This window comes from Arachis ipaensis, chromosome B6, assembly GCF_059453495.1.
Source record: "Arachis ipaensis isolate K30076 ecotype BB chromosome B6, ASM5945349v1, whole genome shotgun sequence".
NCBI classification, from domain to species: domain Eukaryota; kingdom Viridiplantae; phylum Streptophyta; class Magnoliopsida; order Fabales; family Fabaceae; genus Arachis; species Arachis ipaensis.
The window spans coordinates 151,199,201-151,331,447 of NC_142441.1; the positions used below are offsets into that span (position 1 = coordinate 151,199,201).

General features: G+C 31.2%; 10 protein-coding genes across 12 annotated transcripts; 6 read left to right on the forward strand and 4 right to left on the reverse strand.

Annotated features, from left to right (window-relative positions):
- The first annotated feature begins 679 nt into the window (after nucleotides 1-679).
- Nucleotides 680-4,079, forward strand: LOC107647762 (putative WRKY transcription factor 7). The gene is made up of 4 exons (XM_016351810.3): nucleotides 680-1,208; nucleotides 1,989-2,467; nucleotides 3,366-3,491; nucleotides 3,704-4,079. The coding sequence occupies exons 1-4, from the start codon at nucleotides 879-881 to the stop codon at nucleotides 3,867-3,869; spliced, it is 1,101 nt and encodes a 366-aa protein (XP_016207296.3). The 5' UTR covers nucleotides 680-878; the 3' UTR covers nucleotides 3,870-4,079.
- A 3,768-nt stretch (nucleotides 4,080-7,847) lies between these two features.
- On the forward strand, nucleotides 7,848-9,762 carry LOC107605642 (uncharacterized protein At4g06744-like). Its single transcript, XM_016307590.3, has one exon. It carries the CDS (start codon nucleotides 7,974-7,976, stop codon nucleotides 9,225-9,227), a length of 1,254 nt encoding a protein of 417 aa, XP_016163076.1. The 5' UTR covers nucleotides 7,848-7,973; the 3' UTR covers nucleotides 9,228-9,762.
- A 22,534-nt stretch (nucleotides 9,763-32,296) lies between these two features.
- On the reverse strand, nucleotides 32,297-33,184 carry LOC107647763 (uncharacterized). Its single transcript, XM_016351811.1, has one exon. The coding sequence runs from the start codon at nucleotides 33,182-33,184 to the stop codon at nucleotides 32,297-32,299; it is 888 nt and encodes a 295-aa protein (XP_016207297.1).
- Nucleotides 33,185-50,214: 17,030 nt separating this feature from the next.
- Nucleotides 50,215-52,653, forward strand: LOC107605643 (uncharacterized). Its single transcript, XM_016307591.3, has 2 exons — nucleotides 50,215-50,454; nucleotides 51,841-52,653. Exons 1-2 carry the CDS (start codon nucleotides 50,278-50,280, stop codon nucleotides 52,213-52,215), a joined length of 552 nt encoding a protein of 183 aa, XP_016163077.1. The 5' UTR covers nucleotides 50,215-50,277; the 3' UTR covers nucleotides 52,216-52,653.
- A 647-nt stretch (nucleotides 52,654-53,300) lies between these two features.
- Nucleotides 53,301-64,229, reverse strand: LOC107605644 (kinesin-like protein KIN-4A). 2 transcript variants are annotated; one of them, XM_016307592.3, is made up of 26 exons: nucleotides 63,737-64,229; nucleotides 62,205-62,351; nucleotides 61,971-62,120; nucleotides 61,594-61,847; nucleotides 60,967-61,148; nucleotides 60,759-60,883; nucleotides 60,472-60,508; nucleotides 60,142-60,233; nucleotides 59,932-60,039; nucleotides 59,520-59,639; nucleotides 59,241-59,328; nucleotides 59,026-59,135; nucleotides 58,489-58,587; nucleotides 58,293-58,406; nucleotides 58,076-58,192; nucleotides 57,920-58,000; nucleotides 57,482-57,553; nucleotides 56,673-56,766; nucleotides 56,382-56,413; nucleotides 56,200-56,297; nucleotides 55,995-56,093; nucleotides 55,615-55,836; nucleotides 54,973-55,135; nucleotides 54,483-54,638; nucleotides 54,088-54,403; nucleotides 53,301-53,777 (listed from the first exon to the last, which is right to left on the reverse strand). In XM_016307592.3, the coding sequence occupies exons 1-25, from the start codon at nucleotides 63,869-63,871 to the stop codon at nucleotides 54,188-54,190; spliced, it is 3,111 nt and encodes a 1,036-aa protein (XP_016163078.1). In that variant the 5' UTR covers nucleotides 63,872-64,229; the 3' UTR covers nucleotides 53,301-53,777; nucleotides 54,088-54,187. The 2 variants fall into 2 exon arrangements, with proteins under 2 accessions (XP_016163078.1, XP_016163079.1); XM_016307593.3 differs by having other exon boundaries at nucleotides 55,018-55,135; nucleotides 63,737-64,211.
- Nucleotides 64,230-73,130: 8,901 nt separating this feature from the next.
- LOC107647764 (uncharacterized) lies at nucleotides 73,131-74,228 on the forward strand. The gene is made up of 2 exons (XM_016351812.1): nucleotides 73,131-73,644; nucleotides 73,714-74,228. Exons 1-2 carry the CDS (start codon nucleotides 73,131-73,133, stop codon nucleotides 74,226-74,228), a joined length of 1,029 nt encoding a protein of 342 aa, XP_016207298.1.
- Nucleotides 74,229-74,748: 520 nt separating this feature from the next.
- Nucleotides 74,749-75,627, forward strand: LOC148563144 (uncharacterized). Its single transcript, XM_088491194.1, has one exon. The coding sequence runs from the start codon at nucleotides 74,749-74,751 to the stop codon at nucleotides 75,625-75,627; it is 879 nt and encodes a 292-aa protein (XP_088347320.1).
- Nucleotides 75,628-83,511: 7,884 nt separating this feature from the next.
- LOC107605645 (long chain base biosynthesis protein 1) lies at nucleotides 83,512-90,603 on the forward strand. Of its 2 annotated transcripts, none has more exons than XM_016307594.3 (13): nucleotides 83,512-83,807; nucleotides 83,957-84,201; nucleotides 85,139-85,233; nucleotides 85,491-85,579; nucleotides 87,141-87,234; nucleotides 87,331-87,403; nucleotides 87,474-87,606; nucleotides 87,935-88,109; nucleotides 88,949-89,089; nucleotides 89,197-89,292; nucleotides 89,554-89,695; nucleotides 89,842-89,969; nucleotides 90,184-90,603. In XM_016307594.3, the coding sequence occupies exons 2-13, from the start codon at nucleotides 84,096-84,098 to the stop codon at nucleotides 90,358-90,360; spliced, it is 1,449 nt and encodes a 482-aa protein (XP_016163080.1). In that variant the 5' UTR covers nucleotides 83,512-83,807; nucleotides 83,957-84,095; the 3' UTR covers nucleotides 90,361-90,603. The 2 variants fall into 2 exon arrangements, with proteins under 2 accessions (XP_016163080.1, XP_088348254.1); XM_088492128.1 differs by having other exon boundaries at nucleotides 83,665-83,807; nucleotides 83,960-84,201.
- A 624-nt stretch (nucleotides 90,604-91,227) lies between these two features.
- On the reverse strand, nucleotides 91,228-93,262 carry LOC107605646 (putative ribosome biogenesis protein RLP24). Its single transcript, XM_016307596.3, has 5 exons — nucleotides 93,128-93,262; nucleotides 92,701-92,809; nucleotides 92,094-92,207; nucleotides 91,858-91,994; nucleotides 91,228-91,765 (listed from the first exon to the last, which is right to left on the reverse strand). Exons 2-5 carry the CDS (start codon nucleotides 92,779-92,781, stop codon nucleotides 91,588-91,590), a joined length of 510 nt encoding a protein of 169 aa, XP_016163082.1. The 5' UTR covers nucleotides 92,782-92,809; nucleotides 93,128-93,262; the 3' UTR covers nucleotides 91,228-91,587.
- Nucleotides 93,263-126,961: 33,699 nt separating this feature from the next.
- Nucleotides 126,962-129,326, reverse strand: LOC148563145 (uncharacterized). The gene is made up of 4 exons (XM_088491782.1): nucleotides 129,136-129,326; nucleotides 128,796-128,847; nucleotides 128,287-128,507; nucleotides 126,962-127,733 (listed from the first exon to the last, which is right to left on the reverse strand). Exons 2-4 carry the CDS (start codon nucleotides 128,811-128,813, stop codon nucleotides 127,523-127,525), a joined length of 450 nt encoding a protein of 149 aa, XP_088347908.1. The 5' UTR covers nucleotides 128,814-128,847; nucleotides 129,136-129,326; the 3' UTR covers nucleotides 126,962-127,522.
- Nucleotides 129,327-132,247: the final 2,921 nt, after the last annotated feature.

The following is a 132,247-nucleotide window of genomic DNA, read 5'->3' on the forward strand; positions in this document are numbered from 1 at the left end:
ACATTTATATTTGCTTTGAAATTTCTCGTTGATTTTTCATAAACTTTAATTGTACTATAATTATAATGCTAATATTGTAATCTGATCCCTACGTACCTTGAAAAAACTATATATTTAGTGTTCTTATGTCAACATAATATAATTATTAACTAGTAGTGAAAAATAGTTAGATACTATTATTTAATCAAATATTGTACTTATACAATTTTTAAATATATTTATTGAGCTAAATAATTTTACTAATTAATTCATATATATTATATTAAGATTCGATAAATATATAAAGTTAGAAGAAATATAGGAACTAATACTTTTTAAATGATCAATATTAGTTAAATGTTTTATTGTAAATTTTTTAAACACATTATTATTATTATTATTATTATTATTATTATTATTATTTTGGAGTATTTGAGGTTTAGAAGTTAAAATTTAAGATTTAGTATTTAAAATTTAAAATTTAGAATTTAAAAAGTTTGAATTGAAGAATGATATTAATTGGAAAAAAAAAAACTCTTTATTTAAACTCATAAAGTTAACTTTACTATATATTTGACCATAAATAATTACTTATTAGAAAGAAATGATTATATTATTATACATTGAAATTATAAACAACTTAATTAAATCCTTATAAATATGTGAAGCATTTTTCTTTGACTAAAACCACCACCTTTGATCTTCTTCGTCTACATTTCTGCTTTTCTCCTACCTTCTTAAGAAACCAAAAAGATTCAACCTCACTATTCTAAATAAATAAATATATAAATAAAGAATTATTTAGTTCATATGTATATGTATATATATATATATAAGTCCATAGTAACTTTTGTTAACGGTGGTATTTTGTTAATTAAGCTTATTATTTATTTATTATTATGGCTGTGGAGTTTATAAGCGGTTATGATTGTGGTGGTGATGGTGATCATAGTTTTGTCAGTAACAACGACGCAACGACGGCGGCGGCGGTGGGAGAAGCAGCTTGTGGTGGCATTGAGAGTGTTGAGAAGCTCATGGACATGATTTCAGAACAAAAACATGAAGAAAATGATGATTATTCATCACTTGAAAAAGAAGAATTTGCAGGTGTTGCTGTTTCAATTCTTGACAACAACAAACCAAGAACAAGATTATTGGGCCATGCTCGTTTCAGAAGAGCTCCATCATCAACTACTCTTCTTCCTAATAATCTTCAATTGCAGCAAATGGTAACATTTTCTTTTCTCTTTCTATTCTATAAATTCTGAAAATGTTTGGTAATCAAAGAAAATTAGCCAAAAACAGTCATAACTTGTCTTATTTAGCATTCATTAATTATTGCGATAATTAATTAATGATTTAATGTTAAATAAAGCAAATTTTGGCTGTTTTTTTTTTGTTTACCTAGCATTATCTATAAATTCCACGCCTTAAATTTCTTTCATTTATAAGTAGTATTAACTATTAAGTATACTATATTATTATTTATTAAATTTTCTTTTATCTTCACCTCAAACTAAATATTAGTATTAGAGATTTTTATTTTTTTGTAATTTTTTTTTGGTGACATTATTTTTTTGTAATTTACTTTTTCCTCTTGTATATTTGCTGAGAACAATTTGGATAAATTAAGGATACATTTTTAGGTTATTTATTTTAATAAAAAAAATATTTTTTTATTAGCAGTTAACCAAAAATATTTAAAAATATAAGCTAAAAATATACCGTTAGATTCTCAGACTAAAAAATTAGACTGATCTAATAGTTAAAAATACTAAATTAAAATTCTAGTGGCCTTAGTAAATTTTAATATAATGATAGGATTTAGTAAGGGGAAAAGCAAAATTTATTTACATATTTAAAATTTTAAAATTATGAATCCAAAAATTTATGTTAACTTATCCATTTTTATAATAGAGTATAATTTATTGTTGTTGTAGTAGTATATTATTTTTTAAAAATAATAATTGCCAAATGAAACTTATGTTCATGTTGTTTCTTTTTTTTAGGATCATGAAAAAGAAACAATCAATGCAACAAGATTTTTTGAATTATCCAAAGAAAAAGATGGTTTTTCTCCACAACAAAGAAGTAAGGAGGAGCAAGTTTCTTCTTCTGCTTTCAAGCTTTATTGTCCTATATCAATTCTTCCTCCTCTGCCTCAAAGGAAGAGAAACAATAATTACCATGATTACCCTTCAAGATTTTCCCATAATCAAAAGAACAATAATGTTGAAGCAAACAATGGCTCTTCTACAAGCATTGACTTTTCTACAACAAACTCTTGTACTTACTTGTCAACGTTGACTAATAATATTGATGATGATCATGGCTTCCAAATTCAAAGGGTGTCTCTTAATAAGGGTTCTTCTTCTTCTTATATGCAAAAACCACCCTTATCCAATTCATCTTTGAATAAGAGGAAGTGCAATTCATTGGATAATAATGTTCAATCCTCCTCTTCAAAGTGCCATTGCTATAAGAAAAGGTAATATACTGCTGCAGTACTACTATATAAAGGTGAAAACTCAGGTACAATCGACTTCACGTGAAGTTGATAAATGAGAATTGTTAGATGAAAATTTAGTCAAATAAGTCAAATCATCTAACGACTCTCAGTTATAAACTTCACGTGAAATTGATAAGCTTGAATTTTCATATACATTTAAAAATAATAAAATTAAACTTTTTTTTTATTTGAAACTTACTCTTTTTAACTTTCAAAAAAGTTGGAAAAATTGACCATATATATAGTTTCTTTAAATTAAGAAATGACAATATGTGAAAGTTATTTATATTTATCAATTTTCTGGACAGAGATACCAATAGCTATAGAAACTATATATATATATATATATATATGGTCCATTTTTCCAACTTTTTTTTCACAATATATATTATACAAGGGAATCTTACCTATATATATAGATCATCGAATCTATCAAAATTTTCAAAATCCAAAACTCCTAACATAATGATATTTACATGATGGGTTACCAATATTAGAATAATGTAAAATAACATGTAATAAAAGAAATAGAAAAGAGATGAATCAGGGAGAAAGAATACTCATTATTAATACCCCATAGATATATAAGTAGTGAAATTGATTATTAAATTTATTATTTTTGTCTATTATTTTTAGTCATTAATTCAAATTTTTTAATTTTAATTCAACAGTATATTTTAGCCTACACTTTTAAATTTTAATAGCTAATTGATGGCAAAAATAATAAATTTTTATAGTTCTAGTATTCTTTTTTATTTTAATTTGTTGTAGATGTGTCTAAATTAGAATAATGTCCTAAATTCATAGCTGTAATCATTAGCATTTCATGTCCTTAATTATATAACAATTAAGCATTGAATTAATGACGATGATGCAGGAAATCGAAGTTGAAGAGAGTGATTAGAGTGGCAGCAATTAGTTCAAAGACTGCAGATATTCCATCAGATGATTTCTCTTGGAGAAAATATGGTCAGAAACCTATTAAGGGCTCTCCTCACCCTAGGTACTTATGTTAGATAAATTCTTATTTTTATTAGGTGGAAACTCAGGTGCAGTTGACTTCACGTGAAGTTGATATATAGATAAATTCTTATTTTTATCAGCTATCAACTTCACGTAAAGTCGATTGCACCTGAGTTTTCACCTTTTTATTATCCAATTGTTTTGAAAATATCACACCGGATTTAATTTGTTTTTGGAAAATTATATTTTCAGAGGTTATTACAAATGTACGAGCGTGAGAGGATGCCCTGCACGTAAACACGTGGAGCGTGCAGTAGACGATCCAAACATGCTTGTTGTAACTTATGAAGGAGAACACAATCACACATTAACACATGATGATTATGCTAATGATGCTGTTATCCTCCAATCATCTTAATTAGTAATAGTTTATAATTAAATTTATATAAATTATATATACAGCTTAAGAAAGAATCAGGTATAGTTTCCAAAGTATAGTAGTGGTGTATAGTAATCTTTCACAAGTCTTCTTGGAATATTGTAATTTTTATTGCAATTACCTTTCTGACTGGTCAACAATCTGACTTATTAGAGGCATACTGATGTGTTTATAGGAATTTTTTTTATGGGTTGCCTTTTTCTTTTTTTATATATATTTTAAAATTCGTTGAAATATAGTATATATTTAGTTAGAAATATATTGGTGAAACACTATATATGTTGAATTTTTCTATACAACGTTGACCACATTTAAGAGTTAAATCCTCTTAAAAGATTGTTATCTTGATGCTTCTAACTTCAAACTTCAAGGTAATAATTTTGATAAGATACATATATAATAATTAAATATTCACTGTGTTAATTTAGATATTTTTTATAAGTTTAATATTAATAATAATTAATTATAATAAAAACACATAAAGAGTACATAATATTAATTATAAAATATTTTTTTATAATAATTTTATTCTATTATATAATATTAATATAACCAAATACATATATTTATACAGTAAATTGCTAGATGTATATATAATAACTAGTATTTATAACCAAATATATATTTATATAGTAGACTGTTATGATAATAAATTAATAACTTTCTCCTAGCACATAAATTAGTTATAATAAATTAGTTATTTTTATCTAAAGTTATATATTTTGTCCATAATTTACTTAAAATTCACTCTTAAATAATTTTAAAATTTCGCGTGGATTTGAAAAGGATGCAAAAGGCTAAAGGCCAAAGGGGCAGGAGAAAGATGTCGTCTTGTTTTCAATTTGTTAAGTGTAGGTTTTATTCTATATAAGTTTGGATATAATGAGGATAAGGATGAAGCTAAAGAAGGATACGTGAATCTTTGGCAACCCTTAACATAGATTTTGTTGACTTTTAAATTGACCTACGTAGCATAACAAAAGAAAAATGACAAGAATAATTGGAAGAGAAATTTTCGGAGCCAACTATTTTATTATTTTTGTTTATTATTTAGTCATTATATTAAATTATTTTTAATAAATAAATTATTTATTTATATATGTAAATTTTAAAAAATATGAATATAAATTATATTGATTTATGTATATAAAATTTTGATAAATATATGTATAATTTTATATTTTTTGTATATAAAATATCTGTAAATATAAGTATAAATTATTACTGACTTAGTTAAAAATAATATTTACTGAATATGTGATGTTCTAATTTAAAAATCTTCTGTTAATATTGTCTAGTACATTGTTGAAATTTCGTTTCACTTATAGAAATTTACTTAAATTTAAATGAACTGTTTTTCATCTAATATTTTCTTTTGTCATAATCAACAAACATTGGATAAAACAATGAAAATAAATATTGTTACTCTTATTTTAATATTTTTTAATGAATTCATGCATACATACAATATAAAAAAAAATCATATGTAGAATAACATTATTAAAAATAGGAGTAACATTATTATTTTTCTAAAACATTCTTGTTAGCCAATATCATCCAATACAGCTAGGTTTAGAACATCATCATCTAGCATGTTATCTTCTCTCTTTATTTTTCTCATATAATGGATTGGGCGTTATTTTCAGAAAATTAATTAAAATGAATAAATTTTTTAAAGGACCAAAATGTGTTTTTTTTTTTTTTTTTTGACAAGGACCAAAATGTTTATACCAATCTCATTTGAGGTTTAGAATACTTCAAAAAAAATATATATATAGTAGCCCTTTTTTGGAGTAAAAGAAATAGTCCTTAATAGGGCTAACAAACTTTTGTGAGTTTTCTTTGAGTAGAAGGCCCATAAAAATGGAGAAAGTGCCACTCCTATAGTGTATTGGGCTATTTTTTTGGGTCTTTTTTCCCACAATATATCCCAGTTCGATAAGTCAAATACTAATTTATTGCGAATCTGAGTTTCATTTAAAAATTTGTTATTGGTCAATGAGTGCTGCATATACAAGGTGAAATTTGAACCACTCACATTTGTTTAAGCGAATCACTCGACCAACCCAACTTGATTTTTTTTGGGTCTATTTAATGTCCACTTTGATTAGTTGAATTTTTATTGAAGGCCCATAACCCATAAGGATGCAGGTAATGTTATCTTTAAATTAGTGTGAAAAAAAAATATTTTGAAATTATAGAGGACTACCACCTATATTTTAATTATTTTCTTAGAAAAGTGATAATGCTACTTTTTCTTATAAGATTTTGTTCAAATCACTCTTTATCTATTTATCACTGTGAAAAGAGAAATATTTATTATGAGGATACTTTCAATATAACATATAATAGAGAAGCGTGTTCTTTAATAATTTTATGTTATTACCTTAGGAAAATAAGGATTGATCGAGCGAGGACACTTGCATAGTGATATACAGTGTGGTGTCCAGTTTATGGTTTTCTAGCCACTAATGGTTAATTATTTTTTTATTATATATTTTAATACTCTTATATTATCAATAACCAAAGTGTTGTTATTGAACACAGCTAAAAACAAGGTGTTATTTGTCACCTAGAAAAAACAAGTGTTTCTTTTACTATACCCAAACCTTTATATATATAATATAGGAAATATTTCAAGGGCACCGAAGAGTATCGGTGCACCAATTATTTTAACTGTTGATTTTAATCAATATATTATATATATTTTTTATAATTCAGATCAACGGTTAAAACAACTGAAATACCGATACTCCCAATACACTTGAAATGTTTTCTATAATATATATATCCTTTTATAAAAACAAAAGTGATTTTGAACCGAAAGTAGTGATAGAACATTGTTTAATGTTTAGATAAGGATCAATTTCAGAAACAAAAATTTTAATTAATATGACGTGTGTGTGACGAGATACTGGAAAGTAGAACAATAGTAGTGGCTATAGCCTTATTGGACCAAAGTTAACAGTGAATTAATTATATTTTAAGTTTGAGTATTTTCAAATTTAATTATGGAATTCATTTTTATGTATCAACACACTATTTAATGTAAAATAATATTCTATATCTAAGTCTTTTTATTAATTAAATTTAATTAAATTGATCTATTATAACAAGAATTAATTACGATTAATATTATTTCAAATTTTATTATTTAATTTAAGTAGACTTGATTTATAAAAAAATTTAGATGCGTAGTATTACTTTTTCATGTATTATTATATTATAAAAATGGACAAAATTTAAATTTATTATTTAAAAAATTATTTAAACGTATGATGAATAATTTTGTAAGAATTTTTATACGATTAATTATATCAAAATCAAACTCTTTAATTGTGATTGCTCATAAATTTAATTTATCTAATCAGTCAATTGTATGTATGCTTAAAAAAAATACTAAATAGTCAAAACCATATGTAAATATATATTGAAGATAATTTTGTTTAAATATCAAAGTTTTTATAAAAAATTGTGACGTTTGTAACACTATCTTTTTATGTGCAATAATCTATATCCATAATTCATTTTCTTTTCTCCAAACAATATATAAATATAAAGTTAGTCCCTTTTCTCCAAACACTATATAAATATACAAATTTAGTCCGAATCATGTTACGTATTAATATTTAAAAAATATATATACTAACAAATTAGTTATTTAGCCAATAAGCAATAGCTCAAATAGCATAATTTTTCATACTCAATTAAGAGGTTGCGGATTCGAGTCTCTATATCTTCGGTAAAAAAAAAAAACAAATTAGTTATTTATATAGAATATATATTAAAATATAAAATAAAATTAAACAAAATATATATATACACAAATACAAAATGATTCATATAATAACTGATTTTTAGTCCGCAAGTAAAATTTTTATCCATATATACATATATGATTCTAGAAGCTTCATTTGGCATTATTATCTGTCCAATGATTTATTTGTTCATGCACACACTCACTCACACCCTAAAAGTGCTTCAATTTAAGTGTGGCCTAACTTCATTTTTTCTTTCTACCCACTTTCTTGCCCTTTAAAACTTTGAATGTTACTCACCAAATTTTAGTTAGGATCATACAACATGATGAGTATCCACTCACAAAAATTCTCAACCTCAAGAACTTTGTACAATCTCTTATTGTTAATGTCCCTTCTTTCTATTATCCACACATCAGCACTACACAACACAAAAAACAAAGGCCACGGAAACAAAAGTGTTGCCAAATCAGTTCCAATTGTAGCAGCATCATCTCCAATTTCTCCACCTCTAGTGTTTGCAGATCAAAGGCTTCAATTAGTGTATCCAGTGATCCAAAAATTCAAGTCCACCGTAACCTTAGATCCCTTAGGAGTTACAAAAACTTGGGTAGGTTCAGATATTTGTAGCTACAAAGGTTTCTATTGTGACACTCCACCATACAATAGTTCAGCCGTTGCCTTAGCCTCAATTGATTTCAACGGTTTTCAACTTGTTGCACCTACCCTTGATGGATTCATAGATCAATTACCTGATATTGCTCTGTTCCATGCAAATACCAACAATTTTAGTGGAACAATCACACCCCAGATTTCAAAATTACCTTATCTTTATGAGCTTGATCTTAGTAACAATCAATTATCAGGTCCATTTCCTCTGGCTGTTCTGGGAATGGAAACGTTAACGTTTTTGGACATTAGGTTCAATTTGTTCTCTGGGGCAGTTCCACCACAGATTTTCACACAGAATCTTCAAGTTTTGTTCATCAACAACAACATATTTAATCAGAGTTTGCCTGATAACTTAGGATCCACTCATATTTTGTTGCTAACCTTAGCAAACAACAAGTTCAATGGTCCAATTCCAACAAGTCTTCCAAAGGCTTTAGCCACACTCACTGAAGTGTTGCTATTGAACAACCAGCTAACAGGTTGTTTGCCTTATGAGATTGGTTACCTTCAAGAGGCAACGGTTTTTGACGTTGGGAATAACCAATTGACAGGTCCGTTGCCATTGTCATTGAGTTGTCTTGAGAAGGTTGAGGTTCTGAATTTTGGTGGGAATTTGTTGTATGGTATGGTGCCTGAAGTTGTGTGTGCAAGTTTGATGGGCAATTTGGTAAATTTCTCACTTTCAGATAACTATTTCAATGCTGTGGGACCCATTTGTAGGGTTTTGATTGAGAGAGGAGTTCTTGATGTTACAAAGAATTGCATTCCTGATCTTCCATTCCAGAGATCAATTCTTGAGTGTGCTCAATTCTTTGCACAACCAAGGATGTGTCCATTGATGTGGTATCATAGTTTCATCCCTTGCAAGCTTCATTTTCATAACACTCCACTTTCTTCTATACCCTAGTTAGTACTTAGATTGCATTTAATTTCCATTGCTTCATCTAAAATTGTTTGGTAATAATGAGACTATATAGAAAAAGCAAAATATTTTTAATCAAACGTGCAGTTATGTGCAGTTATTTTTACGTGAAATTGATAGTTGATAATTATTAGATAGTAATTTAATCAAATATGTCTAATTATTTAACAGTTTTCGACTATCAACTATAAATGAAGATAATTTTTTTTTTATTTGATAATATGCTTTAGATAAGATTTTCATATAATTGGTGGATTGACTTTTTGAATGTAATGGTAGACCAAAATAAGTCGACTTTTTTTATTTACATGATTTAAATTGAAAAAGAAAACATTTCCTTCAAAAATTTTTCCATGTGCTGCAAGGCGCATATAATGGGTTGCATTCTTTGTTTAATTTTTTTTTTGTTTTGTGTGTAATGATGTATAATTATTTGTACTGAACTTTGTATGGTCCATCTAATAATTTATCATATCAATGTGTGGCAAGTCATAATTACTTGAAAGTCACATACCTTTCATAGTTTCATATGCCATAATCTTCTGCTTTTATATGATTGTTATTATTGTTTTTTCCCCGGTACAGATAATGTAGCTATGAGGGTTTAATTAGATATAGTCATCAATCTTTTTAGCTATGTTTTTTTTTTTAATTATCCTAAATTTTAAATTATAAAAAAAGGTTTTTACAATTAAAAAATAAATTAAAAAATTGACAAATATTGACTAACTAAAAATTAATTATCTATACTTATTTTTTCTAAATATCAACTTTTCAAATCTCAAATTCAAAAACGTTTAACCAAGAAGAATTAATAAGATATATTACAATAATAACACCAATTACATACCCTAACCAAAATAAATTGTTGAATGAATTCAATATAATAAGTATCGAAATGTTTTAATTTCTCACGATATTTTTCAGTTTAACAAATTAAAAACTAATCCATCGCGGTATTGAGTTTTATTTAAGGATTTGTTGCTGACTAATAGACAATAGATCGTTGCTGTATATGCAAGACAGAATTCAAATTTTCGACATTTTTTTAAATAGGCTAATAAATTAACCGCTAGACCAACTTAATTTAGTTATAAGTATCCAAATGTTATGGCAGCAATAGTAATGACAATCAAGCAGTTGACAAATTAACCGTTGGATAAATTCAAAATAAATACCTCGGATATTACAAAATTAATAAGGGGTATAAGAAATTAAGAGCGGTAATTTTAAAAAGATAAAAAAATCTAAATTTATTTTTTTTAAATATTTATTAATAGTAACAATAATTAATAAATATTAAATAAAATAATTTTAGACTATTTTGACTAAATTTTTATTGTCTCTAAAATATTATCGAAAAAAAAAACTATGTCTGTCTTTCAAAACCCTAAAGTACAAGTATTACTTTTGCTATTACTATATTGAACAATATTAATATTCGAAGGTTGTTAAGATAAAGTGCTTGGACAATCTTAAATGAGGAGAAAAAATGCCAAGAAAAGGGGCTTTCTCCAAAGCATCATGAACATGGTCCTAAAATTGTTAGCTTTTTCTTATATATATTTTTTTATTTTTATTTTTTTTTATCGAGCATCACATTATCTTGTCTTTCCTTCTGAAGGCGGTGTGGCAAATGGCACCCCACACGAAAAAGAAATAATTAAGTAATTCATATATGTGTGAAAAGTTAATTAGGTGAAGATAAAATAATGTGTTGATACCCACTTAGTGATCATCATAATCAAACTACTTAGCACACACTATTTCTGATAATCTAGTTGCACATGTTCATGTCTATTCAATATCTAAATAGAAAGAGTAGTGTGGATTATTTATCATTAGAATAAGTACATATAATTAATTTTTAATTATATACTTTTTAAATTGTAAAATTAATTTTTAATCCTCATTTTTCAGAAAGTTAATTTAGAGTTACCATTTAGGATTAGAATTTAAAATTTAAAAATTTTTTTTGGTGACTCTTTAAAATTTAAAGTTTAAAATTTAGAATAAAAAATAATTTTTAAAAATTAATAATATTAATTGAAACTTTCTTATTAAGCTCTTATTATTATCAATTTATCAGTTACCACAATTTTAGTGTCTAAAGCTTTGAAATAATACAAATCTAAGCAAACGAAAAGCGTAGACAATTCAGTGTTTTTTTATATTTTGGTGCATGCATGATGATTTTATTTCTTTGGCAACCTTAACGCTTTGTTTGGATATAGGAAAGAAAATAGAAGGAAAGAAAATAAGAGGAAAGAAAATGAGAGGAAAGAAAATAGAAAAAAAAAGTAGAGTTATTTGTGTGTTGTTTGGATGAAGAGAAAATGAATGGAAAGAAAATAGAGAAAAAAATTTCTTTTGTTTGGATGAGAAGAAAAGTGAAAAAAAAAAAATCATAATGGTATAAAATTACAATAATGCCCTTATAATAAAATAAACTATAAATATTTTTATTTATTTATGCTTTATTGCATTTTATAAATATTATAAAATATTATAATTTTATAAATTATTTATCTAATACATATATAATGTTTAAATATAAATATTTATTATAATAATGTATTAAAATTATTAAAATTAAATTTATATTAATAATTATTAATAATAATAGAATTAGGAGTAGTATTGTAAATACATCAAAAGTAACATTTTTCTTCTAGTTTTTTTGCTTCTAATGGAAGGAAAATTTTTTTTATAGGATCCATACTAAAATTTTCTTTCCTTCTCATTTTTTTTGGTATCCAAACAAAAGAAAATAAAATTTTTTACTCATTTTTCTTCCACCACTTTTCTTTCCTCTTATTTTCCCTTAAACCAAACATAGTGTAAATGATTGATCAGACAAGTTGCTTTTCTTGAATTGACACAAGGAAAAAGAAAAGAAAATTAAAAGCAATAATGAAGGTAAAGGGGAGTTACAAGGCAAAATTTACTCAACTACTCCCATACAATTTGGAAGTAAATAATAAATGGGATAATAATGTGATTATTGCATGTTTGGTTTGCAGCCATGCATGGCCATGCTTTCCAGCTCAAAAAGGTTCCTTTAGATTAGAATTAGATACATTATTATTAATTTTTATAATTTAACAACAGTATGTAGCGTTAGCCTTGTCACTGGCCACTGTTCTTAATTTTGTCACATATTTAAATGTCAACAAAACGGGCAGCAATACCAAGATAAGCTAACCCTAGTGGCTGCTTATTTTATCTCCAGAAATCAATCGTGAGTCATGACACTTCCTATCTGTATATATTTTTGGAAGAATTTTTAAGTGTACTTAAAATATTATTGTTCTAATAATTTTAACAATTAATTTTAATTAAAAATATATATAATATATTAATTAAAATTAACGATTAAAAATATTAAAATATTAATATTTTAGATATATTTAAATTTTTTTATATTTTTAAGATTTTAATTAACCAAAAGTAATATTGATTGAAGTCTTTTAAAATGAATTTTTTAATTGATACAAGGAGAAAATTTGCACCCACGCACATGCATGTTTTATATAAAAAAATTGTTAGAATTATATTTAATACTCTATCTTTAGTTAGTTCCCCAATATACATTAATTTCCCTTAATTTATCCTTTTTTTTTAAATACCAAAATATATATCTGTACTGTCATTTACTTTTTACCCCTTTATTGATACATGAGAATTCGTGTGCAAAACTGCAAATGAATAGGAGTTCACTGTTAGGAAATTATTTGATCTCTTAACTTATTTGTGACAATACATATATTAATTATAATCACAAATTATGTTATTTCAAATTAAATGAGTTATATAATGATGATCTCATTTATTGTTTTAAATGCTAATGGAATAAGTCGTTATTACTTTTGATTTGGAATTAAATAAGAATAAAATTGGATATTATCTTTTGTTCTTTAGATAATTATCTTTTTTGGATTTTAGATATATTGTGCATGTTTGGGCGCTATTATTTTGTTAAAAAAAGATCTTTTTTTATTTTTTAACGGCAAATTTCTAGTAGTAAAAGTAAAAGTACTAGTAAAATAAAAAAAAAAGATCTTTTTTGAGAAGCTGTAATTTACATCTTTTTTTAAAAGATTTTTTTTTCTTAAAAAAAAGATGTTTTTCATGTAATAAATGAATAAAAAAGTACTTTTATATTATTATACCCAAATATAATTGATAGATAAAAAGACCTTTTTACATGAGATATCCAAACATAAAATTACTTTTACTTCTTTATAAGATCTTTTAAAAAAAGATAACTCGAAAAAAGATCTTTTTTTAAAAGCTCACCCAAACAAGCCCATTATCTTTTGGGCCTAAGATACTATTTTATTTGGGCTTTAGGGTTTAGTGGGTGCCATACTCAAATATAAATAGACCTTCAGGATTTCGGTCCCCAATATACCAAAGCCGTCTTTGTTGCTCTTTTCTCATCAAAAGAGTTGTAGTTCAGCCTCCTAGGAATACAGAAGACTTTGGTTGAAAAAGATCGAAAAAACTACAAAATCTAAATTCTTCTATCAATTTTTTACTCTTACGAATAAAAGTACACTTCCGCATTATATTATATTTTTGGTGATTTAATATGGATGATTTAGAATATTAAAATTAATTTATTCCAACATTGACGTGCATTAATGAAGAAAATGAGGCATATGCAAATTAAGAGGGTCATACAAAAAAAAGGAGGAAGCCATGACAGTGAGGCGGTCAACAGCGCTCTTAGGGCGCAGATGACGGAGCATCCGATCGTCTCTGGTTCTTCAACTCGATTCTTAAGATTTTTGAGTACGTCGGTAAACTTCTTTGATATTCTTGAGATTTCGGATACCCTTATGAAGTCGTGGCAAATTCTTTACTCTGCCTTGATCTGTGTATTTTTTTTTTGTTAATTTTTTTATATGTTGTGTTTTTCTGTCAACGTAAAATCACTCTTAGTATATAATAAAAAAGGGTTAACCATCAAAATTTCTCTCAAATTATTCAAACGCTCATAAAAATACATTTAAATTTTACTATCGACAAAAATGTCTTCAAATAATTTAAAAACACAACAATAATATTCAACAATAAATATATATTTTCAAAAAATACCTTAAAGATTGAATTTTGATGTGATTTTTTACAAGAATTATTACAAAAATAAGATATTATACATAAAAATTGGTGATTTTTCGTTAAGTATATATTTTTCTATAAATTTTTTTGTTAACAACTAATAATACTTTTAAAAAATCACAAAACAATATATACGTAACAAAAAATCACCAAATTTTAAGAATAATATCTCATTTTTATAATCATGCTTGCAAAAAATTACATCAAAATTCAATCTCTAATGTATTTTTTGAGAAATACATATTTAATGTTAATTTTTTTGCAAGATTATCTAACATTAAATATGTATTTCTCAAAAAATATATTAGAGATTGAATTTTGATGTAATTTTTTGAAAGTATGATTAAAAAAAAAGATATTATTATCTTTAAAATTTGGTGATTTTTCGTTGAGTATATATTTTTTTTGTAATTTTTTTGTTAACAACTAATAATACTTTTAAAAAATCACAAAAAAATATATACTTAGAAAAAAATCACCAAATTTTAAGAATAATAATATCTCATTTTTTAATTATGCTTGTAAAAAATCACATTCAAATTCAATCTCTAAGGTATTTTTTAAAAATATATATTTACTGTTGGGTATTCTTGTTGTGTTTTAAAATTATTTGAATGCATTTTTGTCGATAGTAAAATTCAGGTGCATTTTTGTCAGTGTTTGAATAATTCGAGGGCGTTTTTAGTGGTTAACCCAATAAAAAATTTCTAAAATTAAGTCATTGTTGTTGCGAATATATTTGAGAAGGTCCTTTTATATTTTCATTAGTACCATTTATTATAAATGCATTATCTTTATTAGTGATTTTATTAAGCATCTTAGGCTTAGTTTGGTAAAGTTTTTACTTTTTAAAAGTTGTATATTTATGTTTGGTAAATCAAATTAGAAATTGCTTTTAATAAACACAAGCAACAACAATTGCATTTAGTAAAATAGCTTTTAAAATTTAAAAATACTATAATAGACATAAATGCATGTATTAAATTTAAAAATTAGTTAACATATAAAGTTATATTAGACTTTTGAATTTTAAAAAACACAAGCCATCTTTAAAAAGCTCTATCTTAGGTGCCTTTAAAAGTACCTCATCTTTTAAAAACTGCAAGTACAAGCACATGATCTTTTTTATTTACCAAACATAAAATGAGGAGTTTAAGCTTTTAAAAAGTACAAGCACCTCTTCGAAAAGTTTTACCAAATCAAGCCTTATGTAGTGTTAGTGTTTCTGATTTCATTGTAGAAAAGAATTATATATGCATTAAAAAAAATTATGTCCGCTGTACTTATCTCTCTAATTTTTTATTTACTAATTTGCCTGTTATGGGCTTTTTTACTAAAATGCGCATGAAAATTTCTTTAATTCCTAAAATGCGCATATGTGAAAACATTTCTCAAAATGCGCCGTGCCACATGGCAGGCACGAAATGGAATGACCATTTCACTTAGGACAGGCACGAAATGGTAAAACTATTTTATTTACCATTTCAAGTTTGTCAGCAGCGAAATGGACAGACCAAATCAGAGACAACAGATACGAATTGGGCATACGGCAGTGGTGAAAACCATTTTAAGTTTGTCAACAACCATTTTAATAATATTATTTAATTTATTATTTAATAATAAATTAAAATTTTTAATTATAATTCATGCATATAATGAATTTTCTATTTATGTTTGTTAAAAGTTGAGTCCGAATTGCAAGTCAAAGTACAGTACAGTATATCATAGAGTACGTAGTGAGTGCTAAATCATATAAGTTAAGACTATTTTTTTTTCTTTTCATCCCTTCTAAAGTATACTTTTTTTTTATCTTAAAAATCACTTCATTCTTAATTTTTGTAAGTAAATTGTATGAATGCTAAAAAATATATACTCTATTTACTCTTAATCTTTCTTTGAGTGACTTAATCCAGTATAAATAAACATCTTTCGTACTATCACAAATTGTTAAAAAAAATTATAACCACTTTTCTTATAATTATCATAAAAATGGAAGAATTTTTGATATGGTTAATTATGAGTCATTTTTTCTTACAATTTTATAGAGAAAAAAATAAAAGTAATACATAATTAATTTAATAAATGAAAAAAGTTATAACCAAGAATAGCCAAGAAAGCAATCATGAACACAACAAACCACAAAGAAAAATACAAGAGAAACACACCGATTCGTGCCTGCTATATATGAACACAACAACCATAAGTAAAATGGCCCATTTCGTGTGTGTCTGCATTGAGTTGGTCTATTTCGTGTGCTTCATATATGAATTCCACTGTTTCGTGTGTGTCATAGGTGAGGTCTCTTATCTCGTGCCTACAGGAGACCTGCTACAGAAGATATAGCCCGTGTCAGATTCAATACACTATTTCGTGTTCACTATGCTTGACTTGCTGCCTAAAATCATTTCGTAGCTGACTCAAGCAAAATGGTCGTGCGTATTTGAGGAGGAAAATCAAACCGTACGTATATTGAGAATTAAAAGCTTTTTTATGCGCATTTTAATAAAAAAGCCCGTGTTATGTCCATGTGTTCAGTTTAACTAGTGTAGATTAATTGAACAAGCCTTAATAATGAATTTTGTGTGAAAACTATTAATGTCTAATGTGAATGAATGCCTTAAATCATTTTCTTATTCTCGCTGGGTGTCATTCTGGTATTCACGCTCTTTGCGAGAAGCCATTTAGAAACAATTTCAGCCTTTATCTCGCTACATGAAAGATGCTTTGCTTTCAATTTTAAAAATGTTATATTAAATCTTCTCATAGGCAAGAAAGTTCTAGTAGTAATTGAAAAAGTCTAGCCACCATACATGAGTACAATACCTTTTAGCCTCGTCTTGAGCTATAACTCTAACATTATTTCTATATTAATATTTTTTTGTCACAAAAATGACTATCAATAAACTCAAATTCTATGCCATAAGAACCATGTGATTCCCAAAAGAGTTATAGAGAGGATTAGAGGAATTTTAGAGTATTTATCTATTTTTGTCTTTAAATAATTTTGGATCAGATATTTTAATTTTTAATTAAAATTAATTATTTGATTAATTTCTAATAATTAATTTTGTCAGTCATTTAGGTTCTTTATTCCGTCAATTCTAACGGGAAACAAAACGGTCCCTGACAACTCTAACCGAGGACAAAATGGTCTATCTCCCTTTTATTTGAAAACGACGCCGTTCTCTCCCGATTTCTATCGTATCTTGATTAACCCTGACATTTATACTCTCATTCTTCACTTTTATAGTCTTCTTCTCCGTCTTCTACTTCCTCCTCTTCATCTCCAAAAACAAGCCATGGTGTAATTGCCATGTGTGTCGCACCTACCTCAATATGTCATGGACCACACGCTTCCCAAATTTCTGTAACTGGTACACATCTACCTTCTCCGCACTTCACCCACTAGAAGCATCTACCTCTACGTCTTCAATAATAGCATCACCTCCAATCCCAACAACGTCCACCACATCCTCAATAACAAGTTCCACAACTACTCCAAGGGCACGCATTTCTCTACTCTACGACAAGCAATATAGATTGTTGGACATTAGGACATCATGAGAAGATTCTCCTTCAACATCATATGCAAATTCTCATTTGGAATGGACTTCGAGTGCTTCATTCCTTCTCTCCTGGAGTCAAAGCTGGCAGGAAATTTCGATCTCGCATCCAAGCTATCAATACAGCGAGCGATGTCGCCTTCGCCGCTCATATGAAAACTGAAGTAATTATTGAACATTGGTTCGGAGAAGAAGCTGAAATAAGCGATCAGAATGGTGGACAATGTGCCCATGGAGATGATATAGCAGAGGAGGAGGGAGATGGCGACAACGAAAACGACGGGTTTTAACAAATCGGACCTGCTGTCTAGATTCATGAGATTCATCGAAGACGACAAGTACTTGAAAGACATAGTCATTAATTTTCTGAGTATGAATTGGTTGAGAACAAGTTAAGAATTTTTCTTCTTGTGAACATTGAAATTGCAGAGTGTGCATTGTGTAGCTTGAAGTTGCAGTGCTAGACTGTTAAGGTTATGCAACGTATAATGGAAATTGGAGAAAAACAGTGTCGTTTCTAATTAAAGAGGGTCAGGGACCATTTTGTCCCTCGTTAGAGTTGCCAGAGACCATTTTCAAATTTTTTGGTAACAAAATATTTTCAGCCATAATTAACCAAAATTTTCCATAATTTACATCACTTAATAATAGTTTTATTTTTTAACCCAATCTCTCATCATTCCATTTATCATATTCTTATCAACTCCACTTATTAATAATATTATTAATATCATATTTCTTACTATTAGGCATTCTTATAATCAATACTTAATATTCTCTTTTATAATTTAATTTTTATATTTAAGAATATAAGAATAATAATAATAATAATAATAATAATAATAATAATAATAATAATAATAATAATAATAATAATGGACGGCAATGATAATATATATTAATTAAGTTAATTGCACTTGATTCTTTGTTTTCTTTAAGGCATTTAATATCAATCAATAGAGATACAAAAAAATCATTAATTCTTTGTTTTCTTTAAAGCATTTAATTACACCTAATTCTTTGTAATATATACCTTCCATTAATTCAATTACAATTATTTAAAAATCATGACTCTAATACCATTACAAGCACAATAGTGTATAAGCTAATGAATTTTACAAGAAGTCATGTTTATCATTGCAAATACTATGGCATTTGAATTCGACTTTAATACGGTACCTATGGTAGAAGGTGCTGATGAAGAATTTGAACAACGGACTCACCCAACGAAGTTGTTGTCAGTCAACCAATTTTCAAGAATATGAAAAACCACACTAGCTTTGATGAGGTATGGTAATAAACTGATTTTTTTTTTGTACTTTTATGTGCATTTATAATTATATTGTACTAACTAAGTTCATACACATAACATTCATACGTTCGTATATATAACATCCATAATTACATACAACTAATATCTAAAAATTAAATTCATTTTTATTAGATATTACGTCTATACACATATCATTTTTTAGTTATTGCATAAGTAACTATAAAGTTAACACAGATGTTTTTAAATTTTATCATAATTGAATTTAAAAATATCAAATTCTTAAATTAATTTATTCAATTGATAAATTTACTCATAACATCTATAATTATTATGTACTCATAATATTCATAATTTCATGGGCAAGTTACTTAAATAAATAAATTTGAGAAAAGCTTTACTCAAATGTGCAAAACTGGATATGGTTACCCGTATGTGCAAAAACTGATTATTATGTAAACCGTGGCAACCCACCACGGTTTCACATTGTTCATAAACCGTGGTGAGTCAAGGCGGATTATGAAGGAGAATTTTTGAACGTAAACCGTGGCAGGTCACCACGGTTTACTCAGGATTGCTGGCGTGCATAAACCGTGGTGAGTCACCACGGTTTATGAAGAGATGGCGAAACACATAAACCCCTATGGGTCACCACGGTTTATGTGTGTGTGTCTATATAAGTAATCCGTGGAAGGTTAGGACGGATCACTTGTTGAATCACAAAAAAAGGAAATTGTTGTTGTGTTGAGAGGAAATTTTGGAGGCTTGAGGGGGAAGTGGGTGATGGAACCAATGGAGGATGAGAATCGTTTGTACCGACTAAACGGCGTCGCTCACGTGGCAGGATATATCGACCAAGAGGTAAGTTATTGTTATTATTATTGTTATCAAAATTCATAGTAATATAACAATTGATATTATTAGGAATATTGTTAGTGAAAATATTTTACTATGTTTATTTGTGTTGTTATTCTGATTAATGTTATTTACATAAATATTGATATTATTATGGTTACTGTGAATCAAAATGTGAGGCATTCATTACTATTGTCTACTGATTAATGCATATTTTATTATGCTGATTTATCTTGTAAGTCTGGTTAATAGTATTTTTCTAAAATATTTTGTTATAATTGTAAATATTTTATTGAATAATATTTTTTATCCTGTTTTTATACCGTTATAATCAGTGCTTAGTATTCGTAGCTTAACTCTGTATTACACACTAAGAGAATATGTTACCCACCTTGTGCAGCCTAGTAGGGTTATTAGCGCCGTTAGGAGGCAGCAGAATATGCCCTTACATGACCGGATTATACCGTATCTAGAGACTGCCGGCTTGTATCATCTGGCTAGGCTAAACAGTCAGTGGTTCTGGGTTGATGAGTCTCTCCTTAGCGCATTTATTGAGCGGTGGCGTCCGGAGACCCACACGTTCCATATGCCGTTTGGTGAGTGCACCATTACTTTACAGGATGTTGCGTATCAGCTGGGTTTGCCGATTGATGGTGTGCCCGTTAGTGGGTGCTTGACTGAGTTTGAGAATCTTATGGAACACGGTAGACCAGCATGGGTGTGGTTTCACGAGTTGTTCGGGGAGTTACCTCCACAGAGTAAAATTAAGCAGATGACAGTGTGCTACACATGGTTCCACGAGAGGTTCCGGGTTCTCCCTGCAGATGCTACTGATGAGACCGTGCGTGTATACGCACGCGCTTATATCCTGATGCTGTTGTCGTCTCAGCTCTTTGCGGACAAGAACGCAAACAGGGTCCACCTTCGCTGGTTGCCTTATTTGGCATCGTTGGACGACTTGGGCAGATATAGCTGGGGCTCCGCTGCACTAGCCTGGTTGTATAGGTGTCTTTGTCGTGGTACAAACAGGAACGTCGTTAACTTGGCTGGGCCTCTACAACTACTACAGTCTTGGATTTTCTGGAGGTTTCCCACTATGAGGCCCACTGGTTTTGACCGGTTCGGCTTTCCTCTTGCTTCCAGGTATGGTTTAGTATGTTCTGTTAATAAATTGTAAATACATCATGTGTTATGGTTTGTTTTGACATCATCTCAATTAATTTTTTAGGTGGGCTGAGTTTGTGCCGAGGAACGATGCAGGGGCACAGAGATTACTTTCTGCACGCCTTGCACTGGATAGGCTGCGTGTCCACGATGTGAGTCATTTATTTATTACTGATAGATGTACTAGTTTTGCTTAAATGTCACTGTCTCAGCAAACTCGTACTTATTATATGCAGTTTGTGTGGGAGCCTTATTCTTCTGTTGATGTTGGTACTGTCATTCATCCGGAGATACTAGCTGACGAGCATCGACGCCTATGGACGACCGTCACTAGCCTCATATATTTTGCTGCGATCGAGTGGCACCAGGTCGATAGGGTTCTACCCCAGTTCGGCGGTGTTCAGCATCTCCCGCAGCCAGCTCTGAACATAGATTGGCTACACGCGAAGGATGGCAGGGGTGGGGACCGGTGGTTTCCTTCATATTATCGGGAGTGGCACCAGCATTGGGAGGACAGGCTTCAGTCAGTCATATGGGTTGATCGAGTCCTCGACCCTGGTCCATCATCAGACTACTTGGATTGGTGGTGCCGTGTGGCGCACAGGTTCCTATCCCCAGATGTAGCATTTCAGGATCCGAGGCCGATTGTGTTGACTGAGGAGGCGCGTCACAGAGGGTCGTCACAGGCACCTCCTAGAGTGCACGTTTATGACAGACCAGATAACAGACGAGTCGATCGGCGTCGCCGTATAGGGACCCGGACCACTGATCGCGAGTGGAGGGAGTTTGCCGAGCGTTTGGAGGAGGACGTTCCTGCAGCTGAGCCTGGGGATGCAGTGGACTACCGCGTTCCTCGACGTAGAGGCAGACGGGCAGCTGCGCGGCCTAACCGTCGAGGTGCGCCTGACAGAGCACCATCCGAGCAGGGAGACAGCAGCCATCACGTGACCGATCAGGAGGTAGTTGGATCAGCATCAGCTATGGATCAGCCGACGTTCGAGGTGGGTACTAGCTCTCAGCTGTTTGGGAACGTTAGCCCACATGCATTTGCTCAGTTTACTACCGCGGCAGTTGGGATGGACATTGATGATCATGTTACTGAGTCCGAGTTCTACATGGACATAGCAGACATGCTTAGGGATGACTATAGGCCACAGATGCCTGCGGAGCATGCCCAGTTTGCTGATCAGCAGCCCAGGAGTGACGATGTTCAGGCTCAGTTGCCAGTTGACCTCAACGAGCCTGCAGGTTCTCCGTTTGACCCATGGTTTGCTTTAGGAGGGACACCTGCATCTGCTTTCAGTGCCGCTCCCGCACAACCCTCAGTAGCAGCGCCAGATCACAGACCCAGGCGTGTGAGGCGTCCTCCATTGTGTGGCACCGGAGGTCACCTGATTGGCCAGCTTGACGATGCTGACAGTGACACCATTGAGGATTCTGATTAGTTATGTTGTATGTTCATATCTGTTAGGGACTTTGTTATTTTATGAATTGAGCTTGCTACTTAGTTTTTATGACTTTCAGTCTTATGTTAAATGTTATTGGTCTTTTGACGAATCCTATTGACTGGTTTCAGCTTATTTCATATGTAGAGCAACGGTTTATATTATAATGCACAAAAGGAACCACACATTACTAGGTAAAATAACAGGAATTTATTCATCTGAATTTTTTGCATTTCATAAAACTCTTGACAATCACAGACCTAACCAACAATAAATTACTAACATTACATAGACGCTTACGCAACTAAAACATGTTGGACTGCATAATACACGACATGAGATCTACGCATCCCCTCCACCACTCTGTCTTCGCTGGGGGCAGCTCCTCCGCGTATGCCCAGGCTGACGGCATAGCCCACATCGCTTCGGCTGGTCCACCTGAGACTGATCCATACTACCACGGATCCTAGTTGCCTTTGGACGACCTTCCTTTGCACGCCGCATATTAGGGTCAGGAATGATGGTAGGCCCAGCGTATGGAGGCCATAGTCCTTCAGGGATAGGTGGGAGAAACCCCTGCTTGTAAACGTTGAACACCTCACTCATACGATACACCTCGTGAACATATGACGCCCAGTTTAGCCGAGAGTAGGCGCAACACGCGATGGCATGGCAACAAGGATAATGCAGCGCCTGAAAGTGGCCACAATCGCATTGGTGATCTTTAAGAGAAACTCTATAACTACCCAGGGAGAAGTTGCCGGTTGGTGTTGTCTCCGCGACGGTGTACTCGGACTGCTGCCTGTCATATAATGTCACAGTGAAGCACCTAGAGTCTCTTACGTTCCGATCAATGGCCTTGACCAAGGCCTGACAGAATTCATGCCCAGATCCGACTTGTGCCTCTGCTGTCTGTCCCCGTACCACAAATAGCTGAGCTAGCCTCCCGTAGGTTGACTTAACCAACGATGTGACCGGTAGGTTGCGAGTTCCCTTCAAGACGGAGTTCACACATTCACTGATGTTTGTGGTCATGTGCCCGAACCGACGACCACCATCCTGATGTTGGGTCCATTTGTCATACTCCATCCGGTTGGCCCAGTCACACATTGCTGGATTCTCAGTCCGCATGATGTCAAACCAGTAGTAAAACTCAGCCTCAGTCTTTGCGTAGGCAGCATTCACCAACATCCTCCTTGAGTCCTTACCTTTGAACGTTAGGGCGAAATTCGCTGCTACATGCCTAACACAGTAGGCCCGGAAAGCCCGAGGAGGCAGCCACCCAGTCTCAGGTGCCTCAAGCGCTGCCTTGATCCCATTATGCCTGTCAGAGATAACAAGGATACCCTCCTGAGGAGTCACATGCTCTCGGAGATTGGTCAAGAAGAATGACCACGACTCTGCATTTTCCCCCTCCACAAGGGCAAATGCTATCGGGAGGATGTTCGAGTTTCCATCCTGAGCGATCGCCAACAGAAGCGTCCCTCCATACTTCCCATACAAATGGGTACCATCAATACTGACGAGGGGCTTGCAATGCCGGAATGCCTCGACACAGGGTGGAAATGTCCAGAATAGCCGGTGAAAGTACTCCGTGGACTCATCAACCCCACCACCAACTCGAACAGGAGACGTCTTCAGCACCGTGATTGTTCCCGGCATTGTCGCCTGGATCCCTAGGATCCAACGTGGCAACTCCGCGTAAGACTCTTCCCAATCTCCATATATTTGTGCCACTGCCTTCTGCTTAGCCATCCAAACCTTCCTGTAACTAGGCCTGAAACCGTAATCAGCTTCTGTCGCTTGTTGAAGTACCTTTACCGTAACCGCAGCATCTGCCCTAACCATAGGAAGAACCCTCGCACAGATAACGTGGTAATCCAGCTGACGGTGATCACTTGAAATAGAAGTTGCGAGGCATGTGTGTGGCCCGTTGTACCTCCTAACCTCCCAAGTACCTTTTCGTGCACGAAGCGCTACACGAATCAACCAAGTACAACCCTTGCCGAAATCCTTACATTTTCCATGATACTTCAAATGATCCGATTCAATGACTCTGTACTCAACACCTCGCCGGATGCTATAATCTTTTACACTCAGGACAGCTTCATCCTTACTCTGGAATGATTGGCCAATCTGAAATTCTGCAGAAGATCCCCCCACTCTGTTACCATTGTCTTCCTGTTGACCAAGGGCTTCCAAGTTTAGTGTCGAGAAGTGTGGAGGCTGCTGATGAGAACCGGAACTTGATGGCCGATGCTGCGGATGTGGATCGCCACCGGTGTGATCGTCGCTGTCACCATCAATATCAACAGGCTCCTGCTCAGACTCATCGTCACGCATTGCATTCTCTACTTGATCAGGTACACCATAATCTTCAATATAAGGTACGAGGCCGCCACCGGTGTCCACAACGTGGGAAGGCTCAACGACTACTGCATTCTCCAAAGGTATAGAACCAACAACCTCCGTTCGGGCTAAATCGACCGCAAACGAAGGTGATTGAACCGGCGGAAGAACCGGTCTGACCGCAGGCATCGAACTAGATGCACCAACCGCAGAACCTGGGCAAGGAACTGGGGCGGATGCCCCGGAACTATCGACACCAACCTCCAGCTTCGCGAACAACTCATGGATTCTGATCTCGGGAAAACTCCTTACACAGTAGAACAGAACCCTTATATCTTCATCAGCTTTAACCGCAAATGTTTTATACTGAACACCGGTCGATACAACCGCCATGGGAATCTTGTAGAATAATTTCTTCACCCACTTGCTACCCAAAACTCCCAGCTTCTCCAAGATGCTGTTCTTCAGATCTGACAAAGTCATCAACGAACTAATAAAAATACTTAGTGGTTCTTTGTCGGTAAACTTCACACCGTGGCTTTTACTTTTTTTTATTTTCCCAGAGCAATGCACTAGGGCAAGAAAACTCTCTTCCTCACTAGCCATTGTGACAATGATCTCTTATGAGCTAGAATCACTTGCATATATATAGATTTCCAGTGATAGTAAACCGTGGTGACCCATAGGGGTTTATGTGTTTCGCCATCTCTTCATAAACCGTGGTGACTCACCACGGTTTATGCACGCCAGCAATCCTGAGTAAACCGTGGTGACCTGCCACGGTTTACGTTCAAAAATTCTCCTTCATAATCCGCCTTGACTCACCACGGTTTATGAACAATGTGAAACCGTGGTGGGTTGCCACGGTTTACATAATAATCAGTTTTTGCACATACGGGTAACCATATCCAGTTTTGCACATTTGAGTAAAGCTTTTCTCAAATTTATTTATTTAAGTAACTTGCCCTAATTTCATACATATAATGTTTATAATTAATAAATTTTTATAATTAATATTATCAAATTTTAAATTATATGTCTTATTATATTTTTTAAATTAACTCATATGTGCATAATAGATTATGATTTTAATTATTTTAATATTTTATTTAATATTCATATGTATATTTATTTATTGATTTTAATATGACGAGTTAATAATTATTTTTAAAAATTTATTTTTTATTTTTTTATAGTCTATATGTAAAATATAAGTTGTATAGTAGAAATTGTTAAAAAATTTTAATTTAATTTCCATAATTTTTGCAGAGAGTTATTACATTTTAATGGATATTAATGTGATTGAGAGATATTAAGAATTTGATTTGGGAAAAACTGAAATTAATTTTAGAAAGAACATTAATGACTCCAAACATGTAGCAAAATAGTAAGTAATAAGAAAAATAAGTGATAAAAAAGTGTATATCACTTACTTATAAAGAAAATGAAAATTTTTATATAATATTTTTATATTATAATTATTCTTTGACTATCTAACATCACCCTAATTCAATCAATTAATTAAAAAATCAGCCAACAATTGGTAACGTAATGTTACTTCCTCTTCAACATATATAAGGGCTTCCTTCTCTTTTGTGCCGCACTCTTTTTTCTCTTTTCTTCTTAGTTCTTACTCTCTCCTTTTTCATTTGCGATCAAAATTTCTAATATTCATGCATCTTTTTTAATAAGAGTAAAACAACATCTATTCCAATTAATACATCTAATCCTCTTTAATTTTTATTGACATCTTCAATTTATATTTGATCCATGAGATTTTAATTAGGTTAACAATGATGTTGTTTAAGTAATTCATGAGATAGTGATCATCTTTCCGATCAGCTTATTATTTGATTTGGTCATTTGGAATAAATTCTATTAAAAAAAATTAGAAAAAGAAAATTTAATATTAATGTGAAAACACCCATTTTTTACAAAAAAAATAAGAATAAAAGTAATATTATAAATTTAAGTTTTTTATGAGCTAAGTGCAACTAAATTAAATAATAAGATTTAAAATAATATTAGTCATAACTGATTTTTATTATGTTAGACCAATTTAATTAGACTTAGTTAACTAAAAAAAATTTGAATGTATATTATTATTCTAAAAATAAACCTATTGCTGTGAGTTAGAGTAACACAACTTTTGTAAACATTTTCATGTTTGAAATAAGACTGAATAGTAATTTAAGCCTTTTGATTGGTTGAAAAAATAAAAAATCTACTTCTAAAATCATACATTAAGGTCCTGTATGTGATATTAGATTTATTGAAACCCTCTAAAATTTTGAAATCTTAAATATAAAATTATCTTTAATAATTTGTTGGTTAGATAATTTAAAAAATAATTAATATTTTACAAATTACAATATTATAATACAATTGTAAAAAGTATTATCATACTATATATATATTTGTCGGATTTGTCACTATATATATATAATCCTAAAAATAACATTTAAAATCACTCTAAAAAATGACCTTCAATAAATAGTTTTAATTAAAAGTTATCTTATTGTTAAAAAAATTTAATTGAGATAGCAATTAATCACTTCAATATAAATACCTTAAAATTTGAAATATATCACATTACATATTGTGATAAAAAATATACATAAAAATTTGACAAGATCGCTAATAATATTAAAATAGTATTTGATAGGATTAATTTCACCTTATTCTAATAATTTTTATTTCACATAAAAATTGAAAATAATAAGAGCAAATATAACAATTGTTTTGAAGCCGGATATTTCACATTAATTATGAAAAATTTAAATAGGAACCACACCAAAGAATTGAAATGATTCCTATATACTCTTTTATTGGAACCAATGAGTAATAGTTTAAATGGCATAATCTCCCTATACTCAATTAAGAAGTTGCGGATTTGAATCTCCTATCTTTGGTAAAAAAAAAAAAAAAATACTCTTTCATTGGCATTGATACATTCTCTATGCAAGAATTTTAAAACGCCAGCTGTAGAGTAAATTTTAATTTTGGAGAGTTTGTAAATTTTAATTTTTTAAAATGTTTAAAATTTCAAACTTATTCTCCGATTCGTGAACTTTAAAAAATTTATCTATCGATTTATGAATTTTAATTTTTTTAATTTTTAAATGAATCTAATTTATAATTATCTCCATATTAAATTAAAACACATCACTTTTCTATATTTGAGAATAATATAATAATAATTTTCATATAAAAAAAATTAGCCACAAAAAAATTATTACATATTTGTGAGAAGAATTAATTTACTTAGTACATAGATAAATTACTTAATTAACTTTTTTTTTGTTATATTAATGTTTCAATCTGATTACTTAATATTTTTTTTAATAACTTCTAATTTAAGATAGATAATACATACTTAATTGATAATTTTTAAAGAAAAGAGCAATATATTTTAACAAATATTATTATTTAAATTTAAATTATCCTTTATTACAAAACAATTACCTAAAATGCTTCACAACTTTCATTTAAAAAATTTACAAATTTGATAGATATCAGTGTTTATATATAAAAGTATATTAATTAAAATCGCAAAGTAGCAATAAAATCTTTTTAAAAAATTTAAGGCATTTTTTTATTACACGCTATTTAATCTTTTCAAAATATAGAACATTAATATAACAAAAAAATATTAATTAAGTAATTTATCTATATACTAAGTAAATTAATTTTTCTTACAAATATGTAATAAATTTTTTGTGGCTAATTTTTTTATATAAAAATTATTATTGTATTATTCTCAGTTATGAAAAAGTGATATGTTTTAAAAGTTGAAAATTATAGATGTCCCATTTTTATAACAAAAAATCATGAAAATTAATATCCCACACTAAATTCATGTTAATACAAAATGAATGAGGCTTCAAAAAGAAAAGGACTTGAAAAAAGTTGAGTTTAAATACAAATCATTACAATTGCATTTTATTGATTGACCATACAAAGATAATTAATGCATTTATTCACTAAAATATTTAAAGAAAAAAAAAACAGGATCCAAGTAGATTTTACAAATATCTCACAAAAAAAAATGAAAAAAAATAGTAAACTAAGTGTCACATATTTTTTGTCTAATAAATTTCAATAAGTATTAATCTGCTCTGTATAGATTAAGTTTCAATTCTTGTTTATAAATTTCTTTCTTTTATCCTTATTAAGTGTAACTTAAAGGAATCAAGTAAAAAAAAAATTATGTCAACTCTCCCTAAATTTTTTCACAACTTCATATTTGATTAGATTAAAATGTAAATTTAAATTGACGTAGTACATATGCAATTTAAAATAAAAAGTTAAATCGATACGATCCAAATAATAATAGATTATAAATGTGTCTTGTTTGCAGATATATGGTTAAAGTTAGAAACTGATTTAACGAGCAAACAAAATAACAATAAATGTGAAAAAATATTTTATTTATATAAAAAATTCTCAATTTAAATATATGAATAATATTACACATAAAGCAATCATACCTGGATATATGTAACGTATCAAGATATCTAATTTCTAAACCAAAATAAGTATATAATCATATAATAAATGAATTCAAATAAAACATTTACTGTACTCCAAGGGTTTGATATTCAGTTACAAACCTTGATGTTTGTCCAAAGTTGACGGCGTTGTATGGACGCGTCAAGCTCAATTTTGTTGTTAGGACGGGTATTGGGTTTGATATGGAACTCGTTCCTTCTTCATTACTAATCCTACTGAAAAATGTTAAAAATTATCAGATGATTAAAAGAAGGTAAAAATTCAGGTACAGTTAATTTTGTGTAAAATTGATAACGGAAAATATTAGATAAAAATTTAGTCAAATCAGTCAAATTATTTAACGTTTTTCAACTATCAACTTAACGTGTAAAAGCAGCTATATCCTATTGTTATATGAATCGGAAAACATGCATGAAGTGCAACAATTCAGTTTTACCGATAACAAGGGAGATTGAAGGTACAAGAAAATAAAAACTAATCATAAACGAAACAAAGAAGGAAAGAAAACTAATACTTGAGTTTTCGGTAAAAATTCTGGCTTAGCTGATGCTATTTGTAATCCTCCTTTAGCAGTGAAACTTTGAAAGGACTTGAAACAAAATTCTTCTTTAAAAATAAACTCTCGTACACAGGAAAGAGAATTAGGGTTTGTTTGGATAAATTTTTAAAAAATATTTTTTTGAGTGATTTTTTTAAATTTTTTATAAAAAAGTAAAAACAATTTTTAAAATTTTTTTTTATTCATCAATTATATTTAAATCTAACAGCATCAAAATATTTTTTATTTATTTTTATGTGAAAAATATTTTTTAAAATATTTTAAAAAAAAAATGTAAATGATAACTTTTTTAAAAATATATATTTTTTCTAGTGTTTTTATTTTTATGATTAAAATTTGTTAAACATACTAAAATTAAAAAAAACTTTTTTATTGTAAAAAATATTTTTTTAATAATTTAATGAGACCCAAACAAATTCTTAGTCTAATTTTTTTATGTCAATTTAATTTTCAAACTTATCTTATTCTATTTTAAATAAAATAATTTAAAAGTCTATCTTAACTTACTCAAATTTAAAACTCATTTGTAATTTTGAAAGAAATCTCCAACAAATAAACTTTGATGCTATTTTAAATTTAAAAAAATCCACAGGTGAGACAACAATTAGGTTGATTTATAAGGTTGCAAAACTTACAAGAAAAGCCATTCAGAGTGAGAAGAAATTGTGGAGAATCAAACCAGCCACCGACACTAATAAAACCACATTAAAAGTTAGTTATTGATCGACCATGGCAGTTAATTTAATTCAATTCAACGGGAATATCAATCATGAATCAATCTTCTCAAACTATAATAAGCTTAGCTTGTAAATCTATTGAGATGGTTTATCATAGAACGTCAATCTTATATCTCCAAAAAGTCATCTAAACACATAATGATGATTAAATTATTGTATAAAATTTTTTACACACATCAAAGTTAATTAAATCAACCAATAATGTTGTTTCAGATTTATTAATTACATTTCAATTAAGAGGACTTTAGATATAAACAAAGAAAGAAAGAAACTTTGATGGGTCATTATATACAAGAAGCTTATAATACGTAGAGCAGACCAAAAAAAAAAAAAAAGAATTGAAGAAAGGAAATAAAAAAGAAAATTAGCTTTGATTGGGTTATCTAAATATGAGATTATATTAAAAATAACGGTTACGTTATATTATAAAGTATATATTAGAACTACTTTCATTTTTTCAGTTCCGAGGTTCCTCTTCTTCTAGGTAATTGGTCTGCTTGTTTTGTCTATGGCGAGCTTGTGGTAGATTATATTTGGATATATTTCCGACATATCTGCTGGTATCTATGCGAATAAGTCAGCGTTGTCTCGGAACACTTCTATTAACTTTGCTCTCTCCTCTCCTTCTAATACTCGGCCGATATAGGTAAATTGTTTGGCCTTTGTTATCAGAAGAATCTTCTGGAGTTCGTCTATTGGCTGGGATCTTTCCTGGAAGTCCTCCCTAGGGTCCAATTCCGCGAGGGTCAATACCTCAGATGTGGCGTGAATTGTTTTTGTCCCCTGGTTAGCCCTTGGTTGAATGCTGGTTTTCTTCAGGCTGGCGTTGTAACATTGTCGAATTTGTTGTCGGTCTAAATATACTGTTGCTAATTTGTTGTTTTGTACTTGAAACTTAACACACAAGTGTAATGTAGATACTACCGCTTTGAAGTTATTCAGGGCGGGCCTTCCGAAAATAATATTATAAGGACTATAACAGTCAACTATGAGGTATTGGACGTCAATAGTTTTTGCTAATGGGGGGTTGCCCATGGTTGTTTTTAGCCATATGTGTCCTTTTATTGGGACCCTTTCTCCGGAGAATCCAACCAATTCTCCTGATGAGGGTTGCATGGTTTTTTCAGATAGTTGCATTTTTATAAAGGTTGAAAAGAATAATACATCAGCACTACTACCTGGATCCAGAAGGACCTTTCTTACCAATAACTCTCCTGTTTGGATGGAGATCACCACTGGGTCGTCGAGGTTTGGGCCCGTTGAGGGTAGGTCGTCTTGATTAAAGGTTATCTCTGGCTCCGTTGTGTTGTGTTTTGTTGCAGGTATTATTCCTTCGATTGCCAACATTGCTCGATAACTTCTTTTCCGGGCCGAGCTTGTTTCGCCTCCTCCTGCGTATCCTCCTGATATGCAGTTTATAATCCCTCTAGGGGTATCTGTTGTTGTCCATTTTCCTTTTTCTTTCCCCGTTGATCATTTTTCTAGCTCTTTTTTGGTTTCCCTACTTTTCCATCCTTTGACACATTTGTCTAGGAGTCCTTGCCGAGCTAGCCTCTCCAACAAGTCTTTGGCTATTACGCATTCGTCTGTTATGTGTCCGTACTTCTGGTGGAAGGCACAGTGCTTGCTTCTATCCATGAATAGTTGATCTTGATAACTTCCTGCTCTAGCAGGAGGTTTGACTATCTTGGCGTTGAGGATCTCCTTGATTATGTTCTCCCTTTTTGTATTGAATCTGGTGTAGGTATCGAACTTTGGTGTGAGCTTGAAGGGTTTCTTTTGCTCTTTCTTGCTCGGCGGTTTGAATGTCCTCTCTTCTTCTCTTCTTGTCGGCTGTTTATCCGTTTTTTGGGCTTCTCGTAGTTCCTCGATCTCCATCTGGCCTGCAGCCCTCTCCCGAAATTTCTCCAACGACTTGGATTTGGTTATTGCAATTGTTTCTCTGAACTTCCCAGGTCTGAGGCCGGTCTTAAGCGCGTGCAGGTGGACTTTGGGGTCCAAATCTGGAATCTCCATGGTGGCCTCGGCAAATCGGGTTAAGTAGTCTTTAAGGCTTTCATGTTGTCCTTGCTTGATCGTCCCGAAGTAGTCTGATCCATGGACGTATATCCTTGAGGCGGCGAAATAGTCAATAAAAGACCTCGCCAAATCCTCGAAGGATGAAATTGATCTTGCAGATAATTTAGAGAACCAAAGTAAAGCAGCACCATCAAGGTAAGTGGGAAAAGATCGACAAAGTATATGTTCATTATTAGCGCTGTTAAAGAACATCATGGACTGAAATTTTTTTATGTGAGCTCGGGAGTCACCAATCCCCTTATAAGGTTCTAGGGAGTTAGGCAACACGAACATCTTCGGCATCTTGAAGTTTGTAATTTCTTCGGAGAAGGGGTTGTCTAGCGTCAACTTTCCCTTTGGCGGGGTGATACTCAAAGGGTCTGAGTTTCCTAGGGCTGAGCTTTTAGAGCTACCTTCCTCGTGCTTTCCTGCATTATTCTGTGTGGAAAGCTCAGCAAGTCTTCGGACTTCTGACTAGAGTTCGGCCATCTGGGCCAGAAGTTTGACTTGGTTGAATGGTTGAGCTCCGTTCTCAGCCATATCTAGAAGGTTGAAATCCCTGCACAAAAGAAAAGAGAAAAAGGCAATGTAGGAGAAACAATGGGGTTAGATTAATTCCGGGCCCCAACGGTGGGTGCCAAATGTTCCACTCGTATGCTGCCGAGGTATAGCAACTTCTTCTGCCTGCAGCTGTGCTCGGATGGGAGAGTTATACGTCAGCTGAGTTGGAACACCGTGACGGGAGCATCTGCAAAAAGTTCTCTGACGCTCAAGTAAGAAAGTGAGTTATAAGAAAGCAAGAGAAATAACTTAGAATGAATTCTGTGACCTGTCTCACTCCGAGGGTGGATATGTGTTTATATAGGCGTCTTTTAGTATGTTCGGTTATAGCGTATCTCGGGATTCTCCGTATGTTTCGAAGTTATCCTTAATGATAACGTTCCAAAATGTCAGTTACATTCCGAGCTTTTTTATAGCTCGTCCGGATTTGATGGGTTTGTTGATATTTGATCCTGCTTTATTCCGAGGTATTCGCTTACTGTGCTGGCCGAGGTATTCGTTATGTATCAGGTTCAATAAAATTTTATTATTAAATTTGTCATGAACAATTAGCATATTTAAGAGTTAATAACGTTTAATTTCAGTATATAAATAAAATTAACTATCAATGATTACTGAGATAAAAGTTTATTTTTTTATTCTTGAGTATTGATGATTGATTGATAGAATTTTAAATTTTTTTAAAAGAAGAAAATTGAGAAGATGAAGTGTTATAAGAAAGTTTTTGTTATGTTTCTCTAATAAAAGGAAGAAGATATGATTTAACAATAACGTTGTTAACATCTACGTTACTTATTCTGTTAATTATTCATATAAATTTAACGATAAAGTAATATTGAACTCATTTAAAATTTTTTAAAATATAAATAAAATATTTAAAACGTTAAGGACCAAATTAAAATTATATACAAATATTAAGAACTAAAAAAATCCTAAACTTCAAAAATAAAAACGCAATAACCGAACCTTTTCTTTCTTTTCTGTATTAACAATAACAAATCAAAGTGATCCAATTCCAAATTACTAATTGAAACAAAAACAAAAGTGACAAAATCATAAAAAAAGGCACCAAAACAAAAATAAAATAAAACCATTTTGACTCAAACTCTCACTGCTCAATAGCTCTAAAACGGTCATTGATAACTTTAACAGAGGATAAAATGGTCTCTGTTCCCTCTGTTCGGAAACGACACCGTTTTTTCTCAATTTCTATCGTATCTTGATTAACCCTAATATTCATACTCTCATTTTTCACCTTCATAGTTTTCTTCTCCGTCTTCTACTTCCTCCTATTTAGCTCTAAAAGCAAGCCATGGTGTAACTGCCACGCGTGTCGCATCTACCTTAATATGTCATGGACCACACACTTACCAAATTTCTATAACTGGTACACACCTACCTTCTCCACACTTCACCCACCAGAAGCATCCACCTCTACGTCCTCGATAATAGCATCACCTCTAACCCCAACAACGTCCACCATCCTCAATAACAAGTTCCACAACTAATCTAAGGGCACACATTTCTCTACTCTTCGACAAGCAATATAGATTGTTGGACATTAGGACATCATAAGAAGATTCTCCTTCAACATTATATGCAAATTCTCATTTGGAATGGACTTTGAGTGCTTCATTCCTTCTCTCCTAGAGTCAAAGCTGGCAGAAAATTTCGACCTCGCATCCAAGCTATCAATACAATGAGTAATGTCGCCTTCGCCACTCATATGAAAACTGAAGCAATTATTGAACATTGGTTCGGAGAAGAAGCTAAAGTAAGCGATCAGAGTGGTGGACAATGTGGCCATGGAGATGATATAGCAGAGGAGGAGGGAGATGGCGACGACGAAAACGACAGGTCTTAACAAATCGGACCTGCTATTTAGATTCATGAGATTCATCGAAGACGACAAGTACTTGAGAGACATAGTCATCAATTTCCTGAGTATGAATTAGTTGACAACAAGTTAAGGATTTTTCTTCTTATGAACATTGAAATTGTAGAGTGTGCATTGTGTAGCTTGAAGTTACAGTGCTAAAATGTTAGAGTTATGCGAGGATGATGAAAATTGAAAAAGAACAGTGTCGTTTCCGATTAAAGAGGGTCATGAACCATTTTGTCCCTCGTTAGAATTGCCAAAGACTATTTTGTCCTCCGTTAGAGTTGACAGAACAAATGACCTGACTATTAGAAACCAATTGAGTGATTAATTTTAGTTGGAGACGAACAATGTCATTTTCGATTAAAGAGGGTTAGGACCATTATTTTGTCCCTCATTAGAATTGTCAAAGACCATTTTATTTTTCGTTAGAGTTGATGGAACAAAAGATATAACCGTTAAAAATCAATTGAGTGATTAATTTTAGTTGGAGACTAAAATATCTTATCCGAAATTTTTTGGAGGCCAAAATAAATAAATACTCGGAATCTTATTTTAAAGGAATCAACCATCATGCACCAATTGCCATTGGCAATTGTTTATACGTTCAAATTAGAATGATCCACCAATATGAATTAAGTATAAATATAGTCCTAATGATCACAATGATATTATATTATGACGTAAGTTCATGTGTATCTTATAGTATATATAATATGATAAGTATAAAAATTGCAATTATAATTTAAACTAAACTAAGCCTATAAATCTATTGAGATGGTTTATCATAAAACCTTAATTTTATATCTCCAAAAAATCATTTAAACACATAATGATGATTAAATTATTATATAAAAAATTTTACACACATCAAAGTTAATTAAATCAACCAATAATATTATTGTCTCAGATTTATTAATTACATTTCAATTCAGAGGACTTTAGATATAAACAAAGAAAGAAAGAAACTTAACTTTGATGTGTCATTATATACAAGAAGCTTATAATATGTAGAGCAGACAAAAAAAAAAAAAAGAAGAAGAAAATTGAAGAAAGGAAATAAAAAAGAAAATTAGTTTTGATGGGTTATCTAAATATAGGGTAGTATTAAAAGTAAAGGCCATCCAAGATAAAGTTTTATCTTTGTAAGTGGGTTTGGATCATCTACTATATATATTATATAATAATATAAGGATATAGCAAAATTTTGTGTATATTTATATATTTTCTATGTTATTTGTGTATATATAATATAAGGTAATTTTAGATATTATCTCCCTAACATGTACAAAAATATGAGGAGCTAATATTAATTCAATCAATTAATTAAAAAATCAGCCAACAATTGGTAACGCAATGTTCACTTCCTCTTCAACATATATATAAGGGCTTCCCTCTTTTGTGCCTCACTCTTTTTCCTCTCTTTCCTTCTTATGCATGAATTTCTAATATTCGTGCATCTTTTTTAATAATAGTAAAACAACATCTATTTCAATTGATACATCTAATCCTCTTTAGTTTTTATTGACATCTTCAATTGATATTTGATCCATGAGATTTCAATTAGGTTAACAATGATGTTGCTTAACTAATTCATGAGATAGTGATCATCTTTCTGGTCAACTTATTATTTGATTTGGAAGAAATTCTATTAAAAAAATAAAAATAAATAAATTTATTATTAATGTGAAAACATCCATTTTTTACAAGAAAATAAAAATAAGAGTAATACTATACATTTAAGTTTTTTTTATGAACTAAGTCCAACCAAATTAAATAATAAAATTGAGAATAATGATAATTATAACTGATTTTTATTATATTAGATTTAATTAACAAAAAAATTTAAATATGTATTATTATTCTAAAATTAAACCTATTGCTGTGAGTTAAAGTAAATAGGCTTATTAGCACTCGGGGAAAGCTGGTTATCAAAGGCATACCAAGAGTAGGAATGAAACCTATAACTGCTTCCCCCAACCTAATTCTAAGTGGTAAGTTTTAAATTACATAGAAATGTTATTTTTTGTTGTATAAATCGAATTAGTCTGATTCGATTTATGCATGCGTGATGTCCATAGTAGTAAATCAAATAAGTGTGATTCGACTTATGCATGGTTTATGACAACTAATAATTCGAATCAGGTTGTTTCGAATTATGGAATTTGTTCGTCTATGGTAAATCGATACCGTTCAATTTGATTTACTAGCAAATTGAGTTCTATGTATAAATTATAAATTATTAAATTTAATGTGAGATCAACTTATATAAATATTAATTTTTATTAAAAAAAGAGTACTTAATTTATTAATTTTTATATGTTATTTTTAAGTTAATAAATAAATAAATATTAATTTTTGTTATAATAATAAAAAAATTATAACATGCTAAAATAAAATACTAAAAAATATTATATAATATAAAAAAATATACTAAGAAAATATACTTATAATGTCACTGTTATAATGAACTGTATAAAAAATATACTTATAATAAACCCTAATTATAAATGTCACGGTAAGTTAAATTTACTAGGAGTACTTTAAGAGTACTAAAATATATTATTATATATATTATTTTTAATTTTAATAAATAAATATTATTTTTATTATAAAAAATATTTAAAAAATTATTAAATTTTTATATATTATTAAAATTTAATAAATATAAGTATATTTTTATATGTTATTTTTTAATTCAATTTATTAACAAGAGTTAAAATTAATTTATGTTTGATAATTTTATATTAAAATTAATTTTAATCAAATAAATATTATTTAAATAATATACTCGTAAATCCTTTTATCGGTATTGACACGTTTTCTATCCAAGAGTTTTAAAATGCCAGTTGTAGAGTAAACATCAATAAGCAAATGGTAATATTTCTTGAATTTCTTAGAATTAGGAGGAAAGTGCCTTTTGTACTTGCAGTGTTGCACCCTTCAAGGCACTTTGCAAAAATGCCCCATCTTTCTTAAATGAAAAAGATCCTGTGGGTAACAATGAAAGTAAAGGGAGAGAGAGTTTGGGATGTGAAGAAAATTTCTTGTACTAAATTGTTCAAGATGTGATATTGATAGTTTGTAGGAGAAATTAAGAGAAATAAAAAATTTTATTTTAAAAAGAATGAAATTTTTTTTATAAAATATTTATTAAATTATTATATCTTATATACTATGTATTCTTTATGTACTCTCACAAAAAAAAATAAACTTATATTAATTTTTTATGAAAAGAATAGTCAAAACAACAGTGTGACTACTCATAAAACTAATGAACTTTTCTTTTAAAGTTAACATTTCTATTTAAAAAAATAAATAAATTATTTTTTTTAATGCCAACAAAACGATACATTTAAAAAAATAAATAAATTATTTTTTTTAATGCCAACAAAACGATACATTTAAAAAAATAAAAAGAAAAGGAGTTTTTAATTATTTTCGTTGCCAAAAATATCATTTATTATAATGAATAATCATTAATTATAATTTATATACTTAAACTTAATTTTTTTTCAAATTTTTATTTTTCTTTTAAATTTTATTTGTCCTATACATTTATATTTACGTCATTATCACTTCAATTTAAAGCAAAAGACACTCTTAAATTAAGCTCAATTAATGCTACACCTTTTAGATAATTTACTCCGAAAAGATGCGGATTCATGAATTAAAGGAAAAAATAATAGAAAAGAAATAGCCATTGAAATATTTATTTACATATAAGTGTGGTTAAAATATTACGGTTAATAAGATCTGGATGGCCTGCATGAGTACAACAGCCTACATATAACAATATGAAATATTTTCCAAACTAATAAAAATAAAATATAAGCTATATAAGTTTTTTTAAAAGAGTATACGTGACTTTCTTAAATTTCTTTAAAAAAAATAATTAACAATTTAATATAACTAATATCTTTTCACTTTGAATTTCAATTATTCATATAAAAATACAACAAAATAAAAAAAATTATGATTTATATAATTAATAAAGAATACATTAATTTTAACTTATAAAAGATATTTAAAGATTAGAAAATGTTTTAACAAAATAAGTTTAAAGAAATCAACCATCATACACCAATTGCTATTGGCAATATTTTATACGTTCAACTTAATTGGAATAATCTACCAATATGAATAAGTTTAAATATAGTCCTAATGATCACAATGATGTTATATTATGACAGAAGTTCATGTGTATCATATAATATAATATCATAAGTATAAAAATTGTAACTACAATTTAAACTAAATTAAACTTGTAAATCTATTGAGATGGTTTGTCATAGAATCTCAATCTTGTATCTCCAACAAGTCATCCAAACACATAATGATGATTAAATAATTGTATAAAATTTTTTACACACATCAAAATTAATTAAATCAACGAATAATATTGTCTCGGATTTATTAATGGAAAAGTCTAGGGGCTAGCAATTTTATTGCATTTTGGCCAGCATGTAACCAGCAGAGAAAGATGAGGCATTGGATGAAATCTCACACTAATCTCACACCATCAAATCATCATTGATGACTAGTTAATGGCTACCAATCACAAATGTTGCTGGCCCGTAACATTGCTCTTTATTAATTACATTTCAACTAAGAGGACTTTAGATATAAACACACAAAGAAAGAAACTTAACTTTGATGGGTCATTATATACAAGAAGCTTATAATATGTAGAGCAGACAAAAAAAAAATTGAAGACAGAAAATAAAAAAGAAAATTAGCTTTGATGGGTTATTTAAATATAAGATAATATTAAAAATAACGGTTATGTTATATGTTGAATATAAATATATTAATAATTAATTTTAATAACGTATTTTAGTATAGGAATAATATTTTTATAAAAATAAAGGACATCCAAGATAAAACAAGATAAAGTTTTATCTTTTTAAGTGGGTTTAGATCATCTACTATATATAATAATATAACGATATAGCAGAATTTTGTGTATACTTATATTTTCTATTTCTAAAATGTTATTTGTGTATGTATTTACTAAAGAAACACTTTTTTACAATTTTTAAAATTTGAATCCAAATCTATCTTAACTTATTATAAATTTATTAATTACCCTACATATTTAATAAATAAAAAAAGTGAATTAATAAACTAATTAATAATAATGGCGCCGTCCATGGTCAGTTAATAGTTGGTGTGTTTGTGTGAGTGCCACTCCTTTTGCCGCATCAAAGTGGTTGTGTTTGTGGTTGGTGATGATGAGCTGCCACATATGATTTTTTATAATTAGCCGAAAATAAATGAAAAAGTAGACCGAAAATAAGAAGATAATACCTTTTTAAAAAAAATTGTTTCAAAATAAATGTAAAATATATTTAATGGAGGAATAAATAGAGTATGGTAATGCACTATATTGTATAAGTGGATGAAATTATTTCTAAAACACATCGGTTATACATTTAAATTTTATTGTCATTTAAATTCAATCAAATAGGTCTAACACCAACAAAAATTATTCTCGTTAAAAGAACGTGTACATGCGCTCAAAATCTCCTAAACAAATTCTTTTTGTTTTTTTTTTAAATTTGCAGCACGCAGGTTCTTTTTCTTCCCTCTTTCTCCTTCTTTTTCTTCATAAACAATTGGATTTAGCGATTGCATTCTATTCCATTCAATTCAAAATTGAATAACCCAAACCTCGTCCACTTGATTCAATTCAGAAGAAAAATCCAAATTGTTCTCATTCAACTGATTTGAACTTAAATTATTAGTTGTTTTGATACGTTATTAAAATCTGAAAATGAAAAACATAAATACAATGCAGATCAAAATCTGAAAACGAAATTTTACGTTAAAAAAAAAACGAAAAAGAAAATCAAAGCAGAGAAGAACGACGAGAAACTTGACGTTAAAGAAAAATTCTACATTGATAAAGAAAAACGAAGAGAAGCTTTACGTTGAGAAAGAGAAGTTCTACATTAAGAAAGAAACTTTACGTTCAAAAGTGGCAGGCGCGTGAAGCAAAAAAAATTTAATTGACTTAATTAGAAAAATTACATAAATACGAAGCATTATTGTTCCTAAAATACAACATTGAACATTATTTAATCATCATAATTAAATTAATAGTGTTATGGAAAAAATTATTAACAAGATTTTCATATATCTACCCAAAAAGAGAATTATCTTTAACATTAAAAATGCAAAACTATTGTGTCTCTTTATCATGAAATAAGCGGTTATTCTTTTTTTTTTTTTCTGGTTATGATTAATCAGTTATTCTTCGTCGGGAGTTAGTGATCTTAGCCAAGTTTTGAATCAAGATGGAACACTTTAAAAGCCATTAAGATTTGTTATTAAACTAAAGTCTGACTTGCAATAAACAATTATTCTAATTTTTTTTGTCAAATGGATTGGAGAGTCTTTGATCATAAATATTAAAACTTTAAATTTTGACTGTTTATGAATTGTTTAGTAATTTTTTCCAGCCCACAAATTGCAAAAGATAGTAAAAATAAGGTTAAAGTATTATTTTGATTTCTAACGTTTTAAACGTTTTATTTCAACCTTAAAAAATTTTAAATTAATTTTATATCAGTCTTAAAATTTTTTAAATAAATTCAATAAAGTTTTACTATTAAATTTGTCATGATCAATTAGCATATTTAAGAGTTAATAACGTTTAATTTCGGGCAAAATACTATAATAAGCCAACATGAATCCAAATTTACCTATATGAGCCAAAATGAAAATCGATACAGCAATGAGCCAGATCATATTTTTATGTAATTCGAACCAGGCTAGTTCGAACTTCATCTTCAAATAAATCGAACCAGAGCAGTTCGAACTTTAAAGAAAAAATTGAAAGTAAATCGAACCAGACTGGTTCGAACTAGGTATGCAAGTAATTCGAACCACTCTAGTTCGAATTATGGGTAAATGAGGTCTTCATGTAATTCGAACCACCCTGGTTCGAATTACTAGTGATTGGGCTATATAAGGAGTTCGAATCAGCCTCATTCGAACCATTCTCATCTTCCCCTGCCCCACCAAATCTCAGAGAAAACGACCCAGATTCTCTCCGAGAAAGACCTGAACGGAATACTCTGCTCATGGGGGACGATCCGGCACGGTTATATCGCTTGGACGGAGTCGCCCATATAGCTGGGGTCATCAACGAAGAGGTTAGTACGGAAATAACTATATTTTACCGGTACATGTGAGTTAGTGGTTTGGCATGCGGGTTAGATGTTGGTTTAGTTGGTGGTTTATTTTAGCGGTTTATGTTAGTGATTTCTGTTAATGGTTTATGTTAGTGGTTTTTGTTAGTGGTTTATGTTGGTGGTTTATCTTAGTGGTTTATCTTAGTGGTTTATGTTAGTGGTTTATCTTAGTGGTTTATGTTAGTGGTTTATGTAAGCGGTTTAGTTGTGGTTTTATAATGTTAGATCTTTGATGTCAGTAGGCTATGGTGGTTTCTAATTTAAGTTTCTTATGCAAATGGTTCTCGTTCTTGGATTTTTAAGCGGCTATGCATAGTAAGATTTTTTGGTTTAGGGATTATCGTGTTGATTATGTTTGTCACCGGTAATTAAGTTGGTTCTAATAATGCGGTTCATTTCTTCCGCAGCCTCAGCGATGCATCAGGAGCATGCGGCGGCAGCAGGGCATGGTCCTGGATGACAGATACGTTCCGTAACTGCAGATGGCTGGTCTTTACCATCTTGCAAGGCTGAATGATAGATAGTTCCGGTTGGACGAGGCCCTTGTCAGTGCGTTTGTTGAGCGATGGCGTCCGGAGACGCACACGTTTCATATGCCGTTCGGAGAGTACACTATCACACTGCAGGACGTGGCATACCAGCTGGGTTTGCCAGTGGACGGGCGTTACGTTAGCGGCTGCCTATCAGAGTTCCATGTATACATCGATGGTGGCTGTCCAGCCTGGGTTTGGTTCGAGGAGTTGCTTGGAGTGGTACCTCCTCCTAGCCAGGTTCAGAAGTACGCGGTCAACTGCAGCTGGTTTCAGGAGACGTTTGGTGAGTGCCCGGAGGGAGCTGATGAGGATACTGTGTGTCGTTATGCCCGTGCGTACATCATGATGTTGTTGGGCACGCAGCTTTTTGCGGACAAGTCGGGCAACCGCGTTCACATCAGATGGCTTCCGTTTGTAGCTAGGTTGGAGGAGATGGGGACCTACAGCTGGGGTTCTGCAGCACTGGCATGGTTGTACCGGTGCATGTGCCGTGTGCCGAACAGAAATGTTATCAAGCTAGCGGGCCCACTTTAGCTACTTCAGTCATGGATTTTCTGGCGATTTCCTCGGTTTAGGCCTGCAGGATTTGAGACGTTCAGCTGGCCATTGGCCTCGAGGTACTTTACTAATCTTTGTCTATTTCAATTTACTACACATAACCACGTGTTCATTCATAATGTATTGGATACCCTAAGCACACATATAAGTAGCGGTAACACATGTGCATGTTGCAGGTGGTCAGGTTACATCCCTTCCAGTAGCGAGAAGGGTCCTAGAGTTCAGACGTGGAGGCTCTGGATAGACCGGTTGCAGGATAGAGAGGTCAGTATGTTACTTAATAAGTTTTTTTATTTAACCACGATTTACGAGTTGGGATCACGAGTTGCCCTGACATTGTATCGTTCTGGGTGCAGTTTATCTGGATGCCGTACAGTAGCCCTGACGTACTTCAGGTCGTGCATCCCGAGGTTTTGGAGCCTCGGCATATGGTGCTGTGGCGGTCTGTTACATCGCTTATCTACTTTGCCGTCATAGAGTGGCATCAGGTAGACAGGGTTCTTCCGCAGTTTGGAGGGGTACAGCCCCGTCCACAGGCCGCCCTGAACATCGACTTTCTGATGTCGAAGGACGGCAGAGGCGGCGATCGATGGTTCCCGTCCCATTTGCAGAAGTGGCATCAGTATTGGGACGACCGTACGGAGAGCGTGCTGAGATTCGATGTTGTTGCTGACCCTGGTCCGTCGCATCAGTTCTTGGATTGGTGGAGTCAGCACGGGAAGAGGTTTTTGTCTCCAGATCCGCAGTTGGGCGATCCGAGAGCCGTTGCTATTCCTGTTGAAGCCTCACAGCGGGGAGCTGGGCAAGTACCTGAGATGGATCGGCCTGACGACGTGCCGGACAGGAGGCGGGTTGATAGGAGAGCTCGCGTGGGCACACGTCGTAGCCAGCGTGACTGGGGGTGGCTTGAGCGTGCTATGGAGGCTGGCGACGAGGCCGGCCCCGCTAGGGGTCGACGACGACATCATCTTGGCAGAGGTAGAGGGCGTGCTGCGGTTCATGCCGCTGCACCTGACCCTGAGGACGATGACGATGATCAGCATGGGCCTGAGGGCGGGGATGGTGCAGGGGCGGCTTCAGTTGCTGGTGGTAGTACCCAGGATGGGGTTCACGGAGGTGAGTGGTATGGCTCCGGGATGGGTGACGGGGCTGAGCCTAGTGACGCTGGACTTGGGTCCGGTCCTTTTGGACATTACTTTGTTGGAGTACCCACCGACGACCAGCCTCAGCAGGACGGTACTCCATGGGTTATTCCCGGATCACAGTGGCAGGACTTCCTTGGGACAGATACGCTTGATGCGGACTTCGGCAGTCCACGGTTTCTAGCGGAGATTTCGGCTATCATGCAGGAGGACGAGCCGGGCAGGAGGCGTCCTCAGACCCCTGGCACGCAGGCACCCTTAGATGTTGATCTGAACGAGCCTGCTACGACACCTGTTGGTGACCATTTTGCTTTGGGAGGTACCCCACATTCCGCTTACACCGCTGCATCACAGTCTGTCGCCGGGCCGTCTGCCGCACCACTCCATTTTACGCCACCCGCACAGCCTGCCCCGCATGAGGACGCAGATGAGATAGAGGATGAGGAGCCGTTTATCCGCAGAGGTCAGAGGCCACGGGTTCCCCGTCGTTTTGGGACAGGCTCCCACTTATTTAGATGATTTACATTTCATGTATTTTGGACGTTAGGGTTCACTCATGTACCAGACCGATGTGGACTACTGTTGTTACTTTAGAGCTATTTTTCCTTGTTGTGTCCTCATCTTATTGTACTTAAAAATCTGGTATTTACCTAGTGGATTAGTGAGTATGTATTATCATTGAATCATATAACACTTTAGTTATCAACTTTTGAAGTCATGGGATTTCTAATTATATTCAAATTCAAATGCAACTTTTTCATTACTAGAACGTAAAAAGATAAACAGATTACATAAGTCATCTTACATAACAAGTAACAGGAAAAATAAAATCAATAAACACTAACAATAACAAGATCGCTACTACTGGCCCCCCGTGTGAGACGGTCCTCCAAGCTGTGGGCAACTCCTGCGGGTGTGTCCGGGTTGGCGACAAAGGCTACACCTCTTTGGCCGATTCGGATCTGCCTCGTCCATATTCGTCCGTATCCTGGTGGATCTCGGACGACCCTCTCTCGCACGCCTTTTGGCAGGATCCGGGATCACGGTTGGCCCGTCGTAAGGTGGCCAGAATCCCTCCGGTATCGGCGGTGTGAATCCCATCTGGTACACACGGAACACTGAACTAATCTGATACATGCTGTGAACATAAGAGGACCAGGTAACCCGTGAGTAGGCGCAGCATGCAAGTGCGTGCTGGCACGGGAAATGAAGTGCCTGGAAGTACCCGCAGTCACAGGTCCGGGACGCAAGCGATACTCTGTAGGTACCCAATGAGAAAGAGCCCGTCGGAGTGGTCTCGGCTACGGTGAACTCGGAGTTATCCCGGTCATACAAAGTCACCGTGAAGCACCACGAATTCTTCAAGTTGGCCTCTATACACTTTACCAAGTACTGACTGAATTGTTGTCCGGTTCCCATCTGGGCCTCAGCCTCTCTACCCTTGCGAACAAAGAGTTCCGCAAGCCTTCCATATGTTGCCTTCACCAAAGAGCATACAGGGAGGTTTCTGACACCCTTTAGGATTGAGTTCACACACTCCGAGATATTCGTCGTCATGTGACCGAATCTCCGTCCGTCGTCACGATGCTGAGTCCATAAGGAATAATTAATCCGGTTCGCCCACTCACACATCGCCGGGTCTTCAGACCGAAGAATATCAAACCAGTAATCAAACTCAACCTCGGTCTTCGCATATGCGGCATTCACTAGAAGCCTACGTGCATCCTTGCCCTTGAAGGTAAGGGCAAAATTAGCCGCTACGTGTCGAATGCAGAATGCACAGTATGAAGATGGAGGTAACCAACCTCCGTCCGGAGCCTCAAGCGCAGCCTTTATGCCGTTATGTCTGTCCGATATAACCAGAAGACCGGGCTGCGGTGTCACGTGCTGTCTAAGGTGGGAGAGAAAGAATGACCAAGACTCTGCATTCTCACCTTCTACTAGTGCGAATGCAACGGGTAGAATGTTGGAGTTCCCGTCCTGTGCAATCGCGATGAGCAAAGTACCCCCGTACTTCCCATAAAGATGGGTCCCATCAATGCTAACTAAGGGCTTGCAATGGCGAAATGCCTGGATGAACGGTGGAAACGTCCAGAAAAGTCTGTGGAAAAAAGCTTGAGACTCGTCTACTTGTCCACTAACTCGAACAGGACTCGTCCGTAGGATTGCAACAGTACCCGGCATCGTCAACTGGACTCCCAAAACCCACCTGGGGAGCTCATTGTATGACTCATCCCAGTCACCGTATACGAGGGCAATTGCCTTCTGCTTCGCCATCCAGACCCTCCTGTAAGTCGGCCTAAACCCGAAGTGTGCTGCCGTGGCATTTAGGAGCACCTTGATGCTGACGGATGCATCAGCCCTAACCATTGGCATAACGAACGCGGAAATCACATGATAATCCAAGCTCCTGTGGTCACTCGAGATGGAGGTCGCAAGACAAGTGTGAGGTCCATTGTACCGCTTGACCTCCCAAATGCCCTTGCGCTTCTGCAGACTCAGTCGAATCAACCAGGTGCACCCATTCCCAAACTCAGAACACTTGCCCACATAACGGCGATGATCAGACTCCACAACCTTGTACTGTACCCCTCGCCGGATGCTGTAAGTCTTCACACTTAACAGGGCCTCGTCTTTATCCTGAAATTGCTGACCAACCTGGAACTCTGTCAAACCAGCAGTCCCTTCAGCATCTCTAGCTCCGAATCCAACAGAGTGCTCTGAAACACCCTCTTGCCTCATGGCATCTAGGTCCAAAGAGGAAAAATGTGGTGGATACTGCTGTGTGCCAGAACTAGAACCACCGACTACCAATGCAGGCTCAGTAGCTCCAACCTCGTCGCCGCTGTCATCCTCAATCATATCCGGCTCGACGTCGTCCTCCTCTACATCACCCAACACTCCGTCACCGATGCCAACCGGTGGAACTCCCTGTAAAGCGTTCGGCAGAATATCAACTGATCCTACCACGTCGCCTACTCCATCATTCAGATCAACAGCAAAAGACGGGGAGGCGACTGGTTCGACCGCTGGCTCGTACACAGGGACGGACGAAGAAGCAATGGCAGGCCTGGAACTCGAACCGGCTGCCGCTGCTTCAGTGGTGGCATTCCGGTTCGAACCCCCTGAGCTGGATACCACATCAACCAACTTTGCCAACAACTCTGGTGTCCTAACCTCGGGAAACTGCCTCCGACATAGAAACATGACTTGCAGGTCCTCATCACTACCAATCGTGAAGCAATCATACTTCACCGTATCCTGCAAGACAGTGATTGGAATGCGATAGAAAAACTTCTTCACTCGCTTCGCACCTTCCAGACCAAGTTTCATCAGCACAGATCTAACAAGATCATCATAGCTCGTCGTTGGTTTCACGACAATACAGAGAGGATCCTTATCTGTGAACTTCACACCGGAGCGAGTTTTCCTCTTAATGGATCCTCTATGGTGAACCAAAACCACAAAACTCTCCTCACTAGCCATATTACACCCTCTATGAGGGCAACTCACGTTTAGAACCATATATATACTGCACTGTCTACCACTAAATCGAACCGGACTGGTTCGAATTCAGTTTGTGTAATTCGAACCAGCTTGGTTCGAACTATGTGCTACGTTTTCCTCCCAAGTAATTCGAACCACCCTGGTTCGATTTACTTGAATGAATTTCTCTCTTAATAATTCGAACCACCCTGGTTCGAATTACTCATGAATAGAGTTCGAACCACACTGGTTCGAATTATATAAATACAGGGTTTGGCTCATTGCAGAAACGAATTTCACTTTGGCTCATTTAGGTAATTTGCAACTTCCCTTGGTTTATTCTAGTTTTTTGCCCTTTAATTTCAGTTCAGTATATAAATAAAATTGACTATCAATGATTATTAAGATAAAAGTTTTTTTTTATTCTTGAGTACTGATGATTGATTGATAGGATTTCGAATTTTTTTAAAAGAAGAAAATTGAGAAGATGAAATGTTACAAGAAAGTTTTTGTTATGTTTTTTTTAATAAAAGAAAGAAGATATGACTTAATAATAACGTTGTTAACATATACGTTATTTACTCTGTTAATAATTCATATAAATTTAACAGTAGAATAATATTGAATTCATTTAAAATTTTTTAAAATATAAATAAAATATTTAAAACGTTAAAAAATAAATTAAAATTATATACAAATTTTTAAAAATAATAACGCAATAACCGAACCTTTTCTTTCTTTTAATCTTTTCTGTATTAACAATGACCCAATGGCTTTGTAAACCCAAATCAAAGTGATCCAATTCCAAATTACTAATTGAAACAAAAACAAAAGTGACAAAATCATAAAAAAGGACACCAAAACAAAAATAAAATAAAACCATTTTGACTCAAACTCTCACTCCGCAATAGCTCCAGAAAGTTAGTAAAAAAACACACTTAAGTATCAATCAATTAGTCAAATAATTAACTCACCATTTACTTAATCAAGTGTGGGTGGGAGTTCAAATCCCAACATCAGTCATATATCCGTTATAATAATTTCATAGGGGATGATGTTTTTTTTTTTTTTTTTTGAAAAATTTCGGTCACAGTTATCATTTTTTATTTTGGGCCACACAATAATGGCCTTTTACTCAACGTTCAAAGCCCATAGTAAATCTCGTCCAAAGAAAAAAAAGCCCATACTAACCAAACTTGACAAGGTGCTTTTTGTTGGATAGTGGTGGGGACTCGGAGAATAAAAGAGGAGCATGTAAATGAAAGAAACAGAACTTGCTAGAAATCTAGAATACTCTATAAACTTCAAAACACTAATTAATTTACTCAACACTATTTTATTATTTCTTTCAATAGCTCCATTCAAATTCAGTCAATAATAAAATTTATTATATTAAATATGCTTTTTTTTTTATAAAATTTAAATTCCATAAAATATTATCAATTGATGAGAATTCCATATCTAGAAAATTCTCTTCCTTTAACCATTATCAACTTTGACAACTTTTATGGTAATGAATCTCCAGCCTTTTTATTTTTTCTGGTAAAATGCTCAGCCATTTTTAATACTGTAGAGTTTAATTTTAATCCTTATTAGTCAATCAATTAAATATGATAGAATACGTTTTTTTTATCTAATTTAATGAGTTATTAATTTGAGTCAAATTTATTCATTAATTAAAAAGAAATCTTTCATACTAATATTTTTACAAATTTAACAAATACGTAAATTAAAATTATTAAAATTATTTTTTTTGTTATTTTTAATAAATAAAAAACAAATACATTAAATATTTGAAATAAATTCTATTTTTATTTGAAAAAATTTATTGAATCACTAGAATTAAAAAAATGTAAACTTTGAATTTTTTTATTTATAGAAAGAGAGTTAAACACATCTAATACATATAATTAATTAATTACACATTATTACGTAATTTTGTTAATATAGTTGCATAAATAAAATACTTTATATTGATTTATTATTTCAAAATAAAAGTTGCAAAGAACACAAAGATTAGAGAGTGTGGAGAAGGCGAATGGGAAGATCGTCAGATATGGACGCCGAGATGACGGAGGTGGCGCCGTCTGCGGCGGAGGCACCGCCGCTAGGGGCGGTTCCGTCGAGCTCCGGCGAAAGTGACTCCGTACGCGACTTACTCACATTGGCTCGCCAATTCATCAATCAAGGAAAACCTTCCCAAGCTCTCCAAGCTGTAATCTTTTTTCATTTCTCTCTTTCAATTTTATTTTATTCTTCCAATTCTATTAAATCAACTATGTTTATCTTCATTCCAATCGTTAATTTGCATAAAGTTTTCTTTTTTGTTATTACTTCACTGGAATCGTAGCTTTTTCTTTTCTTTGTACAATTTTGGTCACTTGTGAAGTTTTGTTTATTTGTTTATTTTAATTTTTTTTTTATATATGCGAGGTTTGAATTAATTCAATACTGTTTTGTGCAATGGTATATAGAGCATGCTTACCTTGCTGAGTAAACTAGCCAAATCAGTTGTGTATGTTGGATAAATCAAATTATATATGAACATTGTTTTGGGATGATTACCATAACTAGTTTAGAATTTACCAAATGAGTAACTTTTTATTTGTTGGTTTTGTTTATTGATTACATCTGCATGGTGGATTTCAAAATATGATTCTGGGGTTGGTGACTTTTTTATGATCAAACTCCCTTAAAATGCTTTGAAGACTTAGTGGGGAATTTTGCTTAACTCATTGCAAATGTTTAGTACACTGTTCTTACTTTCTACATGAACAATCTAGCTACTTGTTTTTGGAAAGCAGCATAATTTTAGCATACATTCGGAATGTTTAGAATTTAGAACACCCCTGTTTTGGAGTTTTTAAATGATGGAATGGAAATGGAAGACTATCATTTAAAATTCTCCATTATTGGATTTCTATGTACATTTTACGAGTGATGATAGAGCATCCGAAAAATCTTCCGACTAGGTGAAGTATACGGTAAATCGAAACTATGTTTTGATAACCTTAAAAAGCAATCCATTATAACTTTTCATTCATTTAGTGATTAGGAGAATGCTTATGGTGATGAGATAGGAGGATAAATCATTTCACACTTTTAAAGTCCTCCTAATTTTAGGATTTCAAATATACGAACAAAGGAAGCACAACCTAGGCATGCTGTGTGTAAACATGACTTCATACTTTTCTGGAAGAAAAATCAATAAGCCTTGGCATCAGTAAAATGAATATTTCTTTTCATGTTTTTGGTTTTTATTCAACAAATGGCTCTTGGTTGGAGGTTTTTGTATCCAACTCTGCGTACATGATACGTTGTAGGAGATCATAGCCTGAATTTTCACCAACGCATCGTGGCAGCAGGCAGGAGAGAATTTTATTTTTTTTATTCTAATGTTTCGAGAACCCTGACAATCAAGTGATTTCAGTATTATCAGTTACTCCACAGAGTCGATGATCTTTTTTCTTCTCTGATAAATGAGGAGATAATATATTTCAATGTGATATGTGTGAAACTTAATCATGTTTATAGACAGATACTAAAATTTTTGGCCATTCTTTTGGTGGCTGATGTGTTTTTTTTTTTTAAACGGAAACAGGTAATTGTAGCAATGAAATCCAAAGGTGGGGATGAAGCTGTATTTCAGTCCTTGCATCGTGCTCGTGAGGTGTATAGAAGTAGACTTCAAGACAATGCTGCTGTTGACCAGCTAGCTTCTTTGTTTGCTGAGTGCGCCATTGCCGAAGCTCAGCCTGTAATAATTGAACCATCTGCAACTAACACCCTCGTCCCTTCAATTGCCAGCCCGTCAATTTCTTCTGATGCTCATGGGACGTCCATACTGGCTGAAACCGGCAGGATGCAAGTAGTATTGGATGCGGTTTCAGACGGAAGCAGCTTCATCTGTTTGAAGTGTGGGGGCCTTGTTAGTAATCATCGTAAAGACGAGCACTATGCATACTGGTGCTCTTAACCCCAATGCTTTGTGTAGAGCGAACCGAAATCATGAGCCGAAATCATGCTTGTTGATGCTTTTCTATGCATTTTCAAGATCAAGTTTTCTAATATCTTGGAAGTGAAGCTTTGAATGCCTTATACTTGGTCTTTGAAACATTCATGTCAATGTTATAGTAAAGTTTACATTAGCAAACTTTTTTCTCTTTGAAGAATTTAATGCTGTAAAACCATAGTGGTTCAGTAGTTCAGTAGTTGAGTCACCAATACAGAAAATTTTCTGAGTATAAGACTTGGTGTGATTGATGTCCATTTGGACTCTAAATGCTACATTTGAGCCACAAGAGTACATTGTTCTCTCCTATGTTTACTCTTTTTTGCGGATTTTTTGTATGTAATGATGATGAGTTGTAAGATAATGGAGATAAATGATTTAGCTCTTGTCATTTTGTCATAATTCTTTCTTCTTTAGGGGTTTCCATTATTATGCTCCTTTTTCGGGCATGCTTTCAGTACCATTAATCTTGCTTTATTAAATTGGGTTGACACAATGGTAGAACCATGATTCTTTGTTGTATTGAATTACAACTATGATTATTATTTTTTTTGGGTTCTTTTTGCAACATGGCAATGGATACCGTGGGAACAATTAAACAGCAAAATACAACTAGTAAATTGTTGCTTGGGAAATGTTGTGATTATTTTATCTTGTACATTGAGTTGGTGCATATTTGTTCACTATAAATTGGAGTGAAACTTATTTTATGTGGATTTTAAGACCCATACTAATAGTAAAAAAATATGTATCAACTTAGCGTATGAGACACAAATAAGTATAAACATTACATATTCTCTCTCTTTTTTCTTTTTTTGACATCTTGCTTGCTTTTTTTTTTTTTACCGAAGATATGGAGACTCGAAGAGACTATGCCATTTGAGCTATTGCTTGCTTAAATACAAAATGAAAGTGAAAATGTACCCCAACACCAAGTTGATTGACTGGTAGCCAAACCCAATTTCTTTTCAGTGGTCTTATATTAGAAATGATTTAAAATAAAAGGAATGGTAAGATAGAAACAATAACAAGTCCAAATAGAGAAGATGTGGACTAAAATTAAAATCCCTTTCAATATAGTAACTAATGTTCTTTACACACAAAAAACCTTATAGACAAGAAAAATAATACACAGAAGAATTTTCCCTCTGTTGGTACATGACAAAGCAATGTTACAGTACTTATATCAACAAAAATCAATGTGACCCAAACATGACGAGACCACAAAAACTTACAGTAAGGTATTAAAAAAGACCCTTAATAATACATATTTCCACTAGAAAAAAGAATATTTCCTTTTTTGTTCCCCTCTAGTATTGATATGGACAGACTCAGACTATTCTCCAATGCTTATAAAGCAAACAACTATCTCCTATGCTTCAATTATTAGGGTAGCTGTTTGGCAACATTGCAGCACACCTCACACAATGCTCCAAATGCATCAACTATGGAAACTTTCCAGTATTGCACAGTATTAACAAAGACTGATAGCGGTATATATAATGTCAGCAACCATTTATACTACACTGCAGCAAGAAACAAGATTGTCAGATCAGATCAATGCATCTTATAAAAGAAATTGTTTGGATAACAGTAACTGAGTAATAATTAGATGAGAAGATATTAGAGAATATAATTTCTGAAGCATTTCTGAAGTATAATGTGTACTTTTAGAGAATAAAATGCACATTGTAACCTTTGATGAAAAACAAAGGGCATCATCTTAAAGTAAACCCTGCACCTTAGAGGAGACACTCATTTTGAAAGCTTGTGTAGCAGCAGAAGTGATTGCTTGAAGTAAGAATAATATACATTATAAATAGTCATTACCCGCACCTAGTTTTATGTTCTTTCCAATGCCTTGTGTCCAGAATTATTCATGTAGAAAAAAACAAATGAATACTGAGCCACACCAAACGGCTGATCAAAGAGAGGATCACTTCCTATGTTGCAAGGCACGGGGACGTGGCTTGGCTCTCATGATCGTCTCATCACTATGTCGTATCAATTCGGAAAGTCTCCATGGCTTCTGCCACTTCCACTTAAATTGTAGTAGCCACTGATGATGGCTTCTTTTCCACCTCCATAGCTTGCCAGATGCTTGTCCTGCCATTGCCAATTTTTTCATTGGCAACTGCCCGATGGGTACCATCTGCATCGAAAGAAAATCTCACATACTTGGTCTTATAAAAATATGTTTGCCAGTTTCACATGAATGCAGAACAAATTACCCTTTTACTCTCATCTATAAATGCTGCTGATTGCCTCACTTGGCCATTAACAATGCCTGGTGTATATTTTCGCTGTTTCTGAGCTTGCACGGAATCTGGAGACAATGGTCCCGTATCTTCATCAGCATTATGCTTCAATGAATTTGGAGAGTTTCCCTGTTATATCAAGTGATGATAAATTAACAACTAAAATTACAGTGATGACAATAGTATTATGGCCTGTGCCTTAAACGGTTTGAATTATTTGCTTCAAGTTTGGTTTACAGTTTACTTGGTATGCTAGTACGAACAGTTTATGTTTGAAAAAGAAAACCATTAATATGTATGATAAGTATTTTGACATATTATGCCCAAGAAACCGAGGTGGTATGCCATGGTTAATTTCTTCTAAATATGTGAGTTAATTTTTGCTGAGAGCTTTACAGTTATGTATTTTATTTTCAAAATCTTCGTTGATTTTTCCTTGAATAATAGGCAGACAAGATCTTACAGAAGGTGGTGCTGCCAATGTTGTTGCAACGGCATGCTCCCTCACCTTTAGCTCCTTCTCAACTTCCTTCCTCTTGATCTCACTTTGCCGTAATAGACCAACAAGTTCTTTGATTTGATCTTTCATTTCCTTGATCTCAATGTCCTTCTCCCATAGTTGGCACCTGCAGTCATCGTCTCGTACATTAAATTTAAATAATAGTACAAGCGAGCCAATATAAGCCACTCAACAAAATACAAATGCTGTATACTCATTTAACGAGATTTAAATTATTGCAATCAATTATCATAATGTCAAGCCATTTGTTAAAGGAAACTTTTAAAACCTAAAAGGCACCTTCCCTCTCTGTATGTAGTTATTGCATTGAAAATAATGATAGAATTATCAAGATATAGAAGCCAGACTTATACGTGTAAAGGACACCAAATCATGTCAATGGCCCTTTGTAGTTCTATTTCTATGAGCTCATTTCATCCTTTAAAGAAAAGTAGAAAATATGATACATTATTGTTCTAAAATTTACAAGAATTACCAAACTTCCTGGTTCCAATAAGTGAGTTTCTTTGTTGAATTGGGTCAGATTTGCAAATTTGAAATAGATCAAGAGAAAGATAGAAAGTGATTAAGGATTAAAAAGTGCACCTAGCATCTGCAACAGAATTAAACATATATTGAAGCAGATTCTTGGCTTCTCCCATTGAGCGTAACTGGTTCCAGCGTCCACGACTAGTGAAAGCCCGTTCTCGTTCTTCTGCCTCAGAAAGTTGAGAAGCCATTGCCACAAGTGAATTAGATGATATGCTCAGCATGCTCTCAAGTGAAGCTATTCTGGCCATTCTTGCATTTGGTGGCATGGACAACACTCTGAGAAATATGGCAAGTGTTAAAAAGCCATTGAGCAGAGAGAGCTATCCTTTTAGATTCCATGTGTTTATTATTTGAAAGAGAGAATTTTTTCAAGATGTAAAGAGGTAAAAAACTAACAAATATAATTATTGTATTTATTTAAAAACAAGGAATACCTAGCAAATCCATTCTTCCCTCTTGGAGGACTGAGACCTTTTGCAGCAAACTCATTTACTTGCTTCAGCAAGGATAACTCTTCTGCAAGGGCAGCTCGCCTGAGGATTACATTCAAATTAAGAATCAGAAAAAGAATCAATGACATTATGACAACAATACAAATCAATTAGTACGAAAAGTAATTAGTGAACATAAGTTACATACACTTCGCTTTGCTTCTCATACTCAAAACGAACTTCATGCTCTTTTACCATGACTTCTAGCTCGTGATCAAGCCACCGTTGTAAGGACTTCTCATTACTCTGTAAATGATGAAAACATACTTATTTAAGATTTAAGCTAGCATGGATAGTAAGCAAATCCAAGAGAGTGAGAAAGTATGCTACCTGCCCATTCGTTCCATTTCCATTCATTGTAACTGGAGGATGAAAGAGAATAAGAATATTAATAAAATGAAAGAGAAGATCCATCTACTTAAACTCCCATGTTATTCACTAAAAGACAGTTTCCTATACTTAAGCCATTTTAAAAGAAAATCCTTTTTCAACTGATCTATTAAAGTTAAGCCTGATTGTTTCATGCCTCAAACCAGATGACATGCCAGTTAATAAATACGAGCATCGTCTGTCTCAGTAGCCTACAAAGTTAACGTTCTTGTTGGCCACAACAAATCATACCTGAAGTATCTCGGCTGGAAGATTTGCGAGCTTCCAACAATTCCTTTAATCGCTTGGTTGCCATTGCAGCTTCTTCAGTCTTTCTTTGAAGAACCTAAGGAAACATTTAGTTATTAGATTTAGTAACTTCTTATGATAAGTATCAGTCAAGAATCAAGATAACCACAAATATCATCAAGAAAATAGGTGTTTCTATAACCATCTTATTTATTCAATTTATATTGGTCAAAGAAGAATTTATTCTATTCTAAGAATTATGCATATTGCATAGCAAAATGAAAAGCAGATGGGAGCACAACATGTTGAATATCACAGCACAAAAAGTGTTCTATTTGTGTATATTTGACATATTTTGGAGGAAGTCATAGTTTACTTTGGCACACACGTCAATGTCAATCACCCAAGAATACCTAGAAATTTGGATAATGAAGGTATAACATGTATTCAATCTTGATTAATATTTTGCACATAGCCATACGCCTAAACCCTGGTGCTTCAATTTACAATGCACCGTTGCTTTAATTGACAGAATTAACTACATGCAACAAAATGTATATATATATGACTTGCCCAGATTATTTACCACTAAATTGAAACATATCATCATATAGATTTCATTCTTTAAGAAATATTTTTCCTATATTTTTAAGTACAGGCGTTGCATATAAAAGGTGAAACAGTAAATGCACATAAAGCCACCACCACCACCACAAAATCTTCAATCTTAATATATTTATCTCTAGTGTAAACTAAAATGTCCAAGTTAAAAATTATATAAAAACTATCATCTAACAACTAGGAACCCTCACCAGTTTTTGGCGCTGATTTAATGCTTGCAGCTTGTGCCTTTCAAACTCGTTTTTCCTTCCCTCCTTCCTTAACTGTCTCACAAAACATATAACCAATAAAGGCCATAGAGAATAATGCAGTGCAGGCAGGTAAATCATGTTGGAAAGTGTTAGATTGATCATGATCAGCTATCATACTAGCACAAGACACAAGTCCAGCTAAACATGGCCATCTCTGTATACTAATTCTACCTATTGAATATGAGTTGTTTGAAAGCTTTGTAGAAGCAGATAGTTTGTACCCTAAATTAAGTATTAACTCGTGCTTACTCACGCTTTCCTTTTTTCTTTTTTTTTTTTTTGAAGAAAAAAATAGCAAACTTTTATCACCTTAAGTTAGTTGAAAGTATTGTGAACAAATTAAACAAAATCATGAAAAAATGAGGAAGCTTGACATACTTGCAGAAGTTCTTTCTCTCTAGAAGCTTTCCATTGCCGAAACTGTTCTGATTCTTGTTTCATCCTTTGTTGCAATTGAACCTGCAACATTATTCAGGTTACAGCAGACAAAAGTACATGATCTCAATTATGCATTTGCAAAGTACAGAAATCAACCTTTTGGGCCTTTATAGATTGTATTTCATCTTGCAGTCGCTTTGCTGCTTCGTCACTTTTTTGCTTTTGTTTCAGAAGCTGGACCTGGCTCTCTTGTTTCTTCTTCAAATCCAGGATCTGAATTCATATATTTTGAAAGATTCTACCACTGTCAAATTGTTGTAACCAAAATCATACAACTGTAAAACAAATTCAAATGAAAAACTGGACTCCTCACCTGAGACTCAAGGGCTTTCAGCTTTTGTGCATGGATATCCTCTGATTTATGTGTTTGTCCATCAGAATTAGCAGCAAGATTTTCAACCTCAGCCAAAAGTCGATCCCTCTCTCGCTGCATTTACAAATCAGATGCATACATGAATATGAATTTTCTGCATGAGTAAAATTAACTTTGCACATAACTTCTATCAAACCTGCACAGCTCTCTTTTCATCCTCCAGCTCCATTATCTTCCTTCCAAAGTGTTGCTTGAGAGTTTCAGCATCAGATATCCCAAAAAGCTTCATCTCAGACTGTACAGACATCAATCCCATTAAGTAAGGTAATAAAATAAGAGAGAGAAAGAATATGGTAGTCTCTTCTTGAAGGCAGAGATTAAACATTATGCTCTGTAATTATTCGATGATGAAGTTGGGAAAAGACCAGTCAGCTACTGCTTTTATTATTTTAATTTGATTTTGGCAGCTTGTTAATGAAGAAATCCTTGGAATGAAAAATCTAACTATTTGAAATCAGAAGATAAGGGATCAAATCCAAGAAGTGAAGCAGTAGAATATCATTTTCTAAGCTAAAAGCAGAAAACACCATCAACCATCAAAAACAAAATTTCTGACTGTAGGGTTATCAAATCATAGAACACAAGTTACACAATGGTTCTATTGATTTGAATGCTATCCTCTAATGCATAATATGTCATAGATATGGGTTTAATTATATGTAAGTATAACAACCTCTTTCTGCTCCAAGCGTTTATTCAATTCATGTAACTCTCTGTCCATACTGTTTTGCAGTAATGTATGCTCCCACTCTTTTGCTACTTCTTCAATTTCCCTTGAATCACCTGTAAAACTGGCACTGTTAACCAAGGATCATGGCATTCTAATCGAATATTTAATATTAGCCTTATCAAACAACTTACTCAATTCAGGCCAAAGACAAGTCTTACCTGTTGTTTCACTCATTGGATAATCAGGGGCTGTGATAGGTAAGCCCCTCTTAAGCCCATCAGTCTTCACGTTGCATGTGCTGTCATCCTGGAAAGGAAATTTAATACTTAAATGCATAGCCTCACAGAATGGCTGTTGTAATGGAAACTAATCCATATAGTGGAATGCAAATACCAAGATATGTCTAGGTATTAAATTGTTAAAAAGTTGTTAAGTCAAACAAGAATAAAAAGTTGTTAAGTCAAACAAGAATATCAACTATGGAATCAGAGGCATACATAAGCATCTTTTTCACAGTGATCTATAACACTAACAGGGCTTCGAGTACGGTATTCATGAAGTTCACGGCAGAGATCCTCATTTGCTGCTTCAAGCCAAGCAATCCTTTCCTTCAGGACCTAAATAAACAGTTATAAAATGATTATATATTAATTACAAAAACATAAACCATATCAACACGTGTACTTTGCGTAAATCAAATTATTTAGTAGTGTCTATGAAAGAGGTCCAGCTACGATGAAGGCTGGGATACTTTCTGTCTAACAAAAAAGGTAAGCATTGATTGATGCCCATCTGTTTACCATAAGTCATTTCATTAATGTTATCACTGACCTATTATAGGAAATATATTAAACGTAATGCAGAATTTAACACATTTCCAAAGATTCAAGCTACCAGAAACCAAACTACCTGAACTTCCTCAGAAGAGCCACCCGAGCGAGCACAAAGTTCTGCTTGCAAATACTCTAATTGTTGTCGCATTTTTAGCATCTCACTGGACATGGGATCTCTGTTCACCTAAGGAAGAATAAAAATATAAAATTAAATGTATGCAATATATATTGAAAACGAAGAATCGAAGAGATATGACATGGAACATAAATTTATGCAGATACTTACAACAGGCTTATTTTGGATATTGCGTGCACGATTTGCATACTTCAAAGTGTTGAGGGTTTCCTCAGCATTAATATCTGCGGGACTTATGCAAGCTGGAAAAGAAACAGAAACATATTTTATTGCAGCGAATATATGTACATTGGAAACGAGCATGCAATACAACAATGTAATACTCATCATCAATCTTAGAAGAAAAAAAATTGTGAAGAAGAATAGTAACATGAGATCCATGAAGAAGCTTTTCATTTTTGGTTGAAGCTTATCTTGTGAAAGCCAATGATGGGAGATAAAAAAAATCGACTAGGATACAAGCAAGAATAACCGAGTTACCTATCATAACAGTCCTGCTGTTACCACCAAGTGAATCCTGCAAAATCATTTAGCTTTATCTATAAATACACAACTTCTAGAAAAGAAAATTTATGTTAAAGATCAAAGAAAGAAAATAATAACATTAGAGAATTTGGTTACTTCTATTTCTTATTTTTGTTGTCATTCATTCAAACACGGTGATATTTTCAAAGGGGAAAATACATCCTTTTTAAACTGACTTAATAGTAAGCATATTTCAACATCATTAGAGTATACTACGAGAAGGTACACTTAGAGATATAAACCTGCAAAAGCCTAGTAAGTTTACTGTCCCTATAAGGAACATGAGCTCCTTCTTTTCTCTTCTTTTCATCACCAAGCGCACTAATTACATTACCCAGTGCCAGAAGTCCTTTATTTATATGAACTCCTGTATGAAAGAGAAAATTAATAGGAATATATAATGATGAAAATATTATTTACTAGCACAAATTATTAAAGCCATCATCTAACCTTCCTTAAAACGCAAGCCATCAGATCCTGTTCGTTTAGCTCGTTCTGATCCAGCAAGATCCACTAAGTGTAACTTGGCACAAAGATACTCTTCATTCATGGTATCATTTGCGCCGATCTCGCTGGAACTATTGAGCTTCCGCATTTGCTCTAGTGTGATGGTGAAGATGGCATGTGAACGACTAGTTGGCCACATATTAATAGAAGAATAAGTAATAAACAAGAACTCAAGCATAAATTACAGCAGTTAATAATGATGCCAACAAGTAAATTCAGGAAGATTCACTGCGGGGAAAAAAGGTTATTTGTAGTATAAACATATTTCCTCCCATAAGAAATTGAAACTTTAAGTACAACACTGGCTTTAAAATTTAAAAGAAAATAACTCAAAGCTTAGTCTGGTTTTTAAGTCTGTAAATCATCAGTGATTTAGCAATAGCCAATAATTGAAATCCATTATACACCATATCTTCCTTAGTTCTTGTTTTAAAATTATCTATATTTCACATTAAACAGCTCATACTTTGATATCCAAAATTAGTTTATGAATCTAAAAGTGAAATAAAAATACCACATGAATAAGCACAGATTCATGCAGTCTGATAAGAAGGAAAATGCATTAGTTACCTGGATTGGTTGTTCATATTTGTGCTCCCGGTTGCTCTACTCAATGATCCTTGTTCTAGGCAAGCAGCCATTTCTTTCAGTGTTGTAACGCTGACTTCAGTAGATCCTGCCAGGGTAATGACACCATTTGATGTTTCACGAATTTGAATTGGTGGTTTCCCAGGAACGTTTACTTTCCCTGCATGTCCATTTGCAGTTTCTGGTTTGTTCAAAAACGATGGATCCAGCAAGTCTCTTACTTCTTCTTTAAGAATCTATTCACAGATAAAGGTTGTTAGATGTATAATCTTAATCAATTCACAAGTAATAATCTATTAGTTTCAGGCAATAAAGAAGAACTAAACTTTCAAAACCATGGCTATAAGCTATCGACACACCTCAATAAAGGAAACATGCAACTGAAATTCGCTTTGATGCTTTAAAATCTCGATTTTGTCAAACAAGACACTCATAACTTGGGGTATTATTCCTCCTTGGTAATCATCTTTAAAGCCAGTGCCCATGGTATATGTTTTCCCAGAACCTGTCTGCAATGGAGTAAAAATGTCATGTGCTAGAGAGAAGTATGTGCAGTGCGTGCAACTTCTGTCCCATTTAGCAGTTAACTATACCTGACCATAGGCAAGAACAGTTGCATTATATCCTTGGAACAAACCATCAACAAGGGAAGCAACACATTCACCGAACATAGCAGATGAAGGAGAACCAGTGCTCCCATAGACATGATCAAATGTAAAGGAATGGGAACCAATTTGCACCTGCATTCATTTGCAATTAGCATAAGACATAACCCCACTTTTCAGCTACTCAAGGCAACTAATACAGTCTGCAATTTTAGATGAAGGTGTCCAAAGACTTAAACTTCAAGTCCTATGTTTTTTTTTTTTTTTTTGGTGTACAACTTCAAGTCATTTTCATCCACAAATTCAATTTTCACGGAAAATATATTGGAATTCTTAGTTTGTTTGTATTTAAAGTATTTTTAATACTTTTTCAATTAGATGTAGAATGAATATGCAGAGTAAATTATTACTTTAACTTATTATTTCAGGGGGAAATCAGCTGATATATTCTTACCAAATACAAAATAGTGAAATTTTGACATAAATAGGAGAGGAAAATCATTCATGAAAAGCAAGTGAACTATAGTCCAAAGAGTTGCTTTCATTTACAAGGACCTGTTTGTCATTTACTGAGTGTTTGGAATCTCTTTTGTTCAATTGGAATCAAAAGGAAGAGAAGAAGGAAACAAGGAGTTCATTTCATTTATAATTCAGTTCATCTATTGAAATGATTTTAGTTCAAAGGATTTAATTCATTTTAAAATACAAATCACCTTGCGTATAAGATTTTGGTGATTGGTAATTCTTACCTCTTAAAACTTCATAAATCATTTCATTTTCATTTTCATTTTCAATCATTCCAAAAATTTCCAACATCAAAGACATACCATTACAGCAAATTACATCCCATAGACCCCTACCAGACAAAAACCAAAAAGACAAAAACGCAGCCACACAACACAAAAATCAAACATTTTCCCCCAAAAATTACATCACAACTATCAGACCAACAGAGCCGTTCCACCACACAATCAAATTCCTAAAGTCCAACTCCAAACCAAGAAATTGCATAAAAAGTCAAATATCTCAATCAAGCAAAGCATCATCATCAGAATTCAGATCGCAAAAATATTATTTTAAATAAAAAAGGAAACAAATTCCAAATCCTACTTTCTACTACGCAAGCAAATGTCGGATCCAGATCTTCACCTAAATTCACCAAATCCACACACTGTATCATCCCTAAACAGTAGAACATCAATGAATCAACCCAAAATCAAATCATTTTCACATGTTAACAACAAAACAATGGCTTCAACTTTCAAATTGCAGCTGCTGCATCATTAATCTCCATCCGTTATTCATTATCCATACCGTCCCGGAATTATCAGCAATCAAAGTAACAGACAACAAAAAAAAAAAAAAAAAAAAAAGCGCATTGTAACAACCGCAGTCGGAAAGTTAGTTACAACCGTATTACCGGTATTATTGTAACCGCCAACTGTAACTGAATTTAAGAAAGAAGAAGAAAAAGAAAGAGTATAATTTCGGAAGCATTGTTGAGATTTGATGAGGAGAACCTGAGGCTTGCCAGGGACGACGGTGACGCAGTCCTTGCAACCTTGGAGCTTCTCGTCGGCGATGAGCGGTCTAACGTGGACCGCTACTTTGACGCAACAATCTTCACCTGTTGCTGCTGCTGTTGCTGCTTCCATGGCTGGAAGCTCAGTCACGCGCACAGCACGCGCGCACAAAAGAGGCTTGGTGTTATGGAATCGCAGCTAAAAAAACACACACAGTGTGATATAGAATGCAGTAAGAGAAGAAAGAAAATAAGATGCTGAAGGTGCAGAAGAAAATTCAATCGGTTCCTTAGAGTAGTGTTGTCAATGTGTGGTGGAGAGAGAGAGAGAGATGCAGTAAGTGGTGATGGTTTCTAGTTTCTGGAACTTCTACTGCCACAGAAGAAGAAGAAGGAGAGAGAGAGAGAGAGAGAGAGAGGTGGAAAAAGGTGATATAACTAATAAGTGTTTAGCTGCTATAACTAGTTTTAATGGTTTTGTTTCTTTTCTTTTCTTTTATTAAACACAAAGGTTTAGGCTGAGAAAAATTAATATTTATCTCAACTACTCAACTGGTACATGTCCTTCTAAGTTTTTCTTTTCTTTTCTTTTCTTTTCTTTTCTTTCTTTTTTTCTTTCTTAGAATAAGCTACTGTTTTTAATATTAAAAAAAATGGTAAAAACTTAGGTAAAGTTGACTAAATTTTTATTTAATGGCTCTCAGCTATCAATTTCACGTGAAGTCGACTGCACCTGAATTTTTACCTAAAAAAATGGAAATAGTGACGGTTTTTATTATAGTAAACATAAATTAATTCTATATTTATAAAAAAATAAGTGAATTTCATAAAAGTATCGAAAATAATATCAAATCTAATTCTCATTTTTTGAATATTTTGAGTTATTCTGTCAAAATATTTCAATCTTTAATATGTATTAAATTAATTTATATTTTTCATAATTAAAATTGTCTATATTTAAATAGTTTATTTAAAAAAATTAAATTCCATATCTAATATTTAAATAATATCATTATTTGACTTTTTTTATCCACTATTTAGGTCATCTCAATAGAAAAGAGAGAATGAGAATGTATATAATTTTTTAAAAAATTTATAACATAATCAAACATTTATAAATGGTAAATTAATAATATTCGGTACTAATAAATTTCAGAGATAAAAGGTAAAAATTGATTAGTGTTGACTTAAATGAAATATATAAAGAAAATGTTTGTTACTAAATATTTGTAAAAAAATTTATAAGAAAATCTAATCTATAATAATAAAAAAACAAACTACATCGAATCGAATAAATTGTTTAATTGGTGGAAGATTCTATATTCTCTATAAAGTATAAAATTCTTGCTTCATATTAAAATATCCATTTCAGAGAAAAAAATAGCATCAAGTGAAAACTCCATAGTCCATAGACCATAGCGGTGAGGACAAGATAGAAGAGAGGGACGGTTTTGGAAAGAAAAAATTTTAAAATTAGTAAAATTTATTAACTTTAACTAATATTTTTAATTATAAATTTAATTTTTTAATTTAATAATTTAATAATATATTATTAGTTTATATTTTAAAAAATTATTAATTAATTATTAATTAAAAATAATAAATTCTATTAACCATGGAGGGTGTGAAAGAGTGTAAAAACCACACTAATCATTTTCTCTTTCACTTCACTGTACCCTTCTCTTTTATCACGCAACTTTCCCAAATTGCCCTCCACTTTTCGCAACCACACCATTGTACTCTACTCTTCCTCCTTGAGAAAATAAAGAACCTTCTATTCCCCATTACACTACACTGTACCTTTTCCGCAAAAAAGATAAAAACAGAAATACTTTAATAATACACATTTGTATTTATTGCTTAAATAATTATTTAAATATATAAATTTGTGACTTAATAACTATATTTAAACTAAAGTAATAAATTAATAAGTCTTACAAAAAATTGTTAAATCATAGCAATAATAATCATAAGAAAAGAAATTAAGATTCCTTCGTATGGCATTTTTTTATTGACAGAGAATATCTCGAACTTTTTCTTTTTAATATTGTATTACTAGAGGTGAAATCCTTTATCATGAACCAAATTGTGTGTTGAACACAACTATGGCCATTTACAAAACGTCAATGACGTTTTGTGTTTCTTCAATTAAAATAATATTTTTCTAACAAAACGTCAGCGACGTTTTGTGTTTTAATAATTAAAATAATATTTTTTTTATTACAAAACGTCAGTGACGTTTTGTTCTTTGATGATTAAAAAAAATTTTTTATTACAAAACGTTAGTAACGTTTTGTGCTACTACCACAACCCTGTAGAACACCAAAATCATCAAATATTTTTGTATTTCACATTAAAATTATCCATATATAAAAATTTTAGCCGAATATCTCTCTTGAAATTTAAGTGTGCAATAACCAATTTTTTAATTTCAATATGGTAATGTGTAAGATGAGTTATTTAATAGTGTAATTCCTTTCTTTATTTACATAAAATGATATATGTTGTGAAATACATAAAAATCATGTGAAATCACTTAAGTCATCGCCTTTGTAAATTTAATATTTTGCTTATAAAATTACCTAAAACAATTTATACCGTTAAACAAAAATCTATAAATCAGTTTACATCAAAATTTTCATATAAATTGTTACATACATGGACCACATAAAAACTTTTGATACATGTAACTGTATAAAATTTTATGAAAAGGATTGTGTGATGGAGTTAACAGATGAGTTGTAATATTTGCTTGAAGAATAAGGTATAACCTAAGAAAATAAAAAAATAAAAAATAAAAAAAGGAATAAAAGAGCAGAAAAAGGCACGTGAGGAGTGAGAAGAAAGGGAAAGCTTTAAGATACACCAATGTGTATAGTAGCTTCCTCTATCCTCATCATACACGTTCATACCTCACATGTTGCATTCTACTTTTCCTCCTTTTTGCACCCCACAAACCTTGCATATTTCTTTTTCCAAATTTAATTTTAATGTATTATCACCGTATTTAATTAATGGAAACATTTCAAGTGCACCGAAAGTACCGATACTCCAATTGTTTTAACCGTTGATCTGAATTATAAAAAATATAATATATATATTAATTAAAATCAACGGTTAAAATAATTGGTGTACCAATACTCTACGGTACACTTAAAATGTTTCCTTAATTATATAATATTATAATTAATATAAAAAATTCTTTTTATTGATTATATTATATAATTAAATAAGAAAAAAATCTAAAACGGCTCCTGACAATTATTTCGAAAGACAACGAGGCTCTTAACAAAAAAAAATCAACTCGGCTCTTAATAATTACCTCGAAAAGACAACTAGGCTCCTGTGTCAAAAAAAATCAATGTTTTTTTTTTTGCACAGGAGCTAATCAGTAAAAAAAACAGAGGCCGGATTTGGTTTTTTTTTTTGCCCCGTTGTCCATTCGAGGTAATTGTCAGGGGTCGGATGGGGTAGTCACTCGCTCTAATAAAAATAATAACTATTTTTTACATAATACAGTAAAAATAATTATCTTTTATATTGACCGCGTAAATAATCATTCAAGAAAACGCCGAATTATGATTACACGACTGTATAAAATATTTTACATTATCAATATATCAAAATTAAACTTATCTTTTTTTCAATATAAATAAAAATTTAATTTTAATATACTATTAGAATAAAATATTTTTATACATTTATTTAATTATATAATATAATATCAATAAAAAGAATTTTTTATATTAATTATGTAAATAATTATTTAAAATAACAAATATAATAATTAGATAATTATATAAAATATTATATATTATCAATACATTAAAATTAAATTTTACCAATATTTCACTTGTTTATTTTATAAATAATTATAAACTGTGTAACTTTATTTAAATTGACATAAGTGTCATTTATTCCTAACTCTAGATTTTTTATTATATATATATATATATATATATATATATATATATATATATATATATATATATATATATATGATGTTGTTGAACTAAAATATATCACAACTAATTACGTTTTCCATCCATGGAAAGAAAAAGAGAAATGCATCTTCTAGACAACTTTGAAATGTGCTGCATGGCACCAATTAATGTTTCTCTTAATTTTCTTAATTATTATGACTTTATTAGCCAATAATCACATGCAATCATCATGTGTGTATACATACGGATAACTTGTTGATTTATTCATTTACCAAATTTGTTGTGAGCCTTTATTATTATCGGAAATGTTGGGTAACCAGAGAAAATCAGTCAAAAATAACCATAAGTTACTTTATTTAGCATTTATTAATTATTGTAACAATTAATAAATACTAAATAAAGCAAGTTTTAGCTGTTTTTTTTTTGTCTCCCTATTATTATAATATAAGGTTCGTCAGCTTATTTCTTGTTTATACCTAAAGACATTTAAAAATATATATATATATATGTAAAATAGTTGCCTAAGACATGCAAAAAGATATTATTATTATTATTATTATTATTATTATTGGGGACAAAGCCTTAACTCATGATAGTTAGTTTCTTATAAAACTGATTCGAGTGAGATAAAAGATTGCACCGAAAGAGTGGGAAATAAAATAATATAAAAAGAAGAGAAAAGAGAGTAGAAAATTAATTAAAGGTGGCATATAGAATAAGAATTATGATACAAAAGGCTCATTTGATAAACGATTTTATTAGGTGATGATATATAATAAAAATAGTTAAAAAAAAAAAGTTAGCCATCCAAAAATTTAAAACTTACATATTTAAAATATAAAATTGGTTTCGTTAGTAAAATGTTTTTTTAATAGATAATCAGCTAATAACAAAATAGTAAATAAGTACATGTTAAGATTTTGAATTGTTATATTATAAAGATAGAAAAAATATTAAAATAAAAAATATTGGCTAATATTGTTGACTAAAAAAACAGGTTCCTAATATATTTTTATAAAAAAATATAAATGATGTTAGCTAGTTATTGACTTCTTTTTTTATTATTGACTCAAATTTAAAAATAATTAAGACAAAGTAAGAAATGACGGAGAAACAAAATGGTTAATTAATTAATTAATTAAGTAAAGGGATGTAGCATAATTTTTTTTATTATTTACGGTATTTTATAACCTAACAGATCAAAAATTAATTTATCACGGTAAATAAACTGATCACTCGACTTAACATTATATTAATTAGCAGAAACAAAATCACAAAAACTCATGACTTAGGCTTTATATTCATACATAAGGATGATTGAAGTTTCATTTTAAAAATTTTCCAAATGTGGGTCATTTCTACTTTGTCAATATATCCAAAACAATGATAAGCCTCCTAAAAAAAAACTCCTTTGAGTGAGACATATCATATATAGTCTTAGAGCGAGACAAACTTATCTTTCAACCTAAACGTTATTAGAATATATACCAAAAAAATCATTTATGTTTATATTTATATCTATATATTAATTAGGTAAATAAATACACATTATTATTTATTTTGCTTTCAATATATATTAATATCAGAATAAATGTAAAATTCATCTCATCATGTGAAATGTATATTCTATTTAATAAATAACAAAAATGTATATATATAGTTATATACTTTAATTAATATATAAAATAAAAGAAATACACATATTTTTTTTTTTTTAAATGTGAATAGAGATGATGAAAATAAAAGAAAATGGAGACCGATCTGGGCACCCTATTGGGCATATCCAGCTGTAATGGCTTCCTACATCACATGCAATAATAATCTTCATTTTCTATAATAATATGAATAGGTCCCATGCCTCACACTACCCTCTCACTCTTGCCATTGCTAATATGAAATTATGAATTTCTTTTGGGCAGTGGCAACCAGCAGCACAAATATACTTTTCAACTTTGTAATGAGCTCGCTACTTTTAATCTAAACATTCTTAATTAATTAATTAATTAATTATGCCTTTTATTATTAACTAATCATATTAGATGATTGTATTTATCTTTGGATACATTAATCCAAAGATATGTATATACACTATTTTGACAAATAATAGAATAAATACAAGCACAAGAGGGAAAAAAAATTTAATTATTCTACTGGTTCTATAGTTTTGCAAAATTTTCAATTAGATTCCTATATTTTTTTTCTTTTAATTGAGTCCTTGTACTAAATTTTTTTTTAATTGGGTCCTTATACTTTTTTTTCCTTTTATTTAGGTCCCTGTACCAATTTTTTTTTTATAGTTGGGTCTCTATAAAATTAAGCCAATTACTACTAAGTTGGACTTAATTGAAAAAAAATTGGTGCAGAACTGAATTAAAAAAAAAAGTATAGGTTAAAAATTTCACGAAACTATAGGGACCAAAAGAGTAATTAAACAAAAAAAACTGTGGCTAAAGTAAAAAAAATGGTGACTTTGTTTAATTTTTGCTACAAATGAAAATTTGTAGTTAGTGAAGGTGACGCTTTTTTTATTTAGCCACGGTGTTTTAGTCCACAGAATAACAGATTATGTTAACATAAAAAGGGTACAATTGAAAATTTGGAACTGTGATGTATAGAATAATTGGTGTTAAAATAGTCATGTTTTTAAGTAAAACCTTAAATGTTTTGATAAGATTCTCTGTTACCTGAAAAAGAAAAAAAAAATTAAAGGAACATCACTGTATTGAGAAATTGAGATATGAGTTGATCTTAATGTAAAGAAAAACCAAAGAAATTTTGTCATGAAAACTTTTATTATTGTATTGTATTGTACCCTATAATGTTTATTAGTTCTTAAGTAAATAAATAATTAGATATCTGTTTTATTATCTCTATTAATGAAATAAACTACTATATGTTTTGACAAAACTTTAACTATTTTTTATTGATAGTAGGGAAATATTATTCCGTTTATAATTTAATCTTGATTTGATTTGTTAACCAATTCTTTTTTTTTTTTCAACTTATTATTTCTTAATTATGTCGGACGTGTGCATATATAAAGGAGTACTCCTTCTTGTAGTGAGTATTCGAACCTAACTCGCTCCTGCCCTAACTTAGTCAGCTTTAAAATCTAAATATCATAATTTTCAATTTAATAAATACTTTCAGATAATAATAATTTGTCATCTTAGAGTAAGGTACTAGCTCAATTGAAAAACAAACAGATAATGTGGAATCAATTAATGTCTTTATTTATTGGCTTGATTTGAGCAGTTTTTTAGGGTCAAATTTATTTGAGTGAACGGTTTTATATCCCTTAGCTTCTTTATTTGAGTTTCATTTTATTTTTTATTATTTAATTTTCCAGCAATAATTAATTAAATTGTATATTATATAGATAAATGAAATAAATTAACAAATTAAAAATTACAAAAAGAGGGAATTCCACGAAACAAGTAAAATAATCTTTTCACGGTAAATAAATTTTTTTTGTTATTTACGATATTTTTTAACCCGACAAGTTAATGACTAATTTGTCATTAATCTAAACTCTATTTAAAAGTTTATTGCTGGTAGGTTACTGCCTATGATGCATAGACACTGACACGGACACGGGATACGACACGACACGGGACACGCCGACACGCGAATTTTAAAATCTTACATGACACGGGGACACACATACATATAAAATATAAAGTATTTTTTAGATAAATCGTCATGATATTTTGATATTTTATTGATATTAAAATATAAATTAAAATTTTTAATTATTTTTAATGTCTTATTTTAATTATATCAAGTATTTAAAATATTTTTTGTTTTAATAAATAATAATATATACTATATCTAAATTTATTTTAAAAATATATGTTAAGAATAAGACAGGACACGCTGACACGTGATGGTATTTAGGTGTGTCTAGATGTGTCCAGAGAAGAATTTTTTATTTTTTATTAAGACACGGTCGGACACAGCAGACACGCGAGTCGGACGAGTGTCGGTGAATATCGTATCCGAAATGTATCCGTTTTATTTTTTATTAAGACACGGTCGGACACAGCAGACACGCGAGTCGGACGAGTGTCGGTGAATATCGTATCCAAAATGTATCCGACAGGCGGACACGACAACTCAACAAAATGTCCGTGCTTCATAAGTTACTACATACACAAAACGAAATTCAAACTTCTAACACTTATTCAAACAGACGAATAAACCATTTTTATATTTGATAGAAGCATATACTACATTAATTCGAGCCTCAATGAAAAGAACATAAATTAAAATGTTTTTATAATTATTACTAGGTGGAACATTGTCCATTGTCCAATATTATTTAAAGAGAAGGTTCTCAAGTGTAAAGTGTCAACCCTAGTCACCTCACGTTCATATGTAACCAGCTCATATCTCGTTAACAATTCTTAGCTTCATAGCTTGATTCCTTGTACAAGCAAGTTATCAACAATACAAGTCAACATCATAAAAGTTCCAACGGTTCCTTAACCGACACAATATATATCATGTACCAAAACTTTTATTCCTTTTGGATTGAAGATTTTGTAACCAGACTTACATTATTATTTGAAACTTCACCCGATCTAAAGTGAAAACCTTTTTATGTGATTTTAGGCTCACTTACATTTATCATTAGTATTGAGATAGAGTGTGATTATTTTCCTTTAAATTTAATTATACAAATTATGAATTTAGTTTTTAAATTTTTTTTCAAATTTAATTTTTTATCTTTTTTCTCAATTATTTTTACATATTTCTCACATAATTGTCTTTTTCTATTGAAAATAAAAAAAGATAAACTAAAATTTAATAAAATACTTTATTAACAAAATAAACCATTTATTAACTTTTAGTGAATACAGATGAGCCCATATATATGCACGAACAAATAATTCATTATCATCGGTTACAATCAACCACATGTGCTTTCAGTGTAGAGTTATATGTGCTTTTAATTAGAAATTTACAATTAATTATATTCTCATAGTACTGATCCAACCATAACCCATAAAATATCATTAGTTTGGTTCATTTATACTTACTTTAATTTTCATGGGAAAATTATTTGTAGCTGGCTGTTCAAAGGAAAGTTTGTTATATATATATATGGCAATTTACTGTTTTAAATAAATTGGCCAGCAATATTATCAGAATACACATTTTATAAAGTGGATATTGAAATATATTTTTTCATAAACTATGTAAACCGCAACAGGAGTATCGCGGTTTACAAAATGCACATAATCTGTTACAGAGGTGTCGCGAATTACGTTGGTAAAAAAACATCACATAATCTGCTACAGGGATATCGTGGTTTATGTGTGTTTTGCAGACGTGCATAAACTGCTATAGGGGTGTCGCGATTTATGCTTTGTCAACTTTGCCTATAAATACCAAGCAAGATAGTGAGTGGGTCATTTGAGGAGAGTCATTTTCACACTTTCACAAATGGATAGTGAGGAGAGCTTGTTGGTTCTAGTCCAATACTATGGTAAAATAAAAAAAAGTAATAGGCATGGTGTTAAGTTCACAGATAAAGAACCACTGAGCATTTTTATCCGTTTGACTGATACTTTGTCGGATCTGAAGAGGAACATATTGCAGAAGGCAGGGTTGTGTGGGGCCAAGTTGGTGAATAAGGTGCTTTACAAGATTCCGATGGCAGTTGTGTCAAGTGGTGTGCAGTATGAAACATTTGTCATAGGGTCGGATGAAGACATGGGGGTCTTGTTTCATTGTCGGCGGAATTTTCCGGAGGTGAGAATACACGAGTTGTTTGCCAAGTTGGAAGACCGTCTAAAAAGTTCCGGGGCTTCAATGCCAAATCCTCAGTCGACGACGGTAGGGGGTGCTTCTACTTCGATGCCTGTCGTTGCACCTGGTTGTCTCCTACCTGCACTTTCACTTGTTCTAGCACCGGCAGATAGGTCACCTGGTTTGATTACTAGTCTTGTTGGTGGTGGTGAGCCGGATCACGTTGAGGACGCGATGCGGGACTATGATTCGGACGATGAGCCCGATCACATATAAGGGGATAGTGAGGAGGAGACTACAGTGCCCCCACCTGCACCTCAGGGGCCATCCAGTTCTGGGTCCCACCAACAACCGCCGCATTTCTCGACGCTTAACCTGGAAGCAGTGAGTCAACAACCGGATGATGCACACATCTTCAGATACCAAGGATTACACGCGGGTAATGCTTCTGGGAAATTTCAGATTGGTCAATCTTTCCAGAATAAGGAGGAAGCTGTGATGAGTGTTAAGGATTATAGCATTCGTCGTGGAGTTCAGTATCAGGTTATGAAATCTGATCATCTGAAGTATGTTGGGAGATGCAAGGAGTTTGGAAATGGCTGCACCTGGATGATCCGCGTGGAACTTTGGCAATGCAAGGGTAACTGGGAGGTTAGAAGGTACAACAGAACCCACATTTGTCTGGCCACATCGATTTCGAGCGACCACCGACAGCTCGATTACAACATAATTTGTGCGAGGATCTATCCGTTGGTTAGGGCGGATGCAGCGGTTACCATAAAGGTGTTGTAAGAAGCTACTGAGTCAACCTATGGATTCAGGCCTAGTTACAGAAAGGTGTGGAAGGCAAAGTAGAAGGCAGTCGTCCAGATTTACGGGAATTGGGAATAGTCATATGTGGAGTTGCCCCGGTGGATCCTTGGGACGCAAGCAACGATAGACGAAACCATAGCTTTGTTGAAGACTTCTCCAGTGCGTGTAGGTGGTGAGGTTGATGAGTCTACAAAGTACTTTCATCTACTTTTCTGGACGTTTTCTCCATGCGTTGAGGCTTTTAAACATTGCAAGCCACTAATCAGCATTGACGGAACCCATCTGTATGGGAAGTATGGCGGGACTTTGCTTCTGGCTATTGCGCAAGATGGAAACTCGAATATATTGCCAGTTGCGTTTGCACTTGTTGAGGGGGAGAATGCCGAGTCGTGGGCTTTTTTCTTATCCCACTTGCGTCAACATGTGACCCCACAGGAAGGGATTCTGGTGATTTCTGACAGACACATCGGCATTAAGGCTGCATTGGAGGCACCAGACAATGGTTGGAAATCGCCTCATGCATATCAAGCGTGTTGCATTCGACAGGTTTGCAGCTAATTTTGCTCTCACTTTCAAGGGTCAGGATGCAAGGCGAATGCTCGTGAATGTGGCGTATGCCAAGACTAAGGCCGAGTTTGACTACTGGTTTGATATTATGAGGATTGAGAATCCGGCCATGTTTGATTGGGCCAACCGACTGAAGTATGATAAGTGGACCCAACACCAGGATGGAGGCAGACGGTTCGGCCACATGATGACGAACATATCCGAGTGTGTTAACTCTATACTGAAGGGGACACGCAATCTGCCGGTTACTGCACTTGTCAAATCCACATATGGGAGGTTAGCAGAGCTTTTTGTCGTCCGAGGGCAGACAGCAAAAGCGCAATTTGGATCAGGCCAACGGTTTTGCCAGACACTGGTCAAGGCGATAGAGCACAACCTAAAAGATGTGAGGTGCTTCACGGTTACTCTATTTGACAAACATCAGTCTAAGTATACTGTGGCTGAGACGACTCCTACCGGTAACTTCTCGCTTGGAACGTATCGGGTTTCCCTTAGAGATCGTACTTGTGACTGCGGGTACTTTCAAGCTCTCCATTATCCTTGCTGCCATGCGATTGAATGCTGTGCTCAGTCCCAGTTAGACTGGGCTACGTACGTCCACGAGTTTTATACCATGAGTAAGGTGTTCAGTGTATATCGGATGGGGTTTTTGCCCTCTATTCCAGAGGGTCTGTGGCCACCGTACGCCGGTCCTACTATCGTCCCTGATCCTAACATGAGACGTGCCAGAGAAGGGCGACCGAGGTCAACAAGAATCCGTAACACCATGGATGAGGCCGATACTAGTCGCAGGGGCGGAGCTACATTGTAGCAAAAGGGGCATCCCTAATTTTAATTTTTTGCATGTAAATTATATGTAAATTTCAGTTTAGCCCCCCTTAAAATTTTATTTTAGTGTTATTTTATTGTATAAATATTTTTGGCCCCCTCTAATCTTTCATCTAGCTCCGCCCCTGACTAGTCGGTCGAAGCGATGTGGCTATGCAGACAGATAGGAGACACTCGCAGGACTTGCCCTCAGCGAGGATCTGCCTCCAGTGCTGAGGCATAGGTGTCATTAGGTCGTCATGATTAGCTTACATTTTTCTTTCCTTGTTTGTGATCTTATTTTGTTTTAGTTGTACTTGCTGTTCGTTTTACGGTGACATTATTGTTAGCGATTCTCTATGTAGTTATGATTCTCTCGAGTTAACGTGTTCTAATTTTGTTGGTAATTCTATGAGTGCAACATATTAATTTCAATTAAATCAAAGTAGGAAACTATGTTGCGCCATACATAAAAATTGCAAGTTAAACTTTCATAAAAAAACTCATCCTCCATGAAAAATGAACTAAGTCCACACTAAAATATAAACCGCAATACCCCTGTAACGGATTATGTGATATTTTTTTACCAATGTAATTCGCGACACTCTTGTAGCGGATTATGTGTATTTTGTAAACCGCAATATCCCTATCGCGATTTACATAATTTATAAAAAAAATGTATTTCGGTATCCACTTTACAAAATGTGTATTATAGTAATATTGATAGCCAATTTATTTAAAACAGTAAATTGTCCTCTATATATATATATATATATATATATGTATGTATGTTGTCATTCTTAAGAAATCGTGTATATGTTAGATTAAAAAAATTAATTATTTTATTTATATGTTCAATAAAAGTAAAAACTAATGATTATATAACGTGAAAATCATTACAATATTTAAATAAAAAATAAGAAACTTTAATTATTGATAGGTGCATATTTTTCAAATGTTTTAAACACATTTCATGTAAAACTTCATACATGAAAACATGTATGCTAGATTGTGAGAAAATTAGTTCTTTCTCTTTTTACTCTTAAAATATTCTTTTTTCTCCATCGTCACATCTTCTCCATGGATTGTTATCGCAAACTATTTTAAATAAATTTTTCTCTTCAAAGCATATATATATATTATTTCAGAAGTACTGCATATATGCATTTATTAACGTTAAATTTTATATAAACTAAATTTAGGAGACAAAATACAAGTATTTAAATTATTTACAAAATAAGTGTTTGAATTTCAAATTCAATTTAAATTTATAGCAAATAAAATTTAAATATGTAATAAACAAAATTAAATTTAAAATTCAATTTGATAGATTTTAGTCAGCGTAGTATTTAAATATGCAGCTATAATTCCTATACAAACTTCATAATATTTAAGACAATTTACTTAAATAAACTATGTTGAGACAAATATTACTCAATTGTCCTGATTATAAAAACTATGTTCAAATGTTCAAATCGTTAGAGTATCTCATAAATTACACATGTATGTGAATATAATTAGTAATAGCAGCCTAGACCAAATTAAGAAAAATTATGTTTAAATATGTAAAAAAAAAAAATGAAAGACTCAAACAAATTACATAAAAATAAATGAGAAAATAATAAATAAGTTCCTGATCTTTGTCCGCGGATATTTTTGTCCCTGACCATTGAAAAATACTTTTAAGTCCTGACCTTCACAAAACTTGGACGGATCAGTCCCTTCGTCCAAATGCTTCCATCAGGAACTGATCCGTCCAAATGACTTCGTTAGGGATTGATCTGTCCAAGTTTTGTGAATGTCAGAGAATTAAAAATATTTTTCAATGGTCAGGAAAAAAAATGTACGCGAAGCAAAAGGTTAGAGTCTTAGAGATCTATTTATCCTTTTCTTATTAATTAGATAAGAATTGAATTTTTTTTTTACAATTAGAACAATTGGATAATATTTTTTTTAAACAATTTATTAAATAAATTGTCCTAATATCTGTACTCACATCATAAGATACATATGGCATATTTATAAGACATTGATAATAATTGAATTGGCATTAAACTTCACCTCTGGAAAAAGCCAAAAACTAGCTCTAACTCTCTGCTCATCGTACTCTGTCACCATGACAATAATTGAACACATTACACATGCATCTTATTGATGTCTTCTTCTTAATATATTGCTTGTTATTGAGTAAGATATGAAATTTATATATATTGGACATGTTTTGCGTATTATCTAATAATAAAAGAATCTTCCTAAGTTAGTGTACAAAATAAATATGTTACTCATGATTAACTGAAACTTTTTTTTTTAAGTTAAGAATGAGGCTCGAATCTAAAATTTTTAAGTGAAGATGAAGAGATTATGTCATTTGAGTTATAGTTCGTTAGTCGTAAAATATAATTCTTCCTAAGATAAATAACAATAAATATATCCAACAAAATTTAAAAGCAGATGAAAAATAATTTTAAAAATTCAAAAGATAAAAAACTTAAAAATTTTAAAAGTTACAAAAATTAACACATACTATATATACCTCCTTAAAAAAGTTTTAGAGATCAAATTTTAAGATTATCGCTTAGGAAATGATTAGAAAAATTAAATGAGATATTTTTGGCTTTAAAATTTGAAAATTTTACGATAATTGATTTTTTTTTCCGATTTTTATTGGCCGATTTTTTTCTTTAATGGAAAAGAGGTATAGAAATCTAATATTGATCTAAATTTTTATATGCATCAATTCTAAATATATATCAAAATACTCTTTTTACTATTATTTGTTATACTCTTTACAATAAAGCTGAATCTTGAAAGTTCAAACTTTCAAAAGCTAACGTTTGTTGAAAATTATTATAAGATTGATGTGTACGCAAATAATCCAAGATATCTTATAAAAGTTCTTAAATAATGCCGTAATTATCATCATTTAGCAGACCATGAATCGCATTACAATTATAAACTGAGATTACTTTGAGAAAAAACCATGCCATATTTCCTGCAAAGTAATGATTTTGAGCTTTTTTATTACTTTTATTGTTCAGTCCTAAATAGAAAAGGACCTCCCCTCTGCTTGGCTATGCTTTTTGTTCATTTCTTTGTATATATATTTTCTTTGTTATATTCTTCATGTGGTGATCGATTGCAAGGAAAGCAAACTTGCAAAAACATAATATATATATATAATAATAATAATAATAATTATATATATTTTTTACAACAGTTCAAAAATTATTTACCAACTGTTTATGTCCTGTCCCAACATTAAAAGGCCCATATCCAATAGAATAAAAAGGGTCCAATCTATAAATTGCTCTCCACTCGTAACCGACCTCTTATAAGGAGGTCGGATTCAACACAAACTTCACCCTGAGGAAGTCGGGATCGAAGATTAACTGGCAAATAACACTTATTCAAATAAGTAACTGCCCCTAAAATCTCTCAACCTACTTCCAGGAGTCATATCTCAACTTTCCTAAAATAAATGGACGGTTATCCTCTTTAAAAAGTGGAATTACTCCAACCGTGGTTATTGGTTCACCACTATAAATATACTGACACCCCTCAGGTATCTCTAATTTCCAATACTCTCTAAATCTGCTTAGGCTCCTACTGACTTAAGCATCGGAGTGTCTTTGCAGGTATCAACCCCCGTTCTTTCATACACGGAAGTCGAACGGATGATCCCTAACCCTAAGCAAGTCGGAGACTTCCCTCTTCAGACGATTGGGCCAACTTAGCGAGTCCAGCCCACTAATCTCCGATTACCCACCGTAACACCAGCAATTATGTATTTGTCGCTAAATTTTTTTAGCAACAAAGTATAAGACGATTAATATCTAGCTACCAATAAATATATTAACAACTAATTTTATTATCACTAAAAATAAAATAAGAGACTGTTAAAAATGATTTTTTAATAATGTAATAATAACCAATGAAAAGAGTAAAATGGTAACAATTTTATCATTATAAGTTGGTTATGATATTATTATTTAATCCTGTATTATACTTCTACTATTGGCTACTTAATTTATTTAGAAGGAAGAACAAATAACTGTAGAATTGGGTGGTTACACTCTCAATCCAAAAACCTTTCTAAGTTTCTTTCTTTTTTCAACCTAACCCTTCATTCATTGGATTTTTGTCATTTAGATGCAAACAGAGCAACCAAAAAGTGGACCCCACATTAATTAAGAACTGTTTATAGAGTTCATATATAAGGTGAACATCAAACCAGTAACATCAATTGAGCTTTTATTATTAACAGTGTTTTCTAATAGGTATGTGATTGAAACTTTTTTTTTTTAAATTTTTTTTTTATATATCCAACAAATTTATTGATTTTTTAACTTTTAATTTTATATCCCAATTCCCAACATGCATCAACCTCACCAAACAACAAACGAAATGACACTCTCATTCTTAGTAGTGAAATTGATTTTTCTTATTCATACTTGAGCATGATAGGTTTGACACGTGACACACCAAAATTATCTTCTTAATTAATGTGTAAATTATTAATTATCTATATAAATACTTATGGATAATCAGGTTTCTCTTTGTTTTAGTTAAATTAAATGTGATTTGATAATGGCAAGAAAAATAGAAATCATTAGAAGATGAATAAATTCATATATCTTAAACAATTTTCTTTTTTTATTTTGAAAAAAATTTCTTTAACAACAATATTATATTAGTTTAAAAATTTATCATAAAAAATTTTATTAATTCAATTAAAAAAACTAAGTATTTTTCTTTATAATTAGTTATCGAGTTCAAACAGGACAACCAATTTTCTTAATTCTAAATTTTAAATTTAAAATTCTGTATACTAATTTCTAACCCTAAATCTTACATTTTTTAAAATAAAAAAAAATTACAATGAAAAAACTAGTTAATATTGACTACTTAAAAAATCAGTTCCATATATATATTTTTTAATTCTCACTGTTGTATGTAATAACCTAATTAATGATGAAGCACCTAATTAAGTGACATTCACAATTTGCATGCAACTAACAAAATCCTCTATCAACAAAAGTCATTATTAATCAATAATTATTGTACTTCAATAATTTTTTCATTGGTTTAGCCATGTTAATCAGTCTTTGACTGCATTATTGGACCTAATTAATTAACAATAATCCTAGATGATAACACTGTGATTACTGATTAGAGAGCAATGAGATTGGCACAATCACACAGTTGAGGGAATTAAAACTTACGCTACATTTGCCATTTTTGAATAATTTATAAGATATGGAAATTAAATAGAGTAGCTTTTCCTTTATGCTTCTTCAAGTGACGAGGGTGTACTAACTCTGAACCATTGCTTTCTTTATTCTCAACCAACCTCTCGTACCCTACCATATTTTTTTTTTCCTTTTTATCCTATGCTTTTTATTATCTTCCCCCTACCCATGTGGACCTTTAATTCACATGCATGTTCACCACCTCCTTTCCATTACTAATTAACATCACTTTTGGCTTGAAGGATCTTATTTCAATTTCCAACATTATAAAATAAGTGTTTATTTTATACCAATAATAATAATAATTTAATTTTTATTAGGGGTGAATACGGATCGGATCGGATCGGATTGAAACTCGGATATATCCGCAAAATATATAAATAATTTAAAAAATATCAATAAAATACTATTTTTCTACTCTTTTAAGCATGTTTACTCTTAAAATATTATTAAACATATTTTTTTAAATAATAAAAATAAAATAATACAACATATATGATAATTATTAGTTGAAATAAAATATAAAAAGAATATTTACTTATTTATTTTTACGAATTTGCGGATACCTACATGAAATCCGCAATCCGATCCGATAATCTTGCGGATCGGATCGATATCCGCCGTTTTTAGATTGGATTTGGATAAATAATCTGCGGATCGGATCCAATCCATGAACACCCCTAATTTTGATGCATATAATATATTATTTTTATATAGTCACATTCAAATATTCAATTCATTTAAATTCGTTCTTTTAATATTTTTTTGTTCTCGACCAATTTCACATCTTTTTGTCTCTTTTCACCCTATTATCTTTATATAATATATAATTTTTCACCTCTTCATCTATGTATTAAAAACTCACGTATTATCTTTATATAAAGTCAATAGTTAATAACGGTTAAATAATAATTTAATTGTCAATGAGTAATAGTTCAACTGGCATAGTCTCCCCATATTCAATTAAGAGGTTACGGGTTCGAGTCTCCTATTTTTAGTAAAAAAAAAAATAATAATAATTTAATTAAATTTATATTATTAAATTATTTAATAATTTTTAATTATCAATTTTACATGAAAATAACAGTATATTAGTCTTTGTTTTATTGTAATCATTAATTAATTGATAATAAAAAAACTAATTAGAATCAGTTTGAGTGTTATCCCCTTGAGCAGTCATTCTCTATCAAACATATAGTTTATATGCTGTAAATGTTTAGTAGACATAAATGGTTCGGCAATATATTTTTTCTCTTTAAATAAATACTTAGATAATATGAACCAAAACTAAGAAATATTAAAAATTAAAAACTTGATGTTTAAATAGGTTTATCCTATATAATGAGTCACATCATCCGTTAATGTAGATTAAATAAACTAGCTTCTTTTTTTTTCTTTTTTGGTTAGGGATCAAAACAAGAAACTAAGTTATATGTGGTTTTAATAAAGAGAAGATGTGATTATTCCCATAACATGAACATCATTGATATGTGGCCAAATTAAACACCTCCTTGTCCACACATTGTGGAGAAAAAGAAAAAAAAAAAATCCATCTAATTGTGTGATTTGATTTGATATCCTTCTCTAATGATATCTTGTTTTGGATAAAAATCAGAATGTATAACCCGAAATTATTAGTTATCTTTTTGTTATCCCTAGCTATTGCTTTGGGTTCTTAGGGCATGGAGTTGGAACACAACATGTGCATCATTGCAAAGCTTTTCATCATTAGCATGAGTCAACATGTGTCTGAGGCATAGATAGAAAGATAGAAAAGATAAGTACCTAAGATGATGGAGTTTTTAGGACAATAATAAAAAGTGCCATATGATTTGGTCAATGCTAGGCTCTTAATTATTAAATTACTATAAAACTAGCGGATACCTAATTAGTAAATAATCACCAAGTTTATTAGAAGTTTTACATAAATGATTGATTATTTTTTGTCCGTGGAGTTAGATTTTCGGGTTGAATTAGTTTCACTAACTTTTAATAATTTATCATATGTTTGGAACATATATCCAACTAACAAGGTTTTAGGTTAGGAGTTAACAAATATTTTTTTTTTTGGGTCAAAGAAGTTTTTGTCAGAGAACTCTAAGAGTTTTACATGTGGGTGTGGTCAGGTAATTTTTTATTGGAAGCCCAAAAGGTTGATTTATATGGGCCTTTTTTGTTAAATCCAAATTAATGGTTAAAATTTTCAATCAAATAACCCGACAAAAGACAAAGAATGGAAGCCCAAAAGGTTGATTTATAGTGGACACTTTTTTAAGGAGTGATTAATTCTTATAAAAAAAATTAAAAAATGTGTTAAAAATGTACGATAATAGAGAAAATATTTGGCCAATGAGTTATAACTCAAATGACATAGTCTTCTTATAATTATCTAAGAAGTCGCGAGTTCGAGTCTCTCTATTTTTAGTAAAAAAAAATTAAAAAATAATTGTAAGTTGGAGATGAAAATTTTTTAGTGATAATCTAATTTAATTTTTCTTTGGAGTTAAAAAAAAATGTATGAGCTATAAAAGATTAGAAATTCAAATCCTACAAGTTTTTTTTTTTTTTTTTTAATTTATATGTGCTCCATTTACCGCTTCATATTTTAAGTAAACCCCAAGTCAACATAGTAAACCCAAGAAAAACTTAACTTTATTTGAAACTTTATAAAATGAAGAAAAGTACATTTTTTGGCGGAAAAAAAGAAAGACTAATCAAAATCGCCGCCTTATGACATATGTACACTTTCGATGACGTGGCATCATATTAGCCGTCGGATTCATTAAAAAAATATCCAAAACAATTCCCTCTTTTTTTTTTCTTTTTTTTTTTCCTTCTTCATTTCTTTGTAGCATCGTCTTCTCACTCTTCTCTTTCATGTTTATATCTGAAAAAAAAAATCTGAATCTCAGCGAAGAGCTCGCAAATACGACAGGTACGACGTGTCGTTTTGGATCAATCTGTAAATCAACTCAATTCTACTTTCCTTGTATATTTTTTTGAACTAAGTTGCAATATTCAAGTTCGATTTTGCTAGTTTAATTTTTTGTTTTTTTCCCCTTTTTTGTTTGATTTATGATGCAGTAGCTTTTTGTTGTTGTTTGAGTGCGAAGAAATTCGAATAGCGGGAGATGCATGTGATTGAGTGAGTGAGGATTTTTGAAGGGTTTATTTTTGGTTTGCTTTGATTTAAGAGAGAGATTTTGAAATAGAGATTAGTGTGATGGCTGAAGCTGTTATGAATTTCGTGAACACCACGTTGGACTGGGTGACTGGTGCTTTAGATATGCCTTCTGCACGAGCTCAGGTGTTTGGATTCCAAATCGGTGGTAAGTGATTTTTCATAATCATGCATTCAATTATGGCTGCGGTCATTTTTGTTTTTGTGCAAGGAAAATTACTTTTGTATGTTGAAAAAAATTCAGTGTGCAAAGTTCTGTTTAGTTTTAAGCATCTAGGAATTCAGGTTGTGGCCGTGAAAAGTAGTTAATGTTGCTAAAGTGGCAATACATGGTTGGATATCGGTGTAAAATAGTTCTATACTGATGTTGCATACAAATTAAATCCAATTACTTTTACAATTTACTATGTAAATGTATTTTATGATGTTGCGTAGGTTCATTGGATTAGCTTCTAAGAAAATTTATATTGTTAGCTTCAAGAGCTTTACAAAGTTACTTTTGCTCGACTGGGTCAAATGGTTTGGAAAATTGTTTCCCTTTGACTCTTTGAGCTTTAAGTCTTGTGGTTGAAAAACAAAGGGCACTATGAGAGCTTCATAGTAAGTCGACCTTGTTCAAACTGTGTTAGTCAGGAGTTAATGAACTTGAAGACATGGGTGATTTAGACAAAAAATACTTTATGTAGTTATCCAATTCCAGTTATATGATACTATTCAAAATATGTAATATTTGTCCTACTAACTGAGGTTAGCTACATGGATTATAGATCACAGTAGTGTTATATGTCATAACGTGTAATACTGTATCACTGTGTATAATTTTTGAAGAGTCTACTATTTCTGCTAATGTAAAGATTTATGTTTTGTTGATTGTATGAAAATCTTTGAAGCTGGCATTGAAAATAATCAAAACCTAGATTAGAAGTCTCTCTCTCTCTCCTTTTTATTTTTTTTTATTTTATTTTTTTTGAGAAGTGGGTTAGAAGCTTATTTTCCTTCTTCTCTTTGTCTTTGCACAATATATTTCATTACCAATGAGATTGATTAATTTGATTTTTTCCTTCATTATTGCCTTGTGTTTGAAGGGCACTTGTTTATCGAGGTTTTTCTCCTTGTGGTCATCCTTTTCTTGCTTTCCCAAAAAAGTTACAAGCCTCCTAAACGACCCTTAACAAACAAGGTTTGTTCAACAGTACTCTGTGGTGTATTTTTATTTTAATTTTTTTTGTTAAATTTCTTTTTTCTGATACTATGAAATATTAAGTTTATTGTTGTTTTTGAAAGCCACACTCAAATTATTCTTTGCATTAATAATAATGAGTTTTTAAGTTGAATCCCTAGCTTATTGTTCTGCTGTTTGTTCTAGGGCAAGTAAATCTGAGAATAATCATGTTTTGGTATTTTGACTCTCTTTGAAAAATTGCTCAATATCTGCAGGAAATTGATGAGTTATGTGATGAATGGGTTCCTGAGCCACTTATTCCTTCTCTTAATGAAGAGCCGTATGCACCACCAGTGCTTGAGAGGTGATTGCATTTTCTTGTCTGGAGGCATCCTCGTTTATTCTTTATATGTTTCTAATATGTTATAATTTATCTCACCGATAAGAACCTTTAGAAAATCACACTACAAAAGTTGCCTACTCTATGAGCCCTTTTGGGAAATAGCAGAAGCTACTTTTTCTGACTTTTGAATTATGAAAAGGTCACACTACGCGTGTGTTTGACACTATTATAACTTTTTGAAGAAGTAGAAATATATGACTTCTTCTCTTCGATAAGTCATTCTATCATTTTCGTAGGAAAAAAAATGACCTCAAAACAAAAAAATACTTTCATTCTTGGCTCTGTAAAAAAATACTGGAAATACTGCCTCCCCACCACCATTTTCACCCAAGGTTCCATCTGCTAGAAGCATTGGCCTTGCACCATCATTTTCACGTAATGATTTATCTGCTGAAAATATTGACCCTCCACCACCGTTTTAATTTTTTTTTTCCATGTGATTTTATTTTTATATAGCTACTATTATTTTTATAGTTAGTTATAGCAAGTTTTTGACCCCAATAAAAGAGGAGGGAATTCTAATAGAAGTAAAAAAAAAAACAGCAACAAAATATACATTGACACACATTTCACGTTTTTTTTTTATTTCTATCTATCATATCATACACAATAAAACAGCAAACACTAACTACACAATAATTTATTTGGCATTGCCATCAAGATTATTGTGAATTAAAATTTTATTACTATTTACCACATACAATAACACCGTTATGGGTGAAGATGAAGTAGAAGAACCAGTTTCTACCTAAAAAATGGAACTAATAAGAGAGCAAATAAAGAATTAATTGCCTAAACAATTGTAATCTTAGTGATTAGGTTATAGAAAATCAACATTCAATATTGAAAAGTATTTGTTATCATAGTTGTTTTAATATCCATTTTTTGTGAAAAAAAAAATTGTATTCTTTGAATTATTTATCCAAACGCTACAACTTTAAAATAAGTACTTCTATAACTAAAAATTCAAACACAAAATAACTTATTTATAAGTTGCTATTAACAAAAGTCCTTATACTTAAAGAGCTTATTTAAGTTGTTTACCCAAACTGGGCTTATAAACCATCCACTGTTATCCCATATTTTCATTGTGGGACTCAAGTCCTACACCTTGTAAAGTTGTAACCGGATCGTAAGAGTTTCTTGTTTTCTTAGATGGAGTTCCTACTGAAAAACTGCATTGTTATGGTTGCATTTCTTGGACTATAACATAATATTTATCCTTGAGGGTGAGCCTTGCTATATAGGATTGTCACCTTTTGACTTGGTGTTCAGACATATCTTCCTAATTTTTGAATTCCAGCAATTAGGAATTTAAGTTCAAGATGATGGTTCATCTAAATATGAACAAAGGGATTAATGTAATTTACAAACTACAATTAAAATATCATTTTTTTGGTTCGAAGTATATGTTGTGGAAGTAATCTTACAGTGGGGTCAATGTGTTATGTAAGCTAAACTACTGGTTATTGAGCAATAAAGTGTTCAATATGTTATGTAACATAATAGTACTTTTATGCAGTGCTGCTGGGCCTCATACTGTAATTAATGGAAAAGAAGTTGTCAATTTTTCTTCAGCAAACTATCTTGGGTTGATAGGCCACAAAAAGTTACTTGTAAGGAAATGATCCCCATATCAGCTATAAATTCTTCTTTTTTGCCCTGGGTTAATTCAGTGATTTAATGAATTTATATTTGAATTCTTCATGTAGGATTCATGTTCTTCTGCTTTAGATAAATATGGTGTTGGTTCTTGTGGTCCTCGAGGATTTTATGGAACAATTGGTAAGCTTCTATCTTAAAGTTCATTATTGAGAAAATGCTTTTACTCATATGATATGTTTCCTTGCCCCAGATGTCCACCTTGATTTTGAAGCAAGGATAGCAAAGTTTTTGGGAACCCCTGATTCAATTCTCTACCCTTTTGGTTTTTCCACCATGTTCAGCGCTATTCCTGCTTTCTCCAAAAAAGGAGATATAATTGTAGCGTAAGTGTGCATGAACTCGTCTTTGAATGTTAACTATGTTAATCTTGTTCAGTATTTCCTCAATTTTAGCCTCACGACGTTTTTAGTGGTCTTTGATAAGTAGACATTGGATATATAGATATTTGGTAGTTTTGTTTGATTTTTTTACCACCTTTATTAGCGTGGTCTAAAGAAAGAACTGAGTTACTAGTATCATCTTGATATTTATTCGTAGCAAAATAATGCTTATATGATTGTGTCATCTTGTTCCACTTGGTACAAGCTGATCACTGCAGGCTGCATGTATATAAACCCTCATGTTTCACAAATAAGTTTTTATCTTTTGCAGTGATGAAGGAGTTCACTGGGCAATACAGAATGGCCTTTATCTTTCTAGAAGCACAGTGGTGTATTTTAAGCATAATGACATGAAATCTTTAAGAGAAACTCTAGAGAACATCACTTCCAAAAATAAGCGGGTTGACAAACTGAGGCGTTATATTGTTGTTGAAGCCGTCTACCAGGTAAATCTTGTATATTATGCAAGATGTATTAGCTTTACATGTTCACATTGTTTTAATTCCTTTAATGTTTAGCATTAAAAGCAGGTGGCTACATGAATTGCATGTCTCTTCTTGCAATGCTGGTAAACTGTGCTATATGAAATACTATTGTTGCTGAGATAGGACAATATTCAAGAACTGCAAAATTCAAGATATTTACAACAGATCAAATATAAATTTTGTGCCTTAAAGAGCTGCAATCCTTTGGTTGGTTATATAGCCTATGAACTTGTAACATTTGGGATTGATGGATTTGAAAGGATTATTAAAAAAAAAGGCAACAAGGAGGTACGGATATATATGCCTGAAATAATCATGAAGCTTGATGCATACTATTGTGCTAAAATTCAACTTTGCTTTGAAGAAAGGGGTTAGCAAGGATGTACCTTGATCATTTGGTGACAAAGGGTCTAATACCATGTCAAAATCTTAAACTGCTTGGTGACAGCTTATGATACATTTTATATATTTAACAAAATGATCTCTTGCAAGTGTTGCATCCCTCCTTTATGTGGTTTTCTCCTTAAAGATTGATCTTTTTGGTTATTCAGTTTGTCCTTATAAGATACCAACTGGGATTATAGTTTAAAAATATCAGTGGTATTGCCTGGAAGATTGGTGTTTGTTGCAATGTCAAAGCTCACTTATTGTGTTTGTCGTGGTTTATTAATAATTTTGAATTAGATTAGTTATTATTTTGTGTGTCATAATAGCATCTAACTATATTGTCCTGTGCCTACAGGAAAATAAAATGTTTTGATCAACAGATATTAACATCTTTTTTACCTGTAAAATTTCAGAATTCTGGTCAAATTGCACCCTTAGATGAGATCATTAAACTGAAGGAAAAATACAAGTTCCGTGTTTTGCTGGATGAGAGCAACTCATTTGGTGTGCTTGGAAAATCTGGAAGAGGTCTAACTGAATACTCTGGAGTACCGGTATGTACTGAAAATTTCTGTGTTTGTGTGTGTGTGCACGCGCGCGCATGTATTCTGGGTAGTGTTAGTATTTGTGATGTGTGCTTCATGGGTTAAACTTGCTGCAGATTGAGAAGTTAGATATTGTAACGGCTGATATGGGTCATGCATTGGCTGCAGAGGGAGGATTCTGCACTGGAAGTACAAGAGTTATAGATCACCAAGTATGGCATTTCATATGTGATTATCCATCTGCAAGTTATGTGTTGGATTTCTAAATTTACTAAGGAAAGAAAAATAAGAATTTGTTGATGTGGAAATCAAGAATTTATTTTTTCTTAATTTTTTTGTTCACCACATTTTATATCTCTCTTTTTTCTTCAATACAATAGTGAACCGAAACAGTTGCATTTTCTTCTTGATGCTGGAAATAATTCTTATCCATTTTCCAAATACTAAGACTTGCATGTTTGTAATCTTGCCAGCGATTGAGTAGCTCTGGCTATGTCTTTTCTGCTTCTTTGCCTCCATATCTTGCAAGTGCTGCAATTACAGCTATTGACATTCTGGAGGAAAATCCCGAGCTGTTATCAAAGCTTAAGAACAACTTATCTGTGCTATGGAAAGGTGAGCTTTGGTCTCATTGCTAGTTTCTTGAATTGTAATGTTAGTGTCTACAGTTTAATTGCTCTTATTTCTCGCCCAATCATTCAAGGATTGCATTTAATTGTTTGGTTAAGTACTCTGATTTTGAGATACATTGGATACTGCAGAATTGTCAAAAGTACCAGGTTTGAAAATTACAAGTAATAAGGAGTCACCAATTGTTTATTTGAAATTAGAGAAGTCAACAGGTTCGCAGAAAGATGACCTATGTCTACTTGAAAAAATTGCTCAGCGGGTAAGTACTTTTTTTCCTTGACAATTGTTGGTTCCTTCTTGTTGTGACGAAATGACTTAAAATATATATTTTACCAAAGTTAACTTAGTGTATGACGTCTCAAGATAATAGAATGGCATAGATCTCTTGGTACATAATGCATTAAGTTTATGTTGTTGCATCATAGTATTGTGCTTGTTTTTGTTTGTGCTTATGAATGTTTTTGTATTTGTAGGTTTTGGAGGAAGATTCTGTATTTGTGGTGGTCTCTCACAGATCAACATTGGACAAGTGCCGTTTACCTGTGGGAATAAGATTGTTTGTTTCTGCAGGGCATTCAGAATACGATCTTCGGAGGGCATCTGAATCATTGAAAAGGGTTTCAGCACAAGTCCTAGGTGGTCATAATTGAAAGCTATATACATATATACATACACCTATCTTCTGCTTGTTTTGTATGTACCATAACTGTATCAAAATTTCAGATTTTTTTTTTTTTCTGTTTTGGTTTCATGTTTAGTTAATCAATTTTGAAATCCAGGGAAGATAAAGAAAGTTGTGTAGTTGATAATTCTTGTAACATTTGATGCTACTTTTGTGTGTTGGTTGCTTACTGAGTTTTACATGTAGAATAGAATAAGGGTTTTGTTTTTTATTTATTTTCTATTTTTCTAGTGAGTTGGTGAAGATGCCTATTAACTACAATTCCTTAACTGTATCTTATTTGATTTTTTTGCGCGCTCTCAAGTGTATTGCTTTGCATGCTAGATGCCACCAAGAACCAATGTTACACTTTACATTATTCATCACTTGGCTGTTAAATTTAAGGTTAGGGTTTCTAATTGGTTTAACGTTTTGTTTTTATACTCGAAGAATTTGCAACTATCTAGATTGAGCTCGATAGTCTATGCAAGTGTGTAGTGTTTGAAGGAGTGTATGTAAATAACCCAAAAGAAAAGGTTACAATTCAATCTGGAAAGTCCGAAAAATATGGTTGTGTAATAAATGGAAGTCAAATGCTAGCTTTTTTAATTTAAATAAAATTTTATTTACCACTTTAATAAAAAAATAAAGTCCTCTAATTTTGCATGTATTGCCGGATAAAATCGGACTGGTCTTAATCCAAATCCAACCCTAAATTTGGACCGAGCCAATTTTTTAGACCATGATCCTAAACCCACAGAAATTTCATCTTTTTCAGGGCATAATAAAATCGGGTTAGTTCCTGGTCTAAAATCTAAATCATACCTACATAATATCAAGCCAAGACCTTAAACTACATAAACAATTAAACATTGTTGAACACACAAAGCAGGAAGTAGGCAGTACAAATTCTTTGAACACAGATATACTCGGCATACAAGGAGAATTCATGTTAGGCAACATATTAAGTTGTTTCTTCTTGACTGTCTCAGAGAATCATCTTCCAAAGACTCCATCCAAACATGTCACCAACATATCCTCCATGCTCAAAACTGTTGTTTCAAAATTCATACCATTCGCATTACTGATTGACAACAAATTAATCAACTTACAATTTCGGCCTTAAAACCTCTATTAATCCAAATCCAGCCACAAACATCAAACAAATGAAAAACACACACATACACACACACACACACAGAGTGCAGCATTGACATCACTCCTCCATCGCATTGTTGTCCTCTGATTGCTGTTGGGAAACAGAGACTTTGATCTTTTGTGGTAATGTAAGAGATGGGTCCTTCTGAAGGGCCAAAGGAGCTTTGACCAAACTGATGCCCTGCTCCAACTCCCTTGTTGCCTCCTTCTGTATCTTTCTTTTCTTGCCCTTCATTCTATTAAAAATTTGACAAAATGTCAGCAAATAACAAAATGGGAGGGCATTGTAAGGCTTCCTCATCATGTAAAAGTGGAAGTGATGAATTACCTATTCTTATGGTGCCTCTCCTCCCTGGTGACTCTGATCTTTTCAATCTTTGGAATGGCCTTGAGGACGTTCTCCGCAAGATTCCTGTCATATCTCTCTGGCCTGTTTCGCTTTCTCTCAAACTCAAAGGTTGAATCCTAACGCAATATATGATAGTCATGAGGCTCTTTCAAACCACAATTATGAGCGACACAGACACATAGGCCAAAAGAAAGGAAATATAAAGTTTCATTTACCTGAGTCATATCCTTTCCATGCACCCGCCTATACGCCTTGGTCCATTTTACTTTCCGAGGATTCCTCTTCATTTTGAAGTTCTTGTGGCATTTAGATCTACAAAATCGGAAAATCTGCAAGAGAAGTTTGTCATAAATCTGCACCATATATAGCATGTAACGCGGGGCTATAAGCCTATAACCAACCATACATAGCTTCCTGTCACTCTTGAGCATTTCATGAGTTTTGAATATATATGTACTTAGCCTACCAGTTACTTTATGAAAATGAATTAACAATACTCAATGGAGTTCACAGGTGATCGAAGAACGAATTCAAATATCATGACAAGTACTTGTAAATCTAAGCTAAGGTGGAATTATGAAGCTTATAGAACATAGTTAATAAAGGCCTTACTTTCATATCAAGCATTTGCCATCAACTTATCCAACAAGATCAATACATAGATATCCACATAATACTAGTTCTCCAGTAGCATCTATACATATGGAGCAATATAAAGATAACTAGAAATTGAAAGTTCACTTAATAATTTTCAGATGTTATATGATTAGTTCATTACTGATAAGATAAATGAGAGTTCCATAGGGAAGAACAGAGGTTCACCTTTGCATCATTACGAACAAACTGGATTCCATGTCCAGGGTACACGGTTGAAGAACAAAACCAGCACTTTTCCAATCTCATTGTGCCTCTAAACTAAAAGCAACACTTCCTAAAAAGGCAAAAACAGCATAAAAATTAAGGATCATAAATCATCAGTATCAACTATAATACTGCTATCTAGATTTCCAGTAAGACCAAAAAAACAATTAAAAAAAAAACTCATCAGGCAAATAATTTCAAAGAAAAATAATATATATGAACAGTGTCTTTGGACTACAACAATTAACGAGGAAATAAACGGTAAGGAAAACCTAGCAGCAAGATTTACAAATTAAAGCGAAAATTTCTCGCCATGAAATCATTTAGCTATTAAATAGTTAAGTTAATGAAAAGGGAGTTTAGCTAAGAAGCATAAGAGAGAGAAAACCTCAGATGGAGAGAGAGAGACGGCGGAGTGGCAGTGTCGCCGCCACGGCTGCTGAGGTTTTGAGGGTTTCGCTAAATTCAGCTTTAAACTACAGAGTCTACGTATAGGAGTATTTTTTTTATTTTATTTTATTTTATTTTGGATAAATTTAAAAAAATTTGGAGTTTTTGAATTTTGAATTTTAATTGAGAAGATAAAATGTGATTTTTTATTATTTATTTTATGGATAGTACAAAAAAAATATAAAATAAAAAATATTCAAAAATAAAAGATTATATTTTAATCTTTCAAGTAAAAATTTAAAATTTAAAAAATTTAAATTTAATTTAAAAAATTATATTCAAAATTTAAAATAATAATAATCAGAATTTAAAAAAATGATTAAAAATTAACTTTTAATCAATATTAGTCAATTTTAATATTTAAATTTATAAATTATAATTCAAATTTTATAATTGATAATTTATAATTTAATACAAAAATAAATTTTAAAAAATTAACTAATATTAATTGAAAAACATTTATTATCTAATAATACTTTAATAATAATAATAAATTAATAATATAACCAGCTCATTTATACATATTTAAAATTAATTTCAGTAAACATAAACTTATTTTAAAAACTCTTTTTTAAATTTTTTAAGATTTTTTTTTTTAATTTTACCAAACTAAGGCAAACTAAGGCTTGGTTTGGTAAAGCTTTTTGAAGAGATGTTTGTGCTTTTTAAAAGTTCAACCTCCTTATTTTGTGTTTGGTAAATTAAAAAGATCATGTGCTTATGCTTGTAGCTTTTAAAATATCAGGGTACTTTTGAAAATACCTAGGATAGAGCTTTTCAAAATTGGCTTGTGCTTTTCAAAATTTAAAAGTCTAATATAACTTCATATGTTAACTAATTTTCAAATTTAATGCTTGTATTTATGTCTATTATAGTATTTTTAAATTTTAAAAGCTATTTTACCAAATACAATTGATGTTACTTATGTTTATTAAAAGCTATTTTTTATTTGATTTACCAAACATAAATGCTACTACTTTTAAAACACCATCTTTTAAAAGTTAACTTTTATAAGCTATTGTTACGATGGGTAACCGGAGATTAATGGGTTGGATTCGTTAGGTTGGCCCAATCGTCTGAGGAGGGAAGCCTTCGAATGGGTGCGCACCTTTGAGGCCTCCGTCCTACTTGTGAACATGAGTGAATGGGGGTAGTACCTGCAAAGACACTCCGATGCCTAAGTCAGCAAGGGTGTGAGCAGGTCTAGAGAGTATTGGGACTTAGAGATACCTGAGGGGTGCTAGTGTATTTATAGTGGTGAACCAATAACCACCGTTAGAGTAGTTCCACCTTTTAAGGTGGATAACCGTCCATTTATAACCGACTTCTCAAGGAAAGGTTAGTTTAATGTCAGGCTCAACCTTGTGGGTTGGGCCTTTCGTTTGGACCTGGGCCCTAGTATTAGGCCAGGGTATGAACAGCTACTTTTAAAAAATAAAAGTTTTACCAAACTAAGCCTAAACCACGAGATAAGCCAAAAGTCACTGTTATATTCAAATATAAATATATAAATATATAATTGATAATTGATAAACAAGAAATTTAAAAAAAAAAATTACGTTAATTTTTTTTATAAAATATTTTAAAAAATCTTTAAAAAAACCACTAAAAAAAAAAAGGATTTTTAAAAAATTTTCCAAACAAACCCTAATTCTCTTTCCAATATATAAGTACGAGAATCTATTTTCAAAGAATAATTTTGTTTCAAGTCCTTTCAAAGTTCCATTGCTAAATGAGGACTACAAATAGCATCATAATAACTCAAAGCATTAATTTTTTCTTTCTTTGTTTGTTTCGTTTAGTTTTTATTTTCTTGTACCTTCAATCCCGCTTGTTATTTGTAAAACTGAATTGTTGCAGTTCATGCATGTTTTCCGATTCATATAAGAATAGGATATAGCTGCTTTTAATTTGGCTTAGTGAGTTGTTACAATTTTTTCTATTTTCTTCTAATCATGTGGTAATTTTTAACATTTTCCAGTAGGATTAATAATGAAGAAGGAACGTGTTCCATATACATCAAGGTGTATAACTAAATATCAAACCCTTGAAGTAGAATAGATGTTTTATTTGAATTCATTTATTATATGATTTCCAACATACACATATACTTGATAAATAAAGGTATGATTGCTTACATATATCAAGGTATGATTGCTTTATACATAATGTTATTCATATATTTAAATTGGGAACTTTTTAGATAAATAAAATATTTTTTTTTTACATTTATTGTTATCTTGTTTGCTCACTAAATCAATTTCTAACTTTAATTATATATTTGCAAACAAGATACGTTCATAACTATTTTACTATTTGGATCGTATTGATTTAACTTTTTAAATTGCATATATACTATAATAATTTAAATTTATTTTTTAATCTAATCAAATTCAAACCATTGTAATTTTGATAGAATTGATTTATGTTCTATCTAAAATTTTATATTTTAAAAATTTTTTATTATTAATTTTTTTAAATACCAAATTATATCCCATCCAAGTGTTAAAATTTAAAAGTTTTATAATTTAAATTATATCTATCTAAATTTTAAAATTTATCAATGTTAAAATAGACGGATTATAATTTTTTTTTCAAATACCAATTGGGTTTATTGATCACTCATGCAGGCTTGGTTCAAATACAATTTGGACATTTACGACTGGCCCCAAAACAAAGTAAGAAAGTACGAAAATGGAACAAAGTCCATCCATCACTCAACGAAGTTCAGATATTAGTGATGTCTCTATTATTCTTATTGTTTTTGTCTTGTGATTGTTTAGTTTCAACAATGAAAATACACATTATTGCTATGGGAAGGAAATAATCTGCTATAATAAAATATAAATTAATTTTATTATATCTTAGAAACGGTCTGTTATGATAAAATATAAATTAATTTTATTATATTTTAGATATAATAAAATAAAATTAATTTATATTAAAAGTATAATTATTGTATTATATTAAAGAGAGAATAATAAAATTGTATTTTAAATTTAATTATTTTATTTAAATGATGATTAAGGATTTGTTTTACATAAATTAGTAGTGTAAAAAAATTAATATAAAATAAAATTATTTTATTGTGTAAGGTATAGTAGGTGAAAAATTGTTGTATAATTAGTATTTAGTGTTTTATTGTGTATGATATAGTAGGTAAAAATAGAAAACAAATGTGAAATATGTGTCATGTGTGTTTTGTTGGGGTCTATTGTGTATGTTTTGTTGTATTATAAAAAAAATAGTAAACTATATAAAAACAAAAGCATATGTGAAAAAAAATAGAATTAAAATTGAGATTTTATACCATACACAATGTTAAATACAAATTTAATAATAAAAATAGATTGATAAAATATAAAAAAAAAAATCCTATTATAAATGATTTTATTTTAATAAAAAAATTGTATAAACTTTTTAAATGGTTTTATTTTAATATAGCAATGAAAATAATGTTTTTTTATTTTTTTATATTAAGATATAACAAAATAAAATAAGTTAATTCTTTGATTTATAGCTTATTCAGATTATTTATGATTAAGTTAAATATGTAACTGCCGTAAAAATAGAAAATTATCATCACTCTTTATTCTAAAGAATGACTCTCAACTACTTCACATCTGCTCTTCCCTGCTTTCTCTATATACAGAGTTTAGCTATGTATAATTCGCAACTCTTTCCATAAGTGTTTATTTTCGCATAAATCACTACACCTTCTAACAGTAGCAATGTATGTATATTTATTCTCCTTCAAAAATTGCTACACTCTAAATCTATTTACATAAAATTATAAAATAGTTTATTCACGCATCACGTTGCAAAAAATTGTACTCCAATAATTTTAGTTATATTTCAATTTATTTAGGTAATTTGTCTTTTTTTTTTAATAAAAATGCTATCTTTAAATGAAAGGTTCCTAGCATTCTTTTCATCTTTTTCTTCCTAAATAAGTTAGCTGGCTACCTTCCATCCATTTACTCTCTAAGATATTCAAGAGATATTACGGTTAAACGATGAAAGAGTTTAAGAGTTTATCAGCCACATTTCTCTTCCATGGTCTGGACCGCAGAGAAGTAAGATGGAGCCGCTAACCCCTGGTCTGGACAATAGAGATTCCATGGTTTCTCTAATTTTTTGATTCAATTGCGTAATCAGTAGTCGTGGGCACAAGCACATCTTTGTATAATCAAAGTCTGTATAATCAAAGTCTGAAACAAACAAGGAACGCCAAGAGTGCAAAGCAGAAACAGAAGATGAAACCAACAAGGAGCGTAAAAAGGCTCGAAAGATTGAGAAAGAGGCACGCCAAGAACGCGAAGTAGAAACAGAAGCTAAACCCGAGGCCGATGAACGTAAAGCGGCGCGGAAAGCCCGCAAAGAAGCCGCGCGGAAAGAAGATGAAGATGGCAATTCCGAGCCCTGAAGGCACCGCCGTCGAGCCGAAAGAAGATAAAGAGATGGAGTCCTGAAGCACAAGGCATTGTTTTAAGGTTTTTTTTTTTAATTTTTTGATTATTTTTTTTCTTGATCCAATTGTAGAATTTAGAATCAGATGTCAACGCGGCAAATCTTTCTCTTTTTTATTTTATTCAATTCAAACTTGTGAATAAGCCGTGCAAATTTTTTTTTATTCAATTGTAAAAGCATTTCGGTTTGGAATAACATGGTTTGTAATGACACGGTTTGTAAAGTTTCGGTTGAAATGCTTGTATCTTAAATGGAATTTATTAAATGGTAAAGTTAAATGACCGAGTATTCACTCTTTATTATATATTCCCAGCTTTGCATAGACTTTCAAGAAATTCTCAAATTTATTGATCGATCACCTGCATCCATCTCAATCCATATTCACCAGCAATAGTATACATAATCACTTCAACTCTAAGAAATCCAAACACGAGTTGCCAAAAATGTTGGTTTTAATATTTCATATACATAGAAAAAATAAATGAAATTTATCAGCAACAAACTCTTAGACGTACATACAGAACAGAAGCAAGCAGAAGAAAATGCAGCACTAATCGTAAGAAGATCTGAAGGCACATGGTTTATCATGGTAATTAAATTTTTAATGGTAATTGCACGGACCAACCCATTCTACAGTAAGCACCTGAGCCAAATGCTAATCTTAAAAGCTCAAGTCTACCTCTTTGTTACAACAACTTTGAATCTTTGAATTGATCATCAAATCTTCTCAAATTATTGGTTGACCACATAAATCTCAATCTATATTACCATAATGCTACACATTCAATAATTTAACCCTGTTAATTTCTATGTGTAACACTCAGTAATCTATCAATTAACTTATGCATCCTCAATAGTAATAATAATAATAAATTGTAGCAATATGAGTATATTCCAGTAGGGTTTAATAGCACTAAGAACTCTGAAACAATTTCTATAGTTTTACCACTAAAACGTCGTCGTTTAGATCAGAATGTGATTCGTGCTGATGACTTGATCGAGAGAGATTGGTGGTTTTAATTGTCAGTGGAGAAACGACACCGTTGCGGAAGCAGTAGAGCTACATGAAGAGGATGATGACAACTTAGTCGTTCGTATGTGACAGGTGGCACTAGTCCCTGCTGTGCCACGTGTTCTGCATGCTTTCCCGTGTTTGACACTTTGACCAGTTCCTCCTAAAAATGCAGCATAGTGAGTGAGTCAGTGAGAGTTGCATAAGAGAGTTGATACACAATGCGAGTTTCAGAGAGTTTGAGTATTCTTAGAAGTGAAAGGAAGGGAAGCGAAGCGTTGAACAGATAGAAATTAGTAGAGGAGGAGGATTAACTATTTTCTTTCTGGATATTACAATATTTTACTTATTATTAAACTACTCTTCTATATTAGCCCATGATAATAATAAAGAAGTCTTGTGGCCCACAAATTCAGCCCAACAGAATACACAAATTAAATTATAATTTAGTCTTTATCTCATCTTATAGTTATCTCTATCTTTATCTATATCTTATCTTTATCTAATTTTATCTTTCATAGGCCAATACTCTATATATACTTAATTTTACCTTTATAGTTTACAATTCAATCAATCAACAATAAATAAAATTTCTTCATCTTTTATTTTCTTATTCTTTCACAATTTTATCATGGTATCAGAGCCTTGGTATCCTCCTTAAAGAGGATACATAAGCTATCATCTTTCGGTGAGAAATCACCCTACATCTTTTTCAACCTCCTCTCACAATGAATAATCAATCTTCCAATAAAGTTCAAGATCCAACCAATCTTTGTTAAAGGCATCCAAGTGAAAATCCTACCCCAGTTTTGGTTACCCCGGTTCTTTATCAGCAATTCCGTCTGCGCCTCCTTTCTTCCGACAATTTCGTCTACATTCTGTTTCAGCAGTCATATCTGCATTTGTTTCAGCAGTTTAATCTGCATATGTTTTAGCAGTTTCATCTGCACTCTTATTGCGCTCCACGCGCCCTCTTTTTTTTATCGCGCTCTATGCGCCATTTGAAGTTATTGCGTCATACGTACGCATTTTTTGAAGATTGCTGCTCAAGTACAGCATCTCCTTTTATATTTTTGCCGCCGGCAGCTCAAGCTCCGCTGCGCGCATTTTTTGAAGATCGCTGCTCAAGTATAGCATCTCCTTTTATATTTTTGCCGCCGGCAGCTCAAGCTCCGCTGCGCGCATTTTTGAAGATTCGCTGCTCAAGTACAGCATCTCCTTTTATATTTTTGCCGTCGGCAGCTCAAGCTCCGCCGCACGCATCTTCCTCCGCGTCACTACGTCAGAGGCGTCTTCCTCAACAATTTCATTGGAACTTATCCAAGCTGTGGATTATTGACATCTTCCATCCACCAGCTTGCGGGAGCGTATTAAACTACTCTTCTATATTAGCCCATGATAATAATAAAGAAGTCTTGTGGCCCACAAATTCAGCCCAACAGAATACACAAATTAAATTATAATTTAGTCTTTATCTTATCTTATAGTTATCTCTATCTTTATCTATATCTTATCTTTATCTAATTTTATCTTTCATAGGCCAATACTCTATATATACTTAGTTTTACCTTTATAGTTTACAATTCAATCAATCAACAATAAATAAAATTTCTTCATCTTTTATTTTCTTATTCTTTCACAATTTTATCACTTATAATGATAAAGATATTTAGATTTACTTACAGTACAGAAAAATATGTTCTTCAAATTATAATTCGAGTAGTTTAGCTGCTGCTTAACTAAAGCTAAAAACATGTTTGTGCATTATTTTTATAGAAATCTGTTTGTACAATATGTTATAATTTATAAGTACTTATTTTATATTATTTCTAACAACTTTATGACAAAATAACCTCTTAATTCTTAATTTCTTATAGTAGTAAAAATAATCGAGCAAACAAAGAGAATAAAATAAAAAAATAAAGGTTCCCGTAGGCAGTAGCCATAAGGGAAGGTGCTTAGAACTGTTCCAACGATTTAGATAGAGTGTGGTTCTTGTTTCTTCTTTTTTCCCTGCTAGCTAAGTTTTCTTCTTCTTCATTGGACCATCCATCAACGACTTGTATCTTAATTATAATGTGTCAGAATTGTCCCACTATCACCACAATCTTCCATCTTAACTACCGTTCACGATCTCGATTCCGATCTCATTCCATTGGATCGGGTTTGCTTGCTCCACCAGCGCTGGTCACCGTTCACGGTTGCCTCATGTTCCTTCGTCTCTTTCTCTGTCTGGTGAGCTCTCTTTTTCCATCTCAAAGTTGTTAACTTTTTTTATTAATTTATTTTTTTTAAATGATCTTTGAAATTTGATTTCTAATTCAATTTAACCCTCAAGATTTTAATTAAATCTAATTGTATCTTAAAATTTTGTTCCGTGCTTCAATTTAGTCTTTTTGTCGTTTTTCGCCACCGAAAAACTAATCTGACAATTTTGGTTGATACTTGACACCATAACAGTTAGATGACGTGGCGAAATATTTAAGGCATTAATTTAACCCCTAAAAAATTCAAATAAAACCTAACAGCCACAATTTCTCCGAATCGCAAGAGTTGAGAAGGATGTTGGGAGCAGCAGCCAAGGCACAGGTAACTCTAGTAGAGCTAGTTCGCATGGTGGCTGGGTTAAAAATGCATACCGTGATAGAGGTGGAAAGGTTCCCATTGGTACAGTTGTGGGTTGCATCATATTCTTCGATGGTCTGGGAGCTCTTTGATTCCTCTTCCTCTGAATCTTCTGTTGCTGGAGGCCACCGCACCTTGGTGGGGGTATAACAATCCAATTCATTACCGATTCCAAGAACTCCACATCGCCCCCTACCTCAAGACCACACCTTATATCCATCCCGCGCAACAATAACAGTATGTGCAGCTCCACATGCAACTTGAACCGGATCTGAAAACTTAGGTTGGTATGAAACACACGGTTTATGGAAGGGTGAGACCTAAACGGATCCGTCATCTGTCAACACACAGAAGGAAGTTATTGCGGCAAAAAACAAATTCCAATAAGATGAACCTGCGTAAGATTACACCAGATACCTAGTACTCATGGTGCTACATATCTATATCAGCACAAAATTTCAAAGACATCCACATGATATTCACTCTTGCAAAAGCAAGGTATAATAATTGATCCATTTTTGAAGGGAGAGAGACTGAATTCTTCTTCCCTTGTTAGCACTTATCAATGTTTACTCTGAGACCCAAAGGACATAAAAAGACAAAAATTGAACATATTTATTCACACCATTACACTTGCAATGTGTTAGGATTTGGTTGAATTAGTCACACATTACTTAGGATAGCAAATGGAGTGGGTGGCCTAGGCTATAAATATGAGGCTAAGTTCTCCATGTTTTTTGCACCAGTCGGAAACACTTAAAGCTTGTATCTGATTTTTCTTTTCCTCTGTACTCTTTGATTAGAGAGTGTTGTGAGGTGTAGTTAGATATTTGCTTTGAGAGAGTGTGGGTGTACTGGGGGTGCCGGTGTTAGAGAGAAAGAAGTCTATGTGTTGAAACAATTTTCACATAGTGATATTCTCTGGTTGTCATTTGACAACGGCCGTGGTTTTTTCTCCGGTAATTGGAGTTTCCACGTTAAATTCTTGTGTTGTGATTGTGTCTATTTTATTTCTCTGTCAAAGGTGTTTTCTCAAGGGGGAATGGTGTCTTATTCCCAACAAGTGGTATCAGAGCTTCGATTCGGTGAGATTTATTCTTAGTATGCTCTGTGGTTGCAGCCTAGTCTGACCTTCCACATCAGAAAAGAATTTTGTCCTGTGACTTGAGGTTGATCTTTGGTTGTTGTTGTTGTTGTTGGAAGGCAGTGTGACACTGTGAGAGTGCAGTTTGGAAAGGTTCTGGCTAAGGAAAGACCTGTTATTTAAGTGTGTCCATTGTGACCCACCTCTCTTTCCTGGGAACCCTTCCTAGTGCACGGTCTATAGTTGAGTTATACTATTCAAGTATACGGTTGCAACAATGTCAGGATATTCAAGTGCTGTGAAGCTTGAAATAGAGAAATTTGATGGAAGAATCAATTTTGGCTTGTGGCAAATACAAGTCAAGGATGTGTTGATACAATCAGGTTTGCACAAGGCGTTGAAGGAGAAGATCTCTGGTATAAGATGATGTTCTCTAGAAGACAAGAAATATTCTCGTGGTATTACCGCACTGCCATGGATAAGGATAAGTTGTGGCAATCGGGTCCACAATTGCACACGGGCATTGGTTGGCGTTGAGATGCAAGGTGTGTGGCGGAGTTAGGTCGATGGCTGAAGAACTTCCAGGAAAAGCCAATTTGGAAGTTGCACCATGAATTTTCAGCAAGGTTTCGATCTGTACCAAGGCGAAATGCTTGGAGTGGTCTAATTCCAAGTGAGTATACTTTCATGGTGGAGTATGATAGTTCTCTGAACTATGATTGTCGGTATAGACAATGGCAGCAAAGAATTGTCGGTGTTGACAATGGAAGCTGAAGATGTGTGACTATTTCAATCAAGGTGGAGATTGTTAGGATTTGGTTGAATTAGTCCCACATTGCTTAGGATAGCAAATGGAGTGGGTGGCCTAGGCTATAAATATGAGGCTAAGTTCTCCATGTTTTTTGCACCAGTCGGAAACACTTAAAGTTTGTATCTGATTTTTCTTTTCCTCTGTACTCTTTGATTAGAGAGTGTTATGAGGTGTAGTTAGATATTTGCTTTGAGAGAGTGTGAGTGTACTGGGGTGCCGGTGTTAGAGAGAAAGAAGTCTATGTGTTGTAACAATTTTCACATAGTGATATTCTCTGGTTGTCATTTGACAACGACCGTGGTTTTTTCTCCGGTAATTGGAGTTTCCACGTTAAATTTTTGTGTTGTGATTGTGTCTATTTTATTTCTCTGTCAAAGGTGTTTTCTCAAGGGGGAATGGTGTCTTATTCCCAATACAATGCAATTAAGAAGATGCATAAAATTTGTTATATAATCTCAAATATTTTTCTCCATATTAATTTCATATAGTTAATGTTAGCAACTATTACTGCTCAAAAAGTAGCCTAACATGTAGTTTTAAAATGCAGCCAATAATACAGCAAGAGTCTGACAACATATCATTAAAAAATAAAAATCATTCTAATATCTTAGCTGACATAACAATTTATCATATATTCCTTATTCCCTTATATAAGCTTATAAAGTAAAAGGGTTCAATTGTTCCTCTTTTGATCAAATTAATTAAATATATGGTTAAAAAAGCCAGATACTACATTGTAGTGAATCTTTCATTTATTTATTTATACCGGTTAAGCTAAAAATTTTGCAATAATAAAATATATTAGAATGCATACAAAGCTTTAAATATCATATGACCAAACAAGTCTTCAGTATAAGCAGACTGAAGGACTTCACAAAACAAATCTACTGAATCAGTCAAATATTATAAACGTTTTACTCTTGCTTGGTGCAATGAAAGCCATACATGGTTGAAAAGGCTATATACCCTTTATTTTTGAGTTCCACCCACAAGTACCAAGTAGTGAAAATCAAAATCTTCTCATTTTCACTCCATTCCCAACTTACTTCCCCGTTGTCACTCAACACCTTTGTCACCTATGTTCAAGTACACAAAACCATAGTTTTTTATTGATTTTTTTCTTCCCAAAAAAAAAAATATTTTTGAAACATGAATCGAAAAGTTAAAAGATGTAATCTGCATACACTATCAGCAGAAAATTTTACCAAAAACCTAATCTAATAGCAAAAGTTTCAAACTTTAATACATTCATTTTAATTAGTCATATAAGACAACAAATTTGATTAGACGACGCTGCAAACAAGTTTACACTACTCTTATTATATCAAAATTAATTAACTTCAAAAAGAGAAAAATAATAAATAAACGGAAATTGAGTAGGCTGTAGGTGTGAAGAGTTATACTGTTATAGAATGTGTAAGAGCAAGATTATGATATGCACCAAAAGTAATAGCAACAATTTTGGGTGTGTCTGCTTCTCCTCCATTAGGGTAATAGAGCGAAAAAAATAAAAAACAAAACCTCATGAAATAGAGCAAAAAAAAAATGAAAAACAAATCTCCTGCAACATTTTGCAAAAAACAGAGCATCGTATGTTGAGATCAACGATTTTGTTACTAACTAGTTTCTGAAGAAATGATAATTTTCAAACAATTAATCTTCACAATGGGGGCGAAACAAGTAAGAAAAACTTAAAGTTTTAGTTACAGCGACACTCATGGTTCTTCTCTGAGAGTACGTATATGAAGAGAGGAGGAGGAAGAAGAAGAGTCAATTGGGGGTTTTATTTTGAGGTAGTTAACCTCTTTCTCATGTTACACTACGTCGTTTCTAAACAATTTGGGCGCCAAGAGTTAAACGACGTCGTTTTGATAGTGCCAGATGTCAACTAAAATTGCCAGATCAAAAAAGTCAAATTGAGGCGCAAGTTAAAATTCTAGGGTACAATTAAAATTAATTGAAATCTTAAAGGCTAAATTGAGTTGGGGTGAAATTTCAAGTACCATTTTGAGTATTAACTCGGAGAATTAGCATTGTTGTTAGGAAATACTGACAATGAGTTCTTGTATGGCTGCAAAAATCATGATTATGCTGACTATGTTGAACTTCGTCAAACTAAGTTGTCTGCTACACGAAATTAGGAATCCATTGATGCTTGTATTTGTATTTACAAATTTGGATTATGGTGTGTTATTGATCATTAGTGATTCACCTGATAATTTGCAAATTCGTATTTTGTTTATATTTTTTTGTTTTTCGAAGGCCTCGTCTATTCTATCATTTATCTTTTTGCTTTTACTAACAATAGTTTTTGTTGGTTTTCTTTTTACTTCTTTTCTCAAAAAATAATATTTTTTATTAATAAAAAAATTATGAAAATATGAAATAAAAAGAATGAGAGCATGAAAATTTTTGAATTATGCACAATTTATTAAAAAAATAGTTCAAATTTTTTAATTTTTACACAAAATTTTTAAAAAGTTTAATTCGTGCATATTTTTTTTTATGTCCAGTATCCAAGATATATTTAATCCTAAATCTCGTATCTTCTAATAGTGATGCTAATTATATCATCTAAATATCTAATACCTATGTAATATATTAAAATTAAAAAAATCATGTAAAAATAATTAGGGACGACCATTATTCTTCTAACTTTTTTATAGATTACACTCTTCATCAATAGATTATTTTTTGTTATGTTAAATGATGAAAGCATGTTTCCTGTACCATCTAATTTATATGATAACACATTCTATATCACTATATTTTAGTTTAGCTTTCCAATAATCAGAATATATTATTACATATCACATGTTTTTTATTTTTTATACCTTAATTGCTTTTCTTTTTTTACTTGGTTTATTCTATACTTTTACTTTTCTTCTAAAACTTATACTTTACAGTTTACAAAGACAATATTAGAATGTTTATGTAAATCTTAAACTAAATCGCACAATTCTTTTATTGTATTTAATTATTTATAGTTGACTCATTCATAAGGATATATTAATTAGTTCATCCCAATTTTCAAATTCCAAACAAAAAGATTATATATATACTTTTCAATTTTCTCGTTACTATTACATATTACATCATGTTTAGTTTTCATATTAAAATTATAATTAGGATAAATTATTAAAATAAAATATTTGAACTCTAAAATTATCCAAATACAATTTTTGCAGTTTAAATACAAAAATATAACTTTTTACAAAATCATGCAAACTGTGAAAGAAATTCCACGATTTCAAAATACACGTAAATCGAGTCCTCTAGTTTATTGGGAATAAATTTAGCTAAAAATCGTTGTAGGATTTCACAGTTTCTGTGTATGTGTGTGAAATAAGTATAAAGTATAAACTATAGAAAAAATTCATCGATTTATGCTTACACCAAGTTTCACCATATGCTATGGGATAAATCCCTTTAACTTTGTCTTATTCTTATTTTCAGAAATGTCACTATTTTATTTTATTTTTGTTGTGGTCCATATTTTGTCTACTAATATTTTTTCTACAGAAATTATTTTATTTATAAACTAATTTCAAGTTAATTTAGCTTAAATTAATTGAATCAAAATTGCCAAAAATCAGGTGCTCCGTTGTTTCTATATTTGTCTTCCCCACGGCTCACTTATTATTTGTTAATGCGTGAAAGTAAAATTTGGTTTTCACTGTGAAAATGTGATGGTTGGAGTTTGTAATGATTAATTGATTACCCATTATAGCAATTTTATTAGCATGACTAAAATGTATATAGTTAGGTCATTTATTTATGGGTATGTCTAAAACGAGCACAACCATTATGTGCTTATTGGATACGCCACATTTATATCGACCATTAGATTTGATTAAATGAAAATCAAAGGCTAATATGAAAGAAGAGCATTGATGAACTCTAATAAATACAGAATATCTTAGTACATAAATAAATACTTTAAATGACAATACTTTAATATACAATATTTTAAATGGTAATAGAATCTTTTATTTTTAAATAATTAAATATAAAACATAAATACAAAAATATGAGTATTCTTTATTCAATAAGATTAATTATTATGCAAAAAAATTTTATAATATTAAAAAATTATATTAAAATAAAATTTTAAACTGTAACATAAAAATATAAAATAATTAAAATTTTACTTTATATTACTTGACAAATAATTAGATTATTATATTTAAAATTTATTAATTAACTAATTTTGTTAAAGATATTATTATATAAAATAATTTTTTATCAAAATATTTTGAAAATATAATTTATTTAAAATATTATATATAATACATGAAAATATTAACCTTTTTTATTTTTTTCAATTTTTTTTAGGAAAACGGAATGAAAATAATATAATTCTAAATACATGCCTATTACATTATATATTTATTTATATTAGTAAGGCCTAAACTAATCAAACTTACATAATTAAAAATATAAAATATATAAATATAAAAAACAAAATATTTTTTATTTATTGAAATTAACATTTAAAGTTTCATATATATAATATTTAAAATTATATATTTATAATAAGATCATTTTTTATTGTTTTAGTTAAATTTTTTATTTTCTAATTCGACCAAATTTATATATATAGGTAAATTCTACCCAACACTCTCTAAAATAACATGTAAATTAGCCTCTATGACGTGACACATTTTAATTAGATGTTTAATTTTAATTTGAGTTAATTTTACTCAATGAGAGTTCACATCTTAACTAAAGTAGGATCATTTTATAATTAAATATTTTTTTAAGATGGATAATTATATAATTTTTGTAAATATTAAAAAGTAAATTTATATTCTTTTACCAAATCATTATTACTTAAATTCGTTCCACTCTTCTATTGAAAAACATATTCTCTGTTGACTGAAGTATATTTCCTCCCTTCCACTATTCCTTCATCACTCAAAGCGCGTTGAAGGAACATACATTGTAACTCGAAGCAGGACGAAGAGTAAAGATGCAAGTATCCTTTGAATATCTAATGCAACGGATCTTGTGTACGATCCAATAATCCATAGCCATTCCAAAGAATGGCTTTGATCTAATTGATATAGTCCAATTTGAATTCTAATAGACGGATGGATCAAATACATATCTAATTCAAGCATCACTTTAATATATGCAATAATTATCTATCACAACCCTAAATCATAGATTAATGTATCCTGATAATCAAGAATTTATATGTGACACGAAATTATGTGAACTACAAAATAGCAGCACGACCAAATACACTATCTTCAACTAATCACAGATCCACTACAAATTGAAATCAACACAGAAGAGTAATCAGAGAGAGAAACAATGAGGTTGCAGAGAGCAAATATTCAGTTTTTAGTATTTTATCAAATTATGTATTTATTCTTTTAAATAATTTTTTAATTACAAAATAGCTTAATCATAGTTAACATAACAACCAATTAGAAAGTGACATGTCATATAGGGTAATTTACATGTTAAAATATAAAGAATAAAGTAGAATTTACCATATATATATATATATATATATATATATATATATATATATATATATATATATATATATATATATAGTGTACAAATGTCATAATATTTCCAAAATACTTTTATTTTTTTGTATTTATATGTTTTATATTTTTAATTACGTAAGCTTGATTAGTTTAGGTCTTACTAATATAAGTAAATATGTAATATGATAGACATATTTTTACAATTATATTATTTATTTCTTTTTTAAAAAAATTGAAAAAAAATTAAAAAAATTAATATTTTCATGTATTATATATAATATTTTAAATAAATTATATTTTTAAAATATTTTGATGAAAAATTATATTATATAATAATATCTTTAATAAAATTAGTTAGTTAATAAATTTTAAATATAATAATCTAATTATTTATCAAGTAATATGAAATAAAATTTTAATTATTTTATATTTTTATGTTACAGTTTAAAATTTTATTTTAATATGATTTTTTAATATCATAAAATTTCTTTCATAATAATTAATCTTATTGAATAAAGAAGATTCATATTTTTGTATTTATATGTTTTATATTTAATTATTTAAAAATAAAAAATTCTGTTAGTATTTAAAGTATTGAGTTACTATTTCTAATTATTTAAAAATAAAAGATTCTGTTAGTATTTAAAGTATTGAGTTACTATTTTTAATTATTTAAAAATAAAAGATTTTCTATTTAAATCATATTTTAATATGATTTTTTAATATCATAAAAATATTTAATTATAAAATGGTCCTACTTTTGTTAAGACGTTAGCTTTCATTAAGTTAAATTAACTCAAATTAAAATTAAACCATCTAATTAAAATGTGTCACGTCATAGAGACTAATTTAATGTTGTTTTAGAGAGGGTTGGATAGAATTTACCTATATATATAAATTTGGTCGAGTTAGAGAATAAAAAATTTAACTAAAATAATAAAAAAATACTTGAAAATAATAAAAATAAAAATGATCTTATTATAAATATATAATTTTAAATATTATATATATGAAACTTTAAATGTTAATTTTAATAAATAAAAAATATTTATTTTTTATATTTATATATTTTATATTTTTAATTATGTAAGTTTGATTAGTTTAGGTCTTACTAATATAAGTAAATATATAATGTAATAGGCATGTATTTAGAATTATATTATTTTTATTCTATTTTCTTAAAAAAAATAAAAAAGGTTAATATTTTCATGTATTATATATAATATTTTAAATAAATTATATTTTCGAAATATTTTGATGAAAATTATTTTATATAATAATATCTTTAACAAAATTAGTTAATTAATAAATTTTGAATATAATAATTTAATTATTTGTCAAGTAATATAAAATAAAATTTTAATTATTTTATATTTTTATATTATAGTTTAAAATTTTATTTTAATATGATTTTTTAATATCATAAAAAAATTTTGCATAATAATTAATCTTATTGAATAAAAAATACTCATATTTTTGTATTTATGTTTTATATTTAATTATTTAAAAATAAAAGATTCTGTTACCATTTAAAGTATTGTATATTAAAGTATTTATTTATGTACTAATATATTCTATATTTATTAGAGTCCATCAATGCTCTTCTTTCATATTAACCTTTGATTTTCATCTAATCAAATCTAATGGTCGATATAAATGTGGCGCATTCAATAAGCACATAATAGTTGTGCTCGTTTTATTTATTATAGTTAAATCATTCATTTTATATCTTTGTTCTAGTTAGTTAGAATAACAATTTTATTAGTCTCTTGTATATAAGGCTATTTTTTGTTTAACAAGTTCCAACAGTGATATCACTAACTAGCTTTTTATTTCTATTGGTTGAGGACTTCCCATGTGATACGTGTGAGGCATTCTTGTTTTTATTTCTATTGGTACCAAACATATGAAACTATATATATATACAATTTTATTAAATTTTGAGACTATAGTGTCACAAATATTTTTATATTATAGAGAGATCAACATTTATAAAAAGATAGTGTATCTGTATTTGATTTTACAATCATACAGAATATACACTAAAAATTAGTAATCATTATACGGAAAAAAAATATTTAATATTTTATAAAGTTTTATATTATATATTATAAATATATTTAATTAGTTTTCTATTATAAATTTAATTATTTTTTATAACAAACTAATTATTAAAATAATTAATTATCTAATTATAAAAGTATATAAATTAATATATAATATATAAATGCATAATAATTAATTTAATAATTAATTTTTAATATATATAAAATATTTTAATTAATTTTATAATTAAATAGGTTTGATTATTTATGAAGAAAGAAAAGAATGGTCTCCTCAAATGGTCACTTTTAAGCCTCATATAATTTTTTTCTGTCTTTTCCTCCTTAATTTTGTTTTCATCAATTTCTAGTCCATACACAATTTGTTAACTAATCTCATTGAAACTCCTTCTTTGATTTTTAGATTATAATATATTTTCTTTCTTGAAGAGAAACAATTTCATATCTTAAAATATGTTTAATGCATATTTACAAATTTTCTTTCTGAAAAATACCAAAAATGTTTTACTAAGAAAGATAAAATTTTAAAAATTTAAAATGTTAATAAAAATATTTAAATTTACTTTATTTATAATATTATTTTACTTTTGATTTCTTATCCATAAGCAAAATCATCCCATTATAATGGTTAATAAATATTTTTTAAAAATAAAAAATGTCTCTGAAATCCAACAATAGGATAGTAGTAAATATTTTCTTTCGAAGGGGGTGAAACCACTCATTCTAAGCTGGTATATATAGTGGAACTTAATGTGAACATAAACTATTGAACCCCTTCTACAGTTTATGTTTATTTTACACACACAAAAACCATATAATTTATGCACTAGTGCTTCCTATATAAGGTAGATAGAAATTCTTTATTTACTGCTTCGCACATAATTTGAGAGCAGCCACTCTATCTTCTCTTTCTGCCATCATTCCCGAAAACTCAGAGATTTACCTTTGTCGTTCTTAAAAAGACCATCTTTTCAATCAAGAAACATGGAGCGCGTAAAGAAGCTTAAAAAAAGTGAAGAAAAGAGATGGAGCAGAGCCGCTGATGACGACACTCTTTTGGGTTTTTTTTTAATTTTTTGATTTAAATTATTTCTTTTGTTTGATTCAATTGTATAATACATAATCAGAATTGTAAACGCGGCAAATCTTTTTTTAATTTTTTCCATCAGAACTAGTTGTAAAAAGTGTAATTTATGAATAAATGTATCTGTTTGGAGTTTTCTTTTTTTTGAAAAAAAAAAACTATGTGAATTACGCTTAGGACCCGCTTCTTTCTCGTGAATCTAGATTCCAAGCTAATCAGAACTGTTCTCACGGATCCATAATTTTTTATTACGTCCTTCTACTTATATTGACGACCCATTTTCATTACTTTCTCTTTGTTCATCAACCACACCGATTTTCTCAGTTGTTAGTGTTTATAAAATAATTATTTTCGTTCCCAATTTCTATTCATTTTCATTTTCGTTATTGTGTTCATAAATTCTAAATTATTAGTTTTGGCTTATTTTGTTAAAATTTTTTGGAAAGAATTTGTTATTGATCCTCAGATATTTTGTGTTACTGATTTTGTGAATTTGTTATTTTATTCCGAGTTGCCAATATTTATAAAACTGGAGTTGATTATAATGATCCTCAGATTTTGAATTGCTCTTCTATTGATTTTGGAGTCTGATTTTCGGACAGAACTTTTGTTGCTATTGCATTCTTCTTTTATTTTGTTGATTGTAACCATTGTGAGTTGCTATTTTGTTTTGTTTTTTGTTGATTATAATGATTCTGGGTTGTTGATTTTTATTGGAATGATTTTGGAATAATTTGTTAATTTTTTGGATTAAGTCCGAGTGGTTGTTGATAATGATTTTGTGATGACAAATGATGAACAAATTCTACTTTCTTTTTACACAGGGCACATATATTGTCACTCTGACGAATAACGCCTAGTCTACTCAACCTCTTTAGTATTCACCCTGCCGATTAGAACAAACCAACCAAAAAGCTCAATTTTCGGAGGTACCAACCCTCTCCAAATTGAACTTGTGAAATTGTAGCTCGTAATCTCTTTCGAAAGAATCTCCGATTGCAACACCTGCACAAAAGAGTTAGTAGAAAACATACTTTTATTATCAAATTTTCACACAACATTATCCTCTCTATCAGTTGATAATTTCACTGGCCTTAACCTTTCATAAAGTTGATGAACAAGTTCCAACTCCCATTGGAACAACTCTCTCCTCCAATGAAAATTCCAAATCTACTCTAACTCATTCCAAAAAGTCATAGTCCCCTATCACATATCCTTATTGGTTTGAAATAGAGAAGAGTCTTAGAAATTAAAACTTGCTTTCAGAGGACCACCTTGCACCCAATTATCTTTCCAAAACAGGGTTCTTCTGCTATTCCCTACTTTCATCGCCAGGCTACTAATAAATTTTTCTTTCACCTATTATTCTTTTACATTCAACTGACAGATGTCTTTCTACGGATCCCCCTTTACCGGTAGCATTTAATTTGATAACATTACATTAGGATTTAGATTGTTATAAGAACAAACAATCTTCTTCCACAACAGACAGTCCTCCTTTGAAAAATGCCACCACCACTTAAACAAAAGCGCTGTGTTCCTGAGCACTGCATCTCCGACCCGGCGACCTCCAAGCCCCTAGTCTTTTTTGGTGCCTGAACCACTTCCCACTTCATTAGAGGCATACCATAGTTACCATCCTCCTTACACACCACATAAATCTCCTATGTAGTGCAATCAACTTGTCAATGACCGCCTTCGACATCTTGTACAGACTAAAGTAATAGATTGGTAGGCTATTCAAGACCGATTTGATGAGAACTAGCTTGCCTGCTTTGTTTAGAACCTTTGCTTTCCATAAGCTGAGCTTCTCTTCCACCTTATCTATAATCAACTTCCAAGTTTTCACCAAACTTGGATTCGCTCCTAAAGAAATCCCAAGGTATCTAATAGGTAAAACAACTTGCTTACACCCCAAAAGGCCACACACATGCTCCACCAACTCCTACTTACAATTAACCAAGATCAGATTCGACTTATCAAAATTGATGCTCAGACCATACATCAACTCAAAACAACACAACAGCTTCTTATAATTCGCAACTGTTTCTATCTCCGGAGGGCAAAATAAGATAGTATCGTCCGCGAATTGGAGATGAGACGGTTCAATATGATCTCTCCCGACCAGCAACGGAGCAATGCGCCCATTCCTTACGGCTTCCCCCCCGCATCCTATGCAACACATCGACCACAAGAACAAACAAAAGAGGAGAAAGTGGATCCCACTGTCTTAGTCTCCTCTCCATTTTGAACGGCTTAGATGGTGACCCATTAACCAGGACAGACATAGTGGTTGTACTGACGCACTCCTTCATCCAATTCCTCTACCATTGTCCAAAGCCCATATTCTGAAGCACTATATCCACAAAACTCCATCTAACTCTATCATATGCTTTCTAAAACTCTTGCTTTATAATTGCCGCCTTCTTTCTACGCATCTTGGGCCATTGAACCGTCTCACAGGCAATGAGGGTGCCGTCATGTATTTTCATACCCTTGACAAACGCACTCTGTGTCTCTTTATTAGCACCCACAAATTTCGGAGCTAGCATCACCCACGTGACATTCGCATCGGATGGTAGCTTATCACTTTGAAAGAACTCCATCACCGCTGCAGTGAACTCCTAACCAATATCCTCCTAGCATTGTTTGATGAAGTTCATATTGTATCCATCACTACCCGGGGCTTTAGAAGATTCACAGTCCCAAACTGCGTCGCTAATTTTCTCCACAGACGGCATAACCTCCAAAGCTACAGCTTCAGCTCCATCAATCTGTCTCACCAACCCATCCTGAAACCCAATCCTCGAAGCATATTCCTGGCGATACAGGTCTTTATAAAACCCTCTAAATTGCAACCTTTATTCTTGCCTGATTCCACACTAGCCGTCCATGAATCAACAGAGCATCAATTCTGTAATTCCGTCTTCTAGCCGAGGCAATGTTATAAAAGTATCTAGTATTCTTATCCATGTTCTAAGCATGCTGAGACCGCGATATCTGCTTCCAGTGTATCTCCTTTCTAACATGCCACTTATCACAAAAACTCACCAACGCCTTCCTTCTAGCCTCCGTCGTACCATCATAAGTGCTATCACTAACCAGATTATCAAACTTCTTAATCTCCTCCTCAAACATCATCAATCGCTTATCCATGTCTCCAAAATTATCCTTATGCCACTTTCGCAAAGGACCCGTCAAGGCCTTCAGCTTATTAGTGAACTGAGCATCTCTCAAATTTCTCCATTCATTTTTAACCATCCTCAGAAAATCCTCATGCGTAAACCAAGAATCCAGGCTTCTAAAAGGTTGTGGGTCCCCACTAACTCTATTATCTTCCACAATCAACGGGCAGTGATCTGACAGTCGAACATCAGGAAACTCCTCAATCCACTTTATATTAACCAAGACCCTATCAATCCGACTACAAGATTGACCCCTGAACCACGTGAACTTCCTATCATTAAGAGGTAAATCCATCAACTGCATATTATGTACCTAATTCTTAAACTCTTCTGCTGACACCGGTAAACTACTCGCCCCTTTGCGTTATTCGACATGCAAAATCTCATTAAAATCTCCCAAAAAGCATAAAGGAACCTGACACAGACCCACAATATAACTCAACTCCTCCCACACCACCCGCTTTTCCTCCCTCCCATGCGCCCCATACACCAAACAAAAAGTACAATTAAAATTGTTTTTCGTCAACACTCTTTCAACGCATAACTATCTTTCCCCTTTGTAACAATTGTTGGATTTAAACATCTCATCATCCCAAATTAAAAGTAAACCCCCAGAATCCCCACAGACTCCACATACTCCCATCCCACAGTACTATAACCCCAAATTCTTGCAACATCAAATTTAGTTAACTCCTTCCTCTTAGTTTCAACCAAACCTAACATGTTTAGCTTATAATTGTTCTTCAAAGATTTTACCATACTCAATTTTTCATATCCCCTCAACCCTCGAATATTTCAGCAGCTAAAAATTATTTAAAAATATTTTTACTCACCTTATTGTGATTCTTAGGCCGACTCCTTCATGCCTTTTTTTTGTTTTGTCATCTTTCTCTTCACCGCTAGTTCTTCATTCTGAGCTTGCAAAATTGTCATAATATCCACTTCTTCATCATATAAAATAGCACCCAATTCTACTGCTAAAGCCCAAGTTTTCTCATTTTCCTTTATCTGATATTGTTCTGTTATTCTGGCATCATTTGTCCTGTACTGTCGCTCTGCCTCTGTATCGGACCCAGCATTAGCCACCAAATTTATCTCTCCATTGGCTACATATTGTATATCTGTAGCTATACTTGTGTCTTGTTCCGAAGCTCTCTGATTCCCACCCACTCGTGCCAGGATCCCCAAGCAGTTTCCACAAGAGATGCAGACCTCACCATCTCCGTCCGGTTCCCTCGGCTCCTGGTCCTCGCTGCTGCACCCAGGATTGTCACCCCTTCCATGCACGACGCCCGCAGACCTCCATCGACGGCATCACCACTCGCTGGTTCGCAGCACCCCGGATCATCCATGGATCCTTGAGCAGCAGCTGCCCAAGGTCCCTGTTTGAGTGGCTCATCCCTCCCCGTATCGCCAACATCCAGATCGGGATCTTCTGGGTAGCCACGGAGATGCTCTTGCCGAAGGCGTTATGTATAAAATATGGTTCTGAAAAAAAGTTCATACAAAAAAACACAGAAAAGTATTCGTCTGTATCAATTGACATCCTTGTCGAAGGAACATCGACTGATATTTACGTTCCTCTAGTGGGTACCTTAGACATTTAGCAATATATACAAATGAATTATATATTGTTATTTCTGTCAAGATAGTGTTATTAAACATTCAGTCACAATTTTTTATTTTAAATTCTTATAAATGCAGTGGTTATCCATTTTATTTAGACTCCCTCCATGGATGACATTGAAAGACACAGAAACACTAGTTGCAACATCTGTTTACGGCATAGCCAATGATAACAAAACTCATAGGTTTATATAAATTTATCTATATTTTTCACACTTAAAATTTTTGTTTGAATTTGTGTTAACATTTATTTGAGCAGAGATGAAATATTAGCTAAATTAAGTCAATTTAGTGCCAAAATATCATCATTTAAGACTCGCGTCCAGGAAATCATATAGATAAAAATGTAAGATCCTCTTATAAACACGTGTGCACTCTACAATGTTAATTAGTAGAACTAAAATTTATAATTTACTAAATAAATACTTAATATGTTAGCTTCAATATTGACGTATAATGAAAGATTAGTGTCAAAATTGCATATAAATTGGTACATACTAGTAATCTTTGCAGTGAGTATATAAAAATGTTTTAAAAAATAATTTTTAAATATAGTTCATTCTTAAATTATTTTTTTTTGTCCTCTATAGCAATACATACTAGATGAAAAGGTGTCGTCAAAGAATATGCGGAAAAAAAAAATATCAAGAGAATTTCATGGAAAAAGTAGATTACCTTAGAAAGGTGATTAAATTATTTACAATTTAATTTTTATAAAAATTTATTTAATTTTATATTTTATATTTTTTATTTACTGATAATTAAAAAATTATTAGATGTTTGTTAGTGTTAAAGAAGACAACAATCATTGATACTTAGTGGTGTTTGATTTTCGAAAACAAGAAATTATTTTACTAGATCTAACACCTAATCTATCTAAAGAGGAGTCAAAGAATTTGACAATTAAAAAACTGGTGTTTGATAATCTTAGTAGTCTAATTTTTATTATATTATTATATTATTTGTCTACTGTTAGTATGATATTTTTTTTTTAAATATTTGTTATTTCTGCCCTTGTTATTTATTTTTTTAATTATTATTTTATTTCATTTAAAATTTGTTAATCTTTATGTAGTTTGATATATGTTAAATATATAATTTATGATTATATATGTTGCTGAATATTAGAATTTGATCTTTGAACGTATATTTTAATGTAAAATAGTCTATATTCAAATGGAAAATGATCTATACTTAAAAGCTCCTAAAACAATTTTTTATTTAGCATAAGTGTACGACGAATGAAAACACAAAATAATAATAATAATAATAATAATAATAATAATAATAATAATAATAATAATAATAATAATAATAATAATAATAAGATAGTTGTCAAAATAATTTTTTTAATACTTATACTATCTGTAATTTTGCATCATTTTTTAACTCTTCTCAATATTTACCTTCGAACTTTTTTAAATATTTTAATTTAAATTTCTACTTTTTTCTGGGCCTTTATCTTTTTCATCCATAATTATAGTATTTCTCTAGAATAAACAAAAGTTAAAGTATATCAATACTGACAAACATGACAAAGATTTATTTTTTGCAATTAAAAATACATAACTAAAACATAAAATTAGAGTATATGAATACAATTAGTCATAAAAATTAAGTGATTACATGCTAGACAATGCAAAAGAAGTTAAATGTAGTAGTATAACAAGTAAGATAACAATTTTGATGGTCATAACATCAAGAAAAATCCATACAAATGAGTTTTTATTAAATTTTTATTAATGCGACTATTTTCAAGACTTTTTGCTTATTATCTTTAATAATAAAAAATATATTATTTTATTAATAAAAAATGTACAAATGTATTAGCCCATGCATAGCATGGATATCAAAAGAAAAATTATTTAAAGTAATGAAAAGCATATATCTTTATAAACAAGCATACTTAGCGTATTGGAAAAATGATAAAACAAAAAATCAATAATTTTTTATAATGTTGGGACAATACAATATAACCACCAATACATCTTTTACAATGACATTTATAGGTTACCTCATAACCTTTTTTTTTTTAAGTGAAACGACTGTAATATATTTTTTTCTAGCTAAAGCTTTGAATAATAAATAGCTTATATTGATCTCTATTTGTTTGGATGAATGCAGTAAAAATCTTTGGAGTCCTCATGCATTGAGTCTGTTAGAGATATCGATTTAGACATAGAAGATATAGATACATTAAGGGATAGTGGTTTTTTTTTTTTTTATTTAAATAAAATAAAGACGAATCAATTTTATTTGATTCTCTTAGGTATATAGGACATATGATATAATCATGATGTCAGATTTTTTTACTGTATTTTCTAATATAAACAAATTAATTAATTTAAATTGAGAAATCATAGTTAATTATTTATTATAAATTTTTTTAAACTTGGATTATAATTAAAAATCATTAAAAAGAAACAAAATTATTTAATATATTGGACCAACTCAATGTTAATCACGTTTTATTTTTCTATTATAAAATATAAAAAAATTTTAATTCTCAAAACAAATTAAAATCATGTTATTTTTTAGGATTTAATTTTTTATTGTACTTTCATAAAGTTTGCACAAAATTCACCTATCACATTGACTCAACTTATTTATTTACGTAAAATTTATTTTTGGACTCAACAAACTTACTTACGTTCTAATATAATTTGAATTGTATTAGTATATTTTTATTTTTCAATCAATTTAATTTTATTTAAATAATTAGAATTTTAAATTATAAAATTTGTATTAATTTATAATTTAAAATTTAAATAAATATAATTTAAATTAATAATTAAATTTAATTTTATAAAATTATATATTTGTATTATTGTACTCATATAATTAATTATATTTATTTGATTTAAAAAAAATTAACTATTTGAAACTGTTATTCCTAACTAAAAAATAAATACACTTGTATTATTTTTAAATTAAATTTTTTTAAATAAATGTACTTTTATTATTTTAATTTTTTAATTTAAATTAATATATTCGTATTATTTTAAATAAAATTTTAAATTAATTTAAGTATATTTATTTAAAATTTTAATATTTTAAATAAATATATTTTTATTATTTTAAAATTTTTTAATTTAAATTTTAAATTATTTTGAAATTAATACAAGCAAATTGATTTAAAATTTTAGAATTTTAAATAAATATATTCTTTTAATTTAAAAATAATATGAATGTATTTAAATAAATGTACGCATATTCTTTTAATATTATTTATTTTTTTTATTTTTTTAAGGAATAATTATATTAGTAAATAGAATAAGTGGACAATATTAGGCATTAACTTTGAAATTTGGTGTCAATGATTTAGTGGGGATGGTGACTAACATAGTTGGTTAGTAGAAAGACAAAAAAAAAGACAACAGAAATCTTTACCATTCTAAAGAAGACATGATAAATGCGAAAATAATTTATCATATACACACCTTTTGGAATGGCAGGCGATTTTACGCGATGTAAAACAAAAATGTAATTATGGTAGAAGTGAGTAGGGGGAGCGGGTACTTGATTACCCATTTGAATTTGAACCACGGGAAACGATTTTAGAAATGTAGAACCCGAATCAACCCGTAGACCCAACCATATATTAATTAAATTAAAAAAATTAAACCTGGTACTTGATTACCCATTTGAATCTGAACCACGAGAAACGGTTTTAGAAATGTAGAACCCGAATCAACCCGTAGACCCAACCATATATTAATTAAATTAAAAAAATTAAACCTTTTAATGATTTTGAGTTTTTCACCTAGTAACTCTAATATTAGCAGCAATTTTCTCACTCTATGGTTGTGCATCCGCTTGAGTTTCACTGCTATCCCAAAGTGGAGTTTCAAAATGATACTTACAACCACCAGGCTATTAAACTTACTATTAATCTATATGCAAATTAATATATATATAAAAATATCTTTTAGCAAATAATTTACTTCTATTTAATTTATTTTTATTTTAGTTATAAACTCATTCATTCTTAAATTAATTATATTTTTGTTTAACAATAATTATAAATTCACTTATTTTTTTATAATTATATAATATCTATTAATATTATTTTTCAATAAATACTTGTAGTATATAATAGTATAATAGATATAAACTAATTAATAAATTATTAAAATTCGAAAATAATAATTATTTTAATATAAAAACAAAATAAAAATATTTATGATAGAGTAAAATTAAAAAAATACTTATTGTTCCTATTTCATATTGTTTTAGAATAGCTAGATATTTTTAAATAGTAAAAATATGTATTTTAAATTTTAATTTTAAATTTTTTACTATGTTTTATTTTTTATTTACATAGGATCAAATCAATCAGTTCAACCAGTGATCTACCGTTTGAACCAATGACCCCGTAATTCAGTGATCTGACCGGTTCGATCACCGATTTGATTCTGACAACTATGCTCACCCCTAAATTATGATATAATGTGGATTGGTTAATAGCATGAGCATAGTTAAAATTTTAGCATGATCTCTTTCATATTTATTGTATGTCTCTTTAGTTGGTGGTATTTTAGTTTATTGTCATGATATAATGGTAGTTTAATTGTATGATTGGATCCTTTTTATTTGATTGGATTTTGTCTATAACAATGTCAAAATAGATAGTTTCATTAGTTGTTCTTTTTCTCTTTATTTTTGGGTCGATTTTATTCTGAACAATCTAAAAAAATATTGGTTTAAACAAAATTAATAATATTATGTTCAATTATTTAAGGAGACCAAATTATTATTTATGGATCAATATAAAACTGGTGAAGCGGATCAAAACGTTTATGTTACATATCAAATGATATATATTCAAATGATATATATTTAATAATTTGAATGAACTTTTTACATTATTATTATTAAATTATATATTATTATATTGTAATACCTATTATAATTAAGTATTTATTAATCAAATAAAAAAAATACCTTTTAAATAATTACATAGACATAAGAATTTGATTACATACTTTTATTTTATTGAAAATAAATTCTAATTTTTCAGTAAAAACACAAAAGTTTGTATTATAGTAAAATTATAATTTATAGACAAGTCATTTTATTATCTTAAAAAAATAATTTATTTATAGAATAATTTTAAAAAATTAACAATAATTTTTATGAAAATAATTTATTAGTAAAATGAAAACTAATTAGTTAATTATCATAAAATTTAATTTCACCATAAATTTATAATTAAACATCTTTTTACAACTTAATTTAAAATCTGTGTTAGAGAAAGAATTTAATAACTAAAAATACAAGTCAAGAAGAGAGTTACTAATGTTTTCTCTGCAACTAGGATTTTAAAACTCTTGGACAGAGAATGTGTCTATAACGATGAAAGAGTTTATCAGTCCTTGTGTGGAGCGCACGACAATGGAATTTGGACTTGAAGCAAGAAAAACTTCAAGTCGAAGAGCAGTTATATTGAATTTGCTTTGAGAAAGAGAAACTTAACGAAGCACGAAAAAAACATCAACAGGCCAAAGCAGAACCTAAAGAAGCACATCCTATGGAGACGGAGGTCGAGAAACATTCTGGCCGCTAAGAAGTACGCAAAGCTGAAGAATTTTTTTTTATTCAACTGTATAATATTATAGTCAAAGTCTGTGTAATCCGCAAATATATTTTTTTATTTAACTGAGTAATCAGAACTCAAAAGTCGTGTAAACTGTAAAAACTGCGATTATTCATGAATAAATTTATCTTTTGAATTTTGACCAAATGATACAGGTTTTTACTTGCATTCATCTTTACTTTTCTTTGAAAATTCTTTTTACGTATTAGCAAGCTGACATTCAGATATTTGCAGTTGAACTATCTCAAGCACTTCTTAGGGGGAGGATTCATCAAGCATACGCAGGTTGGTGTTTACTCCTGACCTTTTAAGGGTTAACTAGTGCTGTTGCAAGAAAGTAATCAAGTGGGAGAGTGATGGTAGTTATTCACCAAAAATTGGGCAAATTATAAGGGAATATCTAAAAGTGACTCCTGAAATAAAGTTATTTCACAGGATTTGGCTCCTTAGAGAATAAAGTGCAGCTAACCATTGATAAGAAAATCAACAGTTTTAGATTATATGAGTGGTTATAAATCTAGTTTTTTTTAATCTTATTAAATCAGAAAACTGTTGATTTTCTCATCCATGATTAAATAATATAATTTATCTCTAAAGCACACCATGCATTTAGCGGAACCAAATCCATGTTTAGAACACCCAAGCCAGGCGAATGAACATAAACTGAACACATAAAAGGCCGTGCTGTACAAGTTACACGGCGTATAAGTTCTCCACTTTTGGATTGAGTTAGTCCTTCTTTGATAAAATAACCATCAATTTACTATCAAAATCATGTTTGGTTATAAGTTGGAGAAAGAGAACTAGATGTTTATTATAAACATTGATGAACTAAATTGATGGCCAAATCTTAGGAGGACTATATTACTATTGTCTATACCTCTAATTAGAGTATGAGTTATTACAGAGAACTTGAACAAGAATCTGGTGCCCAAGATCATAGCACACCTGCAGAGACAGAGAAGAACAATGTAAGTTTGTAAAATCATTAGATATTAACTTATTTCGAAATATATTATTTAATGAGTGAATCCTAATTAAGATCTCTGGTGTTGTTGTTCAGTCTTAATAAGTAGCTAAGCTAAGAGATTGCACTATAGAAAAGCATACTATGAAATTGTTATAAAGAACTTTAACATTGGGAAACATATCATTAATCTTGTAAATTTGGGATTGTTCTCTAGAGCAATCATTCTACCTTTGTTTGATTTAATTATATCAGTTTCCAACTCTTCTAACATTCCTTGATATGAAATTATGTGACACTCCATATCTTTGTGATGGTAATCAGTGGCTAAGAGAAGGGGGTTGAATCTTAGCCCTTTTTGCTGAGTGTCACTTTTTGTCCGTAGATATAACTTCAAAAGATTTTTCTTCTTTTTATCTCTTAACTAGTTAAGAGGTTTTTTTTGTCTCGTAACTAGTCAGGAGATATTTTTCGATTTTATCTCCTATGCAACAGAAACAAAAATGGGTAGAAAAGAGAAAGAATCACACAAAAAAATATCCTGGTTCAATTGTCATTATCTTGCTGGCCCAATTATCTTGCTAATCAAATAAATATTTCAGCTTCATGTCATATAGAATATTTGTACCAGGCTGAATATTACATTGGGCTTGATGTGATTTTTGACCCAACAAAAATCTGCATAATAACAAAATTATTAAACAATATAATGAAATCACCAACTTAATAATTTTGCTATTTAATTATTTTAATAATGTTTGATCATCATAATAATTTGGAATTTTCCAAACCCATCGCTATGTATTTTATAAACATAACCTTAGGAAAAATCAAAGTTACCCGATGAAAATTTATATCTATTGGACTACTTAAAGCTCTCAATCTTCATAACTAAATTAAAAACATCAACATAAGACAAAGCAGTTATGTCTGCATTTGAAAATAAATTTGATGTTCCTGTTTAAGAATTTTTCATTCTATATTAATCATCTTTTACCTGATTTCATGCATGGATTTATTTCAGCAACTAGAATTCTTAAGTATATATGCAAGCTAGCTTAGCATGGAAATTTTCAGGTTAAGAAATGATGTGGAACCTTTCTGCTCAAATCTCATGCCACATGGCATTTTCCAACATTTATCTCTGCAAAACGAAGACTGATTCCAAGATTAAAAGTTTTTTATGAAGTGATGCAAGATTCTTGGGGTGTTTACTTTCTCGTGTTCCTTAAGGCGTGTGCTGAAAATGAAGTATTGTTATATTGGAAGTGTTAATACACATTGTAAATAAATAAATGCATGTATGTATGAATTAGTAGTATATCATCTCAGTCCTATGGCAATTACACGACTCTTAGTACTAATAACTACATTTTTCTGATCAGATTCTTTATCACAACTGCTATATACTGTATCACTCCCCCTCAAACTCATAGTTATACGAGGAGTAACTTTTGAGATTGACCCGAAAATGGAGGAATATAGATGAAGAAAGGGGCTTAGTTAAAATGCCTGCTACTTGGTCCTTGGAATTGATATGGACAACATATAGTTTCTTCTGGTTCACTCTTTTCCGCACGAAGTGGAGATCGAGCTCAAAATGTTTAGTGCGGCCGTGTAGAATTGGGTTTGCTGCCAACAATACTGCACTGATGTTGTCGCAATACAATGTTGGAGTGATGGTAGTGTTCACATGAAGCTCAGTGAGTAGATTTTGAATCCAAATAATCTGTGAATCTGCAGCAGCAAGGCCTTGATACTCTGACTCCGTGCTTGACCTGCTCACAGAAGCTTGTTTGCGACTCGACCAAGATACCAGATTTGCTCCAAGGTAAACGCAGTAGCCACAAGTGGATCGTCTATCATCAATGTCAGAGCCCCAGTCAGAATCTGAAAAAGCAAAAATCTCTAAGTCAGAACAAGGGTGAAATGTTAAACCTTGATCGATACTGCCAGCCAGGTATCTCATGATCCGTTTCACACAATTCCAATGTGAAAGTAAAGGTTTCTGCGTATACTGACTTACTTTATTCACAGAATATGAAATTTCAGGTCTTGTTAAGGTTGCATATTGCAATGAACCTACAACAGATCTATAGAGGGAAGCGTTATCAAATTTATCACTTCCCTGACTTGTAAGCTTCAAATTGGTAACCATAGGAGTTGGTACTCCTTTTGAATTATCCATTCCTGCTTTTCTTAGTAATTCAGTAACATAGTTTGATGAGATAGGTGGAAGGCACCAGATGGGAGTTTAGTGGCTTCAATGCCAAGAAAATAACTAAACTCCCCTAAATCTGTGAGTGAAAAGATTTTATTCAAGTCAATGATTGTAGATTCAATAGCATCATCCCAGTAATTAGTATGTCATCAACATACACAAGAATATAGAGAAGAAGCTTACCACTGTGTTTTATAAAGAGGGAGGGGTCTGATCTAGCTTTAGAAAAACCAAAAATGCATCAGCGTAACTAATTGATAGAAATCTAAATTCTTCTTAACAGAATTATAACTAATTCAAACAGATTCAAACTAATTCTAGTTAACTTATCACACACATTACTAATCTCTTCCCTTAACATTCCTCCACAATTTTCATCCTTTTTGTTTTGTTTAGTAATTTTCTGGTTAACAATGGCATTGTACATCGCTTCTCCTGCCCTTATACACACCGAAATGGAAGGGCAGCGTAAAAACATTAGGCATGTCACTGAAATGGGACTTGCCATGCTTGCCACTGCATCCTTACCATATTATTACACTGGGATGATGCATTTTTAGCTGCAGCATATACTATAAACAGATTACTTTCCAAAGTTGTTAATCACATGTCACCTTATCAATTACTACATAAACAAAAACCAGATTACAATTTTTTAAAAAATTTGGGTGTGCTTGTTATCCTTGCCTTAAGCCGTATAATTCTACAAAGTCTGCATATAAATCTTCTATGTCAGTGTTTCTTGGTTATGCTCCACATCATAAAGGGTATAAATGCTTAACTTCTAATGATAAAATTTTGATTTCAAGGCATGTTTTGTTTGATGAAACTAAGTTTTCTTATCATGAATTATTCAAAGCAGATTCTCCATCTCCAACTTACAATCAATTTCCTCATACTGTTTTAACTTTTCCTCGTTCCACTACTATATCATCTCATGATACAAGTCAAAATTCTACACCTACTGCTACCTCAACAAATGAGATAAGGGATGCTAACACTTCACCTACCTCATTTACACATAATTTGCCTTTTTCTACTAACCAAACTACTGTCGTTGCAGATTCTGACTCTAATGCACCCCCCATGCCTACTAACATAATGATTGCATTCCTATTTCAAACACTGATATTCCTATTGGCAATTAACCTGTTACAACTCAGATTACTAATGTACATCCAATGCAGACTAAATCTAAGTCCGGGATTACAAAACCAAAAGTGCTACACTCAATTGTCACTGATCTTGTCAACAATACACCAACCACAGTTGCTGCTGCACTCAAATCTCCTCATTGGCTAAAGGCTATGCAAGAAGAGCTACAAGCCTTATACAAAACCAACACATGGACAATTGTCACACCAAATCCAAATGCAAAGGTTATAGGTTGCAGGTGGATTTTTGTGATTAAAAGACATCCAAATGGTGATATCCTTAAGTACAAAGCTAGGCTTGTAGCTAAAGGAAATCACCAAATAGAAGGCATTGACTTTCATCAAGTCTTTGCTCCAATTATTAAACCTACTACAATTAGAGTTGTTTTATCTATTGACTTAACTTGTAAATGGAAAATCAGACAGTTTGATTTTAATAATGCGTTTCTTAATGGGGATCTAAGTGAAATTGTTTACATGAGATACGCCCCAGGTTTTCATCAAGGTTCTAAAGATCAGGTATGTAAATTAGATAAGTCCCTCTATGGTTTAAGACAAGCACCAAGGTCTTGGTTCATTAAACTCTCAAGCAGTTTAGAATTGAAATGGGCCTTCACACAATGCCGACATCTCTTCGGACAATGCGGACATAAGTGGCAGGGAGACATATTGAATTGAAATGAAGGTGAAAACAACTTTCGAGAGAAAGTTTGTAGGCTCGGAAGAGAGAAGTTGCTTGATCCGTGTTCTCACCAAAAGTTGCGAGAGGTATGAAAATGGAGAACGCACCAGCTTATATTTGGAGATTGTTATCAGAACCGGATGACCGGTTCGACCGGAAAACCGGTGAACCGGTGGTCTAACAATACAAACTAGGGAACTTAAAATGTGTGTTGGGGCCTTGGGGGGAAGGCATACGAGTGTTCGCCGATTACGTTTCCACTGCTGTATTTATTGTTCCTTTAGGCATCAACCAAGGGGACCCAGAGTATCCATCAGTTTCACTAGTTGATTCTTGACTGGTAAAATCTTCATTTTCCAATATACTTGAATACTTATCATCAAGAGGGTTACATAATCCAAAGTCCAAAAGCTTCAAATGGCCATTTTTATCCAATATCAGGTTATTTGGTTTTATGTCCCTACAAGAAGAATACATTAGAATAAATAAAATTTAATAAGCACAAGCTAAATTTAAAAAGCTCCCGCGTCCAGTTTGGGTAACCAACTTAATTAAGCTCCTTTTGATAAAATAACTTAAACAATGAATGACTCTGTTAAAAGTAATTTATAAATAAGTTATTTTGTGTTTTGATTTTTAACTCTAAAAGTGCTTATTTTATAGAAATGTAATGAAAAGTAGAAGTATTATGAGAGAAGTCATTTTTTTAAACTTCTCTATAAGTTCCAAAATAGCTTCTTAAAAAGTTACAATTTGGTTTTGAAAATTGCACCAGACATTAATACTACTACTTTTCATAAGTCAAAAGTTAAAAAAATCTACTTCTAGAGTTTCCCAAACGGGTCTTAAGTACTTTCAAAAGCACCCCTAACTTTTAAAAGCCGCAAGCACAAGCACTTAGACTTTTTAATTTACCAAACGCAAAATGATGTGCTTGTGCACCAAGGCTAAGCACAAATTTTGTTTCCAAAATAGATTATCCTAAACTTTGGACAATTTCACAATAGCCATACCTGTGGACGTAGTTGTACTGATGCATTGAGTGAATAGTGAGAATTCTTTCAGCAATGCAGAAACGAGCAACATCCATCAACAATGTCATAATGTCACCACCAGGTAAATATTCCATGATGAGATATAAGAAATCTGCATCTTGGAACAAGTAATGGAGTTTTACTATGCATCTACTGTCAACCTCTGCCAGTAAGTTCCTCTCTGATCGAACATGTTCAACCTAAATTTGAATGGAAACGTATAAATTGATTCCAAAGGTCCAATGAACTGTAACAAGTAATGACAATATTTTATCTATTTGCACTGAAATTTTTTTTTTAAAAAGAAAGGACATCCAACACACAAAGCACAACCTCAAATGAATAATATATTCCAAGTACCAACACTGATATCTTGCATAAGTTTGGATTTGGATAAAAGTAGCATTATTGGCATGACCTCTCAAACTCTGCCAGAGGAAATCATGAAAAAAAATTGATGATTTATGAATTTTACTTCACTGCAATACCTGTCCGCGGCTAAGCATTTCTGACTTCTTCAACTTCTTCACGGAGCCTCACCTACATTTTTCAAAGAAAGTTAAGAACATAACACAAAGGAACTAGATTTATAATAAGAGATTAAATTTGATGCATTTGTACTATTGACAAATCATATTCATTATTTCATCTCCTTTTAAAACAATTAGAGTCAAACACTTCTATTAAATGGTAAAGCATGATTGGATGACTGCAAAAATCTTTAACTGTTAACAAAACAAAATTAAGTCATCCTAACAAATTATTAGATACTATATATGAAGGAATCTAAAGTTTATAATATAACTATCTAAAATATTTATTATGTACCTCACCAAAAGCACCTTTACCAATTACTGTTAATTGCTCAAAATCATCAACTCCAACTTTACATCTCTGAAGCCGCATATACTTTGTTTCTCTCCTCTCCAAATTCCTCATCGTCTCCTCCTCTCTTCAACAGATATTTGAGTTTCCTGCACTTTCCTCTGTAGCTCTCTACGTCTGAAAACACACCAATATAGCTACGTGCTCTCACCAAAAAAAGCGAGAGGAATGAACAAGATTGAAGACAATATAGCTGCGTGGCTTACGTTTATTTAGCGGGAAGTTCTACGTGCTTACTAGAGGTGCAAATGTTTCTGCCTGATTGGAACACTCAGAAACTAATTTAGTGTGATTTTACTGGTTTAAGATCGGGTAAGAATCTCACAACAAAATTCGATCATTATTTTGTATCGGATTCGGGTCGATATAAATTCGGCTTCACCCAACTCATGTGCACCTTTAAAAAACTAGAAAAATATATATATATGTTTTAAATTAATTTTAATATTATGTTATATTAATTATAAACTTATTGTTTTATTTTTAATCAAACTTATTGAATTAGAAAATAGATAAAAAAAACATCAAATTAAAATTTATGGACAAATTCTAGTTGAAATATGGATATCAACTTTTCAGTAACAAGTTTTTTTTTTATAAATAAATGTATCATAAATAAGTTTTTTTATAAATTATTATTAAAACTTTAAAGATCCTATTTTCACACGGTTTAGACTCAGTATAGTTGTGGCCCAAAAAATTTAAGTTTCATCGAGTTTAGAATCAGATTAGGATCTAAAAAATAGACTCCGTGTATATTTATGGTCGAGTTTAGATCAGAACAAATCCAATTTCACCCGACCATGAACACCCTAGTGCTTACTAACAAGAACAAAAAGAATGCAGAAATGTGTATTGTATTCTCATTGTTGATTAATGATTATAAATGATGTATATATATATATAAAAAAATGCACAGTTCACTAAATCCATATGACAACTATTAAATGAAAAGGTGAGTCACATATTTTAGAACAAAGGAAAAAAAAGCATGAGCAAGAAAAATAGAAAAAAATATTAAATTTAGACTTGAATATCTTTTATGTTATTATTATGTTGAGCTGATGAAGGTTGGTTTAATACTTATCACAAAAATAAGATTGAAAATTTTTTTTAAATTAAAGAAAAATATTCTAAACAAACTATACATCAGATCCATCATAAAATTTTCAATTTAACCCATTTTTTAAACGAAAAAAAATATTAAATTATAACAAAAAAAATCTCAAATTTTAAAATATGTCTATCACGTCTATATACAGGATTTTTTAGTAAAAAAATAATTATTTATTATATTATTTTAATAATTTTATTATATTAATATAACTTTTAATAAATTTTACTTTTTTAATTAAAATAATAGTGTATCATAATAATACGAATTCTGGAAACACTTTTTTAAATAAATAAATTAAATATTTTATTTATTAAAATAGGTTATTTAGGCGAGATTTATTAATTTATGTAATATTAGTTATTTTCTTTATAATTATTTCTTTTCGTGTTAAAAATATAAAAAATAATAGAATATTTTTTTAAAAAATATGTATTTAAAAATTTAATTAGATTTTTAATTGTAAGTATTTTTAACTTGTAAAAAATTATTTCCTTAATTTTAATATTTTTACAATAATAAAAATTTAATTATAAAATTAAAAATAATATAAAAATTTAATTAAAAAATTATAATAACATAATTACAAATTTAATAAAATTATAAAATTAATATAATAATTAAATATTTTAATAAATATAAAATTAATTTATATTTTTATAAGTAAAATTATTTTAGTTTTAGTTTTTACTCAAATATAACTAATAATTTATCCTATTTTTTATTCTATAATGATGCCATAGATGCATCAATTCTAACAAAATTGAGGTGATGTATGTCTCATTGACTTACTTAGAAAGTTTTCCTTTAATTTATTTTTTTTATTTAAAAAGAAATTGCCTTCAATCTTCCGTGACTGACACATAAGGTCAGTATATTGTCATGCTTGTTTTTGCGATAAGCACCATAGAACTTTTCTTATTTAGCTACCGTGCTTCTTGACAGAAATTATTTTAAATATGAAAAAAAAAAGTGATATTTTTGTTGAATATTGATGTTTGAATTACTTAGAAAATAAATATCCCAAAAATATTAACACAACACTCACGTTCTGTGTTATTTTTCTAAAAATTCGAAACAGTTTTATCAAAAATTTTCAACAGAAAATTGTCATGTATCATTTCTTCGTCCAACACGCAAGAAGAGTGGTACTTTTGCAGAAATTTAGCATCGATTTTTGAGACAACTTTAATAGAGATTCGCAACAGAAATTTATCATGTGAGAACTACATAACAACACGCAGGGTGCTGATACATGTTTTTCGATGATTCCCGATGTGTCGTGATCAATGTCTCCAGACACGGAAGTACCACGTGACAGCACGCAGAGTGCCTATTGAGTGGTTTTCGTGAATGTCTGCATGCAGGAGACAGCGCATACAATAGAAAGAGGCTTCATTAACGTTTTGAACTTGGTGCAACGATTTAAAAGGGGAGGTTGGTGGGTATAAAAGGGGAGGTTGGTGCAAAGGTTTGGAGAGTGTAGTGGCTTCGTTGAAGTTCATTTCATTGCTGGAGTGTCTTGGATTTTGGAGAGTTTGGAGAGGATGAGGCAAGGATTAGAGTTATAAATGTGTAGAGAGGTAGATTTTGTGGTGTAATTGAGAGTAAGTTAGTTTTAGTTGAGAGTGAGATTAGTAAGTCTAAAATGGTATGTAATTATACATCTGCGGAAGATTATGTTATCAATTATTTGGGACATCTTAATTATATAAATTTATTATTTTCTGTTAATCTGTTAGTATTTATTTGGTTAATATTAATAGTAATTTATTACTGTTTATTTGATTATTTATAATATTTAGTTGTACTATGATTTCTGTCAATATAAATGAGTAATATAATTAGTAATAATTTGTGATTTTTCAAATATTGTTTTTTTGTTTTTCTATTGTTAGCATGTATAAATTTTTAATATTATTTTTTTATTTTTTATTTTAA

What these genes read in the sequence shown, in the direction of transcription:
- LOC107647762 (XM_016351810.3), top strand. Translation starts at nt 879, where the DNA reads ATGGCTGTGGAGTTTATAAGCGGTTATGATTGTGGTGGTGATGGTGAT. An exon ending in TGCCATTGCTATAAGAAAAG is followed by an intron (nt 2,468 to 3,365) that starts GTAATATACTGC and finishes ACGATGATGCAG; the next exon opens with GAAATCGAAGTTGAAGAGAG. An exon ending in AAGGGCTCTCCTCACCCTAG is followed by an intron (nt 3,492 to 3,703) that starts GTACTTATGTTA and finishes TTATATTTTCAG; the next exon opens with AGGTTATTACAAATGTACGA.
- LOC107605642 (XM_016307590.3), top strand. Translation starts at nt 7,974, where the DNA reads ATGATGAGTATCCACTCACAAAAATTCTCAACCTCAAGAACTTTGTAC.
- LOC107647763 (XM_016351811.1), bottom strand. Translation starts at nt 33,184, where the DNA reads ATGCCGAAGATGTTCGTGTTGCCTAACTCCCTAGAACCTTATAAGGGG.
- LOC107605643 (XM_016307591.3), top strand. Translation starts at nt 50,278, where the DNA reads ATGGGAAGATCGTCAGATATGGACGCCGAGATGACGGAGGTGGCGCCG. An exon ending in CTTCCCAAGCTCTCCAAGCT is followed by an intron (nt 50,455 to 51,840) that starts GTAATCTTTTTT and finishes AAACGGAAACAG; the next exon opens with GTAATTGTAGCAATGAAATC.
- LOC107605644 (XM_016307592.3), bottom strand. Translation starts at nt 63,871, where the DNA reads ATGGAAGCAGCAACAGCAGCAGCAACAGGTGAAGATTGTTGCGTCAAA. An exon ending in GCTCTTCTGAGGAAGTTCAG is followed by an intron (nt 59,640 to 59,931) that starts GTAGTTTGGTTT and finishes CTGTTTATTTAG; the next exon opens with GTCCTGAAGGAAAGGATTGC. An exon ending in TAAATCAGCGCCAAAAACTG is followed by an intron (nt 56,767 to 57,481) that starts GTGAGGGTTCCT and finishes ATGTTTCCTTAG; the next exon opens with GTTCTTCAAAGAAAGACTGA.
- LOC107647764 (XM_016351812.1), top strand. Translation starts at nt 73,131, where the DNA reads ATGGATAGTGAGGAGAGCTTGTTGGTTCTAGTCCAATACTATGGTAAA. An exon ending in TACTAGTCTTGTTGGTGGTG is followed by an intron (nt 73,645 to 73,713) that starts GTGAGCCGGATC and finishes ATCACATATAAG; the next exon opens with GGGATAGTGAGGAGGAGACT.
- LOC148563144 (XM_088491194.1), top strand. Translation starts at nt 74,749, where the DNA reads ATGGTTGGAAATCGCCTCATGCATATCAAGCGTGTTGCATTCGACAGG.
- LOC107605645 (XM_016307594.3), top strand. Translation starts at nt 84,096, where the DNA reads ATGGCTGAAGCTGTTATGAATTTCGTGAACACCACGTTGGACTGGGTG. An exon ending in AACGACCCTTAACAAACAAG is followed by an intron (nt 85,234 to 85,490) that starts GTTTGTTCAACA and finishes CAATATCTGCAG; the next exon opens with GAAATTGATGAGTTATGTGA. An exon ending in AGGATTTTATGGAACAATTG is followed by an intron (nt 87,404 to 87,473) that starts GTAAGCTTCTAT and finishes TCCTTGCCCCAG; the next exon opens with ATGTCCACCTTGATTTTGAA.
- LOC107605646 (XM_016307596.3), bottom strand. Translation starts at nt 92,781, where the DNA reads ATGAGATTGGAAAAGTGCTGGTTTTGTTCTTCAACCGTGTACCCTGGA. An exon ending in TTGTTCGTAATGATGCAAAG is followed by an intron (nt 92,208 to 92,700) that starts GTGAACCTCTGT and finishes CTTCTCTTGCAG; the next exon opens with ATTTTCCGATTTTGTAGATC. An exon ending in GAGAGGCACCATAAGAATAG is followed by an intron (nt 91,766 to 91,857) that starts GTAATTCATCAC and finishes AATTTTTAATAG; the next exon opens with AATGAAGGGCAAGAAAAGAA.
- LOC148563145 (XM_088491782.1), bottom strand. An exon ending in CAGTACAACTACGTCCACAG is followed by an intron (nt 127,734 to 128,286) that starts GTATGGCTATTG and finishes TTCTTCTTGTAG; the next exon opens with GGACATAAAACCAAATAACC.